The sequence below is a fragment of the Esox lucius genome, chromosome 20, assembly GCF_011004845.1.
Source record: "Esox lucius isolate fEsoLuc1 chromosome 20, fEsoLuc1.pri, whole genome shotgun sequence".
NCBI lineage: Eukaryota > Metazoa > Chordata > Actinopteri > Esociformes > Esocidae > Esox > Esox lucius.
In genome coordinates this window covers 8,864,272-9,008,450 of record NC_047588.1, presented here as the reverse complement: position 1 = coordinate 9,008,450, position 144,179 = coordinate 8,864,272, and the positions used below count along the sequence as shown (strand labels likewise).

The 144,179-nt window shown below is 41.3% G+C and overlaps 7 protein-coding genes across 15 annotated transcripts; 1 reads left to right on the top strand and 6 right to left on the bottom strand.

Annotated features, from left to right (window-relative positions):
* Positions 1-711: 711 nt before the first annotated feature.
* Positions 712-4,458, bottom strand: LOC117593465. Its single transcript, XM_034288748.1, has 2 exons — positions 1,750-4,458; positions 712-1,289 (listed from the first exon to the last, which is right to left on the bottom strand). The coding sequence occupies exon 1, from the start codon at positions 3,646-3,648 to the stop codon at positions 2,671-2,673; it is 978 nt and encodes a 325-aa protein (XP_034144639.1). The 5' UTR covers positions 3,649-4,458; the 3' UTR covers positions 712-1,289; positions 1,750-2,670.
* A 33,916-nt stretch (positions 4,459-38,374) lies between these two features.
* stk40 (serine/threonine kinase 40) lies at positions 38,375-60,011 on the bottom strand. 2 transcript variants are annotated; one of them, XM_010899128.4, is made up of 11 exons: positions 59,806-60,011; positions 55,251-55,377; positions 54,861-54,946; positions 53,943-54,086; positions 52,403-52,633; positions 51,819-51,871; positions 45,429-45,544; positions 43,614-43,758; positions 43,224-43,343; positions 42,919-43,003; positions 38,375-41,768 (listed from the first exon to the last, which is right to left on the bottom strand). In XM_010899128.4, the coding sequence occupies exons 2-11, from the start codon at positions 55,366-55,368 to the stop codon at positions 41,547-41,549; spliced, it is 1,320 nt and encodes a 439-aa protein (XP_010897430.1). In that variant the 5' UTR covers positions 55,369-55,377; positions 59,806-60,011; the 3' UTR covers positions 38,375-41,546. The 2 variants fall into 2 exon arrangements, with proteins under 2 accessions (XP_010897430.1, XP_034144733.1); XM_034288842.1 differs by lacking the exon at positions 59,806-60,011 and adding an exon at positions 58,468-58,890.
* Positions 60,012-66,543: 6,532 nt separating this feature from the next.
* Positions 66,544-78,596, bottom strand: oscp1b (organic solute carrier partner 1b). Of its 2 annotated transcripts, XM_010899126.4 has the most exons (14): positions 78,175-78,596; positions 77,552-77,688; positions 77,192-77,328; positions 76,247-76,826; positions 75,954-75,983; positions 75,079-75,233; positions 74,288-74,455; positions 74,117-74,197; positions 73,479-73,582; positions 72,750-72,878; positions 72,434-72,503; positions 72,109-72,248; positions 71,176-71,239; positions 66,544-67,959 (listed from the first exon to the last, which is right to left on the bottom strand). In XM_010899126.4, exons 4-14 carry the CDS (start codon positions 76,356-76,358, stop codon positions 67,834-67,836), a joined length of 1,179 nt encoding a protein of 392 aa, XP_010897428.1. In that variant the 5' UTR covers positions 76,359-76,826; positions 77,192-77,328; positions 77,552-77,688; positions 78,175-78,596; the 3' UTR covers positions 66,544-67,833. The 2 variants fall into 2 exon arrangements, with proteins under 2 accessions (XP_010897428.1, XP_010897429.1); XM_010899127.4 differs by lacking the exon at positions 75,954-75,983 and having other exon boundaries at positions 78,175-78,593.
* Positions 78,597-78,718: 122 nt separating this feature from the next.
* mrps15 (mitochondrial ribosomal protein S15) lies at positions 78,719-89,712 on the bottom strand. Of its 2 annotated transcripts, none has more exons than XM_020041193.3 (8): positions 89,279-89,712; positions 86,549-86,614; positions 86,389-86,464; positions 86,112-86,160; positions 85,876-85,960; positions 85,703-85,761; positions 85,015-85,206; positions 78,719-79,010 (listed from the first exon to the last, which is right to left on the bottom strand). In XM_020041193.3, the coding sequence occupies exons 1-8, from the start codon at positions 89,451-89,453 to the stop codon at positions 78,900-78,902; spliced, it is 813 nt and encodes a 270-aa protein (XP_019896752.2). In that variant the 5' UTR covers positions 89,454-89,712; the 3' UTR covers positions 78,719-78,899. The 2 variants fall into 2 exon arrangements, with proteins under 2 accessions (XP_019896752.2, XP_019896753.2); XM_020041194.3 differs by lacking the exon at positions 89,279-89,712 and adding an exon at positions 87,214-87,671.
* A 12,854-nt stretch (positions 89,713-102,566) lies between these two features.
* Positions 102,567-111,509, top strand: smpdl3b (sphingomyelin phosphodiesterase acid like 3B). 2 transcript variants are annotated; one of them, XM_010899118.5, is made up of 8 exons: positions 102,567-102,954; positions 107,868-108,081; positions 108,301-108,398; positions 108,525-108,668; positions 108,908-109,077; positions 109,369-109,549; positions 110,390-110,526; positions 110,900-111,509. In XM_010899118.5, exons 1-8 carry the CDS (start codon positions 102,885-102,887, stop codon positions 111,260-111,262), a joined length of 1,377 nt encoding a protein of 458 aa, XP_010897420.2. In that variant the 5' UTR covers positions 102,567-102,884; the 3' UTR covers positions 111,263-111,509. The 2 variants fall into 2 exon arrangements, with proteins under 2 accessions (XP_010897420.2, XP_010897421.3); XM_010899119.4 differs by lacking the exon at positions 102,567-102,954 and adding an exon at positions 104,529-104,760.
* A 100-nt stretch (positions 111,510-111,609) lies between these two features.
* mecr (mitochondrial trans-2-enoyl-CoA reductase) lies at positions 111,610-118,589 on the bottom strand. Of its 3 annotated transcripts, none has more exons than XM_029115554.2 (10): positions 118,270-118,589; positions 118,060-118,157; positions 117,461-117,592; positions 117,115-117,258; positions 116,686-116,788; positions 115,673-115,775; positions 115,526-115,599; positions 115,180-115,240; positions 114,491-114,563; positions 111,610-112,305 (listed from the first exon to the last, which is right to left on the bottom strand). In XM_029115554.2, exons 1-10 carry the CDS (start codon positions 118,470-118,472, stop codon positions 112,142-112,144), a joined length of 1,155 nt encoding a protein of 384 aa, XP_028971387.1. In that variant the 5' UTR covers positions 118,473-118,589; the 3' UTR covers positions 111,610-112,141. The 3 variants fall into 3 exon arrangements, with proteins under 3 accessions (XP_028971387.1, XP_028971389.1, XP_028971388.1); XM_029115555.2 differs by lacking the exon at positions 111,610-112,305 and adding an exon at positions 113,092-113,502; XM_029115556.2 differs by lacking the exon at positions 118,060-118,157 and having other exon boundaries at positions 118,270-118,414.
* Positions 118,590-118,775: 186 nt separating this feature from the next.
* Positions 118,776-142,613, bottom strand: si:ch1073-284b18.2 (protein lin-28 homolog A). 3 transcript variants are annotated; one of them, XR_004574865.1, is made up of 5 exons: positions 141,970-142,121; positions 141,104-141,276; positions 127,097-127,281; positions 120,107-124,684; positions 118,776-119,429 (listed from the first exon to the last, which is right to left on the bottom strand). XR_004574865.1 is itself a non-coding variant. In XM_010899139.3 (4 exons), exons 1-4 carry the CDS (start codon positions 142,354-142,356, stop codon positions 124,471-124,473), a joined length of 582 nt encoding a protein of 193 aa, XP_010897441.1. In that variant the 5' UTR covers positions 142,357-142,613; the 3' UTR covers positions 118,776-124,470. The 3 variants fall into 3 exon arrangements, 2 of the variants coding, with proteins under 2 accessions (XP_010897441.1, XP_019896739.1); XM_010899139.3 differs by lacking the exon at positions 141,970-142,121 and adding an exon at positions 142,347-142,613 and having other exon boundaries at positions 118,776-124,684; XM_020041180.2 differs by having other exon boundaries at positions 118,776-124,684.
* Positions 142,614-144,179: the final 1,566 nt, after the last annotated feature.

Below are 144,179 nucleotides of genomic sequence, written 5' to 3'. Positions count from 1 at the left end.
TCTGGCAACTCGACAATGCAGCTCATTTTTGTTCAAGTATCATCGTATTGTGCTCCTTCAAACAACCACGCAATCTTTTACCAGAGCAGCCTGTATTTCTCCTGAGGTGACCTGTGGGGTTTTCTTTGTATCCCAAACAATTCTTCTGTCAGTTTTGGCTGAAATCTTTCTTGGTCTACCTGACATTGGCTTGGTATCAAGAGATCCCCGAATTTTCCACTTCTTAATAAGTGATTGAACAGTACTGATTGGCATTTGCAAGGCTTTGGACATCTTTTTATATCCTTTTCCATCTTTATAAAGTTACATTTCCTTGTTACGCAGGTCTTTTCACAGTTCTTTTCTACGCCCCATGGCTCAGTATCTAGCCTGTTCAGTGCATCCATGTGAGAGCTAACCAACTCAATGACTATTGATACACAGACACTAACTGCAATTTAAAAAGCCACAGGTGTGGGAAATTCACCTGTAATTACCATTCTCACCTGTGTGTGTCAACTTGTGTGTCACCTTGTGTGTCTGTAACAAGGCCAAACATTCAAGGATAAGTTAACTGTTGACCAGGGCCATTTGGGTGATTTCTGTTATCATTATGATTTAAAAAGGAGCCAAACAACCATGTGATAATAAATGGCTTCATATGATCGCTATCCTTCAATAAAAGACAGTTATTTTGAATGATCAGTCATATTTTCTAAATCAATGCCAAAATTTCACAATTTCTGCCAGGGTATGCAAACTTATGAGCACAACTATACCAAAAATCATTACCAAAGCATTAACTAATTTCTTACCATATAAGCAGTTACTTGGTAGGGTAGTATAGCCTAAATGTGTGAAGCCAAGGGCTTACAGTTCTAAACAACAGGTAGTATCTGCTCAGAAACCCACAGCCAGAGCACATTTTGGGGGGCCAGTGTGCAGGACCCTGTCTAAAACTATTTAGGGGCACCAACATTCAATACAGTCTCCAAAATACAGCAGTTTCAGAATGAGGAGCATAGATCATAGAAAACAATCATTGGCAACATAGATTATAGCAAAGCAATCATTGACAAAAAAGATCTGCTTCAAAAGAAATAATGTACACATTAACTAAAAATGTAAATAACTCCAGTTCTTTCTATGGACATTGAGGACGTATACTGTGCACTAATCCATTTTACAAATATATCATATAATCCATATATAATCCATTGTTGCCTTTAATATTGTGGAGTGGTTTGGTACTTTAGGGAACACAAGTCAGAACCCACTGAACAGGGTAATAGGAATCAGTGGGAAGGGAACTGGAAAAAGAAAGGCACCCCTCAGTGACATTTAAATGTAAAAAAAAAGACAGAATTACAAAAACACACATTTAATTACTAATTTAGCATCTTACCTCCTAGTCTACATGTTTCGGTGTTCTGTTTAATGTTTTGTATTTTCCATTCATCACCACATATGAAAGCTCCCTCTCGGGTCATTTGAATGTTATGTTATCTAAATGAATTCCAAAATTAATCTGTCAAGCTTCAATAGCCACAAAAAAATCCCAGAAAATGTGAGCAAGTCAAACATATGGGATAAACACACCTCACACCATTGTATTAGTCATCTGCACAGAATGCAGTACCATGGAAATGAGTATCCTGGGAGGACTCCAAAGGGGAATTGGCTGACTTGAATTTAAATCAGAAACGTATGAAAAAAAATTAAACTCCAAACACATGTTGCTCAGCCTCGGATCGAGCTGTGACTACTTACCTCTAAAGACGCAGACATTTCTGCAATCTGAAAAAGTGAGCAAGATGGAAAGAAAGAATAGAAGGAGAGGGAAAGAGTAAGTATGTCCCCACCCCATTTCTCTATGGGACAGACAGACAATCTAAGATAAGATAGCAGCGCAGATAAAACAACGTCCCTTCGCACTTCACAACCATTAATTAGCTGAAGGCCGCTCCCTTGGCAAATCTACCTGAGGATTAGTAAAGTTTTCCCAACAGGTAGAGCTTACACCTTCCATGCACTACATGAAAACACGTCCCCCACAAATGCCATGCAATAAAACATCTTTGTCCCTTGGCCATAGAGGCCATGCAATAAAACACACGTCCTTGTCCCTTGGCCATAAAGGCCATGCAATAAAACACGTCCTTGTCCCTGGGCCTTAGAGGCCATGCAATAAAAAACACGTCCTTGTCCCTTGGCCATAGAGGCCATGCAATAAAACACATGTCCTTGTCCCTTGGCCATAGAGGCCATGCAATAAAACACGTCTTTGTCCCTTGGCCTTAGAGGCCATGCAATAAAACACACGTCCTTGTCCCTTGGCCATAGAGGCCATGCAATAAAACACACGTCCTTGTCCCTTGGCCATAGAGGCCATGCAATAAAACACGTCTTTGTCCCTTGGCCATAGAGGCCATGCAATAAAACACACGTCCTTGTCCCTTGGCCATAGAGGCCATGCAATAAAACACACGTCCTTGTCCCTTGGCCATAGAGGCCATGCAATAAAACACACGTCCTTGTCCCTTGGCCATAGAGGCCATGCAATAAAACACGTCTTTGTCCCTTGGCCATAGAGGCCATGCAATAAAACACACGTCCTTGTCCCTTGGCAATAGAGGCCATGCAATAAAACACACATCCTTGTCCATAGAGGCCATGCAATAAAACACGTCTTCATCCCTTGGCCATAGAGGCCATGCAATAAAACACGTCTTCATCCCTTGGCCATAGAGGCCATGCAATAAAACACACGTCCTTGTCCCTTGGCCATAGAGGCCATGCAATAAAACACACGTCCTTGTCCCTTGGCCATAGAGGCCATGCAATAAAACACGTCTTAGTCCCTTGGCCATAGAGGCCATGTAATAAAACACACGTCTTTGTCCCTTGGCCATAGAGGCCATGCAATAAAACACACGTCCTTGTCCCTTGGCCATAGAGGCCATGCAATAAAACACGTCTTTGTCCCTTGGCCATAGAGGCCATGCAATAAAACACATGTCCTTGTCCCTTGGCCATAGAGGCCATGCAATAAAACACGTCTTTGTCCCTTGGCCATAGAGGCCATGCAATAAAACACACGTCCTTGTCCCTTGGCAATAGAGGCCATGCAATAAAACACACATCCTTGTCCATAGAGGCCATGCAATAAAACACGTCTTCATCCCTTGGCCATAGAGGCCATGCAATAAAACACGTCTTCATCCCTTGGCCATAGAGGCCATGCAATAAAACACACGTCCTTGTCCCTTGGCCATAGAGGCCATGCAATAAAACACACGTCCTTGTCCCTTGGCCATAGAGGCCATGCAATAAAACACGTCTTAGTCCCTTGGCCATAGAGGCCATGTAATAAAACACACGTCTTTGTCCCTTGGCCATAGAGGCCATGCAATAAAACACACGTCCTTGTCCCTTGGCCATAGAGGCCATGCAATAAAACACGTCTTTGTCCCTTGGCCATAGAGGCCATGCAATAAAACACACGTCCTTGTCCCTTGGCCATAGAGGCCATGCAATAAAACACGTCTTTGTCCCTTGGCCATAGAGGCCATGCAATAAAACACACGTCCTTGTCCCTTGGCAATAGAGGCCATGCAATAAAACACACATCCTTGTCCATAGAGGCCATGCAATAAAACACGTCTTCATCCCTTGGCCATAGAGGCCATGCAATAAAACACGTCTTCATCCCTTGGCCATAGAGGCCATGCAATAAAACACGTCTTTGTCCCTTGGCCATAGATGCCATGTAATAAAACACACGTCTTTGTCCCTTGGCAATAGAGGCATGCAATAAAACACACGTCTTCATCCCTTGGCCATAGAGGCCATGCAATAAAACACTGTAGCCATCTACCAGACACTTAATGACACACATGGAATGGAATGGCAGTGGATCTCCATTCGGTACATTTTTCAATGATCTTTCCAATTGGCTCATTCACATTCACACGCATGTACGCACGCACGCACACCAGCAAAAAGACGTACACAAAATCTTTCAATACCTTGCTGAGTCACTTACCTTTTAATTCTATAGAGAGTTGTGATGATGGCAAACCCAGGACTCATTTCACACACAGATTTAAACCCTAGTGAAGAGACTATAAGGGATTATCAGCAAAACTGTGGTGTTACGCAACCATATTTTAAAGCCTATGGTCCAATGTTTCAAGGAAGGGATGGTAGCTGTGGAAATGTGGGAGTGGAAGGGAAAGGTTCCGACGCCCATGCAACGTGGAAGGAAGGAGGAAGAGCAAAGCATCATGGGTTAAGTCTGTTTGGTATTTGTCAGGAAAGGCTCGTACAGGAAGTGGTTCAAAGGAGAGCAGGGACGGAGGTCTGCGTGGAGCTGGTCTGCTGATCTGACATGCAGCCCCTGGGCCCAGAGATGAATACAGGCTCCAGTGTTCTTTGCTCAGAAGGGGGTGAAGGCAGATTTCTAGGGGGATAGGGGTGAGGAAAGTGGGTGGGATTACATAAATTTACTCAACCCCCCCCCCCCCCCAACACCATGGCAGATAGATATCATTACTTTAATAACACCCCCCACCACCACCACGGCAGATATTTATCATGACTTATGCTTGTAACTTTTAAACTTGTTTAGAAGACATGCACTATATGACCAAAAGTATCTGTACACCCAAACATCACTCCTATATGAGCTTGTTGGACATCCCATTCCAAAACCATGAGCATTAACATGGAGTTGGCCTCGCTTCTACAGCTCGAACTTTGTTCCCATTCAGCCAAAAGAGCATTTGTGAGGTCAGGCACTGATGTTGGACGAGAAGGTCTGGTACACAATCGCCGTTCCAATTCATCCTAAAGGTGTTCAGTGGGGTTGAGGTCAGGGCTCTGTGCAGGCCACTGGTCCTCCACACCAACCTCATCCAACCACGTCTACATGGACCCCGCTTTCTGTACAGGGGCACAGTCCTGTTGCATCAGGAAAGGGCCATCCCCGAACTGTTGCCATAAAGTTGGAAGCACCTAATTGTCAAAAATGTCTTTGTACCCTATAGCATTAAAATGACCCTTCATTGGAACTAAGGGGCCTAGCCCAAACCCTGAAACACAGCCCCAGACCATTATCCCTCCTCCATACAACTTTACAGTAGGCACTATGCATTCCAGTAGGTAGTGTTCTCCTGGTATCCGCCACTCCCAAATTCATCTTTCAGACTGTCAGATAATGAAGTGTGTTTCATCACACCAGAGAACCCTTTTCCACAGCTCCAGAGTCCAGTGGCAGTGTGCTTTACATCACTCCAGCTGACGCTTGGCATTTACATGTTGTGAGGCTTGCATACAGCTGCTCAGCCATGGAAACCCATTTTGTGAAGCTCCTGACAGACAGTTCTTGTGCTGATGTTGCTTCCAGAGGCAGTTTGGAACTCTGTGGTGAGTGATGCAACAGATGATAGGTGATTTTTACACGTTACGAACTTCAGCACTCGGCAGCTCCGCTCTGTGAGTTTGCATGGTCGACCACTTTGTGGCTGAGCTGTTCTTGCTCCTAGACAATTCCACTTCACAATGATAGCACTTACAGTTGACCGGGGCAAATCTAGTAGGGCAGATATGTCACAAACTGACTTGTCGTAAAGGAGGCATCCTATGACAACGCCACGTTTAAAGTCACTGAGCTCTTCAGTACAACCCCTTGTACTGCCAATGTTTGTCTATGGAGATTTCATGGCTGTGCTGGATTTTATGAACACGTGAGCAATGGGTTTGGCTGCAACACCTGATCTCAATAATTAGTAGGGGTTTCCATATACAGCTCCGGAAGACATTAAGAGACCACTATAGTGGTGTCCTTTTGGCCATATAGTGTGGATTTGCTAAAACACATTTTAAAAAAAGTGTGTGGGTGTGTGTGTGTGGTAAGGAAATAGTGTGTCAGGACAACTTCCCTAGTCTGCCCTGAGGCAGTAGCTGCAGACGGGCCACTGGGGAACCCTATGTGCCATTATCAGTATTTAATGGGGCACAGCATCAACAACTCACAAGGCCAAAACACTTATTATAACGCTTGCAGAATGGAGCGAGTGAACCCCAAGGTGAGATATATTAATGTTCCTTACACAACAAACAGAACAGAACTGAAATACCAATAACAAGTGCTATTTTTGTTTGTCTGGTCTGAAACGTCTTAAAGCCTTTTTTCCATGCAGTTCCCTAATGAATACAATCCTGGAAAACAACAACACTGATACAGAGCACATCTATCTTCCGCTCTTTACAGCCTACAGCCAAAAGGAAAACTTGGTTTATTTAGTTTTATGATGCCTGATTTTAGGAGAAATAATAAGATTGAAGAACAACTCACTTCCAGACCAAGTATCTCATATGGCCAGACAATAGCTATATCTGGTGGATTCTGTACACAGACACACACGTTTGAGGACTTTTTAGGAGCTAAAACCAATCCTAAACCTAACCATTACCCCCTAACCCTAATTCTAACTCTAAACCTCAATATGACCCAACCCCAAAGTCTAAAATAGTTCTCACTAGTAATACACACACACACGCACGCACACTCATCAGTTTTCTTCAGTCAAGCCATATAGGATCATTAAAGTTGGTCTCCGGCGCCTGTGAAAGCAGATATGGATATTAAGACGAGATTTGTCACAGACAATGATAAAAGCGCATTAGCTAACATGTCTGACGTAAATCCCTGTCGCAAAGTCTTGTGAGAAGGGCAGTGACATCATCAGCATCCATTAACAAGGCCCTTTCATATTCAAAAACATTTAGAGATCCATATCTCACTATGGTTTACCACCACAGATGACAAACCCTGTACAAAAATGTATCTCTTTTAACTCCCCTCTCATATTTACCACGCAAGGAGTGTGGTCTTTTCCATAACTACAGTATCTGGTTATTGACCAATATTGAAAGGATAAAGTCCACTGTGAAACAATAATCCAGTAAGAAAGCACAGACTTGTTTTTTTTTATGTGAACAATAACAGGGGATTTCCACTTACAGTTGTAAAATGAAGTTTTAACAATACTATTTTGAGGTTTAAACAGGAAGCATGGAGGTTTAATAAAGCACCATGATGGCAAATGGCAGCCAACTACAGTAGCCCCAGACTTCCTGGACATACGCTGGTTATTGACCTGTCGTAATGACCGTCCATCTAGAACATTCTGTCCCTTCCGCCTCATTTCAACCTCTTCTTCCCCACACCGACTCCCTAAACCTCACTTGTTCCCTCCTCCAAACCCTTCTTGGAATCTCTTCGAAAAACTAAATAACCCTTGAACGATGCCCCTCCCCCTTAAACAGAAGAGAGATACTCCTCTCAAAGAAACACTACTTTAGAGAAAAACAGAGGGGGGTTGAGAGACAGCTGATCCATCACATGCTGGTGTTGACCTGTGTGTTTACCTCTGACCATTTAACACTTGATTTCACAAGACACTGACATGACACAGCACTTCAATACAATACAATTCTATCATGACCTTTTCATATCTATTTTTCCATGAAGAGTTTTATCAAATAAATGTTTGAACAGGATATATAGGTACTGAATATGTTGAGTGCTTGTATCACATTTACTCCTCAATATTTGTTGGTTGTATAAGCTTCAGGACAATCCATTGCACAAAAGACAGAGTCTCTATTCAAGTGTGATAGAGCTTAGATGTTTAGATGTCTGGCTTTGGTCCTACAGTAATAGTTAATTGTGTTTTGAATAAGGATAAGGTCCATTTTTCACTCAGGAAGGCCAGAGAATAGTTTACATTAGCATGCAACATGCGTCAGGATTTTCATAATTGCCATTAAAAATAACATTCTAGGTATAATGACTTCATGGACTAACCTCATTTTCCTTTAACAATTTTTCTTTTTGGTGTAAAATTATTATATTTTTTATTTCATTTTCCAACTCCCCACTAAGATACCTTTAGAGAGTTGGATACCACCTGGGAGATGTAATTATTTAGGTCTAAGTCTGGAACGATTAGGGTGATGTGTCTTACTCAAGGGCAAATGCACAAGTTGTCTAGTCAGCTCAGGAATTTGTAATAGCAACCTTTTGGTTATGGCCCAATGCTGCTGCCTGGTTCATGTTACAAATATAAGCATACACTACATAATCACCCAGCAAAAAGATATTAGTAACCAGCATATAGTCATTTAATTAGTGTGTGGACAGCACATCTAAATACCATCTACAGGGTGCCTTTTTAATCAGACAATAATAAAAAACAACACAGGACCTCCATAGAAGACCATCCATAATCCCTTGCATGCAGACTGCCAAAAGGAAACAGGAAAGTCTGTAACGAGCACTGCTATCCTGATCTATTACTGGTCCACTGTAAATAAATAAAAAGAAAGCCTGGGAAACAATAGTCACCATGAAATACGACTGGGGATGACCGTTGATTCAAGATCAGGGTTAAAATAAGTTAAAGAGTGCGAAGCGGTTGGGATGAGGATTAGCACCTCTAAATCTGAGGCCATGGTTCTCAGCAGGAAACCGATGGAGTGCCTCCTCCGGGTAGGGAATGAGGCGTTACCCCAAGTAAAGTAGTTCAAGTATCTCGGGGTCTTGTTCGCGAGTGAGGGATTAATGGAGCTGGAGATTGGCCGGAGAATCGGAGCAGCGGGGGCGGCATTGCATTCGCTTTACCGCACCGTTGTGACGAAAAGAGAGCTGAGCCGGAAGGCAAAGCTCTCGATATACCGGTCAATTTTCGTTCCTACCCTCACCTATGGTCATGAAGGCTGGGTCATGACCGAAAGAACTAGATCGCGAGTGCAAGCGTCTGAAATGGGTTTTCTCAGAAGGGTGGCTGGCTTCTCCCTTAGGGATAGGGTGAGAAGCTTGGTCATCCATGAGGAACTCGGAGTAGAGCCGCTGCTCCTTTGCATTGAAAAGAGCCAGTTGAAGTGGTTTGGTCATCTGGTAAGGATGTCCCCAGGACGTCTCCCTAGGGAGGTGTTCCAGGCACGTCCAGCTGGGAGGAGACCTTGGGGTAGAACCAGGACTAGGTGGAGAGATTATATTTCGACACTGGCTTGGGAACGCCTCGGGATCCTCCAGTCAGAGCTGGCAAATGTGGCTCGGGAAAGGGAAGTTTGGGGTCCCCTGCTGGAGCTGCTGTCCCCGCGACCCGATACCGGATAAGTGGATGAAGATGAGATGAAGTTAAAAAGAACAATAATTAATTGGTAAGATTATCAAAAATGGCTGTATGTACTATAAATACAGCGAGCATTGTGCACAGGCCGGGAGAGCACGTACTCTCTGTCAGTATCATTCATACCAGGGGCTAATGTCCTTGTTTATCAATGGAGGATTTCCTCGCTGATAGACCTGGTTGGAAAGAGGGTGCTTTGGGATAAAGGATTTTGCATTATGACTCAGTTGTTTATGAGAACTGAACTAAAAGGCCTTGGAAGTAGAATACAAAATGGCGTCATAGTGCCTATAAAACAACCAGTTGATTAATCATTAGCCAATCGAATACAGTGGTATAATTAGTGGTAATGACCCTGTTCGGTAACGCGTGGATTGAGCCCACAGTAAAACATGATATTGTCTTGATGTGAACTGAGCCTGAAAGAATGGAAAAGAACCTTGTGATATGAATCCAAATCCATGTCTCTTGACATGGGAGGCACACACACAAACAGGCATAGAAGTGCATGCTTGCAAGCACACACACACACACACACACACACACACACACACACACACACACACACACACACACACACACACACACACACACACACACACACACACACACACACACACACACAATCATCAGGACAAGCAAAGTACACACAAAAAGTTTTTTCCAAAAAAACTTCGTCCACACCATTTTGTCAGGTTTAACTATCTTTGTGGGGATCTCACATGTACACACTTAGACATGGATCTTACAAAGCATGGAAAGGGTGAATCAGTTCACTTCCCCGCAGTCTACCATAGCACAGGGGCTGTCATGCTTTACAAAAAGTCAGCACTGAGCAACCATTTTTACTCTTCATACTTTTAACCCCTCCTTTGTAACCCTGCCTATACCCCGCCATGACCAGGAAGCACTCCCTGGAGACTGAACCTGCCAGTCATATGTCAGATAAATACATGAGGTTGCCTCCCTAATGTGTCTCTGCTCCAATGATATACTTCCTGGACTTCCTGGAGCCCCAGCAGGTTTTCCAAAGGACGCAAGTCTCACAACCATCATCCTCCCTATGAAAACATACAATCATCACTCCTGGTTCTGTGCTGACTGTACAGAATATACAGAGACAGATCTAGACTTACATTAACGATCCAACATATAATAGGCTATAATTACATGCTCAATTATTTGTAAGGTAATCTTCTGAGGCTCCAAATCATATCTCAGATCAAGTGTTAACGTGTACATGAAAGAGACTGAGGGGAAATATCCAACAAAGACAATCAAAGGCATCAGATGTGTGTTGCAAGAAACAAAATGAGTTCTGGATTTGGCTGGTATGAATCTTCAGTCACCAGAACAAAGAAATCCACAGTTTCTTGAAGCTTCTGCTCATTTGCAAATCACATTCAGCATGTGTGTGCTACAGTGGGGAGAACAAGTATTTGATACACTGCTGATTTTGCAGGTTTTCCCACTTACAAAGCATGTAGAAGTCTGTAATTGTTATCATAGGTACTCTTCAACTGTGAGTGACGGAATCTAAAACAAAAATCCAGAAAATCACATTGTATGATTTAAGTAATTAATTAGCATTTTATTGCATGACATAAGTATTTGATGCATCAGAAAAGCAGAACTTAATATTTTGTACAGAAACCTCTGTTTGCAATTACAGAGATCATACGTTTCCTGTAGTTCTTGACCAGGTTTGCACACACTGCAGCAGGGATTTTGGCCCACTCCTCCATACAGACCTTCTCCAGATCCTTCAGGTTTCGGGCCTATCGCTGGGCAATACAGACTTTCAGCTCCCTCCAAAGATTTTCTATTGGGTTCAAGTCTGGAGACTGGCTAGGCTACTCCAGGACCTTGAGATGCTTCTTACGGAGAATCTTAAGTTGCCCTGGCTGTGTGTTTCGGGTCATTGTCTTGCTGGAAGACCCAGCCACGACCCATCTTCAATACTCTTATTGAGGGAAGGAGGTTGTTGGCCAAGATCTCGCGATACATGGACCCATCCATCCTCCCCTCAATACGGTGCAGTCGTCCTGTCCCCTTTGCAGAAAAGCATCCCCAAAGAATGATGTTTCCACCTCCATGCTTCACAATTGGGATGGTGTTCTTGGGGTTGTACTCATCCTTCTTCCTCCAAACACGGCGAGTGGAGTTCAGACCAAAAAGCTCTATTTCTGTCTCATCAGACCACATGACTTTCTCCCATTCCTCCTCTGGATCATCCAGATGTTCATTGGCAAACGTCAGACGGGCCTGGACATGCACTGGCTTGAGCAGGGGGACCTTGCATGCGCTGCAGGATTTTAATCCATGACGGCGTAGTGTGTTACTAAAAGTTTTCTTTGAGACTGTGGTCCCAGCTCTCTTCAGGTCATTGACCAGGTCCTGCTGTGTAGTTCGGGGCTGATCCCTCACCTTCCTCATGATCATTGATGCCCCACGAGGTGAGATCTTGCATGGAGCCCCAGACCGAGGGAGATTGATCGTCATCTTGAACGTCTTCCATTTTCTAATAATTGTGCCAACAGTTGTTGCCTTCTCACCAAGCTGCTTGCCTATTGACCTGTAGCCCATCCCAGCCTTGTGCAGGTCTACAATTTTAGCCCTGATGTCCTTACACAGCTCTCTGGTCTTGGCCATTGTGGAGAGGTTGGAGTCTGTTTGATTGAGTGTGTGGACAGGTGTCTTTTATACAGGTAACGAGTTCAAACAGGTGCAGTTAATACAGATAATGAGTGGAGAAGAGGAGGGCTTCTTAAAGAAAAAGTAACACGTCTGTGAGAGCTGGAATTCTTACTGGTTGGTAGGTGATCAAATACTTATGTCATGCAATAAAATGCAAATGTATTATTTAAAAATCATACAATGTGATTTTCTGGATTTTTTATTCCATCTCTCACAGTTGAAGTGTAGCTATGATAAAAAATTACAGACCTCTACATGCTTTGTAAGTAGGAAAACCTGCAAAATCTGCAGTGTATCAAATACTTGTTCTCACCACTGTATATAATCCCTACACTAAGAGTCTAAAGGCCAAGGGTACTCATTTATTTAAACATTACATTAAAGCTCAATGGGGAAAATGTATTCTTTAACTACTGTAAGAGCTTCTTTTTAAATTAGAAATAAGAAACAAAATATTACAAATAAATGAACCAAATATAACAGCGAATTACATTCTTGTAAAACAAGTAAAAACCACCATAACATGTTAAAACCCAACAATGTGCTGATGCTGAGGAATTTCTTATTGTCAGCCTTTTATAAAGGGGTTTACATATGCAGATTACATACTGTTTAATCCACTGAGACAAACGATCACATCATAAGACATAACTAGGGACTTTTCTATTGGTTCCACTGCAACAGGCAAGATTAATCAAACACAGGTGAAGTATTTGAAATTATTCGTTTATATTTAAGTCTAAATAGATCTGTGACTCACTACAACCACAAACAGACAAGAAGGGCCAAGATCCTTAGTGCTACCTTTCGCTCTCCTCTCCTCTCTCCCACCCCTCCCTCCTCTGTCACTCTCCTCTCCTCTCTCCCTCCCCTCCCTCCTCTGTCACTCTCCTCTCCTCTCTCCCTCCCCCTCCCTCCTCTGTCACTCTCCTCTCCTCTCTCCCTCCCCCTCCCTCCTCTGTCACTCTTCTCTCCTCTCTCCCTCCCCCTCCTCTGTCACTCTTCTCTCCTCTCTCCCTCCCCCTCCCTCCTCTGTCACTCTCCTCTCTCCCTCCCCCTCCCTCCTCTCATCTCTCTCCTCTCTCTCCCCCTCCCTCCTCTGTCACTCTCCTCTCTCTCCCCCTCCCTCCTCTGTCACTCATCCACATAATGACATAGAAACAAACTGGCATCAACAATATGATTCTGACAAACAACAATCTTTTTCCAGTCATTCGCTTCCCACAGTTTAAAACACTGCAAAAGGATTGCCAATTCCAGAATTCATAAGATAAACCAATGTAAAGACATTTAATGCAGACTAGACAGGGTGTCTGTGTGTGAGATCCTGTTCATTGCTTAATGTGGGGATCAGAAGCCCCAACAAGGATAGTAAAACCTGAAAATATGGTCGCTATAAGGTTTTATAGCCAGTCCCCACAAGTCAAATGTTATATCCATTTTAAGGTTTAGTTTTAGGTTAAAACTTACAATATGGTTTACTGTTAGAAATGTAATTACTGTATGTTTAGGCATTTGTGTTCAGGTTTAGGTTATGTTTAGCGTAGGAATTATACATTAGACGGGGACGGGAAAACAACGGTGTCCGCAATGCTTAGATTGAAAGGGCCAGTTTTTCGTGAGGGCGGATTTGGTTCCAATGAGTATGAGTTCTGTTTTGTCACTGTTTAGTTTGAGGAAGTTGTCCTTCATCCATGCTTTTATTGCAGTCAGCCAGTACTCAAAATGGGTCTGAGGTGGGTTGGTTTGATACTTGATGGCTAGATATATTTGTGTATCATCAGCATAGCAGTGGAAATTAAGATTGAAGTGATGGAGGATTTGACCAAGGGAAGGATGTAGATGATGAAGAGTAGGGGACCAAGTACTGAGCCCTGGGGTACACCATCAGTGACTTTGGCTGAGTCAGAGTTTAGGCCTTTGAGTGAGATGAAATGATGGAAGCACCCCTTTTTTATCATGGCGCTTACCAACAGTGATTTGCTTCCCAGGGAACTATGACAATGTTTGTCCTACACAGGATGCAGTTCAAACGTGTCAGGAAAAGTTTTGTTTATTTCAATGGATGAGCGATATATCGCAGAGAATTAGTACCTTTCCATTGGGTATGCAAAAATGGTTGGCAGGGGATGTCACCACTGGTAGCTAATGTTGCTACCGCATTCTACAGAACTACTGTCCGCAACAGTAAGTGTAGTAGCTAATGGTACAGTAGTGGAGCCACAGCCTCTTAGACAATTGAAGACAACATTGCCATAAAGATCTTTTTTTTTAAGATACAAAATAAAAACCTATAGCTACAGTGTAACTCACCAATTAACCACAATAACTCACCGACTGTCATTTCAATGAGGCACAATGGTTAGGGCAAAGGTTGGGGCAAAGTTTAGGGCAAAGGTTAAGATTAGGGGATAGGCAAAATGCTAGATATTTTTTTCGGGCCTCACAAGAATAAAAAACAGCAACAACAAATGTGTGTCTGCATGTCTTTGTGCTTGAAAGGGCACATGCTTGTATCTATGCATGTGTGTTTATTCTGATGACATAGTAGAGAACCATCAGCTCCAGTGTTCTCCCTCTCATTAAGGTGGAGCCTTGCTAGAGCTACAGCAGAGAGGTATAATCAACATAATTACAGGCTGACACACAGACTGCTGATAGGCAATGGAAACCAGAGCCAGGTTAGCAGGCCAAGCCCATTGCATATTTAATGCAGGTTAGCACGCCAGGTTGACTGCACTTCTCTGCCCCCAGCACAGGACCCAACATGCCCAGGCTGGGAGAGGGGAGAGAGCAGACATGCCCACCCAGATGTATCTCCACTATACATGCTCTGCACGTCTGTCTGTCAGCCATTTTGGGATATGTTTAACCCAAACTGTCCTCACGCCCTCATCTATTTACAACACTCATACAATTTTGTCTTCTGAATCACTTTGATTTCCTCTTTCTGCTCTGTTCACTCTTCAGGCAGTTACTGGCCGATTAAATTTCACTGCAGCACCTCCCCTTCTCCCTCGCTCTGTTGGGAACTGTTGACTCACAGTTCATTAAAATCTGAAACAGATTGTGTTAGTGGCATCCTCCTGGGCTGGAGTTATTACTATAGAGTGGACACTTTGGTCATTGGCCTCCACAGGTTGATAAACTCAGACGAGCTGCTCAAAAAACACCTACCCTAATGACAACAGGAAGCACTGCTTTTCATCACAGTCCATCCACTGGGCTATGATTAACATTCCACATCAACCAGCGGGACTTCAGCAGGACTGCAGAATGGATCTGGCCCCTTTGAAACAAAGGAGGATACAAGATACATTTGTTTTATTTACAAATGTCTGCAAAAGGTCCTATTAACATTCAATTACCATAACAGCTCATAGATTCTAAAACTTTGCTAATTCAAATAAAATGCAAATCACTATTTTGGATAAAGTACCACACCACAGGCAGGGAAGATCAGCAATTATCAAAAGCACACAATCATCAGACGTCTAGTTTGAACTTCTCTTCAGTCAATTCTTCAATACTTCAAAAGAATGCATTATTAATGTTCAAATGACTCAATTTGCACCGCTGCATCATCCAATGAGGTCTCAGCGCAAGAGCTGACATGTACTGCCCAGTCTCCCCCCTCTGTGTACAGTTGGCTCAGATTAAAACCCTGGCGCCTGCAGGAGGCTCTTCCAGCAGGCACAGCTGAGAACAGGGACTGCCTATCCATTACGACACTTCCAAGCAAGGTCCATTCTACTCCGCCTACCTGAAATGGGCTCCAGTGGTTATCATATACATATTGACGCGAAGAGAGGGCTTGTATTTATGGCGATCAGGGGGTTTAGGCGATTATACCATTGGCCTCATAAGATTAGCGCATGAATTAGAAAATAGCGCATGAATGTGTGGATATTAATGCAAGCATTTCAGCACTGTCTGGTGCCGCACATTCCCCGGGACCCAGACCATCCAACACTCTTGGCCTAACAAAAACTCCCTTCATAAGCAGTACGCCAGCCAACTTTAGTGAAATATATCTCCTCGGTCCAATGGGAATGAACAGCCATACTGTGAGAATTCAGATGGACAGAGGCACTCGTTGTGCACACAAATACATCAGTTGAGACCCAGTTCGGAATATTGCAATACACGAAGGCCACGTTCTCTACACTGTGTGTGTGTTGCATTGAAATTCATTCCTCAGCTCTCCCGTGGCAGCAGAATGAAAAAAGACACAGCTCTGTTAAAAGTCTCTCCATCTGCCTGACTAGTAATTGGCTCGTATTGTGCTTGTGTCAGTGTGTTTACAGTGAGGCCCAGCTCTTTAAAGACCTCTTAGATACCTCCATAAATCTGTTTCCACTCAGGACATATGAATACACACAAATGCGGCACAAAGACAAGCAGACGCACGTATACATACAAACTACTTCCCCTAACAATGCTGTATGAGGCTTGTGGCCAGCAACGCCAACGGCTTCATTCCATGGATGGAGACACAGAAACGTGGTAGTGTTTAGGGCCACATCTTGGATTTTTAGGGCTCAAAATACATCACACTTCTACTGCCGTCTCCATATCACATACAGCAAACGTTTTGCTGATAGTCTTGAGAGGGTTTTGCATTAAATAAAATCAGGCCTCCACAGTGCCTCATCCTCCTCCTGCACGAAGCACAATGAACCCAGTGACTTTCATTCAATCTCACCATCCATGGAAATCTCCCTTCGCTCCACTGGGTGAAACGTAACAAACATCTCCCATTACAACGTGTGCATTCCATCCATGCAGCTGCGGCCACCATCTACAAAGCAGGGCATGCATATGCGACCTAGTCTCACAAGCAGCCCTGGGTTCACACTGGGTAACACTGTTTGAAATTAGTCGGCTGTGCTTGATCGAGCGCACGCAGGACGGCCTAATGGAACCTACACACCTGTCAAGAAAAGTGGCAGCCTTTCCGTTCAGACAGCCCAGGCAGGCTGAAGATGTCTTAACACAGGTTGGATCATGAATGAGCTAGTGGACGTTTCGCTACTTGAAACACACAGTGCAAGTCCATGTGTCCCCCATCTCTAGAACACCCTTGTCCTCAAGAGTGTTATGGGGGAGACGTCCATTGGATATACAGTCGCAATAACTCAAGCTAGAACGAATGCATTACATGAAACACTTAAATGCCAAGACATTGTCTTAAAGTATTTCGAAAGAAAAGAAGTGCTGGGTTGAGTGTGTGCAGTATAGCAGTAACATGGCCCTAAGGGTCAAACCAGTCATTCCAAACTAAATACCACGAATGGACAATATTGTTCTATGTGATCTCAATGAGTTTTAAAAATCCACCCACAGAGTTTTTAAAGTCAGCCTGTAGCCTATGACAGTCAAATGGGAGAATCATATTTCACATTTAATGAAGAATTCACAGTACTACTGACAGACCACAGTGGCTTCTATTTCACAGGTCTGAGATCAGTAAAGATTGAGATTATTCGTTGTCCAGCTGGGACCCTAGCAACAGCTGTGTTTGTACTTCAACTATTATAAAGCCTCATAATCACCAAAACAGTATATTGTGTTTCACTGTCCGGTTATCTACTGAAATGAACTGGTTGTTCAGATTAATAATAATGCTCTGTCAAACCATCTCAGGTACTTTTCCAGATTCAGACAGTCTAATCTTGGGTTAATGCAAACTCACTAGAGATTCTCCATTTAGAATGTTTCCCAGAATGCATGGGAAAACAGCAATGTCTTTGGAATCTTGTCTGACATTCCTTGATTTTTGTTAAACATGAGATCCAAATGTGTACCTCAGACCTTCTTATTCATGCACGGCCCCATTTATAGACCCAAAATCTTTTTTAACATCCCAAAAATACATATTTTACATTTCTTTGAGAACATAAAATCTTGAACTTAACATTAACAAGTTTTCTCATCGGGTTTTTAGTCTACGACAGGGCTATTAAACCCTTTTCCTGGAGATCTACTATCCTGTATGTTCTCTTCAACCACTGTTGAATAAACACATTTAGTTTTTCATCCATTTAATCGTTAGAATCAGATTTGGGTTGGAGACAAGATTGTAGCTCTCCACAGTTTGTGCAGCCCTGATCTAGAACAATTTAAACATTATCACGGAAACTGCCTTCATGACTTCCATATTAGGAAATTTTTAAACCATTCAGGTCAGCAGGGTATCTCAAACAGTGTGGATGATTTCTAACTGAATTTGTTTATTTTTCAACAAAAAAATAAAAGGAGTGCATGTTTAGGTGATCAGGGAGGACGTTGAGCAAAAAGGTTTTGTAATCTGAGAAGGTGGACGACATGAGTTCACACCAGGACACGGACACACACACACACACACACACACACACAAAAGAAAAACATTAGACTCACAAAGGATACCTTGGAAAATAAAAGCTGTTTGTGGGGAAATAAGTATAGCTCCAGGTCTTTCCTCCCACAGGGGGGTATGCTTCGGTTTTATGTTGGTGCGTAAACACAGCTGACACCTTGTCAAGGAAGCGGAGGGGAAAAATGATAACCCAGTATGCTCTCCTTTAACAGGGATCACAGCAATCATCAAGTTTAGACTCACAAAATGTTTCATTACCCTTACCCAAACCTTAACCTGAATAACCTGACTTTATTTAAAGTAACCCAACATGTGCCTCTCAAAAGTATTCATTGAGTTTCCCACTTTATATTGAAGTGACGCAGACACGGGGGGACAACCGGGAACAATGTTTGTTTGGCTTAAATATAATTAATAATTAGTCAGTCAGTGTTAGTATTCAGTACTATCGAGAAAGTTACAGTTATTAAACAGATTAATTGAGTTTGATTAAGGGATTCATGTTTTTTCTATTTGCTGTTTTTTTCTATACTGTGTTATGATTCAATCTTTTTCAGTAAAAATAGTTTGTTCTACCAACAGCCAATCAGAGTGATACCCTAACACCAGTGCCAATGAAATTCCAGCCAATTCGGATCCAGAAATCCCATTCTGCCTTCTGCAAGGCAGGCTTTCCTCCTTGGTTTATTTTGTGAACAAGCATTTTTCCTGGGTGACATAGCGTAAGTATGCCATAGGGAGCGAAGTTCACTTACTGTAAGAAACTATAATGGCAGCTAGAGACCAGGAAGACAAACTGCTAATTCATCCCTTGTCTGCTACAGCATACACTACGAAAACTGTCTAGAGACTACGAAATAAGTCTTAGACTAGCCCTCTATAGCTAGCAACAAAGAACCATAAGCTAACGTAAGCAAGGTTAAGAATAACATTGAACCAGGAGCACAGAAGGAAGGATAAATGTGTAGTAATTAAGTAATGGCTGTTTGTGACTGAGTAGGTTATGAATTGAAAAGATGTGACATAATTAATTACCTGTTGTTGACAAAGTGATTTGAATGTGGCCTAGATTTATTGTTTAAAGCATTAAACAAAATGTTTATGACCTGTTTTATGGACTGTAATATAATTACTATTTATGTATTTATTTGGGCTGAAGTTTGGGTCCTAAACATTACATTTTGTACCGGGCCCTGGGATTTCTGCCGGCGTCCTGGTATATTGTGTGACAATGTCATCATAATGTTTAAGAGTTTTGCCACTGATCCACAGAAAAGTCCATGACAACAAAGTGAAAAAAAATCTGCAAATTGTTCTAAATTATCAGTAAATATCAAACAGAAAATACTTCAATGAGCAGATATTGTAGAAATTGTTAAAGTTAATTGACAGCATAAGGATTATCTTTAGAAGTGACATCATTAGTTGAATGGAGTATTTCACATGATTTCATATTGAACACCCATCTCTGTGAGGTCCCAATGCATTCCCAAGGCATATAGTATCCCCCAGAGCACAGTAAAATAAATTAAGAAATGGCGTGAATGTGGCAAATATACAGTACTGTGAATCTGCCTAAAACAGGGCGTCCTCAACATCTGAGGATTTAGGTGAGAAGGGCACTAGTTAAGGAGGCCAACAAGAGGCCATGGCAACTTTAAAGGAGTTTTCCACGGCTGAGCTGGGAGACACTGTCCATACCGTACCAAGCCACAGTGCTTCACAAAAGTGGACTTCATCGGGGAGTGGCAAAAAGAAGAAAAAAGAACCCAAAAACTTCTGTTTGCCAGAAGGCATGTGGGAAACTAAGACGCTATGTTTGACACAAGCCCAGCACCGCACATCGTCCTGAGAACACCGACTCTACCATGGAGCATGGTTCTGGAAGCATCATGCTATGGGGATGCCTCTTAGTGGCAGGGACTGAGAGACTGGTCAGATTTGAGGAAACAATGATTGGAGCAAAATACAGAGGACAGGACCTCGGATTGGTGTGAAGATTCAACTTTCAGCACGACAACTACCCAAAGCACAGTCAAGACAACACTGGCGTGGCTTTACGACAAGTCTGTGAATGTCCTTTAGTGGCCCAGTAAAAGCCCAGACATCAATCCAATTGAGAATAAGTAGAAAGAGTTGGGAACTGCTGTTCACCAAATGTGCCCATCCAGCTTGACAGAGCTTGAGCAATTCAGCCAAGGAGAATGGGAAAATGTGCTTTGTCCAGATGTGCAAAGTTGGTGGAGATTTTTCCAAATGGCAAAAATTCTTGCCAAAGTCACTACTACAATAAATTGAGTAAAGGGGGTGAATACTTACGCAAATAATGATTTTGTAACCCTATGTTTTATATTTGTAATTAAGTTAGAAAACAAATCGTATATTTTATTTTTCACTTTGACATTTGCAGACCAAGGGGATGAATAATTTCAAAAGCCTTAACTCCTAACCCTGAACTACAATACACACAAATCCCCTCTGGATGCGAAATGGTCAACACTCGCCCTCCTTGTGAGCTGCAACCTTTTTTCGTCCATGCATGATGGCGAAGAGGAGGCGTTGCGGTAAGCCACAGAGTCTTGTTCTACTCTCCTTGCGGTCTCTCACCAGCCTTCTTAGTAGTCCGCTCTACGCAGACCTACTGTCCTGCTGCGGCTACCTGGTAGAATGGTCAGGATGGGCCAGATGTTTTGAATGAGGGCCTCTACGTAACTCTACCAACAGATGCATGCACACCTCGCTGGCAGAGGACAGGAGACCACAAGGGTGACCGAGGGTGGTTGGTGGGGAGCCTAATACATAACAGAAGCACCCTGCCTTTAAAAACACCATTGTACAGAGGGGTCTCCTTTTCCAACACTAACAGTACAGAACAAAATACAATTCCACACTGGCGCCAAGTCTCCAAAGCATTTTCACAGATGGAAGGGGAAAAGTGAGATTGTCCTGGCATTCACTGGGAGTAAGGGTTTCATTTATTACTGCTTGGACACATGTGAAGCGTCTCAATTCATAGGTTTTCAATTTTCTTTCAGGTGCAGAATTTCCATCTGCCGCAAAGCCTCTACTTTTGCAGTGTTAACAAATTATTTTACATTGGTTGATCCAATGTCTGAATAGGGCTTTAATTAAGTCCAGTCACATCCAAATATTACAAAGACAGAGAAAGAAAACTGTGTTTCATAACGTTTCTCAAAAGCTGAAACGCCTTGGTAGCTAAATTCAATTAACACAGGAAGAGATTTTATCTCTGTAATATTCAGGGCCTTTGACTTATAGTGCTTTCTCCATGTTATTTCAGTGTTCTTTAACATGGAACACTCCAAGACTGAGACTGAATCACTAGTGAGAGAAAGCATAACATTATGAGCTTTCTCCCACATTTTTTAAATACATACATAAAGCTAGGAACATAAAAGATTCTCAGGTCTGAGAATGAGTTCTATTGCTCTTATGTCTAGAGAAGACAATACATCTGAATGTATTTTTCTAATGTGACAAAGACCTGCGCCACATTCTCCCCTAACTGCGACATAATCCTACAGTATCAGGAAGTTCTAAAAGTTTGTAGTTCCTAATACAATGCAAAGAAAACAAAAAAAAACCCATTAATACTATTGGTGTTTTCATATTTCTTAAAACGTCTTTCCATCATTAGAAGTGGAGAGAGATGGGACTATGTGAATACCATGTATTGCATCTCAGCAAAATAGAACATCCCTTTTATGCTACAGAGACACCATTATTTATATTCAACTGAAAAAGATCTAAACACACTTCTTCACTTTGGCTGGGAAGGTGATGACAGTCTATGGGGCTTGTTATGATGTTGACCAGAACAAGCTCCATTCGCCACGGCCAAATCGTCCAAATGATTGACAGTGAAGGCTTGACCTCATAACAGAGTATAATGCACCAGGTGAACCCCACAGGCCCAGGCAAGTTCCAAACATGGGCATATTCTAGCTACCAGAATACCAGCTCCAACCATCAAAACCAACATCTAGCCCTAGACAATTCGATGCAAAACCCACCAAAACCATGGAATCTACATTTGGGCCCGGCCTACTAGCATGGTCCACACTACATTCACCACTATGGGTAACTACAGCCGGAACTAGTTGGGACCAGTAGGCAGGAACTAGGATGCGGGTAGCACTCCACCCATCTTCCAGAGGGACAGCCACAAGAATTACACCCAGAAGGATTGTTTGTCGCCACACTCCTTCGAACTGCCACCACCCAAGATTGGGCCGGAGATAGGAGCCATCAGTTAAGGACTACCCGTGAAAAGCCCATAATGACCACCTTGCCAAGCTGGCTTCTCTGTGGCTGAGAGGAACAGCTAAGGGAGAAGGAGAGAGTTGTGTAAAAATAGGTCTTCAGGCCACAGGTCACCATAGTTTGTTCTGCCAGCCCCTTTTCACAGTTCACAAATTCTCTCCCCACCTCTGTTCCCATATTCAGAAGAGACAAAGGCATGACGGATGTCTGAAAGAGACACAATGGGAATCAGAACTCTCCCAGAACATTTTAATGGGCTATAAGTTGATAATTTGATACTTATTTTTGGCACTTGCTTTTATGTCAGCCTATCAAAGCTCTCTGTCAGAACAACCCTATTAACTGTACACAAACGAAGACACACACAAACACACGTACACAGTCCTCTGCCTAGTTCATCTAAGTCATCGTGTCCTTTGATTAGAGACCTAGTGATGGGCTCTAACTGATTAAGCTGGGCTCTGAAGTTTGGGGCCTTTGATTATAGACACTATTTACTGAATGTTACAGGGAAACAGGCTCCCTTCGACCACAACGAAGCCTCCTTTTGAAGGGGCAGATTGAGACAGAGGAAGTCCGCGGGCTGTTTCACATCACTAAACATTGCATGAAGGACAGGGGAGGAGGAAGGCAAGAAGAGGAGGAGAATGGGAACGTGCTTGGGTGAAGCTGGGAGAAAAAGCCCTCCAGTAACTCCCAATGGAATTCAATTTTCAAAAAAAAAGTCATATACTCTACCCCATATACTCTACCCCTCTACCCCAGGAGTTCCTCCCAATTCTAGCTCTGGTTAATGCGTAAAACCAAGCTCCCCTTTTGTGCTAAAGCGATCATCCACAGGTCTTAGAAGCCTCAACAGTGAATTTTCCGATGTGCCAGACCAATGTGTAACATAAAACTCATGCAAAGTGGTGTAGCGTACATGAACAGTGAGAAGAAACACCAAACAACCAAAGCTACTCTTCAACATAAAATGTTTATTATAAACACACGGAAAAGGGGCTGAGCTGGACCCAAGAAATGAAATAATATAGTCCAAACCCCCCTAAACTTAAAACTTGCCACTTAGCTGACAATTAACCAATACAAAAATACAGAGGGCGGTCCACTCATTTTAACTAGTGTTTTTAGACACATTTTTCCTATGGGTTGTGTATGCAAGGGCAACTTGCTTAAAAATAAAAATAGAAAATTGCCCAGGGACACAGGGACAAACAAACCACAGGTTAAACAGGGACTAAATAGCAAACAGCAAACAATTGACTAGACAACACCAAACAAAACACCACAGTAACACATACTCACACGAAACAGGACAGTGAGATGTATGTGCTAAACTAAGTGATGTATGAATGAACAAAGTGTCTGTCTATCAAAAAGGTTGTGTATCTCAAGAGTGTCTATGTCCATGTGGGGTAAAGCAAAAATAATCTCTCTGGGAGAACCAACTGACTGGGTTTTTAAACCACGGATGTGTGGTGCTACTGGGTAATGGACAAAAGGAACAGGTTGTGCAATTAGGAGGGGTGTCCACTGATTGGTCCACCTCAGCAGTCAGGAGATGCAGTCATGACTGCCAGGTGGGAAACACCAACGAGCACAATCAGGAACATAACGGACACCTGGGGAAATGGCAGGAGAACAATATCTGCATGTGTAAAAATATCGGTATATTTAATTGCAAAAAGTACAAGGACAACATATCAAAACTGAGAAATGTTATTATTTTGGGGAAAAAATACATGCCCATTTTAAATTTGATGCCAGCAACACATTTCAAAAAAAGTTGGGACAGGGCATGTTTACCACTGTGTTGCATTACCTCTTCTTTAAACAATAATCTGTAAGCATTTGGGAATTGAGGAGACCACGTGCTGTAGTTTTGAAAGTGAAATGTATACCCATTCTTGCTTGATATAGGATTTCAGCTGCTCAACATTTCAGGGACTCCTATGTTCTATTTTTCATTTCATAATGTGCCAAATCTTGGGGGACAAGGTCTGGACTGCAGGCAGGCCAGTTTAGTACCCGGACTCTTTACCTCCAGAGACATGCTGTTGTAATACATGTAGAATGTGGTTTGGCATTGTCTGGCTGAAAAAAAGCAAGGCCTTCCCTGAAAAATACATTATCTGGATGACAGCATATGTTGTTCCAAAACGTGTATATATTGCTCAGTATTAATGGTGCCTTCACAGATGTACAAAAGTCACCCATGCCATGTGCACTAATGCCCTCCCATACCATCATGGACACTGGATATTGAACTGTGTGCTGATAAAAGCCAGATGGTCCCTCTCCTCTTTTGTGCAGAAGACACAGTGTCCATGATTCCCAAAAATTATTTCAATTCTTTTATTTTGCAGACCACAGGACAGTTTTCCACTTTGCCTCAATCCATCTTAAATGAGCTCAAGCCCAGAGAAGGCAGCATTGGTTCTGGATCTTCCTTCTTAGCATGGAAGATCTTTTAACATGCATTTGTGGATGCAGCATCATACTGTGTTCACAGACAACGGTTTTTGGAAGTGTTCCTGAGCCCACGTTCTGAGAATACCTAGAATGAATCTGACGTGGTGTCCATGGGGATTTATTTATTTTTTTATCCTGTATCGCTCGACACATTCACTAAATTAGTAATGAGTTCTAAACCCACAAATTGTCAATTACACCCGCTTCCAACAAAACTACTTAAGGAGCTACTTCCTTTGCTAGGTCAGCCAATGTTGAACATAAATGAATTGCTCCCTATCCTCCAGATGTGTACCAAACTCACTAAAAATAGCGGATATAAGTCTCTTCTGAAATAATCTAATCTGGATCCAGACATGTTAAACAATTATACACCGATCAGCCATAACATTGTGACAACCTGCATAATATTGTGTAGGTCCCCCTTTTGCCACCAAGACAGCCTTGACCCGTCGAGGCATGTACTCCACTAGACCTCTGAAGGTGTGCTGTGTTATCTGGCACCAAGAACTTAGCAGTAGCTCCTTTAAGTCCGGTAAGTTGCGAGGTGGGGCCTCCATGGATCGGGCCGGTTTGTCCAGCACATCCCACAGATGCTTGAGATCTGGGGAATTTGGAGGGCAAGTCAACACCTTGAACTCGTTGCGGTGTTCCTCAAACCATTACTGAAAATGTTTTGCTTTGTGGCAGGGTGCATTATCCTGCTGAAAGAGGCCAATTCCATCAGGAAATACCGTTGCCATGAAAGGGTGCACATGGTCTGCAACAATGCTTAGGTAGGTGGCACGTGTCAAAGTAACATGAATGGCAGGACCCAAGGTTTCCCAGCAGAACATTACCCAAAGCATTACACTGCCTCTGCCGGCTTACTTTCTTCCCATTGTGCATCCTGGTGCCATGTGTTCTCCAGGTAAGTGACGCACCAGCCATCCACATAATGTAAAAGGATTTGTGATTCATCAGACCAGCCCACCTTCTTCCATTGCTCCGTGGTCCAGTTCTGACGCTCACGTGTCAATTGTAGGCGCTTTTGGCAGTGGACAGGGCAGCATGGGCACCCTGACTGGTCTATGGCTACGCAGCCCCATACGCAACAAACTGCGATGCACTGTGTGTTCTGACACTCTATCGGTACCATCGTTAACTTTTTCAGCAATATGAGCTACAGCAGCTCGTCTGCTGGATCGGACCACACGGACCAACCTCCACTCCCCACGTCCAGTTCAACGCTTTTCCTACCTTGGACCACTTTTGATAGGTACTGACCACTGCAAACCGGGAACACCCCACAAGGGCTGCAGTTTTGGAGATGCTCTGACCCAGTCGTCTAGTGATCACAATTTGGCCCTTGTCAAAGTCACTGAGATCTTTACGCTTGCCCATTTTTCCTGCTATTAACACAAACTTTGAAGACAAACTCTCATTCCTCTCAAAATTCTTAGAACAATGTGTTTCCCAACAACTGAATGTCTTCCTGAAGACAAATAACATACAGTGGGGAGAGCAAGTATTTGATACACTGCCGATTTTGCAGGTTTTCCCACTTGCAAAGCATGTAGAAGTCTGTAATTTGATGGATAATGATGGAATCTAAAACAAAAATCCAGAAAATCACATTGTATGTGATGCCACTCCAGGACCTTGAGATGCTTCTTACGGAGCCACTCCTTAGTTGCCCTGGCTGTGTGTCTCGGGTCACAACCCATCTTTAATGCTCACACTGAGGGAAGGAGGTTGTTGGCCAAGATCTCACGATACATGGCCCCATCCATCTTCCCCTCAATACAGTGCAGTCGTCCTGTCCCCTTTGCAGAAAAGCATCCCCAAAGAATGATGTTTCAACCTCTATGCTTCACGGATGGGATGGTGTTCTTGGGGTTGTACTCATCCTTCTTCTTCCTCCAAACACGGCGAGTGGAGTTTAGACCAAAAAGCTAAATTTCTGTCTCATCAGACTACATGACCTTCTCCCATTCCTCCTCTGGATCATCCAGATGGTCATTGGCAAACCTCAGACGGGCCTGGACATGCGCTGGCTTGAGCAGGGGGACCTTGCGTGTGCTGCAGGATTTTAAGCCATGACGGTGTAGTGTGTTACTAATGGTTTTCTTTGAGACTGTGGTCCCAGCTCTCTTCAGGTCATTGACCAGGTCCTGCCATGTAGTTCTGGGCTGATCCCTCACCTTCCTCATGATCATTGATGCCCCACGAGGTGAGATCATGCATGGAGCCCCAGACCGAGGGAGATTGAACGTCATCTTGAACTTCTTCCATTTTATAATAATTGTGCCAACAGTTGTTGCCTTCTCACCAAGCTGCTTGCCTATTGTCCTGTAGCCCATCCCAACCTTGTGCAGGTCTACAATTTTATCCCTGATGTCCTTACACAGCTCTCTGGTCTTGGCCATTGTGGAGAGGTTGGAGTCTGTTTGATTGAGTGTGTGGACAGGTGTCTTTTATACAGGTAACGATTTCAAACAGGTGCAGTTAATACAGGTAATGAGTGGAGAACAGGAGGGCTTTTAAAGAAAAACTAACAGGTCTGTGAGAGCCGGAATTCTTACTGGTTGGTAGGTGATCAAATACTTATGTCATGCAATAAAATGCAAATTAATTATTTAAAAATCATACAATTTTCTGGATATTTGTTTTAGATTCCGTCTGTCACAGCTGAAGTGTACCTATGATAAAGAGATCTCTACATGCTTTGTAAGTAGGAAAACCTGCAAAATCAGCAGTGTATCAAATACTTGTTCTCCCCACTGTATGAAATGCTACAGTCTGGTTTAGGGGCCCATCACAGCCCTGAGACTGCACTCGTGAAGGTAACAAATTACCTTCTAAAGGCCTCAGACAAAAGGTGCCTAGGGCTGCTAGTTTCCTAACTAGAACAAAAAAAATTTAACACTTTACTCCAGTATTAGCCTCTTTACACTGATTTTAAGGTTTTATTGTTAACCTATACCATACCACAGGGATTTGCTCCCACTTACCTTGCTGAAATGATCCAGCCACACATACCTACATGCAGGATTGGGTAGGTTACAAGTTAACTGTCCACATTTGTAATCAGTAATGTAACTTTTTGATTACTCAAACTAATTAACATAATCGGATTACTTTGAATTACGTTTAGATTACTTTCATATTAAGAGGCATTGGAAAACAAATAGGAATAGCCTATAACCAACTGAACACCATTTGCAGAATCAATCAATGTTAGAGTTTACATAGGTGGCCAAAAACTGAATTTGCATTCGACCTTATGGGTTGTGTAGGATACAGTGCCTTTGGAAATGGGTTTCTAAACCATTGCTTTTTACTTCAATATGATTGGGCAACATCTCTACATTACACACTAAAGGGCTGTCAGATATTCAGTCTTACCAATTAATCCAATAAACCTAGATCTTCCAGAAACTGACTTTTTATCTGAACCCAATAAATGTCAATTACTCAGTGTATTAACATTGTTTTATATAAAAATCCGCGCGCATAAACTAAATCTGCAGTTGTCCGATGATTTGCTCCACAACCAACATTGTTAAAATGTTGCAGAAACCCCCTGCGCGTGAATGCACTTTTACCATTTTGAACACCAGCATAGAAATAAGATTTACCCGCACGAACGTAACCTGCGACTAATATGGCCACCAGCGATTGATTTTCAAAACGCAAATGAAATAAACTGTGATTATAAACCTGCGCTCTTAGCTTAAGGTAAATGACGTCAGCAGCCAATGATAACTAATGAACACAATTTTCACAGATGCAAAGCAAGCAGAATCACATGGCCTACCTGTATGGACGGAGTTGATGTGTCCGCGTCAATTGCAAACAATCATCCTTTAGCAGTGTGCTTCCCCAACACACAACGCGCCATAGTACAGCTATCTAACAAATAGTATAAACAATTCCTGTAAAAGCTCTTCCGTGCAACTTGTCCTGGCTGGGTTGCTCGGGGCATTTGACAAACACCATTAAACTTGAAAAAGATATAACACCAGGTAGGCCTATTGCCTATCATTCATAGACTGTATAAATAATGGACGACGCCCTTTCGCTCTTTTCCATTGGTGAAAAATGAAGCCACCAGTGTCCTGATACGGCGCTGACATCTTGGACTTGCGTCTGCGCAGATAGCGATCTTGGGACCAGTTCTGCGCAGTAGTTATGCGCAGTAGCGAGAAGGAAGTAAAGCCGTAAAGCCGCGAAATCAACGGCCCCATCCCTGTGCCCCGCCCTCACTCTCCCTCGCAGAATGCGCATACCGTAATCAATCGCAAGTCCAAGTACAGTACAACCTTTGCTTGTTAAACCTAGACGATATGTTATAGCCTAACTTACATCATGTTTAACCTTAATTTAGAATAGGCCTAATACAAAAATAATTGGTAACTTCTAGCTAACGATCACCTGCTAGCTATTAACATGGCTATTAACGAGGCTTGTTGTCTTTTAGCTAACGTTAGCTAGCCCATTACATTTATTTACTAATTAAATAGCTTATAAATTTAACTTACCGAAAAAAATTCAAAGATCGATTGGAAATGCCAGATTGGTTAGCACAATGTACTGCAGAACAACCCATTATGTCCGTGTGAAATTATATCAATTATAGAAATTTAGAGATTAAATGTAAAGTTCCAATCTCCTCAGTCCTCCGAAGATTCAGTGGCTCCTCGGCTCAGATAGCTGTCAATCACAGCTGTGAATCACGACGTCACACCACCGTTTTTAGAGCATTAAATAACTAACTAAAAACAAACTTATTTTAAAAACAAACTCTTGAATTTACATTAGCGTGATACAAACTACAGTAAATGACAGAAACCAGCTTCGGAAAAAATATATTTGAAGGGTAATTTAATTGTTTAGTTGGTCTCGCGTCCCTTTGAACAACATGGGGAGGGCGGGGTTTATGACCTATACTGGGACCACTCACCAGGGGGCGATCGAGACGTTTTGGCTTCACTTTTCAGGGCTTGTGCGGCACGCTTGCTATCCTTGTTCGGAAAATTATGCGTCGAATAGATTACTAAATAACATTTTACATGACTCGGCTAATATTATCGAAGATGTACTGTTTTTACCAGACATCCAACCAACCAAAACCGGAGAAATTTAAACTAGTGCTTCCTCTGTCACTTAACTGGTTATGTGCGTCCAACTTTGCGCATGATGATCACACACAACGGTGTCGCGCAATTCATATTTTGGTTCAAATAACGATGTTTTTATAACATTAAATAAACTCAAACATACAACGTGTCATAATTATTTCGCGCATCTATTCTGTTTCAATTGAAGTAATCCAAATGTAATAAAATTTTTCCAAAAGCATCTGTAATCTGATTATTTTTGTTGGTAATTTAACAGATTAGTTAGTTTTTTTGTAATTAGTTACTCTCCAACTCTGCCTACATGTAACCTAAGATCGCAAGATGCAGGCCTTTTATTGTACCTATAATTTCTAAACAAACAGCGGGGCATCCCCCAGGTAGGGCCACAGTGTCACTGGACCCCCTGTCTCAGCCCGAAGGTTTTACGTTATATTAATGCGCCGGGGGGAGCAAAGTCTGTTTTCCATCTCCACTGTAAATCCTTGTAAACCTAAGGAATGCACTCTCTAAATATTCTTGTCTCCTGCTCCGTGCAAACTTAGGAGGACATGAGGTCTTGGCCCACACTTCCCAAGTACCAGGCTCTAAAGACTTGTTGCTTCCACTGTCGAAAGTCCTGCTGGCTGTGTTGCAGATCAAGATGATACCGGACGATTTCAGCTGCCAGTCTGATAACCACCCCGCCCCTCCACCTGATGGTCTCTATCCTTGTACATCTGGTCCTGCTTCTGAACTGAATTAGGTTTTATAGACTCTGGACGCAGCCCAAATGCATTTACTAATTATTACAACTCTTAACATTTTCATCCAGCACAGCCAGAAGAGGACTGGTCACCCCTCCGCACCTGGTTCCTCGCCAAGTTTCTTCCTAAATTTTGGCCCCACTTAAGGAGTTTTTCCTAGCCCCTGTACTTCAACATTGGTGTTGCTTGCTCCTTGGGGTTTCAGGCTGGGTGTTTTGTAAAAGCAATTTGTGACAACTGCTGATGTAAAAAGGCCTTTATGAATACATTTGACTGATTAACTGATGCAGTGATTTCCACTACAGAATCATGTCTGTTTTCGATGCCGTGCCGCCTGAGGGCCCAAAGTTTACGGCCATCAAATACTGGTTTTCAGCCCATCATTAAAAGATTCTCTGCATCTTTTAATGATATTATGTACCTTGGATGAAGAGATCCCAATACTCAGCAATTTTTGCTGGCATCAAATTTAAAGTGTGCACATATTTTTCCAGAAATAATAAAAGGTCTTTGTTTTAACATTTTATACATTGTCTTTGTATTGTTTTCTATTGCCTATAGGGTTTAAATGATCTGCACATCATTGCATTCTGTTTGCATTACAATTTTACGCAGCGTCCCAACTTCTTTGGAAACAGGGTTGTACAATAATATAGCCAGTTACAGAGTATGACTTCAAAAACTCTCCTGATTTCCCTTTTGTTTCTAAGAACACCAGTTTAGGCCAAGGTATGTGCAGCATGTACAGTACTTAAACATAAATCAACAAAAGAAAATGTATTCAACAGAGCCATATCGGCTTTCCTTAAACAGGATGGCTGCACATTTTTGGTTCAGGTTAATAGAATTGTTCTACTCTCACTACTGGTGTCTATGGCAGATTAGGACTGGGAAATATCAGATCTTCAGCATTAGCTTCCTTAAATGAACGATAAAACAGAAGAAATACACAATTTATTCAGCGGATATGGAGAAAGTAAAGTTTTATCTGTGTCATTTAATTTGTGAGCAAGAAGTGAGCGGTTGAGGGAGTATGTTTCTACACATCATTAGGAATCCTGTGTAAAGGACAGACAGTATCACAGTGCTTTTGTCTGAAAGCAGAGCAAAGCACTGCCCAGTGTTTCTCCAATCACTGGCATGTGTGTGTGGGTGTGAAAGGGGACAGCTGCTAGAGTCGTAATCATTCTATGTTCAGAGGCCCCATATTTGGCCATTGCTTAACCTCTGTAGGATTGGTAAGTGCTTGTGTGTGTGATTCTCCTCTGTGTTAACATTTGGGGACCTGGTGTCCCCACAAAGAGGGTAAAACCAGAAAAGCATGTCCACACAAGTATGTTTTTTGACAGGTCCCCACAAGGAAACTAATGTCCATCTTATGTGTTACGTTTATGGAAAAATTTACAGTTGGGCATAGTGTTAGAATTTGCCTTAGGCATTACTGGTTAGGTATAGGTATTAGAGCTAAGTTCAGGGATAAGGGTGTAGGTTATTGAGGTTAGGTTTAGGGCCATGCAATAGGGAACTTGGATTTCTGGGTCAAGGTCCCCAGAATAGAAAGTCAAACAAGTGTGTGTGTGTGTTCACGCATATCCGTTGGCTCTGCCATATACTGTAGCAAGACTTACAGTATGTTTAAAAAAAAATATCCATCTTAACGTTCCCTCAGCTTGGGTGTGTTTCTGTGCAAACCAAAGGAAAGTCCCCTTGCAAATGTCCATCAAATTCATAGCAAAATGCTTAATTCAGCATAGCATGAATATATACAGGTAACTCTATCCATGAATAAGTGTTTGTAATGAGAAAAGTCGATTTGAATAGCTCTTGCATTTCTAAGGCTTCATACATTATTATTAGAGTTGGGAAACATCACGCTGGCAAGGATAGACATTCCTGAGTTGGAACAGAGACATGGGTCATATTCACACTAACAGAACATTTTCATTAATTCAGTCATTTTAGATACAAATGAAAAAGCCCTGATAGGTTTTGTTGTAGCATACTTTGAATTCTGTTTAATTGTAGGAAAATTGTTGTGTTTCAAATGGCTCTCTAATCACAACACAGAATTCTGAAGCCTTTTCATACTTTCCGTCTTTAGAGTGCTCACAGCATGTTCATTATTAGCTTGTTGCATTGTTGTTCCTGCCTCGTTAAAATCCATATTGACTTTATTGGTTCCACATGTATGTTGGGGCAGACTAGCCATCTGGCTTTTGTCAGATGGGCTGGTTACGTATTTTCTTTGCCTATTGAGCCTCTTCAATTAGTGGAGTTTTTTGAAAGGGGGAGCAAAATAATGTCAACCCAGTTAATAATGGAGGCCATAATTAAAGAAACAGGCCAGTTCAGGGGTCTCAAGGAAAACGAGCGTGTGTTATGTGAGGGCAGTTTTCTGGTCCCAGTTGGCCTAGCTTGTGAGTGAAACTGCAGTTGCAATTTTACTTTAAGTGTTAAAGTACCTCATCAGTTTGAACGTGTGTAGGGGACAGAATGCATTTGCCAAGTCTAAATGGGTAAACGTTTTGCATGTTTTCACTGGATTCACTGACTTTCCAAACTGCAAGTTAAAGTGATTCTAAAAGAATAATTCATAGTGATAGCTTTTTTCTTCTTTTGTCTAATAGAATACATATGATGATATTCAGTGTTATGTTGTATAAAGGTTATCATTTTGTTAACTCTTACCCAAACGCGTTTGTTGATTGATCATATGTGGCCATGGCATGAATTGTAGAAATAACATCAAAACATACATCAGTGGTCTTGGAAGGGGGAGCTGGTAGCAAAACATTCGGTTTAGACCCAAACAGTTCTGTAGTTAGGAAACTCCCACATTATTTCAACAGAGAAAAGCAGTTTACATAGTTACTTAAACATTATTTAGAAAGGAACACAGTGATGTTGCAATTAATTATATAATCATCTCAAAAAAATCTGAAAAAGGGAGCTGTAAGTAGCAAGAAACACTACTGTGCATACCCAAATGAACATGACCCAGTATGTTCGTTGGAGTAAGAGTGAAAGAAAACAATTCAGTTGTGGGCATAAAAAAAATAAAAAAAATTAAAACGTGCGCTGCAGTAACTTGTTCAACATTACATGTATATTGACACAAGCATTCTCACCTAAACTGCTGTCCAGATTGACACTTAAATGACCCCCACTGTAGGGCGATTAACCTCACTGCTCCTTAGGCACACTATATTAATAACAACAGTGTAAACACATTGTGGACCAATCCGCAGCTACATGTTAACATACTCAGTGGAGTTCGACAGTGTGTAAGAGCACGTGCACACACCTACTTGTTCACCTTTTGCTGGGCTGGTATCCTGTGTTGACAGTGCAGACAAGGACACCCATTGAAAACAACTTGCTGTCTCCCACCTGCCAGATGTTCAATGTTAGTGGGCAATTGGAGAATGACAGATTCACTCGGATGCCATTTTAGATATTCCAAATACGTCAACATACAGCATGGACAGAAGGACTGAGCCAACCAATAAGAGAAAACCTGCTTACCTCAAACTTAGACCAGTTGGATGCCGTTTTTCAGAAGGACGGGTTTATTTTTAGGCTAGAGGGCCTGACTCCTTTTTTTTTTAATCTTTGTTACACCAGTTTGTCATTATCTGAGAAATATTGGGGGCTTCAGGGAATACAACTATGGGTGTAGAGGCCTTTAAAATAAATTATGGCTTAACGACTTATAAATGCTAGGGACCATCAGTTGACAAGTAAAATGACCTCTACAACTCTGCAGTAAACTGGAATGCAAAACAGTTCAGAAAAACTTCACCTCTTAAGAGGACTCAATCTACTTATTGTCTAAATTCCAATCCTATCTAGTCAAGAGCAGACTTAATGATGTTCTTTTTTTCCAGGACTCTGATATGCTGCTTATCCTAATTCCTGAAGTTGCCCAGATCAGTTCATGCTCTCGCCCCAGAGAGTTATGTAAGATGAATATTTCTCCACATGGTGTCCAGAGGGAAACGCTGTCCTGCAACATGTCAAAAATGAACGCACTGTGTCTGTTGCACATAACGGGATAAGAAAGCATCATTAATGTCTACTCCAAACAGACAAGAACCACCGCCAATTCAGCAAAAGACAAGATAGACAAGAGAGCAAGAGAGAAATTAGAAAGACAAATATAAATTAAAGGGAGAGAAAAAAAGTGAGACAGAATGGGAATGAAACAAAGGGAGAGAAAAGAAAAGTAGTAAGGAGTTAGGCGGCTGTAAACCGTAATCATCTGCAATGGGAAGAGTCCATTACTGATGTGTTTCAGATGATGATGACTGGGAGGTTATGTAGCAGGTACAGTAAGTGAAGATTTAGTCAAAATGGCCTCTATTACAAAGTCATACAGCCACACCATGGCAAAATGTTTCAAATTATTGTAAGATGGAAAACTAGCAATAGTGCTTGGACAAGCTTAAATAGTATTGTTCGGTGTAACTCGGTTTCAACTCGTTTGGGAGCATTTTCTTGAAGTTGTTGCCCAGTAAACATAACCCGCAGGCCGCCAGAGACGGGTGAGTGATGGAGATCATTCTGGAATCATCAGACAGGAAAAGATCGGCCTGTGAATGTAGATAAGACTTTAAAGCATTTGAGAGATTTGGATTCCTTACACTGGAAATTCTTGGGATGTCCTCTGGATATTCTCCGGTTTCATTGCAATTGGGGTTGGAACAGGTCAAAATTAACACTAGACACTGGTGAAATCCAAGGAATTCACCTTGAAAAACATACTTTCACGTGAGATAAGCATAGCACTCCATCATCCTGTGCAGAGCAAGTCTTTCGACAAGCAGTGTCATTGTATCCTCTAGTCAGTGCAGCTGTCTTAGTTCATTTAGATTGGAGACTCCCCTTGTCTACACTCCATTACAAACAACGCCACAGATTATTTATTTTTTACAACTGTGGTGAAAGGCAGTGACCATCATTGAATGTCTGTCCCCTTTAATGCGGGTACAGAATAAGCTGTTGCGGTTTGGACAAGAAAACCATCGGGTTAAAGATATTTAATGTGAAACCATTTTTGGGCTATCCATTTTGGTTCACCAGACCAGTATATAAAGAAGCAACGATGACGATCTGTGCCCCATCTATTTATCTAAGTCTGATTAAATCCCCTAGAGTCAACAGGAAGACATGCCATTCTTTGGCTCAAACAGGCTCATCAAAGAAAAGTAAACAGAGCCCAACTATTCACTCAGAGTGACTAAAGCGACCAGTCTTTTATTGCATCTTAATCCATTCTTACATCTTTGGGTTTATTTCCTGCATTTGGCAGGGGGTGAGAATGGAAAAAGGCAAGGATCAACCCCCAGGGTTTGAAGAACTGAAGGGCAGAGATATTCTCTCCCAGGGTTTTTTTTCACTGGCCACTCATATCGAAACCAAATGCACATCCTGTCGTGGCAACAGTGTTGAGCATCACAAGTAGACCTCCAGAGGAATAAACAAACACTGACCATGGAGCGGATATCAGAACCGGGTTGTACTCATTCAACACCAAGGTGAAGAAAACTGATTACATTAGGTTGGAACAAGCTGAATTTGTCACTCTTCAGCTACTGTGCACGCTAATGTATAAAACCTAAAGTCTGTTCTGTGAATGGCCAAAATCAACAACAAAAAAAATCTGACCTTGGACATTGAGTTTACAAAAGACTCAACCGGGGTCAGCTGTGGTACATATTGAGATTTTCAAAACAAGCATCACTTGGCTGACAGTGGTATTTGAAGTCTAATGTCAGACTAACCATTACGATCTAATCAGGCTATAATGACGAAGGAAGAGCCCCGAGTGATCATATCGGCCCTGAGCCTGCCAGAAGATCACCTCACCCGACAGGACACACAGACGAAAGCATGTGTGAGCATGCAAATTCACGCACCATTACAAGAATACAACATCCTACACACATTTGGGGATCTGGGTTTCATCTCCATGTCAACACATGCGGCCAGATGCACCAAATGTCCTGTTTCCTGAAATAAAAACAACGGAGTAATACTCCTAAGGCCATTAAGACATCCTCACAGCCTTTGGCATTGCCTTTAATGAACAGCTCCATATTGAGACACAGGAAGACGGACCCTTATAATTTGCAGCTGCTTTTAGGTTGAGGATGAAGACTTTGTCGCTATATAAATATATTTACCATAATGGTGAAAGAGCCTCATACAATGTCAGTTTAACGGCACAGTCATGGAATATCACTTTGAATGGGTGTGACAATTCTAGTAATGGAATACAATGATTGGAGACTTTAGCTATTGAGAGGAACTCCCTGGAGAATACCACTCACCCCAGCTCAGGACAAAGGGGTGGGGTACAGCGAAGTTTCCAGTGGCGAACACCCAGCAAACCATGACGTACCTCAATTGTAGAAGCCTCTGAGGGAAGGGTTACGCTCTTTAGTGAGTCAACCCCTTCAGCAGTCCAAACACAAAACATTGTTGCTCAGCGACAACGGTGTCACTGACCGATGTGCTCTCTGGCAAGAGGGTAGTGGACCAGCGTCTTTTGTTGTATATTTCTGTGATGTCATCAGAATGTGATGAAAGTATTGGGAAATCATACATATCAGGTTTTTCACAACACCAAAGGAATAAGTTGCGTGTAGTCTTAGTCTTGAGGGACACGAGGCAGAAACAACCTTCAGTCACTAGAGTCCATCTTCAGTCACGGCTTTGTGTTGAGTCTCGCAGGATCCAATACCTCAGCTACTCCAGCGCTCTCCGTCAACCCTGTATGTCCTTTCCTGACATCTGCCTGGCGTGATGAGGAAACATTCAGGAAAGGCCAATGCTTCCCCCGTTCCAAAACTCCACCAGCGGGCTAATACAGGTCAGCCATGACACCTTAATCTCCTTCCCAATGCTGTATCCTAAGCAACAGGGCTGAGACCCGCAGAGACTTTCAGGCAGTACTCACCACATCAAGACACCTTCAATGTAAATAGCTGCACTACAGTCTATCCCAGCAAATATCTCTGCATCTAGGTATCATTTATCCGTATTGTAAATGTAAATCCATTAATATTATACATTCACTGTTCAAATATATACAATCTGCATTGAACATGTCAATTTACCTATTGTGCTTGACTACCTTGAATAGTCCAAAATCAACTAGCAGTGAAGGTCGTTCTTAAAAGGACAAAGACAGACACACTACCGATCTAGTATATAACACGCACCACCCCCTGCAGGACAAAACATGTTCTGTAACAGCACGAAAACTGATCCAAGATTGAAAAAGCTTTTGGTGAATAGCCATTCCTTTCAATTTAGTGAACTGAACACATATCTGGCATTTCAATGCTTCATTAAATCTTCACTAGATAACCTTGTGTTCTCTGTCCTACTCAGAGAAAAGACAAGTACTCCACCTACTGGCAATGCTGGTAATTAAAATGTTAAGATAAATCGTCAAACAGTAAGTTCCACCTTCTGAACCTTAACTATTAGACAACTGTTAGGAATACAATGTGTTTCCATATCAAAGTTTATTGCTGACATGCACATAGAGATCTGATGAAGTACAAAAATATCTTTTATACAAACGTATCTATTTTATCTCTGTACAATTAGCCAGTTTTGTATTAGACGCCCATATCCAACCAAACGCAAATCCGTTTTTTTTACCAAAACATCATACATCATCAAATTTCCAAATCAAATATTCAGCAAATCAAATACATGGTTACACGGAGACAAAACATATTCCTTTTTAAATGGTGAATGAAATCAATGAAAATGGAAAACAATGTTTAATGTTCTTTAAACAAAAATAGTATTATGAAAAACATCAGGTTTTTCCATTTGCAAAATTAAATTCTAAATTCTTCTGGTTGGTTAATTTCAGGAACCACTATTGGGGTACCCCCTTGCAAGTTTAAGAATCACATCATTTACAAAGAGCTCCATGTCATACACAACTGCCATGCTTCTTATGCAGGGCTTTCAATCAACAGCCCACTACACTGCCTGAGCAGTGGGGAACATTTAGATATCTACGGCAAACATAACGCTATCGTGAAAAGGAGGGGCTGATAATAAACTGACATCAAGGTCATTCTATAATGAACCTATACATTTATATCCAATAGAGGCATCATTTTCACCCTTAAAATTAAATCACACATTTCCCCTCAACTTTGTCAAGGGCTGCGGTGGTAATCGAATACTATTTATCCACTGACACCATTAACTACAATACTGCCTTTATAGTGAGAAATTCACATTGAGGTGGGAAAAAGCATTTCTCAAAATCTCAATTCATTTCGTCACCAAACGTGGCAGCTAGCGCTGCCTCTAATGCATGTGTATATATCATGTGCTGAACACGGGGGTCTGTTCAGGAGTGTGCAACGTTACAAAACTTTCAAAAATAAATGTTTCTGTTGTTGCACTAATCTGATTTTCTCTAATGCAGAAGACATTCAACATGTTAATCTAAAATGTTGCTTCACCTCACTATATCCACCCCTTATCAGAGCTGGAACCAGGCCACTAGATAGTCCAGATTAGTGTAGCTTAACTGACCACAAGTGTGTGGCAATGGCAAAAAATAAAATAAAGATCTCCTTTAAGGAAGATGGCTGAGGGGGAACAAACTAGAATGGTGGATAAAGATTCAATGTCTGGGAGAAAATGTGCAACCAAAACCCTTCTTAAAGCTAAGATGAGAGATCTGAGGCCTGAAAATGTCTAGAGAGTGAATAAATAACAAATCAATGTACACACAATTAAAGACGAGAAAAATCTAATATACAATGAACAGGTTGGAAACTGTCTCAAGTTACTACTCGTGATCAGTTTGGATATAAATAGGGTGATGGTATCAGACTCCAAGCAATGCAGCTACAGAGATGGCCAAGCTTATGTGAACATTATGCTTAACATTATTCATCAGTTATTAGCTTAGCAACATTTAGGTAGAAGGAATCCCTTCGGTAAAAGATGTGAATGCATCAACACTGAATGCCCCAGCACCAACTAATCGATGACTATATTGTTTACTTTTTATGAATGATTACAGACCTATCCATTTAATTATCACTAATCAACATCATTGTACGTCTTTCATATAGATTAGCTTGTACAATATAAACTACAGGGACAGCTAAATGGGGTTCAGAAAATGCTATTTTTGAGTTTCAACTTTGGACACCGCTACACACGAGGGATGCCGCTGTACAAAGACATTCAGTTGAACCCCCATTATAGAAAAGCCTGTCTGTTTTTCTTGTTCACAGTGCGCTGGATATTTCACTGAGGCAGGGGTGATCAAGGGAGATGGGGAGGAGAGCTAGCTTAAGGGTCTGCACCAAATCACTAGGCTTAATGTGGTTTTAGTCTGGACCCGCCACTTCAAAAAGGTGCTGGCTCTGATACAACCACGGCCACAATCACACAGACAATCCCTACCATTCACTCACATTCAAGTCCAACACTTCCCATTGTACGTCCCACGATGATGTCACAGGAGAAACAGGAAGTGAAATACCTGGAAGTTGTTCAGTGGTGAACAAGGGGGAGGTATGATTTCCTTGGCAAACAATCAGTTGAGACACTCCATTATTTTTGGCAATTAAGAAATTAGTGTTGATGTCGTGATCAATAAATTGAAGACGCCATTCAGGACAGCAATAACTAGATCAAGGTCTGACAGAATAAATGTCTAATAAATGTCCTCCTTCAAGCTGTTGGAATCAAAACCTCCAGGTACTTGACATTAGCTGCCTAAATGCTAAACTGTTTCCCACAGAGGGAAAGTGAACGAAAGAATACAATGCTATCTGCTAGACTTAGACAGTTTGGTGATTCGACCACCCTTTGATAGCATCTTCAATGTAGAACAGATAGAATGCTAAAATGCTACTTATTACTCATGGGGGGGAAGCTTATTCATATTCCACATTCAAACCCTTTATAGTAATGCTCTCGTCTTATGGTGACATCACTACCACAACTCCTTGTTTTTCCAAGAACGGTGAACATGGCGCATTATGAATATGCAGAGAGAAAAAAATTGAGAGAGGTAGATTTGAAGTCGTAGTTTGCAGACAGGACTAGTCCAGATAATTTTGGTTATGAGAAAATGAAACAACATGCAGGCGGGCGCGTGAATGACGTCCGTGTTCGGGTGATCTCCGTTTTGGAGAACTGAGGGAGGTTGCTACATAATTCTGGACCTGTGTTGCTCAGGGTTCTCCAGGATAAATGGTCGGAGGACAATTTCCAGGTCAAAGCGGAGGGAAGCCTTTGGTAGGGTGGGGGTAAGGGTTGGTACGAGTCACACTGTGCCCTTAGCGGTATGGCTGAGTGCAGCTGGCGGAGCAGCGTAAGGGACTGAGATGGGAGAGTTCAGCGAGAGCCATTGGTTCAGACTGGGAGATTCTCCAGCTGACACACCTAGACTAGAACGGTGAAAACTTCAGGAGGTTGTCAGGTGACCTATCTGTGCCGTCCGTCCGTCCGTCCCCACACCCTGATGTCTATTCCCACCCCACCTACTGAACTCACCACACTTCTACAAAGGGAGCGGCAGCTGGGGCCAGGCTCCCACAGTTCCTCTCAGTTTCAGGGTCCCCTTAAAAGACCCACTGTGTCTCTCGCTCCCACGTGTCCTGCAGAGGGCGGGGCAAGGGGACAGTCCCTACTTCCGGAGGAATCGCTGGGCCAGGATGGCCGCATCCAAGGGGCTGACAGGAGTGGCATCGTGGCCTAGGCGTCGCACCGGTGGGATGGCACCAAACTGGCGCTTTGCCAGGAAGCTGGCCTTGGCCTCGTAGATAGTGTTCTTCTCCTCAGCTAGCAACAGCTGCTGGCGCATGTAGTTTTCAAACTCGTACTGCGACGACTCCTCTGTCACTTTCACCTGTGATAGGGAGACAAAGACGCCGGAAAAGTTAGTCATACGCAGGCTATTGGCATCTTTTGGTTATAGCCAACCAAAATACAGCAAACACTACCCTTGTTTATTTCACCCAACCTAGCATGAGTCAACCACAAAATAATTTACCCAGCTAGTAGTACCCTATAGGGATGTCACAAGAAGCAATACTTCGGTACCAAGTCGATGCCACAATTTTTAAAACATGGTACTGGTTTTTGTACAGAACCGTAGGTGTGGGGGATCCAAACCGTGACAGATGTAGCTTCGAGGCGGATGAATAGGGAGCAATACATTCGCAAAAACCAGTACGCAAACGGGGCCTTCTAACTTTCGAGACAAAACGAAGAAACACTTCCAACTTAGCGAAGCACCTCAAAGACAGACATCCAGATTTACTGTTGCTATTTTTATGTTCAGCAATATAGTTTGAGCTATATTATTGCTTGAAGGCTACATGCCACTGTTCTTTTCTGTTATGTTCAAATGTTTTTATTGAAAGGAGTGTATGTTGAAGTACATGGGATTTATTGTTTTGTTTTTTACCGTGGTATCGAATTTCACTGGTATTGGTATCGACTAAGGTTCTGGTATGGTGACATCCCTAGTATCATATATCACAAAACACAATATTATTTCAATTAGCTAGCAAATGGAGTAGTAACATCATTAAATCACAATGAGATGTTTTTAATGAAGCAGTAACTGGCTTGTTCCACCGAATCAGAGCATTACTGAGATAGCTCAGCTGTGATTTACGCTCAGCTGTCCCTCAAAGTAACAACATTGTGACGCTTGGGTGCACAAGACACGTGGGAAAAGGTGTTATGGGAGATGACGGTTGTGGACAAAGCTGATTAACCCAAGGCCTATTGTGCCAGACATTTCTCAAAACCTTCTCATTGCTAATGAAGCCCCAGCCTGACGGATGGTTCCACCAGACCGTCCCTGCGGTTGCGCTAAAGAGATTATTTCACACACTAGGTCGTGATTATTAGTACAGCGATTTTCAAACCTCTCGCTGGATTAAACATTTTTTTTGCAGCATAAAAATACATGCATATAGGTTTCCGACCATTCAGAGGATTATCCATGTGCTGAGGGTAAAGTGGTTATTGACTACATTGTGACTCACCTCCTGGAGATGCTCTGGGTGGTTGACCTGGTCGTCGATGTCCGGTACAACCTGAAGAGGACCGCTGAGCGAGGATACCGACTGCCTGCGAAACACACACGCACGTTTATTGACTGAACAAGACTTGACTGCTTATTACACGGTTCAATAACATATCAGCCAATGATGAACCCCAGTTAAAAACGTTGCCCATTATAAATGAAAACCCCACAACAGATTAGACAATTTATTTTTCTGCAGCACACAAACTCCATTACATGTAATGTGCGCAGTTCTCCCCCTGTCCACCAGAGGGCGGGACTCACCATGAGGCTATGATGCCGCTGAGAGACTCCAGCACCTCAGTGGCTGTCAGCCTTTGCTGGGAATCCAGCACTAGCAGCTTCCGTATAAGACACACTGTGTTCTCCGACACACGCCCGTCCCTGGAGAGGGGGGGAAGGATGTATTTATGGCCTTCAGCACATGGAGATACTGTTGGATAATACGCTGGGGGAACACATCAGCGCGTGGACAGGAGTGTGGTGCTCCGAGCCAAAGTGATATTGACCCAGTGCAGAAGCGAGTGGGCCGAGTGTGAGGACATCTTTCGGGGGATGCATTTAAAGGATCTCGCCAACACACGCTATACAGGACGGACCATGAACGGAGGGGTTAAAGGTGCGGTGTTGCAGTGGGCCGGGGCGTGGACTCACTCTGGGATGGAGTATTCTGCAGCCTTGATCTTGCGGAACAGCTCCTGAGGTATGCTGTCGTAGAAGGGGAACTGGCCGTACAGCATGGTGAACAGGACCACGCCAAGGGCCCACATGTCACTGGGCTTACCGCGGTACGGTCGACCTGCAAAACGGACACATTAACAGGTTGACGTGGAGGTTCGTCGTTTGACATTTCACCGCTGAGATGGGTGAAATGATCCAGCTTCCTTTTCCACAGGTTTCGCATTAAACGCTGCATCTAGGCCTACGTACCACTCAACAGCAGAGACGTGAAACCAGAGGGCGTCAAACGTCTACAGGTGACGTGTATGAAAACGTTTGGAAATGAACGCGCTGTTGTGCGATTAGCACTGAACAGGAATGTCTGCTAAATTACTTTAAAGTATAAAGGGGCTAAGGTGGTAAAATAAAGTCTTAGTTAAGCGGGGGACATCAAGGTAAAACTCACCTTGCCGAAATAGAAACCAGCAAATAAGTGCTGATTATGTTTAGTGACCTTAGCAACAAAAACAAACAGGGCTGTTCACTGACTTGCTCTTCACCTCTGTAACCCTGGGTTACAGGCTTATCTTTCCAAGAAATTCCAATTCCTTTATTTTCCCATCTACAAAATGTTCATTACGCTTGACCTATAAAACAGTCAAGGCACAATGAGTCAGAAGACAGTAATGGTGAGGGTGGAGCAACAAGCATGGTGTTCAGCTTTAGGACCAGAGGCAAATGTTGGCTGTTGCTGCCCTCCCTTCACCCATGGGGCAATTATGGTAGAGGGGCGTATTGCGCGCACGCACGAGCACACGCACATGGACACGCACACACACACGCATGGGGGAGGGGTTGGGAGTAGTTTCCCCACTCGGTGAGTCATCATCATGACTCACTAGAGCTCGGTTTCATTGTTCTGTCTTCAACCTGTCACATTCTGCTGTTAAAGCCCATGCCTGTTTTCTTTTTTTTAAACAGAGAAGGGACAGACAAACCCCAGACCTAACAGCTCTTTACCCAATAAGAAATCTGTACTAATGAGCAGTTACCTGTCAAATGGTTACTGGTACTGTACACACCAACTGAGAGAATACAGTATGCAGTCTCTGTAGCGAGCACATGGGCCTTAACTATTAATACAATGTAGTGCAGGAAATATTCAATAGACATGTTGAAACCTTGAAACCCTATCATGAGAACATCCTGCAATAGAGAGATGATCAAATCACTGACGGGAAAAAAATGCAGTGCGACATTGTTTAAGGTTTGCAAACAAGTTGCCTAATAAATCAGGAAATAGGTGGCCTGCCAAATGTTACGCAACCCTCGTGACTGACTCTCAGTTTGACTAAGCGGACTCTTCCTTCCCTGACAACAGGAGCTGACTTTGAACTGAGCAACGGAAAATAGAGGTACTTCACAAACAAAATGTGAATTGCCAATGCAAGTCAAAAAGGAGACATGCAAGTTATTTGACCGTTGTGATAATAGAATTTTGCACCAATCAGTAGCATCGGAGACCAGAGTTGGGATGTAATAGAGGAAATGTAAAGGATGTTACCAGTACACTGTCCGTTTCATATTACAGCTATTTTGGCAGGAATAGATAATTGGCGTACTTTGACATTCAGAAAGAAATATGACACCTCGTATCTTTGATCCAGTTTCTATGATTATTATCTAGTCTGCGCTGCACAACCAAACACTCTGCCCTTGAATGTTGACTAATGATCCGATTTGGCATGCAAAAGCAACCTTGCGTGTCCATACTAGAGACCAGACCATCGGATCGGTGTCCGTCCTCACCGCTCAGTACGTCTGGGCTGATGTAGGCCGGGCTTCCTCTCTGGTCCTTCAGCAGATCCTCCTCACTCACCAGGTGCTTGCCCAGGCAGAAGTTGGTGATGGTAATCCGATGAGTTCTGGAAACCACGCAGAGACACACACAGCCTTAGAACCAGTGTCAAAAGTAGTGTGTTGTGTGTGAAGCCATGCAGCCACCTGCAGCCACGGGGGTCATTCAACAGTGTGGGGGTACACAAAGTATGAAAACCACAGCACATTTCCTGATTGTACATGTTTGCCTCGTCACCACAAGACAGACAAGTTTAGTACAAGTGACACACTGTTCCACAAAAAACATGAAATAGGCACCGGTCTGGCTTAAGTTGTTATTCACAGAATGGATGTTCAACCACCGCTCGGCTTTACATTTCTACAGAACCGGTCATCAGACTCCTAGGCCTGGTCTGCAAGGAAACACGGCAACACTGGATGACAGTCAGGAGGACAGTGATATCAAGATGCGGGTGGTGCCAGAACCAGTCAAGGTCTACTGGCCTCCACCACGATAGCCAGAGATCTCACACGGGTTTCTGCAGAGACGGTGCAGGCCTACCGATTGCTTGACTGAGTCAGCATAAGATAGTGTGCACGCGCGTACAGGGTGGGTGGGAGAAGCCATGCAGGGTTGAAGGGCTCGCCTAGACTTAATACAGTATCTCCATGTCCTTCCCAGAACAGCACAGATAGAAAGAGAAAATAAAAAAGGCTATACTTTGACAAACATATGAGTCAACCAGCGGTTTGAGATAATTGCCTCGATGACTAATCCTGCGTGCCACTGGGTTGATGAATGTGTATGCAGAGAACATAAGGAAGTGTGGACACGGACGGATACACACACACACACACACACACGTTTTAGTCCACTCATGATCACATTCTCCCTCACATCCCCTTTCTCAAAGGCCTGAGGTCAAACCAGCTTCCCTGATTCTCTCTCACTTTCCCTTGCAGTCACATTCACATGCTGCTCTCAACGATGGCCCAACACACAAACTTATGTTGAGTCCTGTGAAAACGTACTCCTACTCCCAAAAAAGCTACATTTGAAAACTACTAGAGGAAAAGGAGCTTAAATGTAGGCTCTTCAGACTGATTAGTAAACATGAATGGGCAGTAGCCATTTGATCCTGACAATGACAGGACAAGGGCCCTCCACAGAATCTACATGAAAGACGTTTTATGAAAGGGGGGGGGCTCTCTTTTGTCTGCAGGCATCACGACTGCTCTTGCTATTCTTTCTCTGTATCCTCTCCATCAATGAGATGCCGTTTTTTGCTTCATAAAAGACGACGAGTCCCTTTGGACTGGGTTGACCAAAAAAACCACACTTGTTTTTGCTTCCTGGTCATGTGACCCCTGGGAGATAGGAAACCAGAAACCTCAACAGCCCAGTGATTCCCACCAGTCTGGCCCAAAATAACCACAGTGATGGGAAAGGGATTGAACATGGCAGCATAGTGCTCGGCAGGACGCTCAAAAGACAAATTAAATAAAATGCTATTTTAGAAACAAGTGATTTTTTTGGGGTGATTTAGCTGATGCTCTGTCTAGTCCAACTTACATGAAAAGGGTGGGTTCAGCTCATTTTTACCTTGATAACTAAGGAACTACAACCAGTAACCTTTCTTCACTGGCCCAAAACTTTTGACCACCACGCCACTTGCCGCCATTATAGCGGATTCAAATGTATAGAGAAAAACTGTTGTTATTCACCTGTGCATTACTAGTGGCCCATCAAGACGAACTGCATAATGAATGAGATCATTTAACAGGAAACAAACAGCGTGGACAACAGTTAAAAAGTAAATATAACAACATGAAAAGTTAGCATTTCAAATCAACTTGGCACTGCTTTTTCAACTGGAAAGTGTGAAAGAATGACAATGACACACCACACTGAACTCTGCAAGACAGGGGAAGCTGTTGAGGGAAAGAAGCTACGGGTTTACAGGTTGAGCTACTCGGTGGAAGTGAATGAATCAAGAGGTTGATGTCAGCGTCAACAGACATGAGCTTGATGACAACATGTTACTGTAGCACAGTGTTTTCCAAACTGAGGGTTGCGACATGTTTTGAAAGTGGGGTCGCAAGAACATTTCTAGAACGGAAACACACATTTTAACAGGACAAATTGGTCCCAAAACTGATAGGTTGGCAAATACCCAGAATTCACACAAGCCTTTTCTAAAATGTGTCAGTGGCTTTGATACCTTGACTGGTTTTAGATCATGATATTGACATTTGGCACAACACTGGTAACACTGTGACTAAACAATGTGTGCCATCATGAGCAAGTTGATTTTGTCCGCCCCATGAGAAGCAATCCGGATATGCAAAACACCCAAACCCAATGCCAACCAACCACATTCATTTAGGGCAAGACTGACACAAAACATCTTGAGATAGCTTTTTGACCTAGAGATAAGCATTGGGCTGGATCTTTCCATTGACTTTGCGTACGACATCATGTGCTTCTTAGAGAAAGGGGAACACCAAATTGGTTGTAAATTCTTAGTTTAATCTCCCTTTGCGTTGACTTTGCATACAACATCATGTGCTTCTTAGAGAAAGGGGAACACCAAATTGGTTGTAAATTCTTAGTTTAATCTCCCCTGATTCATCAACCTGTGTGGTTAGAATGCTAGTGAAAACAAATGAGCAGAACACAAATGGGACTTTAGATGAACCAACAAACTCAATAAAGCCAACTTCTGAACAGAACAAATTCAACTCCATAAAATATACTTTTTTAGTTCAACACCCCATTTGAAACATTATGCAAATACATAACACGTTTTCATCACTTAAGATGAACTACAATGACCATAATCCATACTGCCGGATACAAACAGAAATGTCTGTCTTTGCACACACAGCGACGATAGGGGTGGAATGTGAACAGGCTATATTGATATTGGTAGAAGTTCAAAAGAAGTCTTGAAAGTATGCCTTATCTCACTGCTAAAAAAAATGAAGGTACTGGAACATGTAATCACAGTATAACACCAAGTCAGTTAAACTTCAGGGATATTCAATCTGTCCAGTTAGAAAGCATAACTCATTGTGAATCAGTGTCACCCATTTTAGTGCAAATGAAAGTGACAACAGGTGCACTGCATAGGCAACAGCAAGACAACCCCCAAAAAGGGAATGGTTTTGCAGGTGGTGGCCACAGACAATTGCTCTCCCCTTATCCTTCAACTGATTCTTCTCTAGTTTTGTTTTTGGCTAGTGTCCTTGTCACTACTGGTAGCAGGATAGCACATCCATAAGTGCCGTCGCAAGGTTTGCTGTCTTTCCCAGTACAGTTTCAAGAGCATGGAGGAGATACCAGGAGACGAGCCATTACACAAGGTAAGAGCTGGACAGGGCCGTAGAAGGGCATCAACCCAGCAGCAGGACCGGTACCTGCTCCTTTGTGCGAGGAGGAACAGGAGGAGCAGTGCCAGAGCCCTACAAAATGACCTCCAGCGGGCTGCTGGAGTGCATGTTTCTGACAAAACTGTCAGAAAGACAGTTTGAATCCAGCCCTAAACCAGTTGGTGATTTTGGTTTCCATTGACTGTTAAGTCATTTTGTTCACAACCAATTACACAATGTACAGTAAAGATTTTGATCTTGAATATATTTTGTTCATAGACTGGGTGTAGGATTTAAGTGTTCCCTTAATTTTCTTTGAGCAGGGAATTTTTACTAAACTACTAAAAGGATTGCCAGACCTAGCCTAGACACTGAAGGCTTATTTCTAAGATTTGTTGTTAGAGTTGGTGTGAGGAAAAAGCCATCACTTTCAAACCAATCCTTTGGAGTGGGTCTTTGTGAGGTGGTAACGATTTTGCCCACAAGCAAGAGGCGTAGGTTTCCAAAACATTGAGCGCAGGCTTGTTGCCGCTCGTTGCCAATCATGAAAACCGTTAATTCTAGACAACCTTAACTGGGGTGGGTGGGGTGGTCAAAAGGTCTGCTAATGTGAGACTAGGCAGCCAGCTTCCAGTCTGGTTAAAGGGAAGCGCAGAGAGACAACTGTTCACACATGTCTGCCTGATTGCTGCTAAGGAAGAACTACATGTCAAAATAAAATAAAAATCCAGAATTTAATTCAGTTAAGGCATTCCAATCCACAAGCAAACAGTTTCATTACCAATAAATAGTACGCTATATTACTACACTTTTCTCTGCTAACAAATGTTCATACTCTCTACCTTGGGGATTAGAAAATATCCAATTATAATTCTACTTCGCTTCTTTTTTTAAAGAATGTGTCCATTTGGGGGTTAAACTACTGCATTCAGGGAAATGTTGTATTCTCTGAATACTGAGAAATATTTGGTGAGAGATTTTTCTATAGATATACAGACTCAAATTAAAATAAACTCTCATGAATGGTAAAAAAAACAAAACATTTAGGGTTATTTTCCTTGGCCACTGAGTGTCTGCCATATGACCAAAATGTACATGCACATGTATAAGTAAAAATGAAGAGAGGGTTTCAAGTCTGAATGTATTTGTTGACCTGGAGTTTGTGTCTTTGTGTATTTCAAATTGTTAAATACAATCAAAATAACAAAATGCAATATTTGGCAATTCTGTATCCTGTTTAGTAATTGAATTCCAATTCAAGAATTTGAAACATTCACAATTTAATTTGGAATGGAGTACAACCCGGCCCAATATCTTATTGATATTGCAGTGTTAGTGTTGATTTACGACTTACTAGCATCACTGATATCAACGAGATGCAAGACTCTGTACATTCAAACATAGTATCTGCGCATGTCCACAGGTTCACATGTTACAGCGTGGTGGCAAAAGTTGTCCATTGCTTTTAGCTTTATTACGGAAACCGATGTTGAATTTCTACATTGACGTTACCACTGATCACAACAAGAAAATTTGCTATAATTACTTCATTTGGCGTCAACAGCCAAGAATGCAGCAGTACTCCCCTTAATGAACATGCCTGCACACAATGTCAACACAGGAAATATGTAAGGAGAGAAAAGGCGAAAACCAAGAAGGCAAGACAACAGTGGGGCTTGACAAAAGAAACCACGAGAGACAGAAAAAAGCAAAACAGGAACGGGTAAATACTGGGAGTAGAAAAAAATAATTGAAAAAAAAGAAACCAACAGACTGAGCTGGGAGAGATAGGGAGAGGGAGAGTAAATGGAAGGCTGAGCGTCTCTGTGGTGAGTCAGCTCTGAACTATGGAGGGCCTTTGGCAGGCCTCTGCTTTAGTCTCCAGCCGGGACGGACTGTTCAGCTTGTCTACTCTGTTCACAGCCGCTTCGGCCCCACCGGCCAAAAACACACTCCTGTTTCGTCACCACTACGACCGTCACTATAGCCGGTCGGCTCAGCTCCCTGCGAGGGGAATACACGGTGGTGCTTCCCAATCGTGGCCCTGGGGACCCAACGGGGTACACACATTTCCTTCTTTTGCAAACGAGTCAACTATTAAAATAACGTTTATTTTCAAACATTCAGCCAACAAGGATTAGGAAACACAGAAGGTCAGTGCGTGGACTGTTACCACACACATGTAGTGCCACGTAGGACTGATTATTAAAATCGATAGTTTATGCACAGGTACAATGGATGCAAGATGTGAGTGTTCATGGGAATATTTGTGCATGGGGTGTGAAATTGTTATAAATGAAACTCAGTCAGTCCCTTAAATATGCAACTTTGATGTTGTTGACTAGAACACAAAAGGCAAACGTGACACACAAGACTGTGGCGCGTGAGAGCAAAAGATGGCAGTCTATTGATATGTTGCAATAGTGATTAGCATACTACATTTCACAGGATCAAAATATATTGATTTCTTTTTTCTTCAGCAAACAATAAATCCATCTATACATTAAATTAACTAAATCCATCAGAGATGATGTCCTAACTGACACACACTCGGCTCACACACTGGGCACATATGGTGTTAGGAGAGGGGGTTTTACGGATGAGGAGCTGGCTGCGTTCTGCAGGGCCTATCCAATTCTCAGCACACATTGACCTGATGTGCACCCAAGCAGGAGTTCCAACCATGTACACCATACACCTTCCACCGCCAGACATAGCTCTCCCAGCCAAAAGGGGAAAAGCACAAGGGCTAGATTCCTCATTACCTTTCTATCATCACAAAAAAGCCCATAGGCAAACACTTTAAATAAGTAGTTAGAAGATAATTGAAAACAATCTACACATCCCAGATTACAGTCTAGTAGCTGGGACTGGGCCGGGATGTCATTCTCTGCCTGGGAGAACTGGACCATGCTTCATGAAGGACACAAGGTGGTTGAAGTGTCCCGTGTGGTTGAGGCATAAAGGAAAGCATGACTGCGTCCTTACCGTTTGTTCAGCACCATATTGCCAAGCTTCAGGTCTCTGTGAACTATGTTTTTCTGTAAGTGAAAGAGGTAGAGATAGTTCAGATGTGGATTGTGGAGTGAAATATTTTGTTGAATTCACTGGAAGGAATGCAATTACAGTGAGTTGTTATTGAACTAAAGGAGGGGTTTAGCTTGGGTAATGACTCATCTAAGAAACTACATAACCAAGGTATAACAACATTTGGATTTGTCTGAACATGCCCAAGACCACAGTTAAAAAAGAAAAAAAAATGTGCGCAGATGTACACGTGTGTACACGCACCTTACATAATAAACCTAAAAGAGAGAAATGTCAAAAGTTTTTCATCAAACCGCAAGTTCATGGAGGTAAGTCTGAGCTGGCACTGATTAGATCTTTTACTTCCAAACAAAAAGCCATCAATGATGTTTAGGACAAAAAGGCTGGTGAATATTCAAAGTACCTTGTATATTCTAGCCTTACCCTAGTATACCCAGCATAACATCCAGTTACAACGACTTGGGAATAAGGCATGCACACATTTCCATACAGGTGTTCCCGGCTGGGTGTCCCATGCAGCTCACCTTGTGCAGGGCCTCGACCACACGCACCACATCGTAGAAGATGACAATGGCCTCGCGTTCGCTCAGCCTCTTCTCCTTGATGACATAGTGCTGCAGGTTGATGAGGTCCGCCGTCTTGTCGCTGAAATCGTGCGCGCACAGACAGTCCAGCACCAGGCAGATCCGCTTCTTCATTCGGCGAACTTTGGCGTTGTTTACCTCCGGGTCGTCCACGATCTCGTACGCCCGGTCCTAAAGACAACAGGAGGTCGTTTAGGGCTAAGACAGGAGACGACAACTTTCCCCAAGAGTGTTGAGGACTGTCAAAAAGGGAGGTGTTCAGTGGGCACAAAACCAAAAGGCCACGAAACCACAATAAACGTACCGTGCTTTGGTTTACCACTGTAGAGGGTTTGTGTGAATTCCAAACATTACAATTTACAGGCATCTTTTTAAAAGCAAGCGAGAGCAAATATTACCAGGTTTTGAACAGCTTCCAAAATATTTGTGTTGTGGGCTAAGTTTATACTAGCAGCACGACAGAGCGGTTTCCAGATACGAAGGCTGCATCAAATCTCAGGTTCCACAGCCAAGTGACTTCTTAAGTCACCGCTCAGCTATGAGAGACAGAACATTGGAGGAGAGAGCAGGGCTCAGCAATCTCTATGCAACCAGCCTGACTACAACCATTCGTATCTCAACAGAGTTTAGGGGTAGATGGGGTTCAGACGAATAACAAAAGGTACGTCATCCCTATTCACCTCAGAAAAAGCCGCCGTCCCCAACTGCACCCCATTGATTTTGGTGTGGGTTTGTTTAGGTTTAGAGGGACCGGGGGGCCTCTGAAGCTTTTCGGGGACGATTCATTATTCGCTGGTCCTCTTGGAGACGGGACAATAATACCCCAATCAATAAATGGGTAGCCTTGACTGAATCACACAGCGGCCGAACGGCTAAATGCAGCTATTCTAGGAAGAGCGTGCCGAGGAGGAACAGGGTTGTGAAAGAGAGAGGTGGCAGATGGAACAATAAACAAAGTTATAAAGAAATGGGAAGAGGCGGTAGGGCTGACTCACTGCCTGACTGAGAGTGGTTTGCTGGGAAAGTGATGGCTTGAAGAAGAAAAAAAATTGGCATCAATAGAAAAATTATACCTATGCAGAATAGGTATCAATGTAACTAGGTAAATAAATAGGTCAGTAAACAGATGGGTAAATAAACACAAATGAGCTTGCCTTCACGGTGGTCGTGCTGTGTTTTGCCAAAGAACGCCCTAACTTGCGATCCTTAAAGGTCCTAAAAGTCTGGACGGTGGTTAGGGGATGTGAATAAACATACTATCCCAGAAGAAGAATATTTAGGAGGCTGGCAGAGAAACTCTCACCAGAAACCTAAAAACTGTAAATCTCAACACGTCACTGGTGATCAACATTGAAAGACACTGCAATGGTCAGAACCGCCAAGCAATGCACTCGGGGGTCCTGTCTGGTCATTTACCTGGAATAGGGGAGTCCTGTCTGGTCATTTACTTGGAAGAGGGGAGTCCTGTCTGGTCATTTACCTGAAAGAGACCGTGGTGGTGAACCACTCCGTCCTGGTTGTGGAGCAGTGAGAGAAGGGAGAACTCCGTGTGCAGCAGCATTTTGCCCTGCCTCTCCTCCTGGGTCTCCCCGGCAGTGTCCGCTCGCTCCTCTAGCGTCAGGATCTACAACAGAAAATAGAGGCAGGGTGACATTCGTTAGGAACCAACTGAAACCAGGAGGTACCACCTTGTATTATCCAATAAGAAGCTATTGGTTTTCCAGTGCAAACAATTACAGATTTTTTTCACGGTTTGGCTGACAGATTTCGACTTTGAGGTTAGGCGGCTTCAGGGCCGTGGAGGAAGACCTGAACAACTCACTGCGTGCCGTTGTTTCCCTACAACAACCGCTAAACCTTTAACGTGACTGCAGGCTGACCCTGGGGCTCCAAGCCAAGCAGTAGCCTGGTTTGGGGTTTGGCACATTGACACGTACTGACGTGCTGCAAATTCAGAGAAGCCCAGAGCACTGCAAGCGACGGGGTGAGGGGGGGAGGGGGGGGGCAATACCACAAGAATCAGGCACACGGGTCGATGCAGGGTTACAAGTGCGGCAGCCCAAACTCCAGGAGGGGCGTCGGTCCTGTTGTTCCTCAGTTGCACCCGTTGTGTAAAAAAAGGAGTATTTGATTGCCCCAATTAACAAATTGCTTTCACAGTTTGCCATTCACCTTAGCAAGCACAGGCTGTTGCCCTCAAATAGGGTCATAAATTAATTAATGAAAAACTGAGAAAGACGTCTGTTCAGGAAGGTCAGAGGTTCAAACCCATATTGGGACACTGTGTCTAACAGAGTACCTATTGACTGGAGATTACACCATCGCTATTCAACAGTAAGTATGACTCAAAAGGATTAGATATTTTTACAGATCTTTGGAAGTGTATGTGCGCAGTCACCTTTAGCTGGTAGAAGTCATCTGTCCCATCCTTCCTGGCCAGACACTGTACTATGCTCTGCACAGGAGAGTTCCCCAAACGAGGCCCTGTAAGCAAAAGGTGGCAACAGCTGCATGACCAAAAGGTAGGGGATTTGAGTGCTCTAATGCAAACCATTAGGATGCTTGCAAACACTGACACTCTTAACGCAACGTTGTCTTTCACACGTCATCCACCGGAGGTCCACTGCTCCTAACATTTCACCATACAGCTGTATGAGTTCTGTGAGAACACTGAAGAATCAACTCCATGCCATCTGCCCCATGTAAAAAATTCTTCACATTCTTGTCTCAGGCAACCAGAATCCCCTCCCCACCTCTTTCCTGTACGCACGCACACAACACCTCTTACCCAGGACGAAGGGACCTGCCCTCTTGGCGTTGCTTCCAGCTATCCCAGGACACAGGAGCTTGCTGGCCCTGCCCGAGGTCTCTCCGGGTCCCCTCTCCGAACAGCGTCGCTTAGACATTCTGGAGCTCTGCAGGACAGTCAGAGCAACAACCGAATAAACCTTAACTTAGGCAAGTTAACTGGTTAGCAGACTAGTCACATGAACACAAGGATGCCCATTTCTCAAAGCAGGCAATGGTAGCTAGAGTGTTGTGATTCATTTGCTGCAATAATCAACTTACCAGAAACTTGTCAATGCAATAATCAGGAGAACTAAATACTTGGTTTTCAATGTTCCATAAAACTGCCTGACTCTACCTTGCCGTCTGCTGGAGTCTAGCGACTTCACTGTAGGAGACAGTCTGTCTTGCAGTGGGAGGGTTTTTACCCCCCCGAATCTCAACCTCTTTAGAGAAACCCTCCCACCAGTGTACTGACACCTCAGTGTGAATGGCTGGCCATTATAGGTTCATTGAGATGATGCTCTCTGGTGAGAGATCTTACACCTCAGCTGTAATCCCCACAACACGGCATGCAAGCGAAACATCAATTTACTCCCATTAAATGACGAATACCTTAACGCAGTAGCCATACGGCAACATTAAACGAGATTGGAATCCTGGTCATCATGCTTAAGAGATCTAAATAAAGAGGTTTTATGTATGGCGTAAATGCTTTTTCATGCAGCTGCTTTCCACTGATTTTATACAATTCCAGAGCTTTCTAAAAATCCGGCCACAGTTAATCTCAAAATCTGTGCAGTTTAATCTATGCCTGATGTGGCAAGGGATGAGCATTGACTGTAAAAGGCTACAACTTCCTCTCAGAAGACAGTTTCCCATCAAGGTTACGCACATGGTTCTCTTGACAGCAAAATAAATACCAACCCTACAGTTTCCAACAAAGGAACTAAAAGGTACATGTGCATGACGCATCTTGTTACCCGGAACGGCAGCTACCTGCAAAATACCTATTGAGTGATTCCATAGAAAGACAAAAAATGTTTTGGGGGAAACCTCAAAGAAAATCGTATCATATAGATAACAGCCTTTTGGAGAAAAGTTTGTTTACAGATATTTAAAGAGTAAATTAACATGAATATTGGCTTCACCCAGGCAATCGTTAAGACTCATGAATAAATACTTAACCTACAGGTACTATGAAGTAACAACTAACATCAAATGAAGCAGGATTTAAAATGTTAACATGAAGTATGCAAAAGAAACAACCTGAATATTACAAATATTGTCTATCATCTTTACATTGGCTGCTATCTTAATATTTTTAAAAACATACTGTACACAAAAAGTTTCAAAATTCTCTTTTTTTTCTGGTTCCGTACAGAATCACTCATCTACAAGAGACATTTGCTTTGTTTGCCGCCTGCTGATAATGAGTTCCTTTGTGATAAAAGGCACTCTGTTTCTCATACCAGAGAAGCTATGCTCAGAACCAACTGGAGTGGAGTGAATCACTCATTTCAGTCGCCCTAGGGTTCCCATGGACTGGGATTTGTCAGAAATACTAAAATGTCAGAGGGATGACAAAGAGAGCGTGAAATGAAACATGTCCCTGAGTGTAAGAAAAGGGCATCATTTCAGATTGAAAAAACAATTCATGATTTTCTGTAGTAAAAATGTGGAAAAGATGGCAAGGTCTTCGTGCCTAAAGACAATATTGTGGTGACAGTAGATATTCAGTGGTCACACTGGACTACTGCAACCCCAGAGACATTCCAGTAGGAGATGATTCTGGATGGTAACACAGCAGCAGTATGGAACGCAGAAAACAATGTAATTGAATGACCAGCATGAGTAGAGGCACTGAAGAGACACACACCCAAAAAACATGAAGGAGGACAACACAAGTCCAAATGTGCAAACATTAGCAAAGACAGCAACCATTTGAACCATTAAACCAGAATAAAAAAGAAAAAAAAGACATCTTTCAGCATTTAAACTTTTTCCGCCATGGGCCAAACAGCTTGGCTCTGGGGATGACAGGACTGCTGGCAGAAATCATTGTGGGCCTCCATAAATTCTCACTTTTATGAAGAGTTTTTTTTTTTTCAGATGCCAGACAGCAGACTGTCATAATCATGTCTATCGCTTGTCTGTCGCCAACTCAACCAGTCAGCACCAAGGGAAGATTACCAAATGTGCTTTTAATGGCACTGTCAGACATGGACCTTTAGGAGAGCAGCGTAACATATCAAGAACCAATCAACAGAAGTCACCAGAACTAAATAGTACACAATGTATCCTGCTGAATGGAGGACTGTCCGTCTGAACAGGACCATAAGGCCCAGATTAGCAGAACAGTACAACGTTATTCAAAATGGTTTACATGTGTAAAAGCTGCCAAAAGTGCTCTTATAAAGAATTAGGCTATGTGGTGGATTCTATGCATTTTCTTTACATTAGGAAACAAGAAGTAGGTTCAGAAATGAATTAACTTGATTCTTTTTTTCCTTTTTTTATATATATAGTTTTAAAGCAGCCAAATATGAAGACTTGAACAGATGTACATAGACAACCAAGGACACACAATGATTGGCATGAATGACTTCAGTACAATGGCATGCCACAGTGTCGTCCTATCTGCGGTTGACTGTACCAGAGGGAACCAGAGCAGGGACATAGGCCACTGTTTCTCTATATCACCCAAGGCACTTGAGGGAGATTCTCCCACACCATCCACGAGAACATGCAATCTAAATAGAATGAACACAATCACAGCAACAGCTCCATCCATCACGTAGATTTGGACAAATCTACTTGGTAAGAACGTTCATCCTAGAACATTCAACTAATGAGAATTTGGACACACTACATTCCATATTCGGTCAAAGATACACCTATGTCTCTGTCAGATGGTATATTATTAAAATATTGCAATTACTTTTTTCATGAATTATTCCAACAATCCATCCCAACGGGCTGCATGTCATGACACCTGTCTCAATCAATGAGAGAAGGTTAGAAAGCGACAAGATGGCAGCATACACATTTGGATAAGTCACGGAACAAAACTGTGGAGCATTTCAAACCCCACAAAAACACCTGCAATTGGACACAGAGTATATGCAAGGTATATCTTTGACCAAAGTGAGGAGAGATAGTATTGACCAAAGTGAGGAGAGATAGTATTGGCACAGACCAGGTTAGTGGAACATTACCTTGAGAAGCTTTAAAGTAAAAGCAACAACGGCTGTTAAGCATTATGCTTCAACCGAGCCGTTGTGTCAATGATACCCACAACCTATTATATTAGAAGCACATGTATTCCACAGATTTCAGTATTATGTTGTAATTAAAATACTTAACGAAAACCACCAAAATAAAAAGCTAACGTAAAATGAATCGAAGATCCCCGGCTGTGATTTGTTTTCACATTCATGCCTATAACTTAAAATTCAGACGAATAACAAAAAAGTCGAAGCTATAACAATGTCAGTAGAGCCGATTCATACAAATCACGTGCGATCGAAGTTGAACAAAGGATTTCTTGACTTGAAATTGCACCAGTCAATCACCCTCTAGCGAGCTGACTAGCTATATTGTACACCATGACACATTTACCAAGTAATTTGTTAATGGGCACATTTTGATGTCCCTAGATGTGAACCTCAACAGCCTTTAGGTTCGATTACCTTTCTTACAGCTTGCTAGTTAAATATTATTACATTTGAATGCCCTTGGTCAAAGGTCACAGAAATGAGTAACAAAACGGGAATGACGACAAAATGTTGCAGTGGGGTGTCAGTAGCAACACACTGCATCATCGGGCTAACGTTAGGCTATCATTTGAGACAACAAATAAAGAAACACACACACTGCAGAGACGCATTTCTCAAGTGCATTGTACACAACCCTCTTTGACTCCTACCAACGGACACGGAGTGCCAACAATCACCATTTGTCCTCAAGCCATTTCGACTCTGTCACCCTGTCATCAACCAATTGTGCAATAACTAGCTAGCTAACTTAACTAACCTACCCGGCTTCTATTTATATCACTGACTGGTCAACAACTCATGAGTTTACTGTAAACGTTCTCCATGCCGAACTCAACTTTGTACCAGAAATACGTGTATCCCCAAAGACGAATATATAAAACAACAAATGTACAATGTACTGCAATAATGCGTACGTGTATATTTATTGCAAACCAATACTTACAACATTGCTAGCTGGCTAGTAGTACAGATAATCAATCAGCATCAGTAAAGCTATGCTAACTAAAATAGTTACCTAGCTAGCTAGCTAAATTTCATTCTATAGACAAGTAACCGAAAGGCAGCTACAACATGTACACCTCTTCTATACACTGGAGCAACCGTAATGACAAATGTGCATGGTATTATTTGTTCATTTATCAACTGACCAATTGTCTGCTAAACCATACAGATATCGCAGATCAACCAGGAGGCCATTTAAACAATGTAGTGATACTACCACCACTAGCGCGAGCTTGTTCGCCACCTCACTCAGGTCTTTTTTTATCAACAACTTACCTCGAGCTGAAAACGCCGAGGAAAGTATGAGTTACTACAGCATTGACATTTCTTTTATCTGTTCGGTGCATACGCAGTAAATTCTTCAATCAAAAATGCCGTTTATAGAGTGTAGACTGCTCGATATGTTTGTTTAAACCACTATTACCGAAATGGGCACTCAAAGCTTCCTTTCGTCAGCTTTCTGATCGCATCTTTCCATAGCAGCGCCACCTGACAACGGAAATTACGCAAATTGCTTGACTGACAGTCTTGCTCAACCAATGAAAAACGTAGAATATTTTTTCTGTTCAGCAGATTGAGCGTTTGATGGTATGTGTTTGATAGTATCAATCATACTATCAGAGGGACAATGTCCAACCATGCGTCTATTCGATATAGTTTAAAACTGTACACATGGTTTTACTACAGGGTTGGGTATGTGAATGTAACCCATGCAGTCAGTAAAACATAACAATGTGTAATCGGATTACTTTTGGATTAATTTACCCTTTAATTGCATTGGAGAAACAGGTCCATCGTACGGTGGGTCAAAATTTATGGCTGTGTTGTGCCTTTTAAACGTGTTCCCTTTTTAATGCAGGATGAGATGCATTAAGACAGCAGAAAGCAAGGTACTTTGCGCCTCCAGCATCCTTAATGAGTTTCAAAGTAACCTAATAATTATGATATTCATCAAATTGGTCTAAAGTAGGTTAATCTGTAATCGGATTAAAAGACGTTTTCTGGTAGAGAAAGGCTACAGTTCTTTTTTGAAAAGTTTTACACAATGCTTTAAACTCGTGATTTCGGTGGCGAATTTCCCATTCATATCTAATCCGTTGCATTGGCAGCAATAAATCAGGAATTACACTCATTCATTCATAAATTGTAATGGCTGGGCGCCTTGTGAAATTCAATAGCTTTTATTGAAAGCATTTCTTCCATTCATGGGAAAGGATCAAGAAAGTGCGAGTCATGTCCTTTGAAAATGAAATAGGCTACAGTAACTATATTCCAATCATTATCCTTTTTTGCTTTTCAGATGGATAACACGATTTTGGTTGAACTCACAATAATTACACAATGATCATAAATGTAATGCAGATCTTTCATACATATGTTACTGAGATAATCTGCCTATTATACACAGAAACACACAGTGCATTATTTGATTGATTGGCCATATAGTATGCTTCAATAGAAGGGACACTAATGGAAAAACAATTATAGTTCCCTGTCCTGATATGTTTACTACTCCTCTACAAGGAGACCTACAGACTGATCCAAATATAGCATTCCTCTTATGGAACAATAATTACACCCTCGCCACTAGTTTCGATCCAGTGGGTGGGAACCGGGGCGGATTGTCAAAAAGAAAGGGGGATCTAAAGGGCACACAGTTATTTGGGCTCCGCTAGTCTTCCTGTGTTGACTCAGCACAGCATATGCCCACGGCCACATGAAACACTCGTCAGTCTTTGGGGTTAACAGTGTCCAGCCCACCAATGTTGATGTGGAAACTGTGAATCATACTTCAGAGTGTTCAGAGGTAGAGAGGGAGGTGCATCCAATATCATAATTGGGGTTGAGTGTCCTACAAGGGGACATATCAGAATTGATATACATTTCTAATACCTTTGGTGGGCTTGCATATTTTATGGGGTCTTAATTACTGTGAACATGGCATATTGAACATACAAGACTAGTCTTTTCTTGCTTTAATTAAAACATAAAAATAAAAAAATCTAAACATTCTTTGAAAAAATAAGCTCACTGAAAAAACATTCTCACTGACAGGAAATCTGGAAATGAGTGGCAGAGTAGAACAGTGGTGGTTGAACCAAACATTTGTAGATCTGTGTTGCTGTGTTTGTTTGTTTTCCAAAGAAGCCATGCCCTTAAACATCTTACAATCAGACTCTTGGGAAGTCCTCACCTGAATCCCCCAGTTACCCCACCCATAACTCCATTCATCACGGCCATGTCTCAGCATGTTCTAACTACTTGGTATGCACTGATTTTGTAAATGTTTGTGCCAAGTTCAACTTTTCTTACACTCACATTATGGTAAATACAAACCGAAATCTATGAGAAATGTTTTATTAATTTGATCTTGTAGACAAATGTACAGGTAGGTTAGAGAACAGAAGTACCATGCTCTCCATAAGTAATGGGACAGTGAAGTCCAAATTGGTATTTTTGCTGTACACTCAAGGCATATGAAAATATAATTAAAAGATGAAATGGGGCAAAAGAATGTCACCTTTTATTTCTATTTGTTTCACGTATTTTCCCAACTAAGTATAACAGCACTGTCACAATTCCATCCTCCCATTATATGTAAGCGTAAGTAATGGGACATTTAGCTCACATGTGTTTCTGATTGATAAGGTGTTTACTTTTTAATTTATTGTACACAAACAAAAATACATTTGAATGTGTAGTCTCAGTACTATTTTTGCTTTTGTGTTTGGAGTCTGTGTTTGGTGTCAGTAGGCATAATCTAACATGAATACTAAGGGAGCTGTCTATGAAAGAATAATTATTTGGATGCTAAAAGAAAAGAGGAACTCATTTACAACCATAGCACAAAAGTTGGGCATAGACTAAACAACAGTTTGAATGTCCTTAAAAAGAAATAAACCACTGGTGTCTTAAGCAATCAACAACAACCAGCTCAGCCAAGGAAAACTGCATAAGTTGATGACTGAAAAATTACCAGAGCTGTCAAAAACAACCCTGTAGTAATTGTTAGTGAAAACACCAACAACAGAATGCTGGGGTGAATGTGTCACAATCTAGTGTTCACAGAAACAAAAACAGAAAGACCAGATTAGAATTAGAAAAAGTACAGAGATCAGACAAAGTTTTAGAACAAAGTTTTAAGGACAGAGGAAACGAAGGTGAACATTTATCAAAGTGATGGGAAGGTAAAAGTGTTGTAAAAAAAGAACTGCAGATGATCCAAAGCCTTCCACCTCATCTGTGAAACATGGTGGAGGTAGAGTCAGGGTGGAGGTAGAGTCATGGCGGAGGTAGTATCACGGTGGAGGAAGTGTCATGTTGGAGAAAGTGTCATGGTGGAGGTAGAGTCAGGGCGGAGGTAGTGTCATGGTGGAGGTAGAGTCATGTTGGAGGTAGTGTCATGGTGGAGGTAGAGTCATTGCGGAGGTAGTGTCATGGTGGAGGTACAGTCATGGCGGAGGTACAGTCATGGCGGAGGTACAGTCATGGCGGAGGTAGTGTCATGGCGTAGGTAGTGTCATGGCGGAGGTAGAGTGATGGTGGAGGTAGAGTCATGGTGGAGGTAGTGTCATGGTGGAGGTAGTGTCATGGTGGAGGTAGAGTCATGTTGGAGGTAGTGTCATGGTGGAGGTAGTGTCATGGTGGAGGTAGAGTCATGGCGGCGGTAGAGTCATGGTGGAGGTAGAGTCATGGTGGAGGTAGTGTCATGGTGGAGGTAGAGTCATGTTGGAGGTAGTGTCATGGTGGAGGTAGTGTCATGGTGGAGGTAGAGTCATGTTGGAGGTAGTGTCATGGTGGAGGTAGTGTCATGGTGGAGGTAGAGTCATGGTGGAGGTAGAGTCATGGTGGAGGTAGTGTCATGGTGGAGGTAGAGTCATGTTGGAGGTAGTGTCATGGTGGAGGTAGTGTCATGGTGGAGGTAGAGTCATGTTGGAGGTAGTGTCATGGTGGAGGTAGTGTCATGGTGGAGGTAGTGTCATGGTGGAGGTAGAGTCATGTTGGAGGTAGTGTCATGGTGGAGGTAAAGTCATGGTGATGATATAATGAGTGGTGGCTGCAGCAGAATGAATCAGAAGTGTACAGAAGCATCTTGGCCACCAATTTACACTGCCAACGCAACAAAAGAGTTTAGGAGGAAAAGTGGAAAATATTTGACTGGCCAAGCCAATCCCCTGATTTATATCCCATTGAACATGTACTTAATTTGCTGAAAAGAAGACTGAAGTCAGAAATGTCCCCTAAAAAGCAACAACTCAAAATGGCTGCAGTAAAGGCTAAGCATCTTAAAGGATGATACCAAGACATTGTTGATGTCAGTAGGTCACTGACTCACTGCTGCTATTACATGCAAGGGATTTGGCCCTAAATACTAGCTTTTATATATTTTACATTTTACATATGCTTTAAGTTGAATTGTCTTTATGCAAGCAAAAAACTTTTGCACGTATAAAATAAAAGGATGGAACACTGAAAGTGCTATTATTCTTAATAAAACATGTTGAAACAGCCAGAAATTAAAGGTGAATCTGTACTTTTGCCTCACATTCACCTTTAAATCACATTTTCATATTCCGTGAGTGTACAGCAAAAATTTAAATGTTGACTCTGATGTCCCAATACTTATGGAGGGCACGGTAGACGTGGGGGAAATCTGGTAGTGTTCTGTTATGGTTTACTGTCCGTTTGTTTTGGTTGCTGGGGTACTGCCCTTCACTGTGTTTTGGTCAGACAGGCTTTGAACTGAGATATTTTGGGAGGGCTAACAACGAATCACTCCTTAGCTGTAACTGTATTACTTGATTGAAAGATGAATAGAAATGAGGAGCAATATTTAGCCACTGCAACTCTGTTCTTCACCATTCAAATTAGATGGATTGATTGCATGCATTGGCTGAATCATGATTTAGCCTCAAGCCAAATGGTTATACTCATTGAATGTAACAAGGTTCTGGAAATAATATGCTTTCCGCACTCTTTCAGCTGGTCACGACAGACCAAATCAGCAAAGCTGTGAAGTAACAACTCCCCCTAGTGACATCAACATGAACAACAACAACAAAGTCATGTTAATCAAAAGGCTCTAAATTAGCAGTCTTGCATCATCGAGAGGTCTTAAAATGCACATCTGCAGTTAAAACAATAAATCCTGTCTCTATTTTGAGTAAAAGATTAGGGATGGGCCAGGAGACAGCTATGGACACAAGAACTAAAAGCCATGATATAACCATGTTTTGAGTAGCATAACAAGCTCATACCATATTCTGGGATCTGATGAGGTCATACAATAATAGTACATTTATGCTGGACTGTGAAATAGACAGGAAGTAGACATTGGTTTTAAGGCCAAAATGTATTTATTGTGATGGCGCTGCTCAGATGGCCAGGGAGTGCATTCTATAAGGTAAAGGACAGGCAGAAGGTTCTGGCCCCTTAGTTCTTACATATGTCCTGGAGACTTGAATTAGGGAGCATAACGTGTGTGGTGGCACGCTGATTGACATAATGTTGCTAATGTAGATGGGGTTAATCCTTTTAAGGCTTTGATAATGAGCAAGAGCATTTTTAAGTCCATCCTGAGGTTGACCAGTAGCCAGTGGAGTTGGGCCTTGGTCAGTATGATGTGATCTGACTTCTTGGTACTGGTCAAGACCTTGGCAGCACTGTTCTGGTTTAGTTTCGCATTTTGGCTGGGAAAGCACCCCAAAATGGCACATTGCCACAGTGGGTCAGAGAGAATTTCAAGGCGTGGAATAGTTCCTCTGTATCTGGTTGGGAAAGGGGGGATATAACCTGGGCAAAGTTTTTTAGATGGAAGAAAGGATCTGAAAGCGTTTTATGTGCGCATTAAAAACCAGATCAGAGCTGTTTCAGAGACAGCATTGTTCTTTCCGAGACACCACAGCAGGATGTTGTGGTCTACAGTGTCTATTGCAGCGTTGCGATCTAATAGCAGTAAGTCGCCAGATCCTGATTCAGCAGCAGTTAGTAGATTGTAGGATAACTTTAACCTGAGCTATTTCAGTACTTAGCAAGTGTTGGAAGTTAGACTTTCATGGCCGTCTTATCACACGGCTTGGTCAACCTGGAAGTATTTACTGACAAATACATGCTGAGAGCTGAGCACATTCCCCTGTCCAACCACTGCCTGCATACACCTAACCTATCACATGGAGACAGTAGACTGCAACGCAATAAGGACTGCACTGTCCGACATCCCACTCATCCACCCAAGGTGGTGCTGAGCAAATGTGCACCGCCCTCTAAGGAAAAACACATTGTCGATATGCAACAACAAGGACTAAGCTATTCCGCTGTAGACCAGTACACCACCCATGGGCCTGAGGTTAGGTTTCTTTAGAAATGTGTGGACTGCACATTCAAGGGTGAGAAGGTTAAAAGGTAGAGAAGAAAACAGGCAGTCTAGATTGGGAGCTCAGTCGCTTGGGCACAGGTCGGGGACTAACAGTTGAAATTCAAAGATGTATCAGGGTATATAATTTATGTGTACAGACATTTATGTAGCAACTAAATATTTCCCTGTTAATCACAAAATGTATTTAGTGCATGCAAGAAAGCTAATGACAGTATAATATTTATTCTGTTCAATTTATGCATTACAAATTATTTATTTTTTTAAATAAAAGTTTAAACATTAAAACATTCCACCCCCAAAAAAGAAAAGACATACACTGAAATCAAGTAAACAATATTATACACTTAAATAAATTCTCCCATAAATAATATATGTACATCTTGGACCATCTTTCATATTTCATCAACATATAAGGTCTTTTGTTCACTTTATACAGTATGCAATAATTCTTCTTAAGTTTGCCCTCAACATACATATATACAAACGTATATGCATGTATACACATGTATGCGTGTGTACATGTGTGTTGCTACAATGTAAAGTAGTGAGTATAAAGCTTGTATTACAGTGTAAATTTGCTGTCCCCTCAAAATAACTCAACACACAGTCATTAATGACATGCCCCAAACGTATATATTTTTAAAAATCCAGTTTAAAAACACTTCTCTTTTCATGTGCCTATGACTGAGCACTTAAACTTAACCACGCTGTTTAGCCTTATAGTGGTCCTCTGGTAGTTTCTTCTCTCAGGATTTGCAACAAATCATCTTTTGGATTTCACTGCATTTTCTGTCTTCAACTTGCTTTGTGACATTTATTCTAATCATCTCATAAGATATCAAATACCTCACAAGGTATTATTGTTCATTAGCATTATGTATTTTCACTTTCATTTGTATTTATTCTAATGTTATTTATTGTTTTTTATATAGTGTTTGGGCAAGCAAATAAACAGTTCATGCCCTGATAAATTGCTTTACACAAATGTACCGTGTGGCCTAAGACTTTTGCACAGAAATGCATGTTTACATTTCTATCTTATACAAATAGGAAAACAAGGAACAGTAGAACACTTCTCTCAAAACATACTTCAGGATCTGTGCTTTTGAATTACAATGACAAGTGCACTTGGATTGCTTTCAGTTCCATCTGTCTCCTTAGATCAGGAACATCTAACTCCAATCCAGATAGGCTGTCAGGTTTTCTTAGCTGATTTAAATTGGGCAAATTAAGGCCTAAGCCGAAGAATGATAAAAAACCCAAAGACCTAGAGTAACTAGTTTAGGTACAGTTTATTATTATAATATTACACAAGAGTTGATAAGAAATATTTTTTAACTTGATATATTATATTTCAGCTGAGATGTGATACCGCTGTTATCTTAACCTCAGGGGCTGATAAGAAATGAAACAGGAAGTTACCAAATGCTGTTGGAAAGTAGACTGTTTGACGTAACATCAATATAATGTTAAGATTTAGATTTAAACAGGATCAGCAGAGCACAAACCATTGACTAAACTGATACAAATATATCCGAATTTGACATTTCAATGGAACAACATCTAGTACAGAAATGCTTTATCTGGACGTTTTAAAGGCTCCTGTTTGCCACCATAAATGCACCAAACCTAGGCCAGCTTTTCGAGTTCCCTCACTTTCTTTTGCAAAATACAATCTTGCAAACAATTTAATTGGTCCTTGCTGGAAAAAATAATTGACCTGCTCACGGCACCTTAGCATTGTAAAGCTACACAGACTCACGAATGAGGAGTGTGTTGTGTTTCTGTTGGAGAGACAGCGACCATATCTCCACTGTGAGACAGAGCACAGCAAAACATACTAAACACTGTCCTACAGTAGAATACCCTTCTTAACCAACTCAGCCCTGGGCCCCACCCTCACATCCTGCCACCATGGTAACACCATTTTACAGCCCGTCCATCATAGCCAGGAGGTCATCCCCTTTACTGCTGGCACTTGATGGACACAGCTCTTCACCCTCTTCTGTGAAGTCTCCCATGATCTTGGCCAACTCTGCATTGGCTCGCTGGTTCTGAAAGACAAGGCAAGCCACCAATGGCAGCTCGGAAGGTTCGTGTCTGAAGACAGGCTTATGCTTGATTACGGTACATCTTGTTAGACTGTCCCATCCTGATCCTAATATATATCCTTTAACCTCTAATCCTTAGTTTGTTAATTAGACAAGTCTGCTTGGGCACTGTGTCTGAACATGTGTGGTTCATAAGTGCTAAGAGACACCTCCATAGATTGAGTCATGTGAGATTCCTAATGGGTCTCCTTGTTCTGATGGGGACCATTTCTTTAAGATAACTCAACTATGTACAGTTGTGCTCAAAAGTTTGCATACCCTTGGAGAATTGGTAATACAGTGAGGCAAAAAAATATTGATCCCCTGCTGATTTTGTACGTTTGCCCGCTGACAAAGAAATGATCAGTCCATAATTTTAATGGTATCTTTATTTGATCAGTGAGAGATAACAAAAAAATCCAGAAAAACGCATGTTATAAATTGATTTGCATTTTATTGAATGAAATAAGTATTTGATCCCCTCACAATCAGAAAGATTTCTGGCTTTTATACAGGTAACGAGATTAGATTAGGAGCACACTCTTAAAGGGAGTGCTCCTAATCTCAGTTTGTAACCTGTATAGAGGACACCTGTCCACAGAAGCAATCAATCAATTAGATTCCAAACTCTCCACCATGGCCAAGACCAAAGAGCTATCTAAGGATGTCAGGGACAAGATTGTAGACCTACACAAAGCTGGAATGGGCTAAAAGACCATCGCCAAGCAGCTTGATGAGAAGGTGACAACAGTTGGTGCGATTATTCCAAAATGGAAGAAACACAAAAGAACTGTCAAGCTCCATCAGTCTGGGGCTCCATGCAAGATCTCACCTTGAGGAGTTTCAATGATCATGAGAATGTTGAGGAATCAGCCCAGAACTACACGGGAGGATCTTTTCAATGATCTCCAGGCAGCTGGGATCATAATCACCAAGAAAACAATGTAACACACTATGCTGTGAAGGACTGAAATCCTGCAGCGTCCGCAAGGTCCCCCTGCTCAAGAAAGCACATGTACAGGCCAGTCTGAAGTTTGCCATTGAACATCTGAATGATTCAGAAGAGAACTGGGTGGAAGTGTTGTGGTCAGATGAGACCAAAATCAAGCTCTTTGGCATCAACTCAACTTGCCGTGTTTGGAGGAGGAGTGTTGCTTATGTCCCCAAGAACACTATCCCCACCGTCAAACATGGAGGTGGAAACATTATGCTTTGGGGGTGTTTTTCTGCTAAGGGGAGAGGACAACTTCACCATATCAAAGGGAAGATGGACAGAGCCATGTACTGTCAAATCTTGGTTGAGGACCTCCTTCCCTCAGCCAGGGAAAATGGGTCGTGGATGGGTATTCCAGCATGACAATGACCCAAAACACATTGAGCAAGGCAACAAAGGAGTGGCTCAAAAAGAAGCACATTAAGGTCCATGAGTGGCCTAGCCAGTCTCCAGACCTTAATCCCATAGAAAATCTATGGAGGGAGCTGAAGGTTCCAGTTGCCAAACGTCAGCCTCGAAACCTTAATGACTTGGAGAAGATCTGCAAAGGGGATGTGCTGCAACCCTGGTGGCCAACTACAAGAAACATCTGACCACTGTGATTTTCGACAAGGGTTTGCCATGTAGTACTAAGTCATGTTTTGCAGAGGGGTCGAATACATATTTCACTCTTTAAAATGCAAAAATGAACTGATCCCTGTTCAAAAGTATGCCCCCTTTAGCATCAATGACAGTGTTCAGTCATTTGTAATAGTTGTCTATGAGGCCCCGAATTCTTGCAGGTGGTATAGTTGCCCTTTTGTCTTGGCAAAATGCCTCTAGGTCATTCAAAGTCTTTGGTCGTCTTGGATTAACCGCACGTTTGAGATCTCCCCAGAGTGGCTGGATGATATTAAGGTCAGGAGACTTTGATGGCCACTCCAGAACATTTACCTTTTTCTGCTGTAACCACTGGAAGGTCAACTAGGCCTTGTGCTTAGGGTCACTGTCATGCTGGAAAGTCCAAGAGTGTCCCATGCGTAGCTTTCGTGCAAAATTGCAAATTGTCTGCCAGTATTTTCTGATAACATGCTGCATTCATCTTGCCATCAATTTTCACAAGATTCCCCGTGCCTTTAGAGCTCACACATCCCAAAAACATCAGTCAGCCACCACCATGCTTCACAGTGGGGATGGTATTCTGTTCACTATAGGCTTTGTTGACCCCTCTCCAAACATAGCACTTATGGTTATGACCTCACTCCAAATTACAGTGTGCCAGAAGCTGTGAAGCGTGTCAAGGTGTTGTCGGGCATATTGTAAAAAGGCTTTTGTGTGGCATTGGCACAGTAAAGGCTTCTTTCTGGCAACTCGACCATGCAGCTCATTTTTGTTCAAGTATCGTCATATTGTGCTCCTTGAAACAACCACACTGCCTTTTTCCAGAGCAGCCTGTATTTCTCATGGGGTGACATGCAAGATTTTCTTTGTATCCCAAACAATTCTTCTGTCAGTTTTTGCTGAAATCTTTCTTGGTCTACCTGACCTTGGCTTGGTATCGAGAGATCCCTGAATGTTCCACTTCTTAATAAGTGATTGAACAGAACTAAATGGCATTTGCAAGGCTTGGATATCTTTTTATATCCTTTTCAATCTTTATAAAGTTCCATTACCTTGTTATGCAGGTCTTTTGACAGTTCTTTTCTGCTCCCCATGGCTCAGTATCTAGCCTGCTCAGTGCATCCACCTGAGAGCTAACAAACGTATTGACTATTTACACTCAGGCACTAATTTAAATTTAAAAAGACACAGGTGTGGGAAATTAACCTTTAATTGCCATTTTCACCTGTGTGTGTCACCTTGTGTGTCTGTAACAAGGCCATATATTCAAGGGTATGTAAACTTTTGATCAGGGCCATTTGGGTGATTTCTGTTATCATTATGATTTAAAAAGGAGCCAAACAACTATGTGATAATACATGGCTTCATATGATCACTATCCCTAAATAAAATTGGTTTTTTTTGCATGATCAGTCATATTTTCAAAATCAATGCCAAAATGTCACAATTTCTGCCAGGGTATGAAGACCTATGAGCACAACTGTACATCCATGTACAGCAGGACATTCCATGTCATCTCTTCACGCTGCATAAACACATGGTATTATAATTTATTACATGGTAATAAAATAGTTTGTAAACGCTACCTTAGTCGCTTGGATGTTTATGACGTCATATGAAAACTCGTCTGGTCTTGATATCAAGGCCTCCCTGAGAGGAAGAAAAATCCACATCACTGTTAACCAGGCACTAATCTTGATTCTTAATACTGATACTAAAACTTAGCTTCCACACTAGTTATGATTTCAATTCTTTTTTGAAGCATTTGTTGTTGGCCAAAATCCCTGCTGTGGTGTGTGCAAACCTGGTTAAGAACTACAGGAAACATATGATCTCTGTAATTGCAAACAAAGGTTTCTGTACCAAATATTAAGTTCTGCTTTTCTGATGTATCAAATACTTATGTCACGCAATAAAATGCTAATTAATTACTTAAAAATCATACAATGTGATTTCTGGATTTTTGTTTTAGATTCCGTCACTCACAGTTGAAGAGTACCTCTGATAAAAATTACAGACTTCTACATGCTTTGTAAGTGGGAAAACCTGCAAAATCGGCAGTGTATCAAATACTTGTTCTCCCCACTGTAGATGCAGCAGTTTGGTCATTAAGGATGCCAGTTTTAACATGATGTGTGTCATACCCATGGTTATACAGTCTGATAAACTTGTGGTTTGAATTCTACATGCTGATTGCTGAGGTATAAGAGACTGTATATCATGGCTATGATATCACATCCCTTTTTACTCCTGTAATTGCCTTGGTAACCAGTTAATAACAGCCTATGGCTAAGTGCCTTGTCCAGGCACTCCACAATGCATTGTGCCTAAGAACGGCTCTTAGCAATGGTATATTGGCCATATACTACACCACGTTGTGTCTTATTGCTTTCATATACCACGGCTATCAGCATTCAGGATTTCAACCACAAAGTTAATAATCTGCTATGATTATGTTTAGTTTACCCAAAATTACACTAAATACAACAACTGAACAATGTACATAAAATACGTCTTACTCTTCTTCCTCATCTGTGGCAAAGAGGTTGACTCGGAAGCCATTGTCTACACTGGATGTTTTTTGGACTTCCAGACCGCCCATTAACCTGGCAAGCATGTTCAGCTCCTCTTTGGCCAGGGGGTTTGGAGTTGTGTTGACCTGTACACAAAGTGAAGAAACACAATGTTAACAATAAGCCTTAAGTGCATGTTTTATTATTCCCCATGAATTTTCAGGCTGGCTTCCGTTACGTTTTGTTTTCCACTGTTAACATGCTCCAGACTGCAACATGCACACTTGAGAAAATAAAAGAAATATCGCCTGGTTGTAAAATTTCAACTCACCGACTTTTGCTGTGCAGAGTTTTTGGACGTCCCCGACAAGTGTGTTTCCACTGGACGGCTCACACTGTACCTGTGGATGACAGGAAGTTCAGCACCCGACAAGTTGAAATATAATGCGGCATCAGAGGGAAGACCAACCAAACTGTCTCTTTAAATGATACCCATACAACATGCAATGACCTGGTGTCAGCATGCAGATTCAGGACTGTTCTGAACACCCATCACAAAGTAGTATACACTTTAATGGCATCAGACGGAGTATGTCCAGCAACCCAAAAGCTGTCTATAAAGTGTGGGGTGGGTGGGTAGAACTAACATGTTAGTGCCCAGTTTGATGACCCTTTCTCCAAACATCTCAAAGGAACCCTCCCGTAGAGCACTGGTGTAGTTCCCACCATTACGGAACTGCAGTTTCTTCACCTCCTCGCCACTGCAGCTGAACATTCTGAGGATAAAGAAACATACAGACAACAATACTTTCAAAATCCAGTGGCAACCGGTAATACCCTAGTGACTGTCGGCATCTTCTCCTGTTTCCCAGAAGACACATCACAAAAATAGAAAAGACAATTCCTTTTCAGGATTGTGTCAGATGTTTGTTAAGTGGTTGAACAGAGTAGTCTACTTGTAACAGAGTAGTCACTTGTGTGGTTATATCCTGTATGGTTACACTTTCTCTTACTTCACGATCAGGTTCGGCACATGAGCTCAAGTTCACTTTTAGGTATGGTCATACAAAATCCGTAGTGAAATAAAGTAATGCCAAAAGCAGTCTTTTCTTAATTTAGAAAACTGCAGCTCCTTCAATACAGCCTCAGTAATCCAATTAGCTGTAGATACACTGGTCTAAATTAAGCTTACTGCAATAGAAAAACAAACCATTTTAATAAAAGAACACTGCCAAAAAGTGAATTGGATGGTGGTGTAAAAGGGAGACCACAGCCATATCCGCTGAAACTAATGACATGTGATCAACTGCAATAGACATAGCTGAGTTGGATTGTGAGACTTAGTGTTATCTGGGTTATCTAGTTGGCTGTGGTACCTGATAAGTCCTGGAATTTGGGTTCCGTGGGGAACAGGACCTGAGGTTGGGAGGACAAAACGGCCATTGGAATTCTGCACTTTGTCTTTGAGGAAGATGGACACCTGCAAAAGCACATGTAAGGATAACTGTGAAACAGACTGTACAATAATGATTATTTTATAATGCATTGTAAGGCTTGGCTTCACCATTAGTGAAAGTATTGCACCTTCAGGTTACAAAGAAAATAACATAATTTGTTTTTGTTTGTTTTACAAAATCCCAATATTTTCATTATTTTTGGGCTTCTCAAAAACTACCCATCTCCATCTTTTTAAATAGTAAGTCATATGGGCTTCAGCACTTCCCATTGCTGATCAACACTATCTCATGCCTCTTCATGTAGTGCGCAGTAGGCCCAGAAAATCTAATCATCATTTAATTGCAGTATTGCTACATACTCGATACATTTACGATCGTGAGAATTGCTTTACATATCGTGTCTGCATCCAAGTGTCCTGAATTATGTGGCAATTCCAAGCAATAATTTTTACTAGCCCAGCCATCTCTCAAACCCATTAAAAGAGGCCCCACACAACTCTTTCCAATACTCACTGTACATCAAAAGACACAGGAGATCGATGAGATGATCAACTCACCCTTATGTGCATGTCTTGAAAGAAGATGAGGAGAGTTTGCCGGATCAGCTGAAATTCGCCACTGGACAGCGGTGTGTACATCTAAAAATAAGGGCACAAAACAAGCACTGCGTGAAAGACGCTAATAAACAATTGCTAACGTTTGGCCCACTGATGGTATGTCTCCTGTACCTCTATGAGCTGTTTGTATGTCTCGTCGACCTGGCTGAGAATGCTTGGGGTTTCCTTCACAAAGTCCTTGATGGCGTCCATGTGATTGAAGGACACAAGGAGTATGTCTTTGGGCCGCGGGCACAAGAGCACCTGGTACTTGAAGGCCATGGTCATCAAATCATACAGCTGGGTGGGAACCACACAGACACATGGATGATGATAAGTTGTTATGGATGATGACTAGTTATTATGATGACTAGTTATTCTTACAGCTGCACACCAGGGGGAGCCACACAGAACATTGAATCAAACTAAGCTCAGGCTCTGCTGACGTATTTAATACAACATCTAGGCACCATGTCATGACTAAAAGGCTAATTCAGATAACAGTTATGAAGATTTTCTGTTAGATAGGGTAAGCTTATCAAATAACCAAAACCAAAAGATAGAACAACAAAAAAAGTGTCAAGTAACAAATGAACGCAGTTTCATGACGAAAGCTTCAAAAGATATGCCTCCTTGTGTGTCATGGACACTTCCCCCATCACCTAGAATAAGATGTGATCAATGATCACTGGGTCCAGTCAGGATGCCATTCTGAGAATGTGACGATAAAAATAGTTATGCTCTCATGACCACTATCAAGATGTCGTTAGATAATTACCTTTATCAGAAAAGGGAAAACAACCCTAAAGCATTTAAAATCTAACACAGAGTCCTATTCAGTGGCTACAGCAGAAGAAGGCTGACTGAAACAGAGAGGGACGTTGCCGCGGCATGCTCTGAACATGACAAAACCCTAATCTCACCTTGTCCATGCTGGCCTGGTTGAGCCTCATGATGGATGCGTGAGCCAGTCGGTCAAACACTGTCCTTAGGGCCTTCTTGGAGTACAACTCCTGAGGCTTGAACAGCTCCTCCAGAAACTTCTTATTGAACATGGTGGTGATGATGTCATTCATAACTGGCAGAGATCACAGGACACAAAGGTCGCGGTCAGGTCACAAGTAGGGAAATGTTGGTCCTTAAAGCGTCGACTAGACTTATCAAGATAACATCACCAATGTAAACAATGGGAGTTTTTAGAAACAACCAAATATGCTAGGAGTGTTACTTTTGGTTCTTCACAATGTGGGTGAGACAAATGGGGGGTTAACAAGAAATAGACCATCAAATAATTTGACTGATCCAGGCTCAGAAATGCATCCCAGATGAGAGCACTGGCATAGGATGGATCACCCTCTTCATTCATTGTTTACGATGATGAAATTTGGCAGTCTACATTTAAAATGAAGAATTTGGTGAACTCAAGAGAGTCTACCTTTAAGCAAGCAGATGTGCGTTCTATAAGCAATGTTCAACATCCACCTATTCCCAATGGCCCTAACAAAGCAACAGCCTTTTAAACCAGCAGCAGCATTATCAGCTTGTAAAGCTAGATTAAGGTATTGATGGTATATTCTTGGAATGAGATGGTCTATGTTTTGGGATCTGGAAAGTGAAATTCCCAATGTCAATTGTTGAAATGTCTACAATCTTGGAACAGAGTAAACTACTGTACCATCTCTACTAAGCAAATATTTGATTCAGATTTTTATACCAATGCAATACTCTGTTGGTTTCCTTGAATGACTCAGAGCAGAGCAGATCGACCTAAAGTATTGCACGAGAAACATCAAAATACCTCTCCTTCTGTCATCCTCTATCCAATCAGCTACAATGGAAAATGTGCAAGTTAAAACACAGGGAGACATATGCTCTAAACCAGGTTGTTGACATGACAAGGACAGTATTCACCTGTTGGTCATGTAGTTACTGTAACCTGGTGGAATACTAGTCTAGTTCACCACCAATACAACATACAGCTAACTAAGCTAGTTAACGCATTAGGTAGCAGGTTAACGCTACAAAGTAAATTTACTTAGCTAGCTAATTTATTTAGCTTGTAAGGTGGCCTGACTCCTAATGTGATTTTACCTTTCTTGGCTTTGTCAGCTGGAATATTCTGAGCACGTAGACGCTGATCAAGGATATAAAGCATTTCTCCTCCGAGGTTAATAAAAAGGAGTGGTAGCGTTCTCGAAGACATGTTATTGTTGGATAACACACCTAGCTAGCTAAATGTCATCTATTTAACCCGTTCAGCCACCTAAGAGCACTGTTTTGTGTGATGATGGGGAGGAAATGTCTGTACGCTTCCACTTGGTTGCCAGGTCACGAAGAAAATGGGCCAATCATGTAGCACGTAACTAACGTTACTACGCCAACGTGCAAATCATATAAAACGAGACAACATAAAATATCCTACTGTGCTTTATTGTACATTTTGTTACATACATGGTGATATTATTAGAGCAAACACTTTAGTACGGGGACTTATTTAATATTTAAGAACAAAAATACATAGAACGACAATTACAATTTGTAACAACAATATTTATTGAAACGACTGATTAAGTCAAACTTCTCCATTCCTGATGCGAATTTCACGGGCCATCCTGCACACCTCAAAATGTCCACAGCAACAGGTCATTATTGCATCATTGCATATTGTCCCCTGTTAAAATATAACAATGAAGTTATGAGTTTAGAATCGGTCTCACTGGGTCACAAACCAGCAAACTTTCCGCTTATCACATATTAGCAAAGAAAATGTTTTCAATAGAGCAGATAAAAAAAAGAAAAAAGATTGCTCTCTAAGAAGAGGACACTTTCAAATCAGAATTTGTGATAAGACTATTTCACAGTTCAAGTTCCTCAAACTAGAAAACAAAAACTGTTATTTCTCAATATGAAGAGTGATAAAAACATCAGCTGTCTTTCTGAATAAAAATTGGTCTAGAATTGCATTAAAAGGCACTACTCTCCAATGTGCATAACTGACCCGTACTGCATTTTGCTAATCTTCTAAAGGTTACATACCTGAATCCCATAGGTCAGCCTCATGTGGGTCCTCATGGCTGTCATGCCTCCTGGAATAAAACCCAGGCATGGATTCTCCCCATACTTGTTAGCTACGTAGCAACTCAATCCTATTGGGCAGAAGAATCCCAAGGCACCTGTATGACAAAAATGTGCAGTATTTTGTAAAATGCTGACAAAGACAAGAGATCAAGACATGTATTTATAAAGTTCTTCAAAGTAGGTTTGAGGAAGGATCTCTCTTTTTGACTATTGTTATGTATATTGACTATTGTTATGTATAGTAAGCCCTGAACTATACTCCATTACATGGGGGTAATAATACCTGCGGTTTGTATCAGGTGTTTCAGTTTTACTCACAGACTAGCAGGTCATTGCAGCAGGAGCACAGGCCAGTGCTCCACTCCCCAGTCTGCACATTTGTCCCATAAGACCCTGCTGCTGGCTGATGGGTGATCACTGGATTCGACATGTCAATCAATGGGGGTCAGCGTCACCTAAACACCAAACACATCCAACAGTTAGCAAGTATTGAGAGAGATTGAAGCCATGTGATGTAAACTGGTGTGGGAGATATGGTAATGGACACTGCAAGTATGATCAGTTACTTTCCACTCATTTCCCAAACAGAATACATTGTCATGTTTCCCTTAAGACAAAATAAAAGTTAAACACAACTCAGTTAATACCCTGAAACACCATTTTACTTCATATACTGCAACACTTCTATGCAGTCCACAAAGTACAATCACATACGTAAAGCAGTTGTGTTTTGCTGCACTGCTATTTGATCTTATTTAAAAAATAAAAATTGTGTATCAGAGCTTCAAAGAACTGAGAAACAACTTAAAATATTGTGTATGCAAATATGTTCAATATGAATTTTAATTGGCATTTTTACAGTACTTATGAACAAATACATAGATATTCAATTGTAGTTTTTCAAAAAAAAATTAGAAGAGATGAAAGACCATGTCACTCACCTACTTTGTCGACAGCTCTGAGCCTCTCCAGATCTGGTCGATACACTTTAAACAGGATGTTGTGACACGAGCACTTGTTACACTCCTACGTTTCTCAAGACAACTCAACAGTCATGCACCATTTGAACTATTTTATGACCAAACATTTCCTCAGTATCACAAGTATTAACTCAGATCACGAGTAAAACCTTGGTTTGACATGAGGTGGATAAACCCTATATCTGATGTTCTTTCTGTTCTCATGAACATACAGTTTTTCACTCAAGTTCTTTTCAGGGAAGTAATATGATGACACTTGCTGTTTCAACCACAGGGTGTAGTCTTCCTCATTAGGATTTTGATTAGCGTCAAGTGTTATATCACTGATTTGGATAAGCTACACAAGACTAAGGGTGAAATAGGTAACCACAGGTTCAAAACCTTTCTGAATACTTCTAAAAGGAGGGAAACAAATAGATAATTGTACATTGTATTCAATAAATGTTTTGTTCATTTTATAGTGTTAAGTCACACTGATTATAAACGAGGCGACACTACCACAAAACCACATCTGCGTCATAGTCTTTATTCAGGACAAAATGAGGTTTTATGTGTCAACTTGCAGAAGGGACAGGAAGAATGAAGCCAGTCTGCTATGAACAATTTAATGACTATTCATGTTTTGTATGTGTTTCAGCATAGCAAACATCGGAACATACTGAATGCATTGAGTAATACTGTAGCCATTATTTTGTTCCCGTAGATGCTGTTTGAGCTAGTTCCACATGTCCGGTGGGGAGAGTCTGTATTATTTTCTTCCTTTGCTCCAATTTCTGCTTCTGGACCTCTTTGAAGACCTAAGAAAATGGACACATTCACATAATATAAACAAACAGAAAAAAGCCATTCCATAATAACAACAGCACATCCAAGTTTCTATAACTTTTACATTAAGGAATGCTGTAGACTATGAATTAACAATACAGCAGAAATATTGGCAAAGACCTAGAAATTGCTGATTTATTTCTACAACCCCATTTCCAAAAAGTTAAGACTGCGTAAAATACAAATAAAAACAGAATGCAATGATGTGCAAATCTTTCATCCCTATATTTAATTGAAAATAGTACAAAGACCATATATCACATGCTTAGATTGAAAAATACATGCACACTTTGAATTGGATGCCAGGAACCTGTTTCAAAAAAGTTGGGACAGGCGCATATTAATCACTGTGTTGCACCACCTCTTATCATATATTTCATTTCAGATCTTGTTTATATAAGGTTTCTTCTTTGCATGGTAGTTTTAACTTGCATTTGTGGATGCAGCAACGTACTGTGTTCACAGACAATGTTTTTTGGAAGTGTTCCTGAGTATGTGCAGTGAAGTCCACTACAGAATCGTGTCTGTTTTTAATGCATTGCAGCCTGAGGGCCGAAGATCACAGCCATCCAATATCGGTTTTCGGGCCTTGTCCCTTGCGTACAGAGATTTCTCCTGATTTTCTGAATCTTTTAATGATATTATGCACCGTAGATGATGAGATCCCCAAACTCTTTGCAATTTTACATTGAGAAACGTTACTCTTACATTGTTGCACTATTTGCCTGCACAGTCTTTCACAGAGTGGTGAAACCCTCCCCATCCTCACTTCTGACAGACCCATCCTCTCTGGAAGGATCTTTTAATACCCAATCATGATACTGACCAGTTGCCAATTGACTTAATTAGTTGTGTGATATTCCACCAGGTTTAGTTTTTAACATTACAACTTTTCCAGTCTTTCGTTGCCTCTGTCCCAACTTTTTTGAAACATGTTGCTGGCATCAAATTCAAAGTGGGTATATATTTTCCAAGATACATTAAAAAATTGTCGTCTTTGTACTATTTTCTATTGCATTCTGTTTATTTACATTTTATGCAGCGTCACAACTTATTTGGAAACAGGGTTGGAAATGTACACTACCAGTATTCTATTATAGGTATTTAAGCAGTTCAAGTCCAGGAAACAACCTGAAATGCTATAAAGGTAAGCGGTAAAGTAAACTGAAAAATAATGTACATTTCTGAATAATAAATAAAAGGCCTTTGTCAGGGAAAAATGAATGGGTTAACAAATTACAGCTGTTCTGCAGCAATGGAAGTAAATTTAGCCATGAAAGTTGATGCCAACTATTCCAAAAGGTGTCCCAACCTTTGTGGACTACTTACAAACTGAGTATGAACGCAATGTTGGAACAGACTGTGTTACTACACTGACTTAAGAATTATTTTGATAGTATTGTACTGCAGGAAGTAGTTGCTATCCAAATAGTGAGAAAGTCAACTAACAAAGTAAAACAGGCAGACCATTATTACCCTTAAAAGTGTAGGTGTTTCCTTTAGAAAAATTGTAAAGAAAGCCGAGGTGTCAATGAGTACAGTTTCCTAAACCATCAAACAGCACTTGGAAACTGGAGGAAACTGACAGGAAGTGGTCTGGCAGACCCAAAACCCCAACTGAATCAGAAGACAAGTTTATACGAGTCAACAGCTTCCTTGATATGCAGCTCACAGGACAACAGCATCAAGCACAACTTAGCATTGATGGAAGTAATCAAGTCTCTGTTTCAACTGTGAAGAGAAGACTTTGAGCTGCAGGTTTGACAGGTTGAGCGGCAGTAAGAAAGCCATTGCTAAGATGGCAAAATAATAAAAAGAGGTTTGACTAGGCCATGAAACACTGCTAGTGGACTACTGCGGACTGGAAGGAGGTCTGATAGACCAATGATGTAAAGTTTGAAATCTTTGGTCCATCACGCAAGATTTTTGTATGCCATTGTGTAGGGAAAAGGATGGTCCAACTGTCAAACATGAAGGAGGAAGTGTGATGGTCAGGGGCTGTTTTGCTGACCAACACGACTACCACAGGATTTTGCAGCATCATGAAATACCCACTGGTGTACACCAAGCTGGTCAGGAATTCATCCTACAGCAAGCTCATGACCCAAACCATGGAAGAACAGCCATAGAAGAAAAGATCAAAATGCTAGGCTTCAAATCACAGAATTGTCAGCAGACTTAAATCCCATCGAGCCGGTTGGGGATGAACTGGGCAGAAGGGTGAAAGCAAAGTAACCTACAAGTGTGCAGCTTTTGTAGGAACGTCTGCAAGTGCTAGGAAGAACTTTCCAAACAATACTTGTTTTCCATTATAGATAGAATACCACCAGTGTGTTTGGCTGTTGTCTTCAATGGGTTGTTACTTTGATGAGTCTAAAATTTTAATTTTGTCAAAGAAAACAAATTGTTTTTGACGAAACTTGTGAGCAGAGCCAGCCTAGAAGAGCGTAAGTGTATCTGTCTGAATGACTGATACTTATTAAATAGCGAAGTGGTTACAAACTCTGGCTCCCTGCGTTCGCCTCCCGTAACAGTAAGAATGCATTATGCCTAAGGTTCAGGAAAGACAAAAACTTTGCTGGCTACAACCATACGTAGCTACGTAATAGGAAGCCTCAAATAAAACAGTTCTGGTGAATAATAGGATTTGTTCAGGATAGACAAATTTGTAGTGGAGGTAAACTTATTAAGAAACGTTACTCAGTTTAACACAATGCTTAATGGCGTCTAGCGACATTTTACTTGCTAATAAGCTTTTATATCGGCCAGTGACAAAAGTCATACAGTTCATAAATACTATTTGTGGTGGAGGTAAACTTTGAAGAAACGTTACTCAGTTTTACACAATAGTTAATGGTGTCTAATGGCGCTTTTCCATTGCATGGTACCAGCTTGAGTCGGCTCTACACGGCTCGCCTTGGTTTGTTTCCACTGCATATAGTACCCTGTAGCTGCCCATAGTAACATCATAGTAAAACTGCCATGATTCCACCTTCAACGCGACACACACAGGAACAACAATGGCGATATCGTACACCCCCAATGCCAGCGAAAAGACAGCATTTGCCAACTAATGTAAACCCTGCAGTGAACAGAAAAATCAATTGAATGAACTCCATCAATTTTATTTTAAATTGACACGCTTTGAACGTGGCAAAAGTAAACCAAATCGGGATTACATGGTCACAGACCCAGTTTGAAAAACAGTGAAAAAGTTGAATAGATCGCCCTGTGGTATAAAATATGACGTAACTGCAATGTTCTCTTAGATTTAAGCATATACACCTAACATTTCAACGCAAACACATTTAAAACAAGCTTCATAACCCCTCCATCTCAATTACAATGTATACATACAGTGGGGCAAAAAAGTATTTAGACAGCCAGCAATTGTGCAAGTTCTCCCACTTAAAAAGAGGAGAGAGGCCTGTAATTTTCATCATAGGTACACTTCAACTATTAGAGACAAAATTAAGGGGGAAAAATCCAGAAAATCACATTGTAGGATTTTTTATGAATTCATTGGTAAGTTCCTCGGTAAAATAAGTATTTGGTCACCTACAAACAAGCAAGATTTCTGGCTCTCACAGACCTGTAACTTCTTCTTTAAGAGGCTCCTCTGTCCTCCACTAGTTACCTGTATTAATGGCACCTGTTTGAACTTATCAGTATAAAAGACACCTGTCCACAATCTCAAACAATCACACTCCAAATGTCACTATGGCCAAGACCAAAGAGCTGTCAAAGGACACCAGAAACAAAATTGTAGACCTGCACCAGGCTGGGAAGACTGAATCTGCAATAGGTAAGCAGCTTAGTGTGAAGAAATCAACTTTGGGAGCAATTATAAGAAAATGGAAGACATAGATATAGATAATCTCCCTCGATCCGGGGCTCCACGCAAGATCTCACCCCGTGGGGTCAAAATGATCACAAGAACGGTGAGCAAAAATCCCAGAACCACCCGGGGGGACCTAGTGAATGACCACCAGAGAGCTGGGACCAAAGTAACAAAGGCTACCATCAGTAACACCCTACCCCGCCAGGGACTCAAATCCTGCAGTGCCAGATGTGTCCCCCTGCTTAAGCCAGTACATGTCCAGGCCCGTCTGAGGTTTGCTAGAGAGCATTTGGATGGTCCAGAAGAGGATTGGGAGAATGTCATATGGTCAGATGAAACCAAAATAGAAGAGTTGCATCCAAAGAACACCATACCTACTGTGAAGCATGGGGGTGGAAACATCATGCTTTGGAGCTGTTTTTCTGCAAATGGACCAGGACGACTGATCCCTGTAAAGGAAAGAATGAATGGGGCCATGTATCGTGACATTTTGAGTGAAAACCTCCTTCCATCAGCAAGGGCAGTGAAGATGAAACGTGGCTGGGTCTTCAGCATGACAATGATCCCAAACACACCGCCCGGGCAACGAAGGAGTGGCTTCGTAAGAAGCATTTCAAGGTACTGGAGTGGCCTAGCCAGTAACCAGATCTCAACCTCATAGAAAATCTTTGGAGTAAGTTGAAAGTCCGTGTTGCCCAGCGACAGCCCCAAAACATCACTGCTCTAGAGGAGATCTGCATGGAGGAATGGGCCAAAATACCAGCAACAGTGTGTGAAAACCTTGTGAAGACTTACAGAAAACGTTTGACCTCTGTCATTGCCAACAAAGGTTATATAAAGTATTGAGATTAACTTTTGTTCTTGACCAAATACTTATTTTCCACCAAAAGTTACCAATAAATTCATTAAAAATCCTACAATGTGATTTTCTGGATTTGTTTTGTTGAAGTGTACCTATAATGAAAATTACAGGCCTCTCTCATCTTTTTAAGTGGGAGAACTTGCACAATTGGTGGCTGACTAAATACTTTTTTGCCCCACTGTAATTGCCGGATATAATACCACGCAGAGGAAGCACGAGTGAGCAGTAACTTTTGTCTTAATACATTGCAGACTGCAAAAATTGTTAGAAAGCTTGGTAGGCTGTTTCTGTTTGGCTTGACATTACTACTTTGACCAGTGCACTGTATGACAGTTAGCCTATAGAAAACCCCAGAAGAAAAGTTACAAACCCCAGAAGAAAAGGTTACAAAAACAGCGCGTCTTGAGGGTTTCATGGGGATAAAGAGTTGATTTCAACACCAGTGCGTAGGTCCAAACCGAGAGGAGTTTCGGGAAAATACAATCACTTAAATTACGAGTCTGGTCCTATGCACTGGCACTGACATGAACCCATTTTAATGCATGGACGTCTGGCACAGACAAACGAAGAGGCGCCGTTCTCGTTATAAAAACATTCTCTGACACTGGATGGCTAACAGACTTTGATTCAGTCTTGTGCTATCAGAAGTCTTCCGTGTTTTCACGTCACCTTTTGGTATTGCCTCAGCTCGGTTGAAACCTCCAGGAAGCAGGTACTAAAAAAAGTATCTGGTACCAGGTACTATCCCAACTTTTGGCCAGTGGAAAAGCAAAAAAGGCGACCGAGTCGCGCTGGTACCATGCAGTGGAAAAGCTCCCAAAAGCAGTCAAGGCGAGTTGAGTCGAGCCAGTACCATGCAGTGGAAAAGCACCATAACAAAGTATTGAAACTTGGCGCGATGTTAATGAGTGACAAAATCATATAATGTCAAGTGGCTATACTGACAACCGGCAAATGAGCAGCTCAGTGATGTAGTGGTTAACGACACTGCCTTTCACGTGGGCAACCCGTGTTGGATTCTCGAGAGAGCAGCCACGATCAACTTTCTCTATTGCGGCCCAGCTGAACTAGGCTTGCCTGGTTTCTTGTTGTCCTACACTTTAATTTAACAGTACATTACGACATTAAACTCTGCAAATATCAATAAAAAAATTTAGGTGTTCTAAAACTTTTGACCAGTAGTGTACATATCATTGCACCTATTCAATATAAAACCCTCGTGGACTAAGAGAGAAGTGGTGTAGGCTTAAGTGAATGGTTTGTGGTTGACTACCTTTATGCACAAGGCTTTCTTGGCCACCCAGCGACGGGTGGCGTGTCTGTAGTACTCCGGGGGGAAAGTGTAGGTGATGCCCAGCTGCTGGCAGACATGTTCAAAAGTGTCATAACGTGTCGCCCTCAGGTGCTTGAGCAGCTTCTTTCTGCGGTCAATTGCCATTAACATCCATCGCTTGTTTGCTTTGTCCTGACACAGAAAAGAGGAATCAAAACACAGGTCAAAGGGAAACATTTTATGTTTAAGTGATACATCTTGTATGGCAAATAGAACAGTGGCTTTCTCATTTAAAAATAATGTAAGTAATTATACCATAGCTAATTTAAAATGTCAAAAACAAACTGACAAAAGATGCAATTATGTATACATTCCTGTTGCCAAACCTTGGCTGCTACATTTTGACTAAAAGGATACAGGAATTTTGTGCAATATTTCTGCAAAACAATGTTGTGTAAATATTGTGAAAGTGTGTAAAATTCCAGCATTGAAGAGCACCACCACTACTCTCTCAAACTTTATGGTGGGTATACGCTACACTAGACAGGAAATCCTGTTGACAAACCTCACACCAGATAGGGGGTAGGGGAGAAAAAATATAATGTGTTGAAAGAATATGCATTCATTTTCACTGTTATTATAGAGACCTAAAATAACAGCTTTGCATTTATTATTTTCCCATACACACCTTAGGATGTTTGTGCAAGTGCTCCTGGTAGTTTCGAATCTTGGAGGTCAAAATGGCCACTGAAACATAAACCAAGGAATTACCATGTGAACACATAATTGGTAAAAGACAGGGGGGTAAATAACAGGAAAAAGCATGTTCGTTCATTCATTGGCCCAAAAGCAGGAACATACCCCTGACTTCTGTTGAGCTGTGGTCAGCGTCATCCCTCTGGACTTTGGCAATCAGCTGCTCAGTTTTCAATTTCAACTTCTCGCTCTGGTGGTTTACAAGATAGTGAATTAATTTAGCAATTTCAAGTGTAGGCACACCATTTCTTTTTTCCCCTTATGAAACTACATTTGTTTTCTAATGAGTAAAGGAAATAACTACTTTAAAATAATTCAGGAGAAAGGTGAAAATAACATACATGGCTTGCTAGTTCTAGTGTCAGAAGTCTCATGACCAAGTCATCGGCTCTGCGAACACAAAGAAAACACATAAGCATTAGAAGAGAAGTATAATAGAGATTTAGCACTAATGCACACTAGGCCGGAGAATAAAGACATAATATCTATGCTGAACAACATCCTCACATTGCCGTAGTTCTTCAGATGTGGAGAGATGAACACAAACACATGAGCCATGTCTTTGTGATACTAAATAGAAATGCTGCAATTCAAGTCTTAACAAATTAAGTGACATACGTTTGAGCGAGTGGAACAGCAGCATATTCCATCTTCAGCATTGTCGGAGGAAGATCACTCAGTTGACTTTCCATCACTGGTGGGAAAAAAACAGTAATTTATTAAACATCCACCTAGTCATAGGTCAGATAGATGTCCTCGATCTCCTCTCATAGCATACCTGGCTTCTTCTTTCTCAAGGCACGGGCATAGTTTCTCACAGGCTGAATGGCAAAACACCCAGTACCTGGTGAGAAGCAAGGAAATGATGAAACAATGCATCCTTTTCACTATTAGAGCAGTAGAATGATCCCTGAAGGAGAGTAGCCATGTAGTCCTAATATTAATTTCAACAAAATATGTAGCCTAATTGTACGGGATGGGAAGAAAACACAGGATTACGTAGAGTTTCACACCCTGCAAAATGATGGCACATTTCAGGTGGCCTGAGAGGAAAGGTCTCACCACTCTTGCTTCCCACAAACGCTTCACAAAACCACTTGGTAGCAGATCAACTGGTTGCATGACACAACGGCAGGTATTTGTCTGGGTAAAATTACATTCTCATCAAGATCCAAATGATTCTTTTAATTTCAAATGTCTAGACAGGTAACAATAATTTCTAGCTAGTTAATACCTCACAAGGACACAGTAATCATAACCCATTTCCATTAATTAACTGGGTGGCTTGAGCCCTGGTGGCTTGTTGCCCGAAAGCCATTGTATATCAGACCGTAAACCATGGGACAGAAACAATAATAAAGAAATAAACGTGTTACTCTATCCCACACGCTGGGGGGCCCCAGGGTTAAGAGTCAGAGAGGAGGGGTTATTGCCAATCCTTACAGCCTGGGGTCCGCCTTCCAAAATCCAAACTTGTTGCACAGGGTGGCATCCAGACCAAGTGCTCTTAGTTTGGTGAGGAGTTAAAGGAACAGCAGTGTTATAGTCAATAAACAGCATTCTCACATAGTTGTTCCTTCTCAGACAAAAAATAAATGGAAATTGCAGCCTCCTTCAATCTGTTATGGCTGTACGCATATTAGAGTTGATCCAAAAATCCTGGCAGACTGCCACTGATATGAGAGCGTTCTGAGGTGAGACTACAACCCAGGACAGGTTGAAGATGTGGGTAGAGACAGCGCACACAATTATGGACACAACTGGGGATGGGTCAGGAGTGATGAGACTGACGTCAGCCTTGGAGAGAAAGAACACCTGGTTGAACGGAGCAGCAAGAGCTCTTCCGGGTGGCTCAGAGTTGTCAGCTTTGAAGCAAGCGTAGAATGTGTTGAGCTAGTCTACAAAAAAGAGGCATCAGTAGGCGATACGCAGTTAATTTTCTCTTCGTGGTCTGTGAAGGCAAGTAATCCTTGCAACTTAAATTGTTAACACCTGATTCAAGTTTGAGAATGTCCTTTTTTTACTCTTTGGATTCAAGGACCTTATATTTTCTTATCTTGTCTGAGCAGTACAAATGTGTCTGTTCTTGTCATGGATAGGCTACTTTCATTACACTGAAAACGTTTCATGAAGTTAAAGACATACTCTTTAACAAAATGGTTAAATGAGAAGATATAATGTTTATTTTAGCAGAACTGCTCTACCTCAGTGACATTTGTGGGTTTGATTTGTTTCGTTTCAGGTTCTGCCACAACTTCTGGCTCTAGGTTATTACAAAACTCTGTATTACTTGTTCCCCAAACATTCTGCATTTCCCCACTTCAGCACATTCTCCTGTAGAAGTTTCTGAGTAGAACTAATGGTTAATTGAAGGTCCAGATACAGCAAAAAATATCCAAACCATGACACTAGCACCCCCATGCCTGAGCGTTGGTTCTTACTGTGGAAGACAGATAGGTTTTCACCAGACATTACAAGGCCCATGTTCCATTGACACATCAAAAGTTTAACAGTTGGCATCCTTATCTTTTTTTTCAGACTGACAATATCATCATCAGTATTGTGTCCATAGCACACACAAAAAACTGGAAGCATACTCTTCTATATGGTTGCTTCCAGCTAATAAGAATTCAGGATTTGAACCACCCAGTTTTCAAATATAAACCAGATGGTTTGAATCCTGAATGTTGATAGGCAGAAAGCCAAGGTATATGAGGTATATGTATTCTGTGGTATGACATCCTTTTTTACTATTCTAACTGCAGTGGGGATAAATAATAGTAATGATCTCAGGGGTTTGTGGTGTATTACCAATATACCAGAGCTAAGAGGTGTATCCAGCCACTCCATGATGGATCATAGCTAATAGCCGCAATATATTGGCCATATACCATTGTGCCTTATTAATAAAGCGCTGTATAGACTAGAGCCAAAACAAATAAAAATGTGTCAGTTTCAAAATACACTCACAACTCGCTGTGTAATTGCTGTAGTTCAAATAATTCCCGCACTGCCCTCTTCTGGCAAACCAAATTAAAAATGTTACTCATTGGATGACAGAACAAAAGGAAGGGACCTAGATGAATTTTCCCAGGTGTGGTATATCAGTACCCCCAACAGCACACATTTTTGTTGTAGCCCTGGACAAGCACACCCAATTCAACTCAGTGAGAGCCTGATAATTAGTTGACAAGTTGAATCAGCTGTGCTTGGCTGGGGCTACAATGAATATGTGTACTTTTGGTGGTACTTGAGGACCGTAGTTGGGAACCACTGTGGTATATGGCCAATTTATCAAGAGCTGTTCTTAGGCATAATGCATGTGTCCCTGGACACAAATAGCCAGTCGTAGTAAGCTATATGGCCAAATACAAAGAACATCCGCGATGCCTTATTGCAATTATAATTCGATTCCCAATCGAATTCCGCAATTAGAGAATAAACGTGGTCTTGTCATACCCTAATACTTCGTAAAGTAGTATTAGATTTAGACATTAGATGCAAATACCTGACAATCCAGCCTCATTGCTGCTGTGTAAAGGCCGTGTGATACCAGAGTTGTATTCCCGGTGTTTTAATGGAAGAGCAGCACAGTGTCCTTTCAGCCTCGACAAAAAACCATGTTCCCCTAAAATAGCAGATGCCCATTTATGAGTGGTTCTTAAACTAATGTTTGCCAACATGGCTAATATTTATATAAATCAGGTTTCACAGATCAAAACGTGACGAGTAAACAGCATTCGTCGACCCCTACAAGAGAATCGCCATTTTGAACAGACATAAATAATCAAATATAGTTTTGACGGATTCGGGAAATAAAACAAGATTACTGAATAATCGATCAAGTTAATTATCCAACCACGTAAAATGTTACGTTATTTAATTTAATGTGTCCAAGAATTTGTTGTAGCTCGCCACGTTAGGTTAGATTAAGTCCTGCATCCGAAAGTCGATCTACTATAAGCAGTACTAGGGAGCCTAAACTACTAGACGGAAATCTACGAGGAAGTCGGTGGAGATATAAGATACATTAAATAATGGGGAAAGTCTGCAGACTCTACCAAACGCAAACTTTGCATCTGCTATTAATTTGAAAGTTGCACTTTATTATGCCGTTCAAAAGACCCATTTGGAGTGGACATCACGGTTACGTCACTGAAGTTTGGTGGTGGCAGAAAACTCCGGAACAAGTGTAGGGAAACGGGCAAATCCTCGGACTAATGGGAACATTTTTTGTGCCGTTGGATGTCAGAATAGGAATGCAAGCCTTCATTTTTATAGAATACCGTTGTCGAAGCCACTCTGGCTTTAAAGCAAATTGCAGACGTTTATGGTTGCATGCCATTAAACAGACTGACTGGACAGATGAAATCATCCGGAATGCTCGTGCAGTGCTAATTTCATATCAGGCAAGGTTTTGTCCACTGTTCATCACACACAGGCAAAATCAATTATGTAGTTATAATAATAATGACAAATTAGTAACAGCAGCAACCACAAATCTGGCATTCTCATTGGGCTACTTCACATTGGTAAACGCCATGGACCAACGTTAGCAACCTTAGCTAGCGTGTAAGCAGATTTAGCATGCAAACAAAACAAATAGGTGATACTTAGTTTAGCTTACACCACTCAATATTTATGCAAGAATTAGATGAATATACAGTAACATTTTCCACATCCTCTTTAACCCCCAATGCAAAACACTATAATAGACTGTACATGTACACATTGCCCTATATAGAAAAAAATATTCTATACACCACAGTAAATGTATTGTAGGATGTTCAGGAGACGGTATAGAGTGACTATGCAAAAAAATCAAGGGGTACTATGTAACTCAATGGAAATGAAATACATATTGTGCTATACAGAAAATATTATTCTATATGCCGCAGTGAATGTATTGTAAGAAATGTTCAGGAGACTGTATAGAGTGATTATATTATATATAAAATAAGATGTATTTGTCCTTATAGTGAAAGATACATGTTTCAATTGAGAAGTAGGAAGGCTTGTATTGTATGAGTATTTAGTACGGTTTGTGGACTGGAGAGAAAATAACACTATAATCTTCTTGCTTGGGTACAGACAATGGCCCTCATTTATCATTATTGCGTAGAAACGGGCGTATATGTTGGCGTAAGATTTTGCTTACACTCCTCTCATCGCCTGATTTATGAAACTGTGCGTACCTTTAAAATCCAGGTGTACGCAATACCTTCCCTTGATAAATGCCGCGGCTGAAAACGATCGTCATTAGAATAACACGCCCCTATATATTCAAGTCTCCGCTTCCCCCACGCCCTCATTTTACGCCATGGATACACGGAAGACGGCAAAAAAGAGAAACTTCTCTGACGTGGAGATTGAGACGATCACCAGGGAGGTAGAAAGAAATAAAATTGTTTCATTTGGCAGTTTAAAAAGCGGAATAAAAGATCATGATGTGATGTGGAGTACCATTCATTCACATTAATAACTGCATGACAATTTGTAATATTCGTCTTATTATTTTATGATATTCATCAATGACGTTTATTGTTATTTAGAAGAAGAATGACGTTATTATTATTATTTCTATTATTGTCTAAAAGAAGAAGAATGTCATTTTTATTATTTTGTCAGTCTGAATTATATTTTGGTAATTCAAAGCCTTTTATTACTGAACCCAGTCCATGCGCAACTGCCGGGCCTAACCCTGAAACGTCATGTAAAGCGCACAGGCTCGCATCTGAAGGAATACATATAAGTCAAATCCTTTGGTAAAGTCACACAAATGAAACCTTGAAGTCCATGTTGCACAAAAATAAACACTGAAGTTTGTAATTATGTTGTTGTTTTTTACAGTAGGTCATAATATATCACATCTTTTAGTTTGTCAGTGCGTTAGGATTTTCTTTTCTGCGCTATTAAGGTTTCATTTCTCTCCGTCATGTCCATGTGCAATATGTTGTTGTCATCCATCCACCAAAGATCACTCCAAATATAACTATTAATACTGTTTTATTTTCAGTTTACATCTCTGCACTGGCATAACATCAGTGCACGAGGGAACTGCAGCAGGGGCTGAGTATACGGCTACACATTTTTTACTTGAGACAGGTCAAAATAAAAGTCCCGTCTCTTCACACATGCGCACAATTAACTCTTGCACAATTTTGGGTATACAACAGTCAGTATCATAATTAAACAACATAATATACCATAAATGATGAGAACATATAACTCAACATGCGCATTTCCGCACTAACTCAAAACGTGCGTACACCACCTCCTGAGCTGGCGTAGGATTTGAGAGTGCCGTACGCCAACGTCCATATTGATAAATCTCAAAGTCACCGTGGTTTTGGGTGTACGCTAGGTGTACGCTGGAAATTTGGTGTACGCACTTTTGATAAATGAGGGCCATTGTCTCAGAGCCCCGGTGGTCCAGTACCTCCTGCCAGAAGGCAACAGAGCGGATGTCTTATGTATGATTAGGGTCAGAATATCAGCACCTGAAATAAAACAAAAATTTTGAGACATGCACATATTGACATGCACATATTGTATGATCACATTATTGCAGACTAATCTTATAACAATGTACATGGAAGAGCTTGTATGGGCAGAGTAAAATCCCAGCAACAATTGCAAATACACAGTGCCCTTGGATTTCTTTGCATATAATTACTCTATCCATGCGCCTGAACATTTCATAGAATACATTCACTGCGTCGTATAGAATCGTTTTTTTTTTATAGGGCAATATATATTTCATATACAGTAATTAGCATTGTGGCCAATGGTATGGGCAGAGTAAAATGCCAGCAACAATTGCAACTACACAGTGCCCCTTGATTTTTCTGCACATAATCACTCTATAGAGTCTCCTGAACATTTCCTACAATACATTCACTGCGGCGTATAGATTTTTTTTTTCTGTATGAGTCAATTTTTATTTAATATCCATTGAGTTACATTGTGGCCATTGGTATGGGCGGAGTAAAATGCCAGCAACAATTGCAAATACAGTGCCCCTTAAAAATGTTTGCACACACTCACTCTATAGTCTCCTGAACATTTCCTACAAAACATGTTTACAATATGCACTAAGCACAGTGGCAAAATAGATTAATTTAATATTATTAATATCGCGTTTTGCCGCCGACTTTTATTTTGAAGGCAAAATCGGAAAACCGGAAGTATTATTGTTACTACAGATTCTCTAGTGTTGCCAGAATAACGCTACTGGTTACGGCGGTCATTTTCTCCATTTTCTGCATGCTACCAGTTCGCCCCCGACCAAAATACGTCATCACTGTTTACTAACACAAAAATGTTCTATACAGCGGCATACTGGTGGTATTTCAGAAAGCAGGGTTAACATACTCTGAGTTGAAACCACAAATCTGGGTTGACTGACTCTGAGCTGTCAAACTCAGAGTTGTTGGTTTCAGAAAGTTAACTCTGAGTAAAGCTAAAGTGCAGGAGATAAAAAAAAGCCCTCATCAATGGAACGCAGATAACGTGATACATCATGGCAACAGGAGAAAAAGATCTCGGACCCTTTACTTCTCCCCAGTGGAGATAGATATATTAATCAATATACATGCAGAATAGCAGTACATGTTCAAGAAAAAAAGCAATGCAGCTCCAAATGAACGTGAGCTATCGTGGCAGAAAATTGCTGACCGCGACAATGCGTGAGTGTTAGTTGAAAAAAAAGGAATATCACATCTCGAGTATACAACTCATGAAACATTTATAGGATTCAACGTATTCAAACGTTTTTTTTTTTCATTTGCAATAACAAGTATGGCAATGACATGCTTGGTTTTCCTACTCCCGACAGTGCAGATAAAGTTAAAAGGAACAGTAGTCATAATTTTAAAATACAAGAGAAACACAATCAATCAGTAATAATATTATACAAAAACACAAATCAATAAGAATAATAACTTTACAACTGTAATGCAATGGAAAAAGTGACAGGCGTGCATTATATAACTGGCAGATGTGCATGATATAAAGTGACATGTGTGCATAGACTATGAATGGAAGGGAAGAGGGTTCCCGAGTTGAGCAGCCTTACAGCCTGTGGAAAGAAGCTGTTCCGTAGCCTGTTTGTTTTGGACTGAATACTCCTGTACCTTCTGCCCGACGGCAGCTTGTTAAACAGTCTGTGGCATGGGTGACTGGGATCTGTGATGATCCGTTTGCTCCTCTTCCTACATCTCTCTGTGTAGAGATCCAAAGTTGCAAGGATGGCAGCAGCAGTGTGAATAGATCATAGCCTTGGTGGCTGTAGTCTTTCATGATGGTCCTGTGCTTTCCTATGGCATTTTGTATGGTAGATACCTTGTATGGAGGGGAGATGGCAGTTGATGACGCGCTCCGCAGACCTCACCACCCTCTGGAGGGACTTGCGATCAGAGCGGCTGCCGTATCAGGCAGTTATGCAGCCTGAGAGGATGCTCTCAATGGTGCACCTGTAGAAGTTGGTGAGAGTTTTTACAGACATTCCAAACTTCTTGAGTCTCCTCAGGAAGTACAGTTGCTTTTGGGCAGTTTTCACTGCCAAGTTTGCTTGCCTGGACCAAGTGAGGTCATCTATTTATGCAGGTGCAACCCAACAGACAAAACGTACTTGGCAGCAAATGAAGATTAAATAAAAATATATACTTCAAATAGGAAAAGTATAATATCCGTACAAGCAATTGTGATGCTGTTTATCCCCCCCTACCTAATTAAACACCTTTCATTGGCAACATTCAACATATATTTCAGTAGTAATTGAACATTTCGAAGAAAAAATAAGTACAAATCTCAACCAAAAAAAATTATTTGTTTGCCTATTTGCACATTATTCCTGTGGAAAGACTTCCTATTCACTAAATCTTCATTTACTGAAGTAGCTGTGATTGCAGTATGAGTGCCATCTATGCAGCCAATCACCCTTGGAAACCTTAAAATATTAACTGATTAATGGTTCAAGTCACAAAGCTTCATACTAAATAATGAATTACTGCTTAGACTGATACCTGCAATTCTGTGGAATTATGATGAGTCTTGTGGGTCTGTGACTTGGGAACATGACAAAAGTGTACAGAAAACATTTCAGTGCAAGAGTCACAATCTCAGAGACAGTTGCCTTGGACATATGCTCAGCGTCACCAATGTTATACAGAAAACTGCAACTGCAAAGAATTTGTTTTCGAACTGAGAGCATGTCCATGATGTATCATAGGAACGATTTGAGGCATGAGAATATTGTTCAGATGAATGATCGATTATGCAGAAAAACGAATTCTCAAACAGATAATCATTAGAGAATGATAAAACATCCAAATGGGGTCTGATCACTCTCTCCCGACTGAGATTTGTGCTTCTACTGGCTCTTGGAGAAAAGGACATGCCCTGGCTGACACATTCAGATGGCAGGTTTCAGTTAAAGAGTAGGACAAACTCATGGTTATTTGGATAAAACCTGCTAGCGAGCAAGTTAGCTTCACTGAGTGTGTTGCCGTAGTAACTGACTCAGAGAAATGCTGAACTGGCTCTTTGAAACCGTATACCCAGAGTTTCCATCAACTTTGAGTCAACTAACTTTAGGTTTTCACTAAGCCTACTTTCTGAAATACCCCCACTCTCGGCAGATGGGGCTGTTAACCATATCCGACAATGTTGAGGTAAATATTTTATATAAAAAAAAACATTATTATATCCATCTATTTTTTCCAAAATAAGATTAGAGGCAAATGGATTCTTTCCTAGTCATATGGCAACCCAAGATGTTAGCTGCATCTTCAGTTCTCGGCTCTGACATTTCTAACTGATATGTCCGTGGTCTGTGTAAAATATTTGCCTATTCAATTCAATCAAAGATACTTTTACCACACCAATAATGCATGGAAGACCCGGCCATTCATTTTTGTCTTCTGTAGAGGACATTTAGATTTTATTATATTTTCTTCAAGTCCATTCATGACACCATAGTAATTCCAGCTGTTCCTTTAAGAGGACATCCTGGGCTTTACAATGATGTGACATCTAATTACATTTTTGTGATATTCCACCATGTTAAGCAACTTTTCCAGTCTTTTGTTGCCTCTATCCTAACTTTTTTGAAATATGTTGCTGGCATCAAATTCAAAGTGGGCATATACATTGAACAAAATTATAAATGCAACACTTTTGTTTTTGCCCACATTGCCCTCATGAGCTGAACTCAAAGATCTAAGATTTTCTCTATGTACACAAAAGACCTCTTTCTCTCAAATATTGTTCACAAATCTGTCTAAATCTGTGTTAGTGAGCAGTTCTCCTTTGCCGTGATAATCCATCCACCTCACAGGTGTGGCATATCAAGATGTTGTCAGCTCTGGTCCGGTCACTTCTGATGTGGTCAGCCGTGATGTGGTCAGCTCTGGTCCGGTCACCTCTGATGTGGTCAGCCGTGATGTGGTCAGCCGTGATGTGGTCATCCATAATGTAGTCAGCTCTGATGTGGTCAGCCGTGATGTGGTCAGCTCTGATGTGGTCATCCATAATGTAGTCAGCTGTAATGTGCTCAGCTCTGATGTGGTCAGCCATGTTGTGGTCAGCTCTGATGTTTTCAGCTCAGGTCTGGTCTGCCATGATGTGGTCAGCCGTGATGTGGTCAGCTCTGATGTGGTCTGCTTAAGTCCGGTCAGCTCTGCTGCGGTCAGCTCTGATGCAGTCAGCTCTGGTGTGCTCAGCTCTAATGTGGTCAGCTCAGGTCCAGTCAGCTCTGATGTGGTCAGCTCTGATTTGGTCAGCCCTTGTGTGTTCAGCTCTGATGTGGTCAGCTCTGATGTGGTCAACTTTGATGTGGTCAGCTCTGGTGCATTTAGCTCAAGTCCAGTCAGCTCTGATGTGGTCAGCCCTGGTCCGGTCAGCTCTTATGTGATCAGTTCTGATGTGGTCAGCCCAGGTCCGGTCAGCTCAGGACAGCCCTAATGTGGTCAGCTCTGGTAAGCCTAATGTGGTCAGCACTGATGTGGTCAGCTCTACAGTTCTAAAAGGTTTGGATGCGTCTAAAGCCTCATCTGGGGTTGTTGTCCATTGACTACGTCCGTCAAATCTTTTCAGTCTCAGCAGGTCTTTATCTTGTGTAAATTGACCATTCTTTTGGTAAATTGTGTCTTTCGAAGCACATCTGATGCTGTTCAGGTTCTTACCATATTGCTCGCTGAAACAGGATGTCAAAACCGGAATCCAATAGGATGGGGATTCCATACTCACCATCCCATTGATCCTAATAGTCCATACACACTATTCCATTGGTCCTAATAGTCCATGCACACCATCCCATTGGTCCTAATAGTCCATACTCACCATCCCATTGGTCTTAGGAGTCTATACACACCATCCCATTGGTCTGGGAATGTTTACAATCCCATTGGTTCTGGCCATTTACAGCAGTCTAAATTCACCATCATTCAAAGCCTGTCACTGTTTCAGTTCACAGGGAAGAATTCCTCTGTGATACGATGACAGAGATGACTTAGAGATGCATCCGGAAATGTTAAGCACATTTAATATACCTAATTAATATACCAAATGCGCTTCATACTATGTGTCTGATGGAAAGAAGGGAAGCTACACATTTAACTTTGAACAGGATTCTGGAGTTCAGGGGTTCCAGTTGAGTCAGGTTCAGGTGTCTTAGTTTAGATGTTCCTGGAGTACGGAGTTGTCCAGAGGAACTGAACCAGTGTAACCGTGAGCAGGAGACTGAAGTGCAGTCCTAGAAGTCCAAAGCCTGATGATGTGTCTGCCCTCATTTTCTCTGAAAATTGTGTTCTGTTGGGATGGTTGGGATGATGCTGCAAAAATCAACATAGCTAAAGTAATAGATTTTGGAATCTGACTTATGAAGCAATGGCTCTTATTTAACCCCTCTGGTCTTACCCTGGTGGGAGTGCCTGAGGCTTCTGGCCAAGAAAAAGACAAAGAGTCCAGAGACCCTACCATGCAAAAGGGTGAACTTTGGGAGCTATATACGCAATGGGTCAGTGTTCAGAGTGAGATATAGTATGTAGCAAGTTCCTCACCTTGTTGGGTAGAAGGAGGTGCTCCAGAATCGGAGTGTAGAAATATAAAAGACAAAAGAAAAGTCAATTAGTTCATTCATCATCTATATCAATGATGGACTACCCAAATCTGAGGGGGACTGATGAGCAACCATTGTTGTAGTCTACAGGCCGCCCTCTGCTGTTCCTTGTGCTCTTAAAGGGACAGTTGGTCCAAAAATCATATTTTTCCAAGTGATGTTCCAGGCCGGTATGGTTTTTATTCATGAATTTGTACGATGCTAATAACGCTAATTACTGACTGAGACAGAGCTGAATAATGGATTGTTTTAAAAAAGGACTTTATGTGCCTGAAGGGCCAACTGGGTGTAAGGGGACTGTCACTATCCCTTTAAAGAATTGACACACTGCTTGTCAAATTTTACTCAAACAGAAGTGTTAATTATTGGGGACCTGAACTGGGATTGGAATTCAGATTTTTTTGCTAATTTTAAATATGTGTGTAATGATATAAACCTAATCCAACTAAATCTAACACATCCACAAGGATCCAGAAAGTAAACATTGATTTATGTAATTTTAACAAACGCACCTAAGATGTATACATTTAGTAGTGTTTTATTTACATTTTTTAACTAATTCACCAATTGTGTGTATTAGAAATGTTAAGATGCATAAACAGAAGCCTTGTTTTATCATCACAAGGACTTTTAAACATATTACTGAGCAATATGTTTTTATTATCTTTACTGCTGAAATGTAGGTTGCATCTCAGATATCTCTGATCCTGAACTAGTTTTAAATTATTTATCAACTGTTTTCAAAACCCTAGCAAATAAGCATGCCCTGTTTAAAAAACGTGGGTTTTGGAATGGAACCAACACCTGGTTAACAACTGAGCTAGCTGATTCATAGCAGAGATGCTGCCTGAGCTAAGGCCAGAAAAACCAATACTTTTCAGGACTGGCAATCCTACAGAAGTGTGATAAATCTGTGTCAAGCTAATCAGAAAGGCTAAATCTGACTTCTATGTAAATGCAGTATCTGAGAGATAGGTAACTCCTCTTCCCTGCCAGAATGAATAAACCTGGTCAATGGGGATATTACAAACACAAAAGGTATGGTTGATGCATTCAATTATCATTTCATTGCTGCAGGATATTGATTTGAAAAGGCCTCTAAACCTACTTTCCCAGTGGTAGAGGAGGATGTCAGTTGTGGTGACAGTTGTAAATAATGATCATTCCTAATATGTGGAAGGCAGTTTATGTACTGCCATTGCCTTAAGGTGGAGATAGTAGCAATATTTATAATGATCGTCCTTTTCAAAGTTCCAATATCCATCTTAAGTTATTGAGTCTCTGGTAGATGCACAACCTTGCACTTTTTTGACACAGCACTATTCACTTTAGTGGTAAATGACCTAGTTAATGCCACAGATTCCAAAATATCTTGCTTGTTTATTAATCTATCAAAGTCATCTGATGCATTAGATCATTCTTTTCTGTTGCATAAATGGTCCTTTATTAGGCCTGGGAAGTGAAGTGTTTATTGTTTAAGGACAATCTTAGTGACAATTTCTTCAAGTACAAAAAGGGGTCCTGCAGCTTGATTCTCAAACTTACTTTTTACACCATATGTAAATGATGTTAGAAGTAACGTGGAGCATTGTAATATTCGTTTTTCCATGGATGATACAGTTTTATATTCTGCTGAACTTACTCTAACTTCTGCTTTCTCACACTTGCAGTCTGATTTCCAGGCAATGCAAAAGTCACTTTGGGAACATGAACTAATCCTATATGCAAGCAAAACTAATGATATGCTGTTTACTAGATCATATTGCTCTGACTAAGATTACCTTTTCTGAATAGCCTTGATGGGTCACAAATTGAGCAAGTCTCTGCTTATAAATACCTTGGTATTTGTACTGACAAGAGGTTATCATTCAAAACTCATATTTCAAATAAGAAATAGGGTTATTTTATAGAAATTGTTAAGGTCTATGTGTTAATAGTAGAAAGAAGATTGTCCGAGCTACTTATGTCTGTTTTAGATTATGGTGATGTTATTAATATGCATGTGCCAGCCTCTACCTTTCAGCAATCTCTTTTATCCCTGGAGATTATTTTATAACTCATCACTGTGTACTTTACCGTGGGTTGGACCTCACTGTTGATAAGAAGAGAGTGGCACTCACTTTCATTTATTCAAAAGGCTATTTGCCATATGCTTCCTGCTTATATATAATGTATTCTTTACTCGACCGGAAATCAAAGTTATCGAACCCGCTCTGTGGATTGGCTTTGGAGGTCAGGAGGGTCTTGGGTGGACTGCTTTTACCTCTCATGCCCCTGATTCTTGGAATGCCCTCCAGGCCTCCTAGAAATAGGACTGGTTTCTACTACACAAATCAAATAATTGTTGGAGAAGGAAGTCTATGGTAGTTGTATGTGTTCTGATTAATTGTGTGTATTTTACTGCTGTGATGAGTGTGTTTTGTTAGTATATGTTGTTCACAAGACTCACTTGGCAGTCCCCTGTGTAAATAAAAGTTAAATAAAATAATTATTTTAAAGTCAGGTGTGTGTCAGTCAGGACTGGGTAAAAGGTTTGCCACCAAGTTGAAGACTGGAGTTGCCTATTCCTGACCAATAATTAGCATGAAACTTTATATTATATCCACAGAATAAATTATCAAAAATATTTCATGTACGGATTTCATGTTCCCTTAATTTCAGATTTCGCAGACTTTCATATCGAGTACATATGCAGACCAAGAATATCGACAAATCAGCATTGGCTTTAGTGGACAGGCCCTAGTGGACACCACACCACCTTATTACCAAACAATACTGACAGAAGACCGCACAAACTATATTAGAAGTTACTCACGTGGTCAAGTCGTCCGTCACTGATTCAGAAATGAATCAATCTAGAACTGTCAAGATGTTATCCACCGCAAAGTTATTGTTCCGTCAGATGCTGGGTCTATGATGACATTATAATTTTTATTGGTCAGACCTCGAGGATCTTAGATGAGGGTTTAATTATTTAGCAATTATCTAGGAAGGTTAAATGGAATTATATACTTAATACTAGGTATTTTATTGTCAATATTTCAATAATATTAATAAAGTATAGCCTGGGGGACTTGTGTTAACAATATCCTTTTATTTTTCCCTGGACATAAAGCCTAGGCCTATTCTTTTTTTGAAGGACCCTCCGTTTAACAGTCAACATACACGTTTAGATCTTAACAGTAACCACAAGACTGCTAAATTGAATGAATCCCCGAGCCAGCAGGTGGAAAATTTGGTCTTGTCCAGAGTTGCGGAGTAACGGATTACAAGTATGATTACAAAAAAACTGTAAATGTAATCAGTTACGTTGCCAACTAAAATAGTGTAATCGAATTACAGATACTTTTGAAAAACGTATCTATTAGGATTACTTTTGTATTACTTCAAATGAAAAAGAATAGGTGCGCGAAATAATTATGACACGTTGCATGCTTGATTTCTTTATTTAATTATTTTAATTATTTTAAACGCAGTTTAGTGACTGATCAAGAGCTAGTTTAATTGGTAAAAACAGTGTGTATCTACCGTGATTTAGTTATCTACTCCACGCTTCTTTCTCAGAACGATGTTAGGCCTACCTCATGTTATATATTAGTTAAAGTGTTATATATTATATAATTAAAGTTTCAACGTTTATTTTTTTCAGAACACAGACGAGAAGAGTTGCACTGAAAAATTCAGACAGGAAAGATTAGGCAACTATTTGTTAGATAGCTGTAACATGGGGCTGCCTTCAAAATAAAACATTATAAGGAATTAATCTTGATATTTAAGGAGAAAAGGTGTGTTGGGAAGCACTCTGCCGAAGGATGAAGCATTTGAGGCAACCACCTAAACTCCGTCCATACAGGCAGGCCATGTGATTCTGCTTTCTTTGCATCTCAGAATATTGCATCTATTGGTTATCATTGGCTGCTGACAACACTGACGTTAAGCTAAGAGTGCAGGTGTATAATCACAGTTTATTTCTATCATATGCGATTTGAAAATCAATTGCTGGTGGCCCTATTATTATAATCATGTTACGTTCGCGCAGGTAAAACGTATTTGTGTGCAGGTGTTCACGATGGCAAACGTGCGTTCGCGTGCCTGGGGTTTCAGCCACGTTTTGACAATGTTGGTGGTTGTGGAGCAAAACATCAGACTAATGTAGATTTAGTGTACTCGCAAAAAGCTATCGATATCTTGATTTTTATATACAACATATCAATACCCTTTTTGAGAAATTGACATTTATTTTTCAAAAATGTTTTGAAGCAAATAAAAACATGAATAAAACAAATAGCTAACAGAAAAGAACAGGAATATTTCGATTTTGGGTAGTGTTCAGATAAACAGCTCGATTCTGGAAGATCGAGGGTTAGTGGATTAATTGGAAGGACTGAATGTAGAGAAAATCATACAGAAGTAGAAAACAATGGTTTAGAAACCCTTTACAAAGGCTTTGTACAAAAGTTAAAATGCTAATTCCTTTTTTGGCCAGCTATGTAAACTCTAACATTGCTTGAACCCGTAAAGGATGTTCAATTGGTTATAGGCTATCCCTATTTGTTTTTTAATACCTCATAATATGAAAGTAATCTAAAAGTAATTCAAAGTAATTTAGAATAATCAAAAAGTTATGTTAGGCGTCCATGCCTAATGTCAGTTTCGAGAGTTTCTATAATCAACAAACACAGAGTAAACACAGAGTGCCCTGTGCACATTTAGGGTTAACTGTCTTGCTCAAGGACAGATCAACAATCACCTGCTGGCTTGTGGAATCATTCAATCTTTTTAACCGACCTGAATGATGAAAAAACATCTGTATTCTTCGCTTGCTATGATTTACAACAGAGCTGTTCCACCATTTTTTTTAATAGAGGGTTCAGCTTGATATTTGACGCAACACTCAATAGAGATAACAGCGCACGTGTGTGCTTCGTCTGCCCAGCCTATATTCCGCATGATTTAGTGCTTTCTCAAGTACTTTTCCAGCTCAGAGTGCACTATGGCTACAATAAGGACAGTCCTCTTGTCCTCTCTTCTTTTCTCACGCGGGGACGTTTTGCAGTTGTCAGGTGAGATCATTAAATAACTTAAAGTTGTGCATATTTCAGTTGAAATAGGTCAAATTCAAAATGCCGATATTACGCTTTTAACGCCTGCTTAGCCAAAACAATTATTAATTATTAAATTAATGTAGCTATTTGTAGCATACTTGTCTGTTCATGTGCTTTATTATGTAACATTGTGTTTGTTGTGGGAGGTGGGACAACCTAACGGTTCCGTCTGCTCACATGTTAACAGGGATTTATTTTTGCTTTACTTCGCATATTTTGATTAGACTTGAGTAAATTATATATTACTATTGAGAACTGCCTTGATGTTCTGTAGTTCAGTGATCAGAGCAACTGTTTCTATAATGAAAAGCTGTGTTCACTTTGAATGCCTATTCATACAAAACAACACTGTTTATTTTCTTTCGAAAAACTCTGTATAACTCAATAAGATCTAAATGCATTTCCAAATTAATCTGAATTGAGATTAAATGGTTACTAAGCTACTATGGAGAATTATAATTACCTATCAAATGCAGGGATGTTTTTTGTTATATTATATTACTGCCAGGGTCCACTGGTAATTAGGGGAAGGTGTGGCACAGCCCCACCGTTTGTCAACACCTTTCATTTTTATTTCCTTAGAAAGGGTACTTCCTGTAATTTATTATCTATTATCTGAGCATCCTGAAGGTGTTGTTTGCAGATTTTACTGCTTTTGCCACCTTTTTCTCTGGCGCTCCAAAACGTGTTGCAGCACTTGCTGAGGCAACACAGAGACGCATTCCAAGGCCACCCGCTGTATGATGGAACTTTAAAAGTAGAGCTGTCAATGCAGTTTGGGAAAACCGTGCTGCGCTGCTCCTGTGTATGGACAACCCACTCTCTTCCCTTTGCGTACATATAACACAGGTTTACACTTCACAATTTCGTGCTATGCATACGCCAAAGTACTTTTTTGTGTGCAGTTCAGACGCGATCTCCTCCAATTAAGAATAATGGTGAATAAATGCGATATTAAAGTTTTACCTTTACCCTTTTACGTTCTTTCAAGAATAAAGTTAATCTACAGCTTTTAAACGATTAGTCACTCTTCGGGAAATCCGTGCCTCGATGATGGTGACGTCAAATAGGTTTCAGTTGGTGCGTGTCAATGAAACGATTTTATTGACCATTATTATTAATGGGAGGAGATCGCGTCTCAACTGCACGCAAAAAAGGACTTTGGCGTATGCATAGCACGACATTGTGTGAACCCGTGTTATATGTACGCAAAAGGAAGAGAGTGGGTTGGTATGGAGGACATATGCACATAACCAGGATGGGATGAGGCCACCATAAGTGAGGCATATGGCTTGTCAAAAAATCTCAGGGACGACCGTTTCTGCAGCTGCTGGAATTTTTTTTCTTCCTTATGCCAGAAGTTGATGTTTTATACAACACTCTGCAAAAACAGCACCAATGCATCTGGGATTAGCAGTGCGCTCACCCGTTTCAAGGAGAATGTCCAGAATATGCGTAAGCAAACTGATGAATGGGCTGCCACCGTTCACGATGGAACAGACGAGCCAGGCCAACGAGTAACCAACACAGCGCCGGTAATGAAGGAGGCATGTGACACAGTCATCTCCCAGGTGGAGCAGAGGTTTTCACAAAGTGACCATCTGATCGCTACCAAGCTGGTTGACTGCTCACTCTTCCCGCAATTTGTCCTGTTATTCCCTACATCTGGGCATTACTGTGCTGTGAAACTATGGCCTCTAGGAAATGAGGAAATGTTCAAGTCTGAGCTTACCACTCTGTACCGCTACACTGAGCTTCACACTGGTAAGACAGTCTCTGTTAAGATCTGTATGGATCTGTATCCCTAAAAAGTTGTCTTTCCGCTTCGTTGTGGCCTTTAGTGGTGTTGAGCTCACTGCTGTTCACGTATTGCCCTGTAGGCACATTGGTTCTGAGCTTGGTGGATTCCTAATTTAGGTTTGTAAATGTGACAGTGGTAATTTTACATGTGTGTGAGAGAGAAGGAGAGCAATTACACAAGAAGGTATTTCTCTCACACTCTCTCTCCAGTATGTGTACTACAACACCTGGTAGAATCTAGCCGCTCTGTCGTTAAAAGTGTTTTGTGGAGCCATGCTGTTTGTTGATGTGTTAAATAAACACATCAATAGCAAGAGGGAGTTTTGTAGCTTTACTGGTATGTATCCTATAGGTAGAAATGGTTTGTGCCACACCAATTTTTTACATTGAAAAACGCCACTGATTACTGCGATTATGTATTTTTTCTTATAGGCCCTACTACTACAAAGCTATTCAAACTTTAATGAACGAGCACACCCCCTCGTTTAGTGAAAACTGTTTTAATTAAGTTACGTGGTCATGATAATGTAGGCTACAGATGTTCACAAAGCGAAGTCCACAAAGCAATCAGTGAATGATTGATTTAAGATTATAAAATAATGTTGTATTTAAAAAAGTACAGACTACAGGCTGCACCTTTCGGAATGAGTGGGGAAAGTAAAGTACTCATCCCATACAACATTGAAATCTGTAGTGTCCAATCATAGAGTAGAACAATTACAAGTGCTAAACTCATTCTTTTAAAACTCTTGGAAAAACTGAAACTAATGGTAAAATACGATTTCTCAACACCAAAGCTGAAACATTTACAACCGTTTGCCACTATGGGTATAAAAATTGCTCAAATGTATTATCTCTATGGCTCTATGAAATTGATAATTATTTTCTGGAACCACAAGCCACGCTATTCTGTAATGTAGGCTAGTAACATATTGTGACAAAACTTGGGTGAATAATGTGTGTTTTGGTGATGGCTGGCATTTAGAAAATAATGTTGATTGACACAAACAAAAACTCGGGCCTGGGAGGAGTTCGGTGAGGCCATGGAGAAGGACTATCGGCTGGCCTCGAAGAGATTCTGGCAAACCGTCCGGCGTGTCAGGAGAGGGAAACAGTGACCTAACAACGCTGTTTACAGTGGAGGTGGGCAGCTGTTGACCTCAACTGGGGATGTCGTCGGGCGGTGGAAGGTGTACTTCAAGGATCTCCTCAATCCCGCCGTCACGTCTTCCATTGAGGAAGCAGAGGCTGAGGGCTCAGAGGTGGACTCGTCCATCACCTGGGCTGAAGTCACAGAGGTAGTCAAGAAACTCCACGTTGGCAAGGCACCGGGGGTGGATGAGATCCGCCCTGAGTACCTCAAGTCTCTGGATGTTGTGGGGCTGTCTTGGTTGACACGCCTCTGCAGCATCGCGTGGCGGTCGCAGACAGTGCCTCTGGGATGGCAGGAGTGGTGGTCCCTCTTTTTAAGAAGGGGGACCGGAGGGTGTGTTCCAACTACAGGGGGATCACACTTCTCAGCCTCCCCGGGAAAGTCTATGCCAGGGTATTGGAGAGGAGAATACGGCCGATAGTAGAACCTCGGATTCAGGAGGAACAGTGTGGTTTTCGTCCGGGCCGTGGAACACTGGACCAGCTCTATAACCCTCTACAGGGTGATGGAGGGTTCATGGGAGTTTGCCCAACCAATCCACATGTGTTTTGTGGATTTGGAGAAGGCATTCGACTGTGTCCCTTGCGGCATCCTGTGGAGGGTGCTTCGGGAGTATGGGGTCATGGGTCCTTTGCTAAGGGCTGTCAGGTCCCTGTACGACCGAAGCAGGAGCTTGGTTCGCATTGCCGGCAGTAAGTCAGACATGTTCCCAGTGCATGTTGGACTCCGGCAGGGCTGCCCTTTGTCGCCGGTTCTGTCCGTAATTTTTATGGACAGAATTTCTAGGCGCAGCCAGGGGCCAGAGGGTGTCAGGTTTGGGGTCCACACGATTTCGTCTCTGCTCTTTGCGGATGATGTTGTCGTGTTGGCCCCTTCTAACCAGGACCTTCAGCATGCACTGGGACGGTTTGCAGCCGAGTGTGAAGCGGTTGGGATGAAAATCAGTACCTCCATATCCGAGGCCATGGTCCTCAGTCGGAAAAGGATGGCTTGCCCACTTCAGGTTGGTGGAGAGTGCCTGCCTCATGTGGAGGAGTTTAAGTACCTAGGGGTCTTGTTCATGAGTGAGGGAAGGATGGAACGGGAGATTGACAGACGGATTGGTGCAGCTTCTGTAGTAATGCGGTCGATGTATCGGTCTGTCGTGGTGAAGAAAGAGCTGAGCCTCAAGGTTACCGGTCAATCTACGTTCCTACCCTCACCTATGGTCATGAGCTTTGGGTCATGACCGAAAGGACAAGATCCCGGAAACAGGCGACCGAAATGAGCTTTCTCCGCAGGGTGGCTGGGCGATCCCTTAGAGATCGGGTGACCGAGCTTCTCACCCTGGAGGAGCTCAGAGTAGAGCCGCTGCTCCTCCACATTGAGAGGGGTCCGCTGAGGTGGCTTGGGCATCTCTTCCAGATGCCTCCTGGACGCCATCCCGGGCAGGTGTTCCGAGCCCGTCCCACCGGGAGGAGACCCCGGGGAAGACCTAGGACACGCTGGAGGGACTATGTCTCCCAGCTGGCCTGGGAACGCCTCGTGTCCCCCCGGAAGAGCTAGAGGAAGTGTCTAGGGAGAGGGAAGTCTGGGCATCTCTGCTTAGACTGCTGCCCCCGCGACCCGGCCCCGGATAAGCGGAAGAAGATGAATGAATTAATTAATGAAAAGACATGCAAATCCATTAACACATGTTCCTTAGCACAGGAAGATCAATACACAACCCCTTGACATTAATGGTTTAAATGTGTAAACCAGCAAAAGTGTGGAACAGCATGTTTATTGATGACTTTGTTTTTGTGTATCTAAGGGTTCAGAGAAGCAATCTAATTTGCAATATTGCTTTTACATGTATTGTTGTAGCTTTGTACTGTACCTGTCCATTATAGGCTATTTAGGCCTATCAGTAAATGCCATCCATGCTTTCTGTTTTCAGGTAACTTTTGGCACATTACAGATATTCACTGGGACCCAACCTATAAACTCACTGACAATCCTGAGCTTGTGTGCGCTTCCAGTGGTAAACGCCCTGCATCAAGGGCCGGTAAATATGGAGATTATCTTTGTGATGCACCATGGCAACTTATCAACTCCTCGATCTATGCAATGAAAAACATCCTGCCAGATCCAGATTTTATCTTCTGGACCGGGTATAGCGAAAATTATTTTACATTTGTAATTGTCGGTGAATGTATGTATGTATGGTTGAAAGCAATTTTGCTACGGGTACATTTTATTTTCATAGATTAAGTAGCACTTTCAAACTGAACAATTTAGAGGATTACTGTCATGTTTATTTAGCTCTACACCTATGATTGAGTGTCTTTAAAAGAGAGATTCCCCATAACCAACTGACATTTGTCCTACAGAGATGACACACCACATGTCCCAAATGAGGATTTGAGAGAAGAGGATGTTCTCTCCATAATTGGCAACCTCACCCACATAATAAAGCATGTATTTCCAAGTGAGTCTGAGCAAATATGTGTTTTTCAGGGGGAAGTCCCTTGTATTCAGCAATTGCTTTTTGAGGGGAATATATTATATAATATTAATCAAAGCCCTCAGTGATAAACTCTTGTGATCGTTTTAGGTACTAAAGTGTACTCCGCTCTGGGGAATCATGACTACCATCCGAAGAGCCAGCTACCTGCAGCCCAGAATTACATGTATGAGCAGATAACACACCTGTGGCAGAGCTGGTTGGAACCAGAGTCTCAAACAACCTTCCGCACAGGTAAACAAAAATACTTATTTAGAAGCAGTGCAAGGGTCAGTTCAATTTCTGGTATGCTAAAGAGTGCTTTAGAATGCTATGCCTCTTGGGAAGTGGAGGCCTTAGTTGAGAATTTCTTTTGGGCATGCATTTAAAAATGTATCTGTCTGGGGAAACTGAATCACAAACGCTGGAGTGTGCAGTCTGGGCTCAACTCCAGTTCAACTGTCTTTTTGTCTCTTTTGTCCTATCCTCTATAGGAGGATATTATACAGAGAAGCTGCTGAACCGACCAGGTTACAGGGTAGTGGTCCTAAACACCAACCTGTATTATGACCAAAACAAGGTCACAGAAGAAATGGACGATCCAGCCGGCCAATTCAACTGGATGGACCAAGTTCTTATAAAAGCTGCTAATGACCACGAAAAGGTCTTACCATGCTCTTTATATTGCAATAAGTAGTAATTTAAGTCACCCTGTAATTCTAAATATAAAGCAAATCACCTGCAAGCAGATATGGAGTTAAACTCCAGGTTCCTTCATACGGTGATGATTTATAATCCGGTCCAGTGGTAAACGCCCTGCATCAAGAGCCGGTAAATATGGAGATCATCTTTGTGATGCACAAAGATAGATGATTTTAGACTTGGAAAAGCACATTTTGCCTTTGGACTTTGAGAGTATCATATTCTATGAATCCCAAACCCATTTTTCTCTCAGGTCTACATCACTGGTCATGTTCCACCAGGATTCTTTGAGAAGAAGCGCAGTAAGGCTTGGTTTCGATCCCACTTCAACAAACGCTACCTAGACTTAATCCAGAAGCATCACAACATCATAATTGGGCAGTTTTTCGGTCATCATCACACGGACAGCTTCCGGATGTTCTACAGCTCCGGAGGTATACAGCAGGGGAATTAAAATCATATGGGGTCGGCGCCTTCGATGGTCCTTATTCTACCTGACAATTATTGCACCCACCTGGTGTCTCAAGTCTAGACTGGGGCCTGATAAGAAAGGAAGAATAAAATGAAGAGCTGTGAAACAGGCTTTGCGATCTTAGTGTATACAGCAGGGGTGTCAAAACACACGTGACACATGTTCTACATTTTCTTAATATTCTGTCAGATTTTGTGCTACCACCTCAAGATATTCAACATTCATAGTTAGTTTCTGATCTTGTGCTAAGTCATTATGTCATGTTTGGCTTGAAATTGCAAGAATCAGCAAGCACAGAAACAAGCTAAGTATTGTTAATGTTTGGTGCCTGGGGTGTCATGCACTCCAAATATCTGAAGTCCACAAAGTGGGGCTCGGTTTCCCATCTGCAAGTTGGAGAAATGTGCATAATTCAAACACTTGAAAATAGTAGAAATCCTGTGTCAAATTGACAAGTTATTTCAATTTATCTCCTAATCTAATCAGACCTGTGAAACTGCCTTGTATAATCTTTAAAGAAATCGAATATGAATATAATATCTATGCATCTCTAAAAAAAAAATAAGCGGCTAAAGGATTTGTAGGAATATGAGTTTTATTTAGTACAATAATGGTTTGCTTTTCATGAAGTATATCAGCCTTGCCTGTAGGCTTGCAAGATAAGTTAGACAATGTAGTTCCTTAACTTGATTGACTCAAAAAAAATGTGTGTTAATTTTCAAACTGTTCTGTTCATCATTGAAAGCTACACTGTATCACTGCTCACATTGGAATGTTGCATTTGTGTTCTACAAACATGTAGATGGTTCCCCCATTAGTACCATGTTCTTGACACCTGGGGTCACTCCCTGGAAGACGACCCTGCCTGGGGTCATAGATGGAGCCAACAACCCTGGGATACGCATCTTTGAATATGACACCCAAACCCTTCTCGTCAAAGTAAGTGTTGATGAAAACCCCTAATCCCCCTTCGAAGGTACGTGTGGGCAAGTGGGCATGACTGAAATTAGAAGCCAACCCTCAATATCTATATAATTGGGGAATATCACAGCTAATCTACATTTAAAAAGTTAAAGAGTTCATTACCAAAACATATGCTATTTACAATGTATGTACTGTTCCTTTTTTTGATTCTAGAATCAATATTTCTAAAATAAATCCAATCTAGGCCACTTAAACCAGAGATGTTTCTTTAATCTTTAAGGTTAGCTGCTACTTTAATCAAATCACACTGAAATAAGCCAGTTTTTAGCACCGCTCAGCATGGTTCATTTATGGTCCAAATGTATTCAATCTGTCTCTTGTCCCACAGGACTTTGTGACCTTCTATCTGAACCTGACTCATGCCAACAAGGCTAAGGCACGTTGGGAGAAAGAGTACCGCCTCACGGAGAGCTTCCGAGTGCCGGATGCCTCCCCAGCCTCCATGCACCACGTCCTAAAGCGCATGGCAGACAACCACCGCTACCTACAGAAGTATTACGAGTTCAACTCAGTGAATTATGACCTGACTGAGTGTGACAATGACTGCCGTATCGACCATGTGTGTGCTGCTATGGAGGTAGACTTTCAGAGGTATGACTCCTGTGTGAACAACAAGGGGCCCATGTTAACCAACAATGCCTGGTCACCGGTTCTCTGTCTGGCAGTCAGCGTGGTCTGGGCAAACTGTTAGCTCTGTACTTCAGAGACAAGGAGCCCCAGACATCATTGTCTTCCAGGGAACAAAAGACTATAAGACCGAAACGCTGTTTTCGGCCAACTGCGTTTTTCTTCCAAAGGTTGCCAAACATGTTTAGCTATTTTCAATTATTTAATCAGTTATATTAATTTAAGCATGTTTAACTTCATTTCTGTCCAAATGTCTAATTTTCCAATTATATGATTGACATTTGTTTTAACAACAGTGGTGCATGCTCCAATTAATTTCACATTTTTCATACAGTCCACAATGAAGAATGATTGTACATAATGATAGATAAAAGCAGCATGAATTTTGCTCAGTACACATGACAACAAACAAATTTCGTAAGATTTTATATTACACAACAGATCCGTCTTAGCCAAATGTTCAAGCATTATCCAGTAAGCCTGGCCTCTAGCATGTGTGACAATGAATGACCGCAGAAGTTCGCAAGCCACCAAAAGCAGCTCTGCGATCAAGGTATAACAATGTTAAAACGTAGAATAAACAATAAAAGACATGACAATGGTCTAAGAATCCATTCATTTTCAGGAAAGGGACCCAGTCATTCCATGTACACCAGACTATAAAGGTGTGGTATACCATATGTAATGTCAGGAATGGGACTTTACGACTGCTGATAACATATGGAACTTTGATCCCAGTTTACTGAAAGCATGCTTGAGAAAAACATTTCAGACAATAATGAGACGGCAGCCTCAGTGCTTCACCTATTGAACCAGTAGTGGTCTTGTTGTGGACGCGGGGTTGTATTCATTAGGGCACATTGTAGCAAACTTTTTAAACACAAAAAAATAAAACTCCTAATGGTGCCTCCAGGTAGTGCCTCCCACGTTTTCTTCTGAATTGTCACATGACAAGGACCTGTTTGGCTGAGGTGAATGGCTGCATGGCCTTGTCTAGTGCTGTGCCGAAGTCTTGGAGACCCACCTCGGAACAAGCAGGGGCAGTTAGTTTTCCCTGGCAAATAAGGGAGCACAGTTCGTCCAGCATGCTCCGTAAGGCTCCCTCATCTGAGGAAAAGACAGAAATCTTTATTTTACATTCATATTAAAGAAGTACTGCCAGACTGAGATTTGTTCCACATTAGCAGATAGTTAATTTAGCACAATTGCCAGCTACTATCAAAATCCGGGAAGTAAACTAAACTAATATTAAGCTGGTTGGTTTGTCATCTATAGTCTTCCCTAAGATACTGCAAATATATAGGAATACATTCACGTTATAAACATGGGTAATTTGACCTATGATCATGAGAACATTCTCTTTCTCACTGCATATACACTCACCTAAAGGATTATTAGGAACACCATACTAATACTGTGTTTGACCCCCTTTCGCCTTCAGAACTGCCTTAATTCTACGTGGCATTGATTCAACAAGGTGCTGAAAGCATTCTTTAGAAATGTTGGCCCATATTGATAGGATAGCATCTTGCAGTTGATGGAGATTTGTGGGATGCACATCCAGGGCACGAAGCTCCCGTTCCACCACATCCCAAAGATGCTCTATTGGGTTGAGATCTGGTGACTGTGGGGGCCATTTCAGTACAGTGAACTCATTGTCATGTTCAAGAAACCAATTTGAAATGATTCGAGCTTTGTGACATGGTGCATTATCCTGCTGGAAGTAGCCATCAGAGGATGGGTACATGGTGGTCATAAAGGGATGGACATGGTCAGAAACAATGCTCAGGTAGGCCGTGGCATTTAAACGATGCCCAATTGGCACTAAGGGGCCTAGAGTTTGCCAAGAAAACATCCCCCACACCATTACACCACCACCAACAGCTTGCACAGTGGTAACAAGGCATGTTGGATCCATGTTCTCAACAACTGTTTGAGTTTGCTAGCATATTACCACCTCTTAAAATGGATTCCGGTCTGTCAACGACCTAAGAAAAGACATGAGCTGCACATGTTTCAAACGCACAAATCTGGCAGATCTCTGAAAGCTTTACTTAAGTCACCTTTTTGTGAACGGTTTTCCAATCTAAAAACAGCTTGGTTAACACGTTACAAATATGCTACTAGCAAAATCTGGATGTTTTTCCCTTTTCACACCATTCTTTGTAAACCCTAGAAATGGTTGTGCGTGAAAATCCCAGTAACTGAGCAGATTGTGAAATACTCAGACCGGCCCGTCTGGCACCAACAACCATGAGTCACCCAGAAGCCTTGAACCTTGATATTTTTGAAGATCAGGGCGCTCTGGGGAGAGGAGATATGATTATATACAGGGAGAAGTTGCAAAGGATTACATTTGACAATGTACTGTTCACCTTTTAAAGATCTGTAATCAGGTCACTCTTAATTAAGCAATAAGGCATGAAGGGGTGTGGTATATGGTCAATACATTATGGCTAAGAGCTGTTCTTAGGCACAACGCATCATGGACTGTCTGGATAGAGCATAAGTCGTCCTCCATACATCATCCTTTGCTATGAGCTGTGTTTTCTTGCTACCATGTTTACGTAACATGCATCACATGCTATGTCTGTTTGAGTTTGCTAGCATATTACCACCTCTTAAAATGGATTCCGGTCTGTCAACGACCTAAGAAAAGACATGAGCTGCACATGTTTCAAACGCACAAATCTGGCAGATCTCTGAAAGCTTTACTTAAGTCACCTTTTTGTGAACGGTTTTCCAATCTAAAAACAGCTTGGTTAACACGTTACAAATATGCTACTAGCAAAATCTGGATGTTTTTCCCTTTTCACACCATTCTTTGTAAACCCTAGAAATGGTTGTGCGTGAAAATCCCAGTAACTGAGCAGATTGTGAAATACTCAGACCGGCCCGTCTGGCACCAACAACCATGCCACGCTCAAAATTGCTTAAATCACCTTTCTTTCCTATTCTGACATTCAGTTTGGAGTTCAGGAGATTGTCTTGACCAGGACCACACCCCTAAATGCATTGAAGCAACTGCCATGTGATTGGTTGATTAGATAATTGCATTAATGAGAAATTGAACAGGTGTTCCTAATAATCCTTTAGGTGAGTGTAGATGAGATCCCAACTTTGTATCTGTTCCAATATGGGAGACTTCCAGCAACTACATTCAGCTAAAATATACTCACTTAAATTCTGACTAAACTACCCAGAGGGACATGACAGGACTATCCAAGAGTTTGTATGAACAACCTAAATCTCTGTTTTAGGTAAAACTACAGAATGTCTCTGTCTGGCTCACCCTGAGAGTGGTTCCTTTTCCATTGAGTCACCCAGAAGCCTTGAACCTTGATATTTTTGAAGATCAGGGCGCTCTGGGGAGAGGAGATATGATTATATACAGGGAGAAGTTGCAAAGGATTACATTTGACAATGTACTGTTCACCTTTTAAAGATCTGTAATCAGGTCACTCTTAATTAAGCAATAAGGCATGAAGGGGTGTGGTATATGGTCAATACATTATGGCTAAGAGCTGTTCTTAGGCACAACGCATCATGGACTGTCTGGATAGAGCATAAGTCGTCCTCCATACATCATCCTTTGCTATGAGCTGTGTTTTCTTGCTACCATGTTTACGTAACATGCATCACATGCTATGTCTGTTTGAGTTTGCTAGCATATTACCACCTCTTAAAATGGATTCCGGTCTGTCAACGACCTAAGAAAAGACATGAGCTGCACATGTTTCAAACGCACAAATCTGGCAGATCTCTGAAAGCTTTACTTAAGTCACCTTTTTGTGAACGGTTTTCCAATCTAAAAACAGCTTGGTTAACACGTTACAAATATGCTACTAGCAAAATCTCTACCTATAAACGAATACAGTAAAACCACTGTATTTTTGCTCAATTGATCATCTAAAATAAATGAGATGTCTCTTGGTCCTGTGACATAAATCTAGGTATTGTTACAGGGGGTATCAGTCTTACCACAGGGACCGTAATAGGCTGCTTGGCCATCCCTCCATACGTCACTATGGATCCTCCAACTCTTAAAATACAGCACAAAAACAAATCACTTGGATGTCATGCGTTTTAGCATAGACACCATCAATGAGGGCTTCCTCCAGTTCAAAGTGAACAACTGAGTTGACTATGATGAATCAGCCAATGAATTATACTTGTGAAGAGGAATAATTTCTCAAACAGCAGATGGCCTCAATGTCACTTCCCATTTTCTCATGGATGCCATCATGAAAGATACGCAATATCTGTGTATTAAACATGATCCTCAATTAAGGCAATGAAGGTTCAAATTAGTCACCTGAATACTTACTGTACGTGACGGAGGAGTTCTGTTGCACTCTTGCCCCCAACTCCGTTCAGTGCCAGCTTAGGCCTTGGACAACTCTAGAAGGAAATGAAATAATTAATTATCATCTGAGTTAATCGTTATGTTTGTTCAGTTTTGAAGCCCACCGACCTTGAAAAGCTCCTTCAGTTCAGGCCGCCTCAGGGTCTCTTCCTTGATCACATGACTGGCGCCCATGGCCTTCAGCCTATCAATAAGTGTTGTGAAGTCTGGCCTTTAAATGGGGAGGCAGAAGTACATGCAGTTCTTAAACAGCACAACTACATTGGCCATCTTACCTTTATATGCCTTCTTTTTCTTATGTTTTTATAATTTGTCTCCAAGAGAGTGGATATACATAATTAACTTTGTAGGGGCAGTAGGCTATGCGTGTAGCCTTCAAAAAAAAGGCTGACTTTTGGAATTAAAATGGCCACTTCAATTTAAAAACAGACAGAGGTGTACATTTAGTGGTCATTCCCATTGGCCAGATACTGCTTTTGTATTCAGGTAAGGTAAAGCTTCAGGAAAGCTTGGTGAGGAATTCCACTTCTGTAACCAAATAAGTCTGTTGAAAACAGTTATCTAAAAGGGAGATTGCACAGTACTGTTTTCATTATATGGCAGATTCACAGCTGATAACCCAGGGCTCAAATTGACCTACATACCAAAATACTGTCATTTTACTTCTGCGGCAGAAAGGTCAAAGTCTTTATCAGTTAGTAATTTGCTCTTCTTGAGAAAGTAGCTTATCGCAGTACAGTATACTGGTTTCTTAGGCACTAAATGAAAGAAACCAGAATAACAGGGAGGAATGAACTGGGCTGTATTCACTCCACAAAATTGTAAAGCTGTTAAGCTGTGTTTTCAGATGTTAGCTCAAACACTGTAATTTTTCATTTTCATGGCCATATTTTTGTCCAGCTACGTTTCACTCTCAGTCATACTGTAAAGTTAAAGCGTGTCCCTGGTTGACAAGCTGCACAATGTTACACAGGACATTTGAATCCTTATTTTCAACCATGTATTGTTGAACCTCCAACTTTGATAACAGAAACAACTAAACATTTTCCATTTGCAAAACATTAAAGAAAATGTTCTGTTACGTGCTGTAACAAATACAGCCATGATCTGACAAATCTCACCTGTCTCGGACCACATTGATGGTTTGGATCCCCTTTGCTGCAGCAATCTGTATGACAGCCTGACCTACAGCACTGTTGGCTGCATTCTGAATCACTGTGTCCCCTAGAATGGAGAGTCAAAGAGCATCAATCACAAACAAGCAAGGCAACTCACCTTTTATAGAGTATGATCAAATAATTGCTTCTTTATATAGACTGGAGCTCATTTAAACCCTTTGTCCAGTTTTGGGACAACTCAAACCATACTGTGAAGGTTCAGAAATGTCCAGCATGCTTCAAGCAACTATGGTAGTGGTGCATCTGGCTGTCTTAGTACAGCTCTTCTCTGACAAGTAGTGTGAAATGTCCTTGGATAAGGGAGCAATGGGCATGAATGGGTAGGATACAGCGTTGCCACTTCCACTGGTTGAGGAAGTAAAGGTAGCCTACCCGGCTTGAGATCTTCAAAGTCTGTAAGCATCCTCAAGGCAGTGCAGGGGTTGACCCCCAGCGTAGCTGCCGAGAGCAGAGGAATATCATTAGGCAACGAGATCACGTCCTCTTCAGCCAACACCGCTGCTGTCCTCCACGTCCCTGCCCAGAAAGAGCGCAAAAGACGGCGACAAAATTAGCAACCTGATGAATGAAGATGGACTGAAACATGAAGGGACCACCTGAACTTGTCCAATAACAACAGTGGGCCCAGACCGGAAGAATATGGCCCCTGGTTTCTAAATTGAAGGCGTTCGACTGTAATATCATCAGTACAAAGACAATAAATAACACAGTAATTCACCTAATCCAGCATCTCTTGGGATCACCCAGTCCCCTGGCTTGAGAGCTTTCACCTGGCTGCCCACCTCTAGGACCTGGGCCACCCCCTCATTTCCACCTACTGCCGGAAGGTCGGGTAGAATAGCATAGGTTCCTGCAGGACCAAATAAAGGCAAGGCATTCAATATAATGTGGGGGAATTATTGACAAGAATTCAACAAAGTTATAATGAAACTGTGAGTGTGTGTGTATATATATGTGGTCGTGTGGGGGGTCTGTTATTAATGTGGTTAATAATGGCCACTCATAAAAGGACTTGTACAATGCTAGACAGGACTTCCATACTGTAATGTACAAACAATCTGTCAACCAATCAAACCGCACAGATGGAAGCTTATGTGACCAATGAAAGAAATAAAAGTCTGTGGTAGTTATGCATGACCATCCTGAAAGGCAGCGGTTCAAACATGTATATAAATATGGCTTATAGACAGGTAAACCTTTTCAAAATGTATTTATTTTAAAGTATCAGCTGTTGCAAAATTGTGTTTTTGATAACAAATTGCGCAAACATTTATCATTACTGAACTCAACATTGTAGCTATAACTATACTTAGCTACCTTGGATCATGTTTATGTCAGAAGGGTTGATCGGGGCTGCCAGAATCTTTACAAGGACACACTTCGCACCAACATTGGGAAGATTCATACTCTCCGACCTAGGAACCACAGCGAAGTAATTTAAAGCCTCCGAAATGTATCATAATATCAAAGTAGGCCTACGTGCAGCATCATTTAATATCCAATTTCAATATCTTCACTTTCACTTACTGAACCACTTGAGCAGGGTCGCCATGTTTTCTGTAGATTAGCGCCGTACAGTGACTGATTGAAGATGTAGTTGAATACCTATAAACCGCACTTGTGCTTGACAGCTGTTTGTGTTGTTGGTTGGTGGATACACCGGTGCAAACTGTTTGCGTTCTCACCCCACTTTTTTTGCATAGGAGCCATAGGATTCGTGAAACTTTCATTTTGAACCAAAAAAGCACGACCCCAGTCTGTATACCTTGCTATCTCAACAAAACATGTCAAGAAATGTGTCACTCACAGGACAGCGGAGGCAGCCATGTTGGATTAACCCTTAAGATAACAGAGTATAAACAAGGGCAGTCTGTCCCTGGCGGATGAATGAGGTAGTGTTATCGACTGTTCAACGCAAACTATAGGTGGGTAGCTACATGCACTGCTACAGTATATTGAATGCATCGCTGTGGTGAACATTGTAGCATTGGGAGAAAGAAGATGACAGGAAACCAACTGGATATTGACAGATGTTTATTAATCGGTAGGAAATTGTCTTCACATATCATGAAACCGTGTAAGTCACTCATTTTTGCATACACCATTTAACAAATTAAGTAACAAAATCACCCTGGCTCCCCGAGGTGCTAGAGATACCTGAGCATAAGGGTAAATGCGTCTAAATGGTTCATGGCAGTAAACATTGATACTGTACATTCCTCAGGGAAATAGTAAATTCTATCAAAACGACATAGGCAACATCCACAACAACACTGCATCAAATGGCCTATGATCACAAACAGAAAAATAAAGCATAAACATTAGACAATTTTCACTTGTAAATTCAGTATGCTTTTCCTGTGGTTTACATGTAACCTTGAGAACATATTCTCTGTACTTTTGACTTTTAAGATTAATCTAACCCATCTAACACCCAACAATGAAATTACAATGTGACAACAACACACCAATAGGGAGTCAAAATATGTTGAGGTAGAACAGTTTTGCTCAAAAACACATGGTTCAAAAACAACTTTGGCTTTGCCATACAAGATACTCATTTAGCTAATAGTTATTGCGATACAACATAGCTTTGAATATATTATATCAATTCAGTTTGGCACTTGCATTGCTGATTTCTACTACTCCAGAACAGCGAAACGGCATTATAATCCCAGGAATGGTCTCTAAAAAAGCAGAAATGACTAATCACTTATCCATGGTCCAGTCCATAGTGAAGAATTACAAAGATATGAAATGAATACATTGTAATGTCATTTAACATTCTTAGGGCTTTTCTAACCAGACATGAACAAAATACACATGGTTCAGTGGTGTGCTGTCTGGGTAGGCAGGGGACTGTTGGAAGAAATTGAAATATATGATATTGTGTTCCAAATAAGTATTTTTTCTGCAGTGATTATTGATTTGTAAAGAGACATTTCATTTTAATTACTCCAGAAAATGTAATTTCGATTTTGTTGATTTAATTACAAGACATACTGTATGTCGGGAGGTAGTGCATTGGCTAAACTGCTCTCCACCACGCAGCTCCCTCTAATTTTCGCCGGCTCTATTCCTCAAAAAGGTGGGAGCGAAAGCACTGCTTTTCCCCTTAGTTAAAAAATTATTTTGATGGATATGGAAAAGCACAATGCTTCTGTGCTTTTGGGGGTAGTTATGTCGCTTCCTACTAAAATGTTTTGACCACCCGCTCTTCAGTCCCGCTAAAACCACTAGCAAAGCTAACTAACCTAGCTAGCTATGGAAGTGTCACATTTATTATCGCATTTATTATTTTCGCAACTATTTTTCACTTTGTCTTTTGATGGAGAAAAAAGGGTAGACCAAAATTTTATCTTACGGATTTACAACAGCGTATGAGGCAGAAGATTACAATAAGTTTCCAAAATGATTAGTATTTAAAATCCGAGTGGCTGTGTGGTTGCGCTGAAGCTAGAAGGTTGTTCTGCTTTCCTTGTCTGCTGTTCCCGGTTCTTGACTGCTGACACCGTGTGGTCAAGGGATGGCTACGCTGACTTGAAATATCTGTAAACAGCGATCCAAATTCGTTGAGGATAGGTGAATGGATTTCGTCTTCAAATACAGTAAATTTACAAATATTTTTTTTAGCTATTTTCTAAAACAGTTGGTTCATTTACTCACTGATTTTGTAGGCTAATTGGCCTGTTTGTTTACTGGATTTTTTTTGGATTGTCGGTTGTTATTTTGCTTAATCGGTTGTTAAAGGGCCACAAGATGCATAACATATCTGTGGGAAATAGGCTTAAATTTGCTTATGCAATCGTCGATACTCGCGCACTCAGTTTTGCTTACTTCGTGAGTCATGCAGATGAAACCGGTGATACGTGTTAGGGAAACATGCTAAGATCGATGTAGTAAAATATTTCTTTGTATTGCCGTTGTACAGTACAGTTCGCTTTCAAACGTGTATACTTCCAATAGAAATGACACATGTAATATAACTATATTTCAACCTGACTAGTGAGTAGACTATCAGATTTTAGTATTTCTCTTGCCTACCATGCCCTCACCACACGTCACTGACATGGTTGTGATTTATTTTATTTTATTCAGACTGTTATATAGGTTAACGTTGGCAATCAGCATTCCTTTACATTCATATTGCAACCTTTAAATATTTGTTTTATTTAGCACACACCACTAGGACAGTGCTCTGTGTGCAATAATCCCACAACTTAATAAATGACATTTTATTTCACCATTATTTTCCTACATTTTACATGAGTTGAAGCATGTTGTTGATTTAAACATTGAAAATAATATACTCTGGCATCCCATAACAACGAACTTGGTACATTCTTTTAGCCACAAGTATTGATAGTCTGAAATACAATGTTTTAGCCATGTATTGAGACGAGACACCCCCTAATTGGTATAAAACTACTGTCCCCCATTTCTTATGGTAATAATAATCTACTAAACCTACAGCAATTATATAGAAGAAAAAAGACAATAATAGCAGAACATTAGGGGCTTTTTAAGATGTTCTTTTTCAGGAACATAATGGAATCAGATGTGGTATAATACTTTATCCAAATCTTGATGAAGTATTATGTTACTGTAATAAAACCTTCTAGTCTCCCATGTCAAGACATTTCAAGACAAGTTAAGATCTTGCTTTGAATTAGTTTTATGATAAAATGGCATATCTTTTTGTGTGGATTACAAAAAAGAGTGTCCAACTATTACCTACAGTTACAGTTAAAAACAGGACCCAACGTTCTCTGTGTTATTGTCATGCGCTTTGATGCTGACACCAGAAACTCCTTTGTCTTTGGCAACTAATCTAAATAAACAAAGCATCCCAATCTACTCCCTCCCCAACCCTCCTTTATCCCCCCTTCCAAGCCTTCTAAAAGATCTGAGTATTCCCTGAGTTTTCAGATTTGTGATTCCTGAGAGGCAAGCCTGAGTGGAGGTTGTATATATACGTTTTGTTCACGACTTACATAAAACAATATTTTGTTTGTCGAAATATAAAAAAGACATTCATGAGATTAAACTGAATAGAATAGACAAATAGAAAATATGTTCTTAAACAAAATAAAACAAAGATGCATCTCACACATGATTAGTGCAGAGTGACATTTGCATTTGTTTTGGCATAGATAAAAAAGAGACGAGTCACAACAGTTCCTCATCACTGGAATGCTAATCATGTGCAGCAGTAAAATCTTACACAAAATAATTATAAAAATGCTTCAAAATAAACATTTATCAGATGTCCTCTGTCCAATTCGACCCCCTTTTCTTTCAATTTATTAGTGTCCAATTTTCATTTACAACCCTGACTAATCAAAGCAATTCCCATTGGGCTCAGAACAGTCAAGACAAGTAGAGGTGTGCTTTTGTGTTATCACACTGTTATCTTTGGCAACTATTGACCTCTTTCAGCTTGTAGTTGACTAACCCACCACAGGAGGTCACTAGAGTGAGATGACACACCGCTAGACTGGGAGATGGAGAACAATAGTGCACAGTTCAGTGTTAAGATGGATTGCTTTTGACCAAACTGTCTTATGTCAAGGTCCAAGTCTACATGCCATGCCGTTGGATGTGTAGATCCAACTAGTCTGTATGCCAAAACCCCAAATGAATGGAAAAGATAGGTTAGACACAAAACTAGCCAAGGAAATGTGCTTATCTCAACAGAAGTTTCCTTTTTTTAGTTTAAAAATATCTGACACATTTTGATTTTGAGTGTAATGCCCTTTTCCAAATTGAAATGACATTGTACTAGATACATGCAAAAACAAGGGGCTAAGAAAATAGATGTCTAGAGGAAAACACATCTCAGTTAACCTGGTCTTACACAAAAACAGGGTTCCATAAGGATTCATCAGATATGTATTAGGGTAATACTTTTTTGGTTCCAGTTTGAATGGTTTTAGGTTTCAAGGAGAACCCTTTTCAGTACCCTGGTGAAAAGGTTTCTCCTTGGAGCAGAAGGGTTCTCCCAAAGGGACAGCTTTATTACCCTTATGGAACCCTTTTAGTTGTTGATAGTGTAGATCTGTTTTGGATTGACACAATAATGACCATAATAGTTGGTAAGATGGCACAGATCTAAAACCACGCTATCACTGAATGACTTGAACCTAAATATGGGGAAAAAGCTGCAGTGCACTCAGATACAAATAAATAACGAGGACTACTTTAAAAAGGCTTTGTAATAATTCTACAAATATATTAATTGGATGTTAGAGGTCTGTCTGTCAGCTTCTCCTGTAAAACGGGAGTAAAAGGCTGATTGGCTTAGCTAGTTCTAAATGCACCTGTATGCAGGGCTTGGTCGCATTCATTAGTAAACAATGTAGCAAAATGATTTGCAGCTGAAAATAAAATCAACCATTTCTTATTGGACAAGCTCTGGTAGTCCCTCCCTGATTTATTCAATTTGATGTCTGTGAATATTACCCTGGTGTTCCAATATAGCCCTCAGAGGGTGCTTGAAGGTAATATCTTAAATAGCTAGCCAGTAATTGATGACGCTGAACCAAAAACGCCAGGTCCTCTTTAACTCTTTAAAAAAAAAGTTCTCAAAGAGGGTCCTTTTGGTGGGATAGAGTTCTACCTGGAACCCTTTGTTCTTAAGGTTCTAGATAGCACCGTCCTTTATTAAAGACCAGACCATGTTGCTGCTTTGACTGTCACATATAAGCAGGGGGATGATGGATTTCTGAATCAGCCTGTAAAAACACAATACTTCAGTCAAATATTGTATTAGATAAGTTTTCATCAGATTTCTACCCTTGATGATTTACTGAGTTACTGGGTACGTTTATTGAAATTAGTGATTCAATTCCAAATTCTGGAGCACTTTATGTGCTGTAATCTGAGCAAAGATAATAATCAAGTTGTTTACCGTTCTAGTATAGGGTTCTAGTGCAGCAGCAGGTGAACATTTTCCATGAAGGAACCGAGCAGCTAAGTGAGACAGAATTTTGCCTGCTCCAACATAAAGAAACAACGCAACAATAACAACAGGAAGCTGGCCTTGGAAGCCATACTTCATGGTTAGACATTCATTTGTCCCCAGAAACTGTGGGTGGTCATTTACAGCCACCAATACATTGCCCTGTTTATACAGTAGCTACGATATTACCCAATCCCCCGTCCCGTTGGTTTCATATGCACCCACCCATGAGGCTAACATTCATTTGCAGAGATGTGGTGTTACAACTCTGTCTTCTTCGGACAGTGAGGTGTAACGGTCAGGAAATCAGACGGTTGTAAGGCAGCAGCAGTGATCAGCTATCTACGTGACACAGTGATTTTGAGCTTCCTGGTGGGTTCGGCATAGCAGCATGCTACCGTATGAGTTGCATGGTTTCTTATGATCTGTCCTTTAACAAATGTACAGTTTTCTATCCTATAAAGACCACCAGATCACATGCATTGCTACATGACATATGAAAACCTTAATCCCCACCGTCATAGCAGTTCTATACATTTACAAAAGATTTCCTGAGTGAAATAGTAACATTGTAGCTGTTCCTGAGAGTAACACCAAAAAAATGAACTTCACTAACATTCTTTCTTCATTGTTGTTTGTAGAAAACAAAAAAATTGAGGTAGTTCCAAAAGCAGCTTATACAGTTGAAAGGGAACTTAGCGTCTTTCCAGTAAAGCAGTTTGATTGGCTTCTGTGCTCCTCCAGATTACCATTACATTTCTCCTTGTCTAATTGGAGCTCTCGGGGTGCAGGTGGCTGTGCTCCTCCATGTCCTCTTTCAAAGAGGAGGGCTTTCCCAGGGAACCTGGTGAGGACTGCGCAGCTTTGGTCGGGCAGTTAGCCACCATGTGGGCGATGCTCTGGCAGAAGTGACACTTCTTGGGCTGGGGCGGCAATTTGCACTCCTTGGCGTGGTGGTCCAGGCCTCCACAGTTATAGCACCTAAAAGAAACAGAAGAGCACGTTTAGACTGACAAACCTGCAGTCAGATTGTATTGAATTTCTGATCTACAAATCATCTTGCATCTCAAATAGGTAATTCCTATGTGATGGACATTCATATTTATGGACCATGTCTTGCTGAAATTAATCACCTCAACTGTGCTGGAAATGTTGGACTGGATCACATATCAAACATAAAAGATATGTATGACCACAATCTTGTGTTGATTGAGAGGCACTGTCACATTTAATCCACAAGAGGGCAGCGTATGCTAGCTATGATGGTACTCCAGCACCCAACTGAGAGCATTGGCCAGTCTCTTGCAGTGGTTAATGACCAAACATTGGTCAATTTAATGTGAACAGGGTTAAAATTAGTAGAAAAGTATCCATGTCCTTTTTCTGCCCCCTGCCAATCAAACATAAAATGAATTCAATCAGCATGTCACTTCAACAGTGACACACTATTTTAAATGTACATCCACAGGTCTTTTATTTTTTGAATGGCCTCCTAACTTAAAACGGACAAAGCTTTTCAGTCTTTGTCTACATTACTGTGCCGCAAAGTCCTTTTTTAGCTACGTCTATTCTATTCCCTCTCTATAGAACGCGGAGTAATGCAGTCCATGCAGAAAGGTCACAGGTCAAAGTTATCCACGAGGAGTACCTTGCTTTGGTAAGTTCTGTTCATAGTTGGCACTAAGCTGCTCAGTAGAAAGGACACATGTTCAGCGCTGGCTGACAGATGGCAAGTGGGCATTGGGCTGTTCCCGCTGCTGAGCCACTAAAGAGTCATAGAGGATCCCCAGCTCCTCCTGACGCAAATGAGGCTTGGTCAGTGGAGGTTCCATAGGGTTCCGTTGTTTTTACCATTAGCACTGGCCGTTGAGGTGGTGTCAAGGTCTACCGAAACAGAAGCTCCGGCCCGGCCCAACATCGATCAGGGAATGCGTGCATTCAGGAAAAGGGAAATGGTCCTTTGTCTCAGAATTGCAGCAATGACCTCGGAACTCTGACCTCTGCGGTCTTCTATAACCCCCGTAACCCCACCCCCTCCTAAATTTAAGACATATACGGTTGCCATGGCTACAGTGACCTCTAACCCCCTCCCAGGCTTCTACATCTGTTATCAATTAAATGGACAGGGGCTTTTTCCTTCTCTGCTTCATATATACCTTTTATGGTGGTCCAGGAAATGTGGGTCAAGAATAAGAAGAGTCAGTGGCTGACAAAGGCCTTGTTTCAAGAAATATGGGGAGTTCGTTGCACTGGTGAAAATTGCCAAGGACACCATGCCACTACATGAAAAATATTTTATATGTTATCAACAGTATTGCTTCTAAAAAATACCTTCATTCTTGTGTATCACAGTAAGTAAACTTGTATGGGGTGCTAGAAGACCTCAGGACAAAATATAAACCACTTTCTCTCAATTGGTCACTTTGGCCCCATATGACGCTTCTCCTAAGGACCAGCGTACTCAGGGGAGAGAGTATCGAGCTTTAAAGGCCTCTCAGGACTGTTTGAGTCCGTAACGATCTCCGCCTTCACCCTGACTATGCTCTGGGCCTGATCACAACTGACAGGAGGCCACATTGATACACCTCCCTAACCCTTTACAATATCGACAATGCAGAACGGAGCTAAAGCATTGGCCTTATTTGGACTGAGTAGAGCAGGTGTACTAAGAAACGATAGGGTCTTCAAAATGGGATGGATTACGCAAGTAGTGGCGTAATGGGGTATGAAACCTTTTACATCCTAGGGACATCTTCAGAATTACTTTCATTTTGTAGGTCACTTCAGAGCGACGAAAACTAAAATAACTGCTGTGTCGTTAAGATTAAACAGATCATGTTACTATATATACACAAAAAATCACAGTAAATAAAGGAGCATTAAAATCCATTTCATGTTACAAGCTACAAAAACCAAAAACGGTGGTAGGGGTTAGGAAGAGTTTTTGGAAGAAAGCACCGCTGGGTGTGAATCCACAAGGGACAACCATATTTAAACCGATATTGATCCAGGTCATACGCCAAGCCTGCCTTTGTGACCCCAACCACAGCCACGGATGGGGGTTGGGGAACAGGAGAAGAGGACCATTTAAAAACAGAAACACAATTTTGCGTAGTATCCAAAATGGGTGGACCATGGCAGATGTGAGATCCAACCACAACAAAGAAAACGTTGGCCCACCATTGATATGTACTGGAGTCTACTAGAGCCCTTCTGTGCTTGACCACCACTGTAATAGTTGATATTACAATACTCTGATGATTATTTGATGTGACATTTTTTGTCTGTCCATTCACATTTTGAAAAACCTTTCTGTTTTTAAGTGTGCATGTTTGTGTAGAAATGTTTCCTCTCCCTCAAAAGACGCATACATATAGCAAGTAAGAGACTCACCTATCTCCTTTGGAGCGACGTTTCGTGACACTTTTGCCTTTAGGTCTCCTCTCGCTGCCCACACAGTGTGCGCCCCCCGGCCCAGAGACTCTCTGGGACTCCAGGCCTTTGGCTGACTTCTTGAAGGTGAACTCAACCACCTCACCTTCCTTCAGGCTGCGGAAGCCCTCCATGTGCAGTTTACTCTGGATAGGAAAGAAGGACAGTAAAGATGGAACGTCAGCACGCTGTGGGTAATTTGACCTCCATTCCTGTGTTTAAAATTCAAATTTGTGTAAGAGTGCTGATCTAGGGTAAGTTGTCAATAAAATCCTATTCATTATGATCTGAATGGAAAATGTTATCATAATATAGCGCTGCTAGTCTGTGAATACAGGCCAAGTAGTTATGCAATTTGAAGGTCATGTATTTGGAACAAAGAGATGGACTTTGAAAAGGCCAAATAAAATGTTTCATGGGGGAAACAGTTGTTACACATTCTTACAAAGAGATCTTAAGAAGTTAAGTATTGCTGTATATTATGATTCAAATCAATGAAAAATCCCAAAAATGGAACACCTAGCAGCATCAGCTAACAAATCTGTCAACAAATACTTAGCCAACTGACAAAATATTCTGTAGGTTCATATGATATTCATACTGCCGTATTTATTGTTTTCCTGCAAAGAAAACTTCAGTGAAAGCCAAGACTGTTTTGTAGTGAATTTTGCTTTCATAACCCAATAACTAAAATCACCTTAAGGGTACCAAATTCTAAAGTACTACAATGCTCCACAGTAAACTGTAGTGGGTTTTCTGTGGGAAAGGAATGGCTGAGCAATGACCTGTTTAGACACTATACTATCTTCAAACGTATGATAGCATCACAGATAGTAGCTATCTGGCTTCTATCCCGAGTCTCCTGACCATTGTCTCGCACCTCTTAAAGTAAACAACTACAAAGCCTCTTGTTGTCAGGCAGAATATTTGTCCTCAATCCCTAGCCTCCTCTACCCCCCACCCCCAACGATAGTCACTATGGCCCGTCTGTGAGTGAATGTCCTGTGTTTGAGCTGCAAACCTGAAGGGATAAACTTCACCCATCCCCCCGATGCCAAAAAGCAACAGAGGCATTCCACACTATTACGCCCCCCAACCACTTTTCCCACCCACATCACAAAGCTCCACAAACACTGACCACCACTGCAGGATGCAAGCTGGGAGGGACAGAGGCGGGGGGGTGGGGGGGCAGAGCCGGGGGTGGGGTGGTGGGAGTAAGTGGGGGGTTTAGGGTGTCAGTGAGACATTCCTGGGATGGTTGTTCAAATGAACACATTCTCACGCTGAGTGATAGATATCTGCATGCTTTGATTTGCTAAATGATTGACTGTTTCACTGAAAAGCCATTACTTCTGCATGGGGTCAGTCTGAACTCACATCACTGGTAGATTATCAACAATACCGTCTAAAAAGGCATACTATAATTATTTATTTTACATTTTTAGCAATGAAAAAACCCCAAAAAGCAGTGTTTCTGGTTGGACAAGTCATCCGGTTTCTGTTTGTTAGCCTCCGATTGGAGCATAACGACGAAACACTGTACTCGTGCTAACCTACAGGCCCATTTGGGATCACACTGTGATGTCTTCACCTCATTTGACCTGGATGGCAGAGAGAAGTCAGGGCCAAGAGATGAAACAGCTTGGAGAGGAAAAAAAGGAGGGAGAAAGAAATGGAGCAGAGGATAGACAGGCTGAGGCCAAGGGGAATGTGCTGCACATTAAGGGTTACATGCCAGAGGCAGCAGGGGTTAAACGAGACCCTCCAATCATCTTTTAGGTGTCGATTAACTGCAACTGTAAATCATTGATTTTGATAGGACCAGAAATTAAGCTTGTTGTTTTCAGAATTTTCAACTGACCATTAAAAGAGGGAACATTTATTAAATATTAGGCTTTTAACAGAATTCCACAGACCTACCCTCATTTCTTTTATCATGCGCTGGTCAAGACAAGACTGACTGTCCCGTTGCTTACGTGAGGTTTGAGAAAATGTCCTAGGCTCCAAGTGCTGTTTCACAAAGTCCCTTGAGCCAATTTAGGAGAGGAAAGACATTGGCAATGGTCACCACCGCAGAGGATTTCCTCTTCAGAACTTTCAATGGCTGTGTTTCAGGGACCATCTCATATTACAGCAGAACCTGTTTTAGTATTATTTGAGTCAATCGGAAAGGGTAGATTTGAAAGACTAGGGTTGAGTTGTTGTACAGATTGAGCCTGGACATGGAATAAAAAAAAGGAAGAAAATCTCCCTTAAATGACTTTTAGTACAGGACTAGGAATAGGTGTAATCTGTGTCTGGTTCTTTCCGGACAATCTTGTCTGTATACTTGTTCAAGAATTATTGCGGGAAAGTTAATAAGGCTGCCAATTTAAAGAATATTTTAATACATTTTCAATTGTCATATTTTGCAGTATCCCTCTAGTATATACACACACACACATTTATATATTACACAACATGAACAGTCACACGCTGCACATTTCACATGCTCTGCTACTATTACCAACTCACAGCGACCCCTACCAGTGAATACATAATATTTTGTTAATAAAGGAATTGTTAGTATGATAAAACAGTAAATGTCTACCATTTCACAGTCAGCATGTGTGGTTACTGAAGCATGTGACAAATGCAGTTTGAAATTACAGTCAGGCCAAAGAGCTACGTAGTTTGTGTATTCATCAGGATAAGCCACATGGCCTACAAATGACTGCAGCTATTATGTAATGAAAACTAGCGAGGGCATGGTATCTCTGTGAGGAAAATGAAAGTGAACCGTTCACTAATCCTCTAATGTGAACTGACGAGGTCCTGCTGTGAAGCCGATCAGGGACCAACAATGGGTCTTCCACAACTCCATTCGGGTGACAGAAGTGTCCCCTTGAAAAGCTGCTCCATTGTGCGCTAGCCCCCATCCCTGATAGCCCACTTCCCCTCGCACGTGTGACCTCCCCTGCCCCCCAGGAGTGGGTGAGTCCATCCATACCCACCCACCTCCCCCCCAACACAGAGCGCATTCCACGGGGATAGGGGTCTCGTTAAAACCAGCCGACCTGGTGAAGTGCACCAGGGGACAATGTGAAGCTCTAGGCTGTGTCCACACCAGCCTGAAGAAAGGCGTCAGAGAAGGGACAAAGAGAATGGAAAAGCTACTGGGACAAAGAGGCACTGAGGGCCTCGGTCATGGCCGAGAGGAGTGTGCTTTATTTGGGATGTGTGGCCCTTTTGTTCCCTAGTGCACAAACGCCAATGGGCCCCATGTTCCTGTCTGACAAGCGGGCACTTTTTTTTCTGGCTAATTTCCTGGTGCCACAACACCCGTTTGTCCGTCATGGATGAACACGGTACAAACGTTTCTATCTTCATACGGCGGCCCGTTAAGGTAGGAGTCAATTGCATGGCCAATCTGGAAGCCGCCCGTGATTCCAATTCCCAGTGTCTCATTTACATTGGGGGAGAAAAATTAAGAATTTCAGTTCGCTTCATTCGTTAACATAGAATTGACCCTGAACCTGATGGGCAGGGAGGAAACTAGTGGACCTATTTGAATCACCATTTAAAGAAGAACTGATTAGCACTATCAACTCAAAGGAACATGCTGATTTTTGTGAGTAGGCACACACACGTTTACATGGAGTCATGGGGGTTATCTAAAAATCATTGTCCACCAAACAGAAAAATTCACCCTATTCACCCTGAATAGTTTCCTGCCAAGCTAAAAAGACCTACAACTGACAGTTCTATTTATATAACATCCAACAGGTAAGCTATCTCTGTCTCCTATACACGAAAACAACGATTAACCAAACTCTTAGCAAAGGGAACAACAGAGTAACACTCTCAACGTGTTGTAATGTACTACCATTGAAACTATTATTTGAAGTTGCATTAAAACACTAATTTGATGCCAATATGTGCATATATGAATGTATTCATACTTAGGATATCGCTTTGCAATACTAAGAGTAAAATGTTAGGAGGATGTTAAAAGATATAGTTCAGGAAGTAATCATCCATTGGGGGAGTGATTGATGTTCTTGATCTGTAGCATATCCCAAAGTTTATGGCAAACCAGATATCTGTAAACTCTGTCCAACTCCATTGCCTCTTAACTTTAACAATTAAGACAAAAAAAATAAACAGAAAAACAAACGTATCCTAGCAATGACATTTATTTGCGTACAAAACTGGTGAAAAGTACACATTGGATATTATAATACTGTAGGTTTCCAATCAGAATCTTAACAGGTGTTAATTTCTTAATGATGTAAGTCCTGATTAATGATGTAGACTACCGTTCACAAAAAAAAGATTGCGTTGTAATTAGTTTTGTGTGTAGATATATATTTGGTATGACTATTTTAATGTTGTTATGACTGAGTGTATGGAAGAGTGCCAATGTCACCTTTTACATTGCCCTGATGCCCTTTCCTTTAAGGAGGTTTGCAATGGAAACAGGTATTAGGACTGGTAATATCCTCAATGTTTTGAGGTACATGTGTGTATCTGTAGCTTGATGTAACATTATTCTTGTAAGACGGAGGCATTTAAGGAAATGTAAGCTGCATCAAGTCCTGGCCTAAAAATATATCAAAATGTTTATGTAAATGGGGTAAATGGCAGCCTTTCCTAAAAAAATAGGAAACGACACTTTGAGAGGAAACATTTCTCCACAGTTGGGGGTCCGGTAGGCAGTGGGAAAGTATAGAGATGAACCTCCCTCCTTCACCATGGACTAGACTGGACCAGGAGGAGACGACAGAACAGAGGCCTTTTAATCACTTTATGACAGGAACCTGAAGTGAAAGAGAAGCTAAAAGGGGCTTCTCTCAATGGGATGCTAAACCTTTATCTTTATCAGCCAGCGGTAAGAGGTCTCACTCACATGAGATCTAGGAGGGAAAAGGATGCCCCCCCCCATCGGTCAGGGTGGCTTAACCTGGGTAGTTTCCCAAATTACTCATGGGTTCTGGATACAATGTAAAGACCCATAGTTTAGTGAAAATGTGACTGACCTACAAAGAATATTGTGGTTATTCATGCTACAAATGTTTCTGGAAATATACTTTTTTTTTTAACTGTTTTTGTGCAATTTTCAGATTAATCTGGTACATTTTCATGATTACGCAGAGCCCTTTTAAATGAGAGTCAAATGTGCGTTACTTTACATAACCATGTACATTACTTTTCAGCTTACATTGACATGTAAAGAGCGATGAGCTGAGAGAGTGTTGATAGCCTGAAATGAGGGATATTCATGCAAAGCAACTCAATTTAGTGTTCAGGCCATCTGGATCAGACAGTGTGCCCTCCAGAATTACTGGATCCCTAGGTAAAAAATAAATAAATGAATGTAAACTTTAATTGAGTGAAAATTGTTAAAAGAAAAAAAAAGTACCTTAAGAAAATGTTATTGGCACCCCTGTATCCTGTACTTTGTGCACCCTCCCAATGCAAAGATAACAGCTCTGAGTCATACTCTATAATGTTTGATTAGGTGGGAGAAAACATAAGGAGGGATTTAAGACCATTCTCCTTACAGAAAATCTCCACATCCTTTAAAGTCCTTGAGCTTATGTTACCTCGAATGTATACCCCAGTGAAACAGGATGTCATTGATGAAAATTAAAAAGAAAACATTATATTCAGTTTAAAATGTTAAAACATTAAAATGCTAAGAAACATTAAAATGTTAAAGGGATAGTTCATCCAAAAAACATATTTCAGGGACAGTCCACTTACTCTGAGTTGTTCCATCAGGCACATAGTCATTTTTTAAAACAATCCATTATTCAGCTCTGTCCCAGTCTGTAATTAGGATCGTACAAATCCATGAATGGAAACTGTGCGTTCCACTGCACTAAAGCTGCATTGCAAGTAGGAAACAACTCCAAAACAGATTCAGTAATTTGTCGGGCTAGCATCAATGTTTTAAACTGGGCTGCATTCAAACCGGCACTATTTCCTATAGCCACCATACACAGCTTCTATTCTTTGGCAGTGATGTCATCGAGGTGAACGTGAACCTCAACCTCAGCTAGCTACAGTGGGGAGAACAAGTATTTGATACACTGCCGATTTTGCAGGTTTTCCTACTTACAAAGAATGTAGAGGTCTGTAATTTTTTATCATAGGTACTCTTCTACTGTGAGAGACGGAATCTAAAAATAAAAGAAGATGGGTCGTGCTTGCCTATTGTCCTGTAGCCCATCCCAGCTTTGTGCAGGTCTACAATTGTATCCCTGATGTCCTTACACAGCTTTCTGGTCTTGGCCATTGTGGAGAGGTTGGAGTCTGTTTGATTGAGTGTGTGGACAGGTGTCTTTTATACAGGTAGGGGCCATTTCAGTACAGTGAACTCATTGTCATGTTCAAGAAACCAATTTGAAATGATTCAAGCTTTGTGACATGGTGCATTATCCTGCTGGAAGTAGCCATCAGAGGATGGGTACATGGTGGTCATAAAGGGATGGACATGGTCAGAAACAATGCTCAGGTAGGCCGTGGCATTTAAACGATGCCAAATTGGCACTAAGGGGCCTAGAGTGTGCCAAGAAAACATCCCCCACACCATTACACCACCACCACCAGCCTGCACAGTGGTAACAAGGCATGATGGATCCATGTTCTAATTCTGTTTACGCCACATTCTGACTCAACAGAAATCGAGACTCATCAGACCAGGCAACATTCTTCCAGTCTTCAACTGTCCAATTTCGGTGAGCTCGTGCAAATTGTAGCCTCTTTTTCCTATTTGTAGTGGAGATGAGTGGTACCCGGTGGAGACTTCTGGTGTTGTAGCCCATCCGCCTCAAGATTGTGCGTGTTGTGACTTCACAAATGCTTTGCTGCATACCTCGGTTGTAACGAGTGGTTATTTCAGTTAAAGTTGCTCTTCTATCAGCTTGAATCAGTCGGCCCATTCTCCTCTGACCTCTAGCATCAACAAGGCATTTTCGCCCACAGGACTGCCGCATACTGGATGTTTTTCCCTTTTCACACCATTCTTTGTAAACCCTAGCAATGGTTGTGCGTGAAAATCCCAGTAACTGAGCAGATTGTGAAATACTCAGACCGGCCCGTCTGGCACCAACAACCATGCCACGCTCAAAATTGCTTAAATCACCTTTCTTTCCCATTCTGACATTCAGTTTGGAGTTTAGGAGATTGTTTTGACCAGGACCACACCCCTAAATGCATTGAAGCAACTGCCATGTGATTGGTTGATTAGATAATTGCATTAATGAGAAATTGAACAGGTGTTCCTAATAATCCTTTAGGTGAGTGTATTTTAACATTCAATATTATGTGTTAAAACAATGAAATATATGAATATGCAGTACTTTAAGCATTTCTCATCAACACGTCATGGAATTAACGTTCACTACATTATTTCCCAGAGAATCTCTTTGTTATAGTGTGTTTAACTAATTATCGTTGGAAAAATGGGGAGCAAACCAACATAACCACCAGTCTAGGCCTTATTGCATTGCATTAATTACTGTGAAAAGACAATGATTATCTTTTACAAAATAAGAGCTGATTTGTAAATTTTACAGTAAGTATTTACAATAATTTATATTAAATACATTGTAAATGCAAGTAAAGAAACAACTGGTTAGAGTCTGTCATCTTAATTTAATAAGGGCCTATATTCACAGTTATGACGGCTGCTCTGCGTGGTGCTGCATGCTCTTGTCCTCGCCAGCGCTCCACCTTGCCGGTGTACTAACTGCTGGCTGGAGCAAATGGCAGCAGTGCACCCTTCACACACGCACACCTGTTTTGAGTTAGTTATTATGATGTCTATTCTCAGCCTCCCCGGGAAAGTCTATGCCAGGGTTCTGGAGAGGAGAATACGGCCGATAGTAGAACCTCGGATTCAGGAGGAACAGTGTGGTTTTCGTCCGGGCCGTGGAACACTGGACCAGCTCTATACCCTCTACAGGGTGCTGGAGGGTTCATGGGAGTTTGCCCAGACAATCTACATGTGTTTTGTGGATTTGGAGAAGGCATTCGACTGTGTCCCTCGCGGCATCTTGTGGAGGGTGCTTGGGGAATATGGGGTCCTGGGTCCTTTGCTGAGGGCTGTCAGGTCCCTGTACAACCGAAGCAGGAGCTTGGTCCGCATTGCCGGCAGTAAGTCAGACTTGTTCCCAGTGCATGTTGGACTCCGGCAGGGCTGCCCTTTGTCACCGGTTCTGTTCGTAATTTTTATGGACAGAATTTCTAGGCGCAGCCAGGGGCCGGAGGGTGTCAGGTTTGGGGACCACACGATTTCGTCTCTGCTCTTTGCAGATGATGTTGTCATGTTGGCCCCTTCTAACCAGGACCTTCAGCATGCACTGGGACGGTTTGCAGCCAAAATGAGCTTTCTCCGCAGGGTGGCTGGGCGATCCCTTAGAGATAGGGTGAGAAGCTCGGTCACCCGGGAGGAGCTCAGAGTAGAGCCGCTGCTCCTCCACATCGAGAGGGGTCAGCTGAGGTGGCTTGGGCATCTTTTTCGGATGCCTCCGGAACGCCTTCCTGAGGCATGGATGGATGTCTATTTAGGTTTGTCATTTTGCACCCCATAGGTTATTGTGCACTCGCTCCCCTCGCACCTCACAACAGTATCACATACCTGCCATTGTGTTGCAACATGATGATACATGTTTAGTAAATACACCAACGTTTTGACTTCAGTCACTGTCAAGCAGCATAACCCTTTTCAGTTTCAATATAATGAACCACTTTGTACTCCAAGTTTAGATTTAAAAAAAGACTCATTATGAAAATAAGCACACACTTTAACACAGTATCATGAATGCCATTCCTCTTTGTACAAGGACTTCAAAGAAACAACTAGCTAACATAATAAACACATGACAGGAAACATAACAAATATAGAAATATATCAGTTAATGTAAATGCTAAATGCATTCTACCAATTATAGATTTGTCCTTTATGTAGATTTGTCCTTTATGTATTTTAAGACATATGAAAACAGCCAAAATCTAATGTTAATACATGTATGAAATATATGGCCATACATTGCTAATACATACATATTAGTATATGTTAATGGCAGCCATTCTGTTCCAGTGTCTGTTAAATTCCAACAAAGGCACACCATTTTACTTAATGAGGTACTGATTAGCTGATTACCTGAACCAAATCAAATTTAACGAGGAAAAAAAACACTGCTGTGTTCATCACTATCCTCTTGCAATAGGACCAGCTGGATGGCAAAAACAGTGCAAGTAGTACCTCAAAGGTAATTTGAAATAAAAAAGAACTATTCCGCATGACAAAAGAGTTAAAAAGAAAAGCTTTGAGTGAGGAAAAGAAGGGTTCAATTCTGGCTTTACTGGCAGAGGGATATAGTGAGCATCAGGTTGCTTCCATCCTGAAAATTTCAAAGATGGTGGTTCATAAGAACAAAGTCAAGCAGCAGACATCAGGGACAACAAAGCTACAGACTCATTCAAATGTCACTCAACAACCTTAGGATGACATCAAGTGACCTACAAAAAGAATGTCAAACAGCAGCTGGGGTGAAGTGCACGGTGAGGACTGTTTAAAACAGGCTCGTAGGGGCAGGGCTGAAGTCGTGCAAAGCTAGAAAAAAGCCCCTTCATCAATGAGATGCAAAGAAGAGTCAGGCTTAAGTTTGCAAAAGACCATAAGGATTGGACCGTAGAGGAATGGAGTAAATGAATCTTCTCTGATGAGTCAAATTTCAAATTTCAGCTTCGCCCAACACCTTATCGTCTAATGGTTAGACGGAGACCTGGAGAGGCCTACAAGCCACAGTGTCTCGCACCTACTATGAAATTTGGATCGGTGATGATCTGGGGATCCTTCAGCAAGGCTGGAATCGGGCAGATTTGTCTTTGTAAAGGATGCATGAATCAAGCCAAGTACAAGGTTATCCTGGAAGAACACCTGCTTCCTTCTGCTCTGACAATGTTCCCGACTCTGAGAATTGGTTTTTCCAGCAGGACAATGCTCCATGCCACAGAGCCAGGTCAATCAAGGTGTGGATGGACGACCACCAGATCAAGATCCTGTCATGGACAACCCAATCTCCAGACCTGAACCCCATTGAAAACCTCTGGAATGTGATCAAGAGGAAGATGGATGGTCACAAGACATCAAACAAAGCAAAGCTACTTTAATTTGTGTACCAGGAGTGGCATAAAGTCACCCAACAGCAATGTGACAGGCTGATGGAGAGCATGCCAAGACACATGAAAGCTGTGATTAAAAATCAGGGTGATTCCACCAAATATTGATTTCTGAACTCTTCCTGAGTTAAAACATTAGTACTTTGTATTTGAAAAATGAATATGAATTTGTTTTTCTTTGCATTATTTGAGGACTGAACAATGCATATTTTTTGGGTTATTTAGACCAGTTGTTATTTTCTACAAATTTGGGAGTAATGTTGTCAGTAGTTTTTGTTTGAGTAAAACTGTTCATTGCAGGCATCTGTGTCAGCTGATGTTGTGCGCAGCTAATCAATTCGAAAATGTCTGATCCACTACAGAATGAATTCCAAAACATTTGCTATTCATTTATGGGCAGCATGTCTACAAAATTCCACTTAATGAAGCAAGTTAAAGCAATATGTTTACCTTACCATGCAAAAGTCTTAGGCCACCTAAGAAAAATGCTTATTTTGAGAACTACGTGTAAAAATACTAAATAGCATTGAAGTAAACACAAAGAAACATTAATACAACAAAAAGTAAGAAATACATCTAGTGTTTTTAAAACAACTATTTTGTGTAGCCTCCCTTAGAATGCAAAATGAATGCAATTTGCTTTGGTAGACTGTAATTCTTTTCAAGTAGTTTGGTTGTAAAGATTTCCAAGCCTGTTGCAGGACGTTCCATAACTCTTCTTTTGACTTGGCTGTTTTTGTTCTTATCCCTGTCCAAATGACCCCAGACAGCTTCCGTTAAGTTGAGATCAGGGCATAGAGGGGGCCAATCAAATACTGTGAGCATGCCATCTGCACAATGCTTCAAGTAGTTCTTAATCATTTTAGGCTTAATCATCTTTATCATCCAATCTGTCAAAAATCATAGTTTTTTTCACATTTTCTTCCAGCTGCAGCATATCCTATGGTGCTAGATGACTCATCCAGATGTTCAGCAAGCACTTCACTGGATCTCAAGGAAGTGAGGTTTAAGTTCATCAGATGCAGACAGTTTTTTTTAGGTATTTTATTGTGTTTTCTACCTTACACTTTTTCAGCATCTCACAAGGTATCAATTACCATTTGGCCATCACATATTTTTATTACTTTTATTGTGATGATGTTTACTAGTATGAATTCAATGGCATATAAATACATGGCAGTGTTTTTATAATTAAATTAAATATTACTATCCAGATATTTTCTCAGGTGACTTGAGGCTTTTGCACAATACTGTAACATTATGTGACAGCTTTGCAGCTTGTTAGTAAATGTTTTTAGCTAGCCACTGGTTCTTCTACACTAGGCCTTCTGTGTGTGGAAATATACTCTATAACATTGTATCTAAATAAACAATCAAGATCATCACTCATTTACTTCACACACTTGACATATAATTTAGCTCTAATACAAGAGAATCAATGCTTTTTGATGACATCATGAATTAATCAAAGTATGAGCGCAATGGAGCTGGAGGGGGCATGTGTAATTTTGTTAGACCACAAAGGGCTTTAAACGGTTTCCTTCATCCCTCTTCTATATTTCAGCATAGTCTAAGTCTTGCTATTGAAATGCTGAGTGTTTCTTCTTGGTAGCCTAAATACAGCATTTTTTGTTAAATTGTTTTTGTTTTTAAATATGTGTAGTGAGCCTAGAATGATTTTCATCGAGCAAAGAATGTTGCAATACTGGAAAGGAGCCCTCAGCGAGTTATCAGTGGGAGTACAGACCATTTAACCAGCAAGGTAACATTATCCCACTGGCTCAGAATAAGGTGACAGTAACAACATGCACACACAGAGCACCAACCAAGCTATGGTACACCTGTATGATTATAGGCACAACAGTCATGGCCCACAGGATGGGACAGCTAGAGTGCCTAAAAGACAGTGACAATATACAGTCAACCTAGGCTAGGAACATTTTATAAAATAAGATCTGCCAGGCTGATTGAAAATAAAAATTACAAAAACAGCCAATTAGCAAGCTTTGTATTCTATTCACTGAATGTAAAATGCAACTAAGCCTGAATCATTACAATACAAAAAACCTTTCCTGATCAAAATGTACAACTACTGTATTACATATTTTATGAAGTTCAACACAAAAGGTTTGAATGCAAAATTGTTGCATGATCACATAGCCTATTCTTTTCATAGACAACAGCAATCAAGCTGCCTAATGACCATCATTTTCAACTAACATCTAGATGTTAACAAATTAGGCAACATAACTTACAGCCACTACCAATGTCAGTCAGCTCAACAAATCCTGCACAAACAAGCTATATGTCTGTGGGGCATCTAGAAGTCCTAAAGCATTATCGTCCATCTGCAAAACAGTCCAACCCATTGCTATTCAAATTCTGATTTGTTGATTCTACTGTCATTCCAAAATGCTGGTCTAATACATTTGAATTAGCAAAGACCCTGAAGGCCTAGTCAATACTAGCTGGCTGAGCTGTCTAGAGACCAGCAAAGAAGAATTCTAATTAGATGTTTTTTCTCCTGGTATCAACCCTTCTCTTACTAACCCAAACTAAAGAAATTGATTGAGAAGACAATAAAAATATTTAAGTGATTAAATCAACAAAAAAAATACTTTATAATACAAAACGGTCATCAAAATTTTAAATATACATTTGTATCAATCATAATGTCTTCTCTGAAGGCCTGTAAGGCCTTGACAGTTCCTTACTGAGTATTACCTAATTTAATAAAGTGTAAAGTATTGTGATTTTGTGTACTGTAATTAATATTAAAATGTATATCTATTTTCATTGGAAGAAGTTGTGCAAACATCTAAGTTGATAAGATAGTATTATGCTGTGTGTTGTTGATAGAATTTACTCATATTTCAAAAGATACAAACAAAAATATTTGACAATGAAAAGTTTTAAACAAAGACTAGCTGTGGTACACAACTTATTTCAGATACTACTTTGGAATGCCTGAATTAAATTAATGGAAGTGTATTTGCATCAGTGTATTTTAGTATTTTTATTATTAGAGTATTTGAGTATTTTATTTTTATTAAAATACTCTTTGAGTACTATTTGCAAAAAGCTTACATTCCAATTGTCAAAAAATAATAATAATAATTAAGAAATGTATAATAAACAAAGTAGCATCACTGCCAAAGCCAGGGCAAAGCCATGGACAATCATTCAGGGTCAGACACAAAGACCAGCAATGAAGAACTGTTGTCCAGAGATGGTTAAAAGCACCAGGTCTCAATAGGCCATAAATAACCAGCAAAACTTCCCAACCTCCCCAAATCCTGTAGCACCCATCTAGGTAATGCCAATGGGGTGAGAGAAGGCTTAATGCATTTTACTGCTAGTCCAAAGCAGCATTGTGGAACTCCTAAGCATGTGCACACATCTCTCAACATCTCAGCAGTCCTGCACACCAGAGCTTTCCTGTTATTGTATTCAGTTCATTACTGAGTTAATTGAATCATTCATCTTTGGACTTCATTGCTCAACCTCAAGGATTCAAATTAAAACATAAGCTAGCCAGCCAGCCAGCTAGCTTGTCAAACCAACCATCCAACAGCTTGCTTAACATATTGAAAACATATTGATAAAAAATGTAAGCTTATAACGTTATACATGGAACTTTATGTTGCAGTCAATGATTTTGCAACGTTTTACAGATGACTCTGAATAACAACTACTGAAATGCCATGAAAATGAATCTTTGTGAAGTCGATTACAAAATATCACATATTGTAGTCTATTTTGTGTCAGACGTGAGAATTTTAAAACGTGTATTACCTGATGGACAAACACATCAACCGGAGCTTCGAGTGGGACGCCTTCTCGGTTGGTCATGGACAAGAAACCAAAGCCCATGCGCACGTTAAACCATTTACATACGCCGACACCGTGGAAAGATTCCGAGTCCTCTTCCGTACTCGGCCCTTCATCCTCTTCCGTCTTGCAGACTCCTGTAATTTCGAACAATAGGTTAAACAATCTTGATTAATTACGAACCGAAGTGCCACGCGTTTAACAGAATTTGGGCGCGTATAAATACTATTCATGAATAGCACTATTCCAATTTAGTAATTTCAATGTTCTTACGCGGTTTTATTGGCCATATGTGCAGATCTAATCTATATATAAACATACAATCAAATATTTTTGAATTATATTGATATTTTACCATTCAATTTATTAACTCAACTAAACCACGTTGGATCAATACTATCCTTAGTCCTAAAATATAGACCTGTCCACACAATACAAATGGGCATATGCCTTTGCAAAAACAAGATTAAGTCCGTAATAATTAAGTAGAATTCATATAATAACCTTTTATTTTTCACAAATAAAATTGGTGTGAGGGACTATAGGTCCATGAAACACCAAAACGCAGCCTGGAGGTAGTTATACATGGCTGTGTTGAATTGATTGTAAACCCTTAAACTCTGGGTACCAACTAACCTGCAGTGTAAGTGTTTGTACGACACTGAAAAAAAAAGTTACATTGTGGAAATAAAACCATTATTTAGCATGAACGAGATTATGTTGATAAACTGTTTATTTAGCTAGATATTGTAATTGGGTATTTAAAAAAGGAAAACAGTTTAATTTTCATGAACTAAACAAAAATATACAAAGACAGATTTTTACTCAACCTGGGAACTCCTGGTTAGAAACAGAACCCATCTCTTCAATTCACGCCTTGAGTTAAAGCACCCAAGTTACTGTATCCCTTCAACCCTTCAAGCAGTGTAATCCTCTCAGTTGGTCACTTTCATGCGAAATGCTCGGAAAAGCAAAAGCTCAACTGCTAGGGGATTCGGGAAAGCGGGAGAACGAAATAAACAAAAGGATCTAGCAACTTATTGCCCCAAACAATGAGGGGTGGGGGGTCAAAGAATTCTTAGAATAATTACCCAAGATCTAAAAGACAATGCAATGGAAAGCCAGCCCCCTAAACCTCATCCATGCCAGAGAGTAGTTGGTGTATAACATCAAACAATCCATGTTTCTGTCCAAATGAACGGCCTACCTTCTGCCATGTTCGTCTCGGTTACTTTTAACCTTATATCAGTTCCCTTCTCCCAGTGTTTTTTTTTTGCCTAGATGTTTTGGGGCCCGCTCCGCGTTGGATTACGTCTTTACTCCTTCGGGCCAGTTTTCACTGTTGGTCAATATACAAATGACCACCACCTCGCATTTACCTCCTACCCCCACCCTAGGTCATGTGCACGTGATTCTAAATAACAGTCCACACTGATAAATTGCACGTTCCTGATGGTGGAGATCCCAAAAATATGTTGAGTGACCAATCACAGTTCAGAGAAACCAATGCACGCAGCAGATCCACTGCTTATCAAGGCGCTAGATTGTGAGGAATCCCAGCCCCCACACTCTGAGTGTGCATTTCAGTCGACATCGACCCCACAATAGGCTACAATGCAAATGGTCAGAAGCAACTGCAAACCCAAAAGACAACATTCCATCCGAACATGTCCCAAACTCGAGCTGAGATTATTTGGCTACATTTCTGCTTTGTAACAAAACAGAATTCTGCATGTGTCAGTTAAATACAAATGTGAGATTCAAATATGTTTAAAAGGATGAAATGGCCAGAAAAAGAAAATCCAAACAAAATGTATCTAAATACAAATTCTTCAACATCATATTTACACTTTAATTTAATAATGATTACAAAATAATTGTACATTGTATTTACGAGGGTTATTGTTACTGTAGACTTGCAACAAAGCGTTCTGTTCCGCATTCGGTCGCTTTGCAGGAGTCGCAATGTTGCTGACGTACGCAAAGGGTTGGTTTGGAGAAGTAAGCCAGTGGTGGTTCGTTTGAGCTAAAGCATGGGGATGTTGGATCAGTCATCATCCCCTCTCTCATTTAGTAGCAGCCAGTGGGTTTGACTTAACTTGACTCAACCATCATCCCAAATCTTCATGAGGAAAAAAATAAACTACGTAGTACATCAGTTTGTCTTCAGCATAGGCCAATATTCAGCTCTGCTAGAGTTGACGCGCTAATCTAGTCAAATTCCCAGATCGATAATGATTGATCATATGTTAAGTTGTTGTTGACTGTTGTCCTTGTGGAATGATTAATGAAGAAAAAAGAAACCAATAAACTGATTATAGAACTTCCCTTATTTAATTATCCCATGACCTATAGCGCTGATAGCCCCAGTAGACCTGTAATGATTGAAACAGTAACACTAGGCTAAAGTAATGCGACTATTAATAGTACTAGCCTGCTACTACTAGTAGTGTATTAAAATACCAATTTATAATAGGCATATATTATGAAGTCATGTTCTTAAAATATGCTATGGGTTTCGAAAAACTTGTTTTATGCACAGGCAAACCACGTTTGGATTCCATATTTGGTTGTGTTTGATATCTTATCACCACTTGATATCCTAATCACTACGACCCCTTGTGGGTATTTGGGACCACGTGGTTGAAAAGATAACCGATGAAACAAGTAAAGATTTGCTGAATGCAGTGAATGTTGATTGTCATCTTGGTTGCTGGTCGGTGGAGCGTTTTGTAAATGTACACGTTTTACCATGACGCTTTTCTTTGGGGCCGCAAGGGGAACTGTCCCTCCCTATCCACAGACTCAAATCCTACAGCCCAACCCGAGCACTTCGCAATGCCTTCTGTCTCTTGGCCTTTCGTCCCCTATGTTAAGTCAGCTCCCGCTCAGCCCATCCAAAGCGTTTCTCTGTCCCGGAGCCCCAATGGTGGAAGAAGCTTTCCCTTAAAGCGAGCACAGCAGTCTCCAGTCATTCCCTATACTTAAACGCACGCCTCTTGAAAAACATTTAAAATTAGCCTTTTTGTTAACTGTGTTT

Coding starts and splice junctions, on each gene's coding strand:
- LOC117593465 (XM_034288748.1), bottom strand. CDS start 3,648: ATGAAGACGTGTTTTATTGCATGGCCTCTATGGACAAGGATGTGTGTT.
- stk40 (XM_010899128.4), bottom strand. CDS start 55,368: ATGTCTAAGCGACGCTGTTCGGAGAGGGGACCCGGAGAGACCTCGGGC. Junction 51,872..52,402: donor TGGTCGAGGCCCTGCACAAG/GTGAGCTGCATG, acceptor TTTCACTTACAG/AAAAACATAGTTCACAGAGA. Junction 41,769..42,918: donor ACCCAGAGCATCTCCAGGAG/GTGAGTCACAAT, acceptor TCCCTATCACAG/GTGAAAGTGACAGAGGAGTC.
- oscp1b (XM_010899126.4), bottom strand. CDS start 76,358: ATGTCTTCGAGAACGCTACCACTCCTTTTTATTAACCTCGGAGGAGAA. Junction 74,456..75,078: donor ACCAGGCCAGCATGGACAAG/GTGAGATTAGGG, acceptor GTTCCCACCCAG/CTGTATGATTTGATGACCAT. Junction 67,960..71,175: donor TAAACATCCAAGCGACTAAG/GTAGCGTTTACA, acceptor CTTGTCTTTCAG/AACCAGCGAGCCAATGCAGA.
- mrps15 (XM_020041193.3), bottom strand. CDS start 89,453: ATGTTGGCAAACATTAGTTTAAGAACCACTCATAAATGGGCATCTGCT. Junction 86,465..86,548: donor CTTGAGAAAGAAGAAGCCAG/GTATGCTATGAG, acceptor TTTTCCCACCAG/TGATGGAAAGTCAACTGAGT. Junction 85,961..86,111: donor CACTAGAACTAGCAAGCCAT/GTATGTTATTTT, acceptor GTAAACCACCAG/AGCGAGAAGTTGAAATTGAA.
- smpdl3b (XM_010899119.4), top strand. CDS start 104,535: ATGAAGGAGGCATGTGACACAGTCATCTCCCAGGTGGAGCAGAGGTTT. Junction 104,761..107,867: donor CTACACTGAGCTTCACACTG/GTAAGACAGTCT, acceptor TTCTGTTTTCAG/GTAACTTTTGGCACATTACA. Junction 108,669..108,907: donor TCAAACAACCTTCCGCACAG/GTAAACAAAAAT, acceptor TATCCTCTATAG/GAGGATATTATACAGAGAAG.
- mecr (XM_029115554.2), bottom strand. CDS start 118,472: ATGAAAGTTTCACGAATCCTATGGCTCCTATGCAAAAAAAGTGGGGTG. Junction 117,259..117,460: donor CCCAAGAGATGCTGGATTAG/GTGAATTACTGT, acceptor CTTTCTGGGCAG/GGACGTGGAGGACAGCAGCG. Junction 115,776..116,685: donor ATCAATGTGGTCCGAGACAG/GTGAGATTTGTC, acceptor CCCCATTTAAAG/GCCAGACTTCACAACACTTA.
- si:ch1073-284b18.2 (XM_020041180.2), bottom strand. CDS start 142,000: ATGGGTTCTGTTTCTAACCAGGAGTTCCCAG. Junction 127,282..141,103: donor TTGATGTGTTTGTCCATCAG/GTAATACACGTT, acceptor TTTCCTATCCAG/AGTAAACTGCACATGGAGGG. Junction 124,685..127,096: donor CGTCGCTCCAAAGGAGATAG/GTGAGTCTCTTA, acceptor TGTTTCTTTTAG/GTGCTATAACTGTGGAGGCC.